At 38.9% G+C, this 144,179-nt stretch overlaps 4 protein-coding genes across 10 annotated transcripts; 2 read left to right on the forward strand and 2 right to left on the reverse strand.

The window, feature by feature from the left end:
* Positions 1–1,589: 1,589 nt before the first annotated feature.
* fscn1.S (fascin actin-bundling protein 1 S homeolog) lies at positions 1,590–19,744 on the forward strand. The gene is made up of 5 exons (XM_018239050.2): positions 1,590–2,473; positions 12,702–12,858; positions 16,514–16,635; positions 18,098–18,265; positions 18,724–19,744. The coding sequence occupies exons 1-5, from the start codon at positions 1,663–1,665 to the stop codon at positions 18,924–18,926; spliced, it is 1,461 nt and encodes a 486-aa protein (XP_018094539.1). The 5' UTR covers positions 1,590–1,662; the 3' UTR covers positions 18,927–19,744.
* Positions 19,745–32,835: 13,091 nt separating this feature from the next.
* Positions 32,836–61,578, reverse strand: smurf1.S (SMAD specific E3 ubiquitin protein ligase 1 S homeolog). 4 transcript variants are annotated; one of them, XR_001933430.2, is made up of 19 exons: positions 61,162–61,575; positions 56,705–56,743; positions 54,217–54,325; positions 51,936–52,069; positions 50,250–50,315; positions 50,092–50,167; positions 46,125–46,357; positions 45,382–45,466; positions 43,870–44,016; positions 43,588–43,789; positions 43,034–43,137; positions 41,381–41,495; positions 40,777–40,955; positions 39,391–39,528; positions 37,196–37,316; positions 35,841–36,042; positions 34,635–34,719; positions 34,032–34,201; positions 32,836–33,854 (listed from the first exon to the last, which is right to left on the reverse strand). XR_001933430.2 is itself a non-coding variant. In XM_018239052.2 (18 exons), the coding sequence occupies exons 1-18, from the start codon at positions 61,214–61,216 to the stop codon at positions 34,102–34,104; spliced, it is 2,181 nt and encodes a 726-aa protein (XP_018094541.1). In that variant the 5' UTR covers positions 61,217–61,578; the 3' UTR covers positions 32,836–34,101. The 4 variants fall into 4 exon arrangements, 3 of the variants coding, with proteins under 3 accessions (XP_018094541.1, XP_018094540.1, XP_018094542.1); XM_018239052.2 differs by having other exon boundaries at positions 32,836–34,201; positions 34,635–34,710; positions 61,162–61,578; XM_018239051.2 differs by having other exon boundaries at positions 32,836–34,201.
* A 6,543-nt stretch (positions 61,579–68,121) lies between these two features.
* Positions 68,122–86,316, reverse strand: kpna7.S (karyopherin alpha 7 (importin alpha 8) S homeolog). 4 transcript variants are annotated; one of them, XM_018237324.2, is made up of 11 exons: positions 86,210–86,316; positions 85,560–85,663; positions 82,185–82,325; positions 79,643–79,728; positions 78,490–78,758; positions 77,587–77,669; positions 76,898–77,161; positions 76,200–76,433; positions 75,593–75,775; positions 69,136–69,285; positions 68,122–68,273 (listed from the first exon to the last, which is right to left on the reverse strand). In XM_018237324.2, the coding sequence occupies exons 2-11, from the start codon at positions 85,623–85,625 to the stop codon at positions 68,181–68,183; spliced, it is 1,569 nt and encodes a 522-aa protein (XP_018092813.1). In that variant the 5' UTR covers positions 85,626–85,663; positions 86,210–86,316; the 3' UTR covers positions 68,122–68,180.
* A 30,542-nt stretch (positions 86,317–116,858) lies between these two features.
* kcnj12.S (potassium inwardly rectifying channel subfamily J member 12 S homeolog) lies at positions 116,859–143,565 on the forward strand. The gene is made up of 2 exons (XM_018237870.2): positions 116,859–117,590; positions 141,221–143,565. Exon 2 carries the CDS (start codon positions 141,347–141,349, stop codon positions 142,610–142,612), a length of 1,266 nt encoding a protein of 421 aa, XP_018093359.1. The 5' UTR covers positions 116,859–117,590; positions 141,221–141,346; the 3' UTR covers positions 142,613–143,565.
* Positions 143,566–144,179: the final 614 nt, after the last annotated feature.

Raw genomic sequence — 144,179 nt, forward strand, 5'->3', positions numbered from 1 at the left:
ATTAGAATCATACAAATCGAAGGAATTGCGCACAGTGTCGGACTGGAATGCCAGGGGCCCACCAGAAAACTTTAGATGGTGGGCCCACCGGTAAACCGTGACCATGGGCCCACTTTCCAAACTATTATTCCTCCTCTCTGAAGTCAACCTCTTTATTCTCCTAGTCTATTATATCTACTTACTATACTTTATTATTATTATTACTATACTTCCACTTTACCATAAAGGAATAGGGAATGACCATGAAATAGGCCAAATGGTTAGAAACAAGAGGGCCCACTAACACCTGGGCCTACTGGGAGTTTTCCTGGTATCCTGGTGGGCCAGTCCGACACTGATTGCGCATTCGATCGAATTTGATTCAAAGTTTTCCCCAAAAAAACCTTTGATTTTTCAAAGTCCACCAATTGACTCCAAATGGGTTCTAGGAGGTCCCCCATAGGCTAAAACAGCAATTCGGCAGGTTTTAGATGGGTGAATGGTTGAAGATGTATTTTTAAAGAGACAGTACATAATAAATTTCGATATTCGAATTTTCTTCAAATTTGAATGGAATTTGGACTATTCCCTAGTCAAAGTACACAAAAAATAGCTAGAAATTCGAATTTTTTTTCATTTGAAAATTCACCTCGACCTTTGATAAATCTGCCCCATAGTTGATACATTTCTCAGCAACATCGCTGGAATATTAGCAACTACTGTATCAATTCTATCAACTGGATGTAATGAAACCCAAGTATTCTGCACAGTAGGGACAAAGATAAGAAATGTATCCTTTAAATGTATCAATTTAGAACAGTTTGGGGGGGTTGGCGACCCCCCTCCTTTCATAGAGCTGCTTTAGAAGGTGCAAAATATTAATATTACACTTCAATATTAAAAAAAACGGCCACAGATAGAAAATGGAAAGTTATTGGAAAAAGTTGTTATTTCTGGTGATCTATCTGAAAACAACTAGTTGTTTGAAGGTGAACAACCCCTTTTAATAGGTACAAGCTCCATTCATTGATCTCATGCTGAACATGGGGTATGTTTCCCCTTTAACCGCCCTCTCCTCAAGGGAAACTGTCTGGAAACAAAAGGTTTACAGAATATTAGAGAGGTTGCTGAGTTGTAGCAAATATACCTCTATCATGGTGTTTCAGATGGCATTAACCCCCTGCCTCCCGTTTACATCAGCCGCCACACCCAGTGAGGACTGAGCAATATGAAGCCACGGCATTTTTAGGCTTCTGCTCCCTTATTAGCTTGTGGGAACACGTAGCCGTGACCAGGCCAGGACTGACAATGTGTGGGTTCTGGCAAATGCTGTAAGGTCCCATAGACAGTCACTATTTAGTGGGCCGGTTGGAGGCTTTTGGGGCATCTATGTACTTGTAATGCCAGGGCCTATTTTGACTCCCAGTCCAGACCTGGCAGTGATTGCTGCTTTCAATCCATTTCCCTCATCCCTATATTTCTCTCACAGATTCACGTCCCCTCCCTGTCGCCTCATTTCCTTCAAGGTCCTTCACCCTTTTACTGATCATCCAATTTTTCTGGTTCACGCCCACCCTCCAGGTGACGTCACCGAACCTTTTATATAGACGAGCGAGCGGCCGCACGGCTGCTGCAGAGAGAGAGAGATCCGCGTGTAACGGGCTTGAACATCTCACTGGCACAATGAGCAGCAACTCTGGACCCCTTCAACTGGGACTCATTAACTGCAACAACAAGTACCTCACGGCGGAGGCGTTCGGCTTCAAAATCAATGCTTCGGCCAGCAGCTTAAAGAAGAAGCAAGTGTGGAGCCTGGAGCCGGCGGGGGAAGATTCCAGCGCCGTTTTACTTCGGAGCCACTTAGGCCGCTTCCTTTCCGCGGACAAAGATGGGAAGGTGTTCGGGGAGATCGATACGCCGGGGCCCGAGTGCCGCTTCTTGGTCAGTGCGCAGGGGGACGGGCGCTGGGCGCTGCAGTCTGAGTTGTACGGCCGCTACTTTGGAGGCTCCGAGGACCGGATCAGTTGTTTCTCTCCTTCGGTATCACCCGCAGAGAAGTGGGGAGTCCACCTGGCCATGCACCCCCAGTTCACCCTGTACAGCGTCACCCGCAAGCGCTACGCCCGTCTCAATGGCCGCGGGGACGAGTTGTCGGTGGAACGGGACGTGCCGTGGGGGGTGGACTCGCTCATCACTCTCGTCTTCCAGGAGAACCGCTACAGCATCCAGACCCCCGACCAACGCCTCCTCGCCTCCGACGGAAGCCTGAGAGACCAGTCCGGCCCCGACACCGCTTACACGCTGGACATCTCCGCCGGCAAAGTGGCCTTCAGGGCTAGTGACGGGCGCTACTTGACCTCGTCCGGCCCCAGCGGAACCATGAAGGCAGGAAAGAACAGCAAGGCCGGGAGGGATGAACTATTTGTGCTGGAGAGAAGCTGCCCGCAAGTGGTTCTGACTGCTGCCAATGGCAGGAACGTGTCTACAAGGCAAGGTAAGATCAGCGCCTATTTCATTTATTAAGCTGCGCCCGACACTCTACATTTGTGTTCTCTTACAGCTTGGCCTGCAGACATTGTCTCTTCAGCATTGCCCCCTCTCTTCAGCATTGTTCCCTCTTCTCTTTAGTATTGCCACCCTCTCTTTAGTATTGCTCCCTCTTCTCTTTAGTATTGCTCCCTCTTCTCTTTAGTATTGCTCCCTCTTCTCTTTAGCATTGCCCCCCCTCTTTAGCATTGCCCCCCCTCTTTAGCATTGCCCCCCCTCTTTAGCATTGCCCCCCTCTTTAGTATTGCATCTGAGCCAGGTCAGGACTGAGAATCAAAATAAACATTGGTATTTCAGGTACCCAGAGGCCCCAACAAGGCCACACAGAGGCCCAAACAGCCCCCCACCAGCTGACTAAATATTGAGTGTCTATGGCATCTTAAAGCAGCCCCTCTGGCTTTTTCCAGAACTCGCCAATTGCCAGTCTGTGCCTGATCTGAGCGCTGTCACTGCTTTTATGTCTATTTTATACTATAAGGAAATGTATGTTGAGAGTAATGCAGATAAAAACATGTGGAAGGAGAGGAAAGACGCATCTTAAGGTTTGGGATGGTCCAGACAAAGCATGGAGGAGGTACAATAGTTCTGTCGCGCACATGAACTGCAGATTCCTCTCCCCCCAATCTTCTGCAGACTTCCCCGCCCACCCCTTCTTTCTCTTCGTCTCCTCCTCTCAGTCCCTTGAATTTTGCGGTAAACCGCAGCTTATTCTTCTGCCTAGGAACAGAATTTCATCGACGTTAGACTGTAGTCCTGAACTATATTCGTTCTACATTTGGACAATGGTTTGCGCTCTTATTGGCGTCCTATGCTCCGGGTACAACCAGCCTAAAAAACACCACTAGGTTAAATTCATTTAAAAAATCTATTGTGTATGTATGTTCAGGAATATAGGGCCCTCTTTACTGCTTGCATTGGTTAGTGGTTGTTTTCAGGCTCAGGCTGCTGTAAGATGCCATAGACAGACCCTATTTATTGGGCTGGTGGGGGCTGTTCAGGCTTTTGTGTAATGCCAGAGCCTATTTTGATTCTCAGTCCAGACCTGGTTGTTTTTGTAATTCCTGTATGTTTAATGTACACATTCATTTATTGTCCAACACTGTGGAAAATGTTGGCTTTTTATTATAAACTCTGTAATTGCAGTTAGAAAGTGTTTATCCCTTTCTTTTCTTTTGCTCTAACGCTTAAAACAATGTATCCGGAGTCAGGTCTCTCTTCTGGTCTTGGTTAGCCTTCATCAGCTGACTTGCCACATTGATTCAAGAGACCGTTTTTCTTTTCTGCAGTCCTATAACACAGATTCATCTTGCAGAAGCAATTACGTCTACAAATAACTTTAAAACCATAGAAAATGTGTACTTTATTGGAAAGTTGCTTAGACTTAACTATGCAGAAAAATATGTAAGTAGGCTGGGCTAGTATTCCGAACATTTGGACAAACGTTTGGAATCTTCACAGTTTGGTGCCATACTTCATAAGAACCTTAAGGCCTTAAAGGGAATGTAATGGCAATGAAAAAGAAATCTATCTCCAATATAATTAATTAAATGTCTGACTGTATGCAGTGACATTCCCCCTTTGTTTTACTTGCTGTGACAGCTCAAGATAGGAAACTTCAGACGGTCCCTAACTGCACTGCAGGGAAACAATCATACTTTCAAACAGCAGGGGGGAGCCCCGCACCTTCCCAGGACTTGAGCAGCTTTGTTTGTTTCCCCTATAATGCAGCCGGCGACTGTGTAGACATTCAGATTTGCACACCCAGTGCAGTCTGCATATTCTGATTACTAATCAGTCTTGCTGTATCTGCTTCTATGGCAGATATTATTTGACTTGTGGTGCTATGATAATTTATGACGATCCCTAAGCTTAACCTCCCAACTGAAGCCCACACCACACTGAGCATGTGCGTAGTCTTGGTCTTTCAAAGATGTTTAACAAAGTTACAAGATGACAGCCCCCTGCGGCCAACTTTGAAAACATAAATCATTTGTTTAATTAGGCTTCTGGTGCAGTAAGTTCGTGTTTGTCTAGTATACAAAAACAGCATTTCTATCATTATTCTATTTTAGACTTTAGTTCCCCTTTAATAAATGTCACTTGTTGCTTGAAAGGTTGCTTGGCACCTAGGGTCTCTAGATAAGGAATATTTGGGATCACTTCGTAAACCCAATAGGAGCATTTTGCCAGCAAAAGATTTCCTAGATACCATCAAATGCAAAGTATAAGTATGAGAGCTGTTAAGCAGAATGTTCCGAACCTGTGGTTTTGCGGTTTTGCAGATAAGGGGTCTTTCCATAATTTGGGTCTTTGTAACTTAAGTCTACTACTGTGTAGTCTACTACTTTTCATTTAACTGTCAGAAAAAAAGTGTAGGGGAAATCACAAAGACAATCTCGTGTAAAGGTAAGGTCACACAGGGAGTTTTGGGGAGATTTAGTTGCCCCCGGCGACTAATCACCTCTTCTGGCCGACAATCTCCCTGAACTGCCTTCCCACCGGCTATAATGAAAAATCGCCAGCGGATTGGCACTCGCTGTGCTTTGTTTTCCGAAGTCACCTGAAACTTCAAAGTATGAACTTTTGCTGTCACCATTGATAAATACTCTTTTAAAAATCCCATAGAAATGAATGGATAGTGGCGGAATTTCACTCTAGATGACTCTGGTGATCTCAAACTTCACTCTTTGATAAATGTACCCCAATGTGTCTAATAAATTAGCCAACAGAAATGGTTGTCTTTTAAAATCATATAAATCATTGCTGTTTCAGTTTACTCCCTTATGATAAGGGATACTATCATGTGGAAAAAAAAATGTTTTCAAAATGAACCAGTTAATAGTGCTGCTCCAGCAGAATTCTGCACTGACATCCATTTCTCAAAGCAGCAAACAGATTTTTTTTTTTTATGTTCAATTTTGAAATCTGACATGGGGCTAGACATATTGTCAATTTCCCAGCTGCCCCAAGTCATGAACTGAACTTCATGAACTTCAATCACTCTTTACTGCTGTACTGCAAGTTGGAGTGATATCACCCCCCTCCCTTTTCCCCCCAGCATCCAAACAAAAGAACAATGGGAAGGTAACCAGATAACGGTAGATCTAAGCACAACACTCAATAGTAAAAACCCATGTCCCACTGAGACACATTCAGTTACATAGAGTAGGAAAAACAGCAGCCTGCCGGAAAGCATTTCTCTCCTAAAGTGCAAGCACAAGTCACATGACCATGGGCAGCTGGGAAATTGACAAAATGTCTAGTCCCATGTCAGATTTCAATTGAATAAAACAAAATGTTTGCTCTTTTGAGAAATGGATTTCAGTGCAGAATTCTGCTGGAGTAGCACTATTAACTGATGCGTTTTGAAAAAAAAACCATGTTTTCCAATGACAGGATCCCTTTAAGAATGAAATGTAAGGGTGTTGAGGATCACCCTATATGGCCTAGGCCAAGGGCCCACTGTATGTGTGTATCCACTCCTATGCACTCCTGCATGTAGCTTCACTTAAAGGCAAAGCTTCATGGAGTGGAAATTGGCCTGAAAAACCCAAAAGCATGTATTTTCCATCTGATCCCCTGAGCTGCACTCAGGCCGACTCTGTGCCTTTACGTGTAACTACATGTAGTAGTAGTGTGTATATACTTGCCTAAAAATTGTAGGCTGAGAGAAGCCTTAACTCAGATGTAAAGTTAATTGGAGCAAAGCATTTAAAAACTATACAGGAGACATAACCTTCTTGTAAAGAATATTAATACTACAACAATTATTTTTAACAGTCTGCAAGGCCAAGATAGAAAATTTGGACCTGAAAAAATGATGCAGGCAGAGACTGAGGTTCTATTGTAATGTAAAATAATTTGTTTATAAAGGGCTAAGAAAAGGCAAATGTGCTTTGTGTCTCAAGACCCACTATGTAGGGGCACAGATGGCTGCACTCAAGTCAGAAGCTGATACTGGATATGGTACTTAAATGCTTACTTAAAGTTAATGTGAACAAGACCCCCAGGGCCTGAGGAAATTTGCCATCAAGCACTTGGTTTTAGCCAGGCCTCTTTTTCTGATTTTCTCAAACTCCCTCATCTTGTATGGTACTTATTGATTGGAGAAAAGCTGATGCAGTTCCAAAACCTGCAGAAGAATTACAATCTCATCCTGACAATTTAAAGAGCTCTAACACATCTGCACTAAGGAATAACACTACCCAAGCAGTTCTCTGCCGTATTTGTAACTATGTGCCAGAGACTGCTGGGGAAGCTGCAGTGGAAAACTATTTGCTTAATCATTGAATAGCTCTTCTACTACTTTGCATCATAAAGTTTGTGCAGCTGTCCACATCCTGCCTAGAAACGGTAGGCGTCTTTAATGTATCCAAGTCTCTGTGTCCTGTTTGATGTTAGGCAGGATTTTATTTGGAGTTAATATTTCCTTTTGACCTTAATGCAAGACATAGGAAATGTTTAGCAACTCATTTCTGGTATTACGTTTTTTTTAATATTTTTTTTTTTTTTAAAGGATTTTGCTACTACACCTCCCTGTCTTGAGTTCTATGTATCTCAGAGCTAAACATTCCTTTAAATAGTATTTCACGTGCTGAATCAACACATTTCATAAAAGTTGTCATGAATATGATCATGACAAACAATGATCTGCACAAGGGACTTTTTGAAATTGCAAACTGTGAAGCGCTAAACATGAAGGAAGATTCTATTGCAAATTTATATCTGTTTTCTGGTAGGTTTGCCAGTATGTCTCCTTTAATCAAGAGTCAAGTTGTCATTTCATCCATATACGTTTGTACAGTACACAGTGAAACGAAACAACGTTCCTCTAGGACCATGGTGCTACACACAACATAGATGTACCGGACAACAGACAAAAAGTGCAAGTGCAAAAATATGCAACTCATGCAAGACAGGAAAGCATAGTGCAGGGACAGGACAAGACAGTGCAGACTCAGCATATGTAATATGTTAAGTAAATAATGCTAAATGTCAGACATGATGGGTGTATCGTTGTGATATGATAGTAGTAAGAACATGATAAAGTACAGATGTGCTCATAGAGAAGAATTGTATCCAATGGCTATTTATACAATGACGTACAATGGCTGTGTAACGTTGTGGTATATAGTAAGGTCAGATGGGGTGTGTGTGTGAGAGATCTGTCCGGTCCCTGAGTATTCAGGAGCCTTATGACTTGGGGGAATAAACTGTTACACAGCCTGGTAGTGAGGGCCCTAATGCTTCGGTACCTTTTTCCAGATGGCAGGAGTGTGAACAGTGAGAGGGGTGTGTTGGATCAGCCACAATGCTGGTGGCTGTATGGATGCAGCGAGTGGTGTAAATGTCCGTGATGGAAGGCAGAGAGACACCTATGAACTTCTCTGCTGTCTTCACTATCCTCTGTAGGGTCTTGCACTCCTTGATGGTGCAGTTCCCAGCCCAGAGAGTGATACAGCTGCTCAGGATGCTCTTGATAGTCCCTCTGTAGAAGGTTTTGAGTAAGGATGGTGGGAGATGGGATTTCCTCAGCTTGCGCAGGAAGTAGAGGTGCTGTTTTGCTTTCTTGGCTAAGTAGCTGGTGTTGTGGGACCAGATGAGGTTCTCCGCCAGATGGACACCAAGGAGTTTGGTGCTTTTGACAATCTCCACATTAGAGCCATTGATGTACAGTGGCAGGAAGTCACTCTTAAGCTGGCCATAGACGCAAAGATCTGATCGTACGAATCGAGGATTCGTACGATTTTCAGAACGTGTGTGGAGAGTCCCGACATTTTTCGTCCGGCGGAGATCGGTCGTTTGGTCGATCGGACAGGTTAGAAAATTTCTGTCGGCTGCCGATATCACTGTGTGTATTGCCGATCATATGATTTTCAGTGGGAGACTGTCACTAGCTTTGGTTTGACATAGATATCGTACGATTGCTGTCAGGGGCAGAACATTGCTGATCTGTTCTTTAACTAATCTGACTGGTAAGACTTTGATCTGAATGGTTAGTGGCGGGTCGGGAGATGGGAAAGTCAGATCGTACGATGATTCGTACGATCGGATCTTTGCATCTCTGGCCAGCTTTAGGGTAGGGACACACTGGACGATTTGTCGCCAACGTTTTAAAAAAGTAAATCGCGGCGACAAGACGATCGTCTTTTTTGAACAGACGATTCACAGCGACTATTGGCACAAGAGCGATTTGTATCCCATTACTCTGTGCGGTATGTGCTCCACCCAAACCGGAAACGGTTTGTGCTTCCCGCTGTAACCTGGCGTCTTTACGTTCTTGCGTCATTGCGTTCGCAGTGTAATTTGAATACAATTGCTGCTACTTATCTGTATGTGTGTGCGTGTCTAGGAGATTTCAGTGCTTTTCTAAGTACATGCTATTTCTGATAAATCGCTCGGAAAAGGGTCTCAGTGCGTTTTGGAGCTACAGGCGATTCACAAACGCGCTGTGGGCACAGGAGCTGGCGTCTTTCATTTGGTTTTGTTCAGAGACAAAACGAGCGATATGTCGATATTTGCTTTTTAAAAGCGTTGGCGACAAATCGTCCAGTGTGTCCTTACCCTTAGTCTTCCTAAAGTCAACAACCATCTCCTTTGTTTTGTCTACATTGAGAGACAGGTTGTTGGCTCTGCACCCGTCTGTTAACCGCTGCACCTCCTCTCTGTATGGCGACTTGTTCTTATTGCTGATGAGCAATGAAGCAGGGAATCAAATGCCCTGCATGCAATTGCACATATTTGCTTTCAAAATTGCAGGCTATACAGAATTTTTAATTATAGTCACAAAATTAATTTTTTCAGTATGTGGCTTTTCATTCTCACAATAGTTACCCTTTAAGTGGGTAGTAGAAGTCTAACTGCAATTATTGATTGGTGTTTCCTGTATATTTTGCTACTCTGATAACCCCCTCTTTGATGCCATTTTATTGTGTTTTTATAGCTTCCCTTATGAGCCTCATTTTGTCCTTCAGTGAAAGCTGGGACATTTTGTGTTTGAATTCTGACCTGCTTTTCATCTACATCTGAACCAATGAAAGTGCCATTCTCTTGAATCTGTTCAATGCTCTTATCCTCTTTCTCTATGTAAACCTATTGTAAAGCTATGTTCCAAAGCTTCAAATAACAGGAAAGTCATCTCCCATAGACTGAATTTTAATCAAATACTTCAGATTTAGTAAACATTATTTTCTCTAATAAAACCGTATCCTGTACATGATACTAGCTAAGATAATGAATCCTTATTGGAGGCGAAACAATCCTGTTGGGTTTATTAATGTTTAAATAATTTTTTAGTAGACACGGTATGGAAATCCAAATGACAGAATCTGGAAAATCTTATGTTCTGAGAGTTCTGGATTACTGATTCTGTACCAGTATAACATGTGTTTGTGCTAGATATATGTGTTTAGATATATGTCCTATATAAGAAAAATTGTCAGGCATAAGTGTGTGGCATTGTTTTCTCATTGCCTCTGTAATAGCTCTCCATGTGGATAGTGATGTAACATCGCAGCATGCAATCGGCTCATCTGTCTGTTTTTACTTTTGACACGTTCCATGGACTTCTCTGAATGTGATGCACTGTATTACTAAATTGGCTAAGATCTTCGTCTTGTCTTTACTGATGCTAAATGTGACAGATGTTGCTGCTGATTATTTCCTGAGGGAGGCCCCTTCCTTGTATCTTAGGGCTATGGCAGATGGCTTTGTTGCCTGTGCTTAATTTGTCTTCCAGTGTGGGCAACAAAACCTCAATTTACATTCCTACCTGGACTTGTGCAAATTACCATTGTCGTAGCCCAAAGTAGCCATTTTGTTGAGGTTAGTAAGAAGTTGGACAGTGGGGATGCAGTGATCTATTTGGATTTTGCTGAAGTGTTTGATTCAGTTGCCCAATAAAAAAAAGCTTTCTAAAGTAAGGACTGTTGTTGGTAATGTTTTTAAATGGAAAATGTCTAAAAGATTGTGTACAGAGGGTAACAAACTAAGCTTAAAAATAAAACGATAGCACAAAAAGCTACTGACTCAAATCACAATTTCACAATGAAAGTATCAATAGAGCTGTGAATAATTTCTCCTGGTATATCCTACTGAAAGAAAAATATATCAAATAATGCAGTGGGAACTGCACATTTGCAGACATGTTGTTATGCGATCCTGTGCTTTAACATCGGCATTTACTCTGCCACCGTGACCGAAAATAAATATACTGCCGAATTTAGAATTCATATTTGCTGTGTGAACTTGTTGCTTGTTTTGTTGCAGCTCAGCTGTTCTGCCCCAGTGTATCCCCAACTGTCCTCATCAGAGGAGCTAATGATGCAAAATAATCCCCAGTAGTGATCTTTGTTTTCATCTCTGTACTTTAATGACAAGCATTTAACCAATATGGTTGTTGGAGTGTTGCCACCTTGTTTTTAGTGAAAAATGTTAATATGCCTAATGTATCATCTACGCATTTCTATCAATAAAAGTTGTGGAACAAAGGAGGGGAAAACCTTTAAAGTTTTAAAGGGGTTGTTCATCTTCCAACACTTTTCAGGTCAGTTGGTTCATCAGAAACAGACTTTTTCAAATTACACTTTTTTTCTAGTAGTTTTTCTAATATTGAAGTTTAAAGACTTGGGGGGGGGGGGGGGCTTTGAAGGGAACTATTTTGGGTGCAGCACTTACGTGATACTGACATGTTCCTATGATTCGTTATTGGTTTAAAAGCAGCTGTTAGAATTGATACAATAGTTGCTTATATTCAAAAGATGCTTCTGGTAGATTTATCAACTAATGTAGTGAATTGTAACAATTCTGACAAATATAACAATTCAGAATCTACACGTGGGTTACTTAGCTGCAAGACTGAAACACCAGGGACAGGAACATTAACCTTCAATTTTGGGGGAAAAAACATAAAAGACATAAAAAAAAATAAGACCCTTTTTTCAATTACTTTCCATTTTTTATTTGGAACTGAAAGTGTTTGGAAGGTGAACTCCTTTAAGGCTAATGGCACTCAGAGCAGGGACTAGCCATGTGTGAGCCGTAAACACAATATTCCTTTTTACAACACTGCTGCAGGGGCCTCGGCTACACACGAGACAAGCAATTGGCAAAAAAAAGGCAATTAGACTAATTTACAGCTGATTTACTGCCACGTTGATTTGTAACATTTTGAATTCATTCTGGGTTGAATTCATTCAGGGAAGATTTTGTATGTTTTTCCTTTTACAGACTAAAACTGTCATGGGAAAATTTTTTTTTTTCCATAACGCAATAGTTAGTAGTAATACTACACTAACCATGCAATTATGTCTTCTAGTATCTAATTTGACCTAAGAGTGCATAAAAAAAAATACCCCAAATTGCTCACTTTCCTTAAAGGAATTCTGTCATGATTTTTATGATATTTATGTATTGGTGTAGGCAGCATCTTGGGTCATTTTGCCTGGTCATGTGCTTTCAGAAAGAGCCAGCACTTTAGGATGGAACTGCTTTCTGCTAGGCTGTTGTTTCTCCTACTCAATGTAACTGAATGTGTTGCAGTGGGACCTGGATTTTACATCTACTTTTATATCTACCAGGCAGCTGTTATATTGTGTTAGGGAGCTGCTATCTGGTTGCCTTCCCATTCTGTTGTTAGGCTGCTGGTGGGGGGTAAAAGAAGGGGGGTGACACTCCATCTTGCAGTAAAGAGTGACTGAAGTTTATCAGCGCACAAGTCACATGACTGGGGCAGCTGGGAAACTGACAATATTTTTAGCCCCATGTCAGATTTCAAAATTAAATATAGAAACTGATTTCAATGCAGAATTCTGCCAGAGCAGCACTATTAACTGATGCGTTTTGAAAAAAACATTTTTTTCCTATGAACTACTAACCAGACTTTGCCTTAATAGTCTGCAATCCTTGGGTTAACTAAATACAGGAGATCCATAGACTTGGTCACTGACTCTGACCTTCAGTGACTCCGACCTTCAGAGGGCTGTTGAGCTGAAAATCTGTTGTTGGCTATGTAAACGTTTCTAAAACTGCAAATATTGCAGATAAATTGTAGATGTGCTTAGGGTTTTGATCCTATTTCATAACACTGAGCCTGAGTTTTAAAGAGAGAAACTGCTAAATTCTGATTTATAACAAACTTTTGTTATCTTCAATGACCCTTGTCTGCTTAATTTTAGGAGTTGATCTTTCAGCAAATCAGGATGAGGAGAGTGACCAGGAAACATTTCAACTGGAAATCAACAAAGATACAAAGATGTGCGCTTTCCGGACTCACACTGGAAAGTATTGGACCCTTTCCAGCAATGGAGGGATTCAGGCATCTGCTTCTACTCTGTGAGTATATTAACCATTGACATCCACTAAATAAAGTGGATAATTTTTAAAATGTGACTTTTTTTTTTTTTTTTTTTTAACTACGTCTTAGAAGCTGCATATGGGGCTTATAAATAGCTGCATATGGGGCTCAATTCCAGCTCCCCAGGCAAGCACAGGAACAAGTCGCCAGTAAGTTAAAAATGTGTGGTTATTACTGACTCTGCACTCCCCAAGGTTTCAGTGCCTGTGTTACTGCTTCAAGTTCAGCCACTAAACGCATGCTAAACCACTTTGCTGATAGGCCTGTGTGCACTGAATTGTACTGACTAGCACTCCTTGTAGGGGAATTTTACTGTATTTTTCAATACATGCATCAGATCTGTTATCTGAAGTCCCATTATTCGAAAAGCTCTGAAATACGATTCCTTTACCTATGTGTTTTTTTCTTTTTAAGCAAACAATATATTTTTTTGACTGTTTTTTTTCCCAAGTTAGAAGATCGTACATAGAATTGACAAATAGTATTGGTTAGTTTTTTTTTTGTTTAGTAGTTTTAAGGTTTGTTGGTCTTATTTCTATAAGTGGTCAATAAGATATATATGTATATACATACAGTTTAAGTTTTTCATGGAACCAGACAAAATTGGTGTAAAATCCAGGGAAACTTATTATGCATAATATATAGCTGGGACCACAAGACAACAATGTAAAATGAGGGGAAATTAAAAATCAGGGGATAACTTGTCCCTCTGTCAGGGATTTGCCTTACATAGTCCACTTTAGTGTTAATCATACAGTACTGGCATACATCCACATTAAGAGGGATAAAAAGCCACAAATGTGTGGCTTCTAAATTGAATACAACAAGTTGTATTGTAGATTGCACTTGTTTTAATACTACTCAGCCCTGGATTTGTGGAGAGGCCACCAAGGGCCGGGCCTCGTGCAGCAGGATTTTAGGGGGCAGCCACACCCACATTGGTTCAGAAACACTGGGGATGCGCAGGAGATACTATATTTTTTTTAAAATTTCCTGTGTGCCAATCCTCATTGCTGTGGTCCTGATGATGAAAATTTGAGCGAATATAAGGGAGGCGATGGGGGTGACAAACTACAGTGGGCCTTGAGCTGCCATTATGTAAATCCGGCCCTGGCTGGATTATTGGGGGGGGGGGGGGGGGTGACCCATTGTATCTTAAAAAAACAAAAACTTCACTATGTATCCTTACTTTACTCTCTAAATGAGTTCTAGAATGTAAAAAAAAAAATTGAAACACTCATGGGGAAATGCCTGGGTTCATGAAAGTCACGTATAGAAAAAAGTTTGGCACAACATAGGCAGCGGTGTAACTAGATATTACTGGGCTCCACAGCAAATTATTTTTTAGGTCCCAAAATGTCTACAGGTTGACCTGTTTTACCAATATTTAAATTGTATTTATGTCCTCATGCATGGGACAGGGCCCCTATCCTTCCTGGGTGGAGATCCCTCTAAGATGCGTGTGATGTACATGAATTTTCTATTCAAACACAATTTTTTATCCTTTACGATTCCGTTTTTTTAAATAAAAATCTGTACACATTTTAAAATGTGCGCATAAAATATAGCCAAGCAGGAATTAGAGGGATCATTGCTCCTAGGCCCCCTGTAGCCACAGGGTCTGCTTCCTCTGTAGTAACACCCCTGAACTGACTTGGCACACAAAAAGTGTAGAAAAAGGCATGTGTATGTAACACTAGTGAGTTCACAATGTGGATTTCAGCAGGAACTTGCCAGCAATATGAGGGATTACTGATTGAGACCAGCTGTGGAATTTGAGAAAATACTTTTAAAATGACTGCAACAATCCTTTAAATATTTAGGCTATTTTAGTGTGCTGTACCCCAGCATATTGTATATCATTGTGCTCATGTCATGTTTTACTTGCATTTGAATATATATTTGCAGATCATATGAGACAATAAAATTGGTCAATTATGAATATAAAGCTAAGCGTTATTCAGCAAGTTATTCAGCAAGTTATTCAGCAAGTTATTCAGCAAGTTATTCAGCAAGTTATTCAGCAAGTTATTCAGCAAGTTATTCAGCAAGTTATTCAGCAAGTTATTCAGCAAGTTATTCAGCAAGTTATTCAGCAAGTTATTCAGCAAGTTATTCAGCAAGTTATTCAGCAAGTTATTCAGCAAGTTATTCAGCAAGTTATTCAGCAAGTTATTCAGCAAGTTATTCAGCAAGTTATTCAGCAAGTTATTCAGCAAGTTATTCAGCAAGTTATTGCTGTTTCGTTCAGCCATTGGCACATTTGGGTGCCATTGAAGTTTTTGAAATGCAGAGCTTTATTTTTGCATTAATGCAGGTTCATCCTATAATAGAGCGATGCATTTTGGAAAGCTACTGGAAATCAAGATTTAACTTAAGGTGGCCATACACGGGCAGATAGAGCTGCCGATATCGGTCGTTTGGACCGATTTGACAGCTTATCTGCCCTTGTATGGGGGCTTCTGACGGGTCGGGTTTGATTTTTAACCGACCGACCCTTCAGAGCCACTTGGTGCATCGTAATTCGATCGTTCGGCCATCCGGTCGAACGTTCGAATTACCCCCGATATAGCCATGCTGTTAGCGGCATATCGGGGAAAGATCCGCTCGTTTGGCGATGTCGCCAAACGAGCGGATCTTTGAGTCTATGGCCACCTTTAAAGGGATTAGCGTTGACAGCTGCAACATGAATGCAAAATTAGTGCTTAATCTACTTTTTGCTTTTTTTTATTTTTTAAAGCACAATTTCTCTTTATTGAACTCCTGTTGAACAAGGGCATATACTGTCCCTTTAAGCCTGTATTATAGTGTGTGGTGTATATAGTATACTGTTACTGGCATTGCCATTTCGGGGGTAATCTCTCTTTTAGTGCTTCTAATAAACTGGTGTTCTCTTGCTGACATTTTTAGTGTTTCATTTAAGCCCTTTTAATGTATGTTGAATCTACATGCGCGCCTTTCCCTGATTAAGTGGAGTAAAAGTCGGCATTGATCAAGAAGTTATTATGGTTCGATAAGTGCTCTGTAAATCTATATTGGGTTTCTATATGCTTACTGCACATCTGACTTGTGCTAGTTGTATACGACACAAATTTGAGTACAAGTGAGAGTTCTTGAGATGTGCTGTGAATAGTATCCATATGGGTACCCAGGCATAATGCATATATCGGGAGTGACCCTGTATTGATTGTTCTGGACCCATTTGTTCAGCAAATTGTTTTTCCCCCTACATTGAAACTTATTTCAGTTCTCTGAGCCCTTGAGTTAGGGATAGCTGCCTACATTAGGAGAGTCTGGGATGACTATATATGGAATCTTCACGGATATGTTGTGTATGTTAATAAATCTTGTATACAAAATATACTGGGTCAACAGATATTAAAGCGCAAAACAGTATTTTTACTGCATCGCTAATATAGATTCGTCAGACTGGAGTGATGCAAGGAACAAGAAGGTGTCTTCTTCATTTAATTAACCTGCACAAACCCTGTCGTCTTTAAATTGTGCACCAAAAATTAAATTAACATGGGCTGCACTTTTCACATTTATTTCTGGTCTGCTTTTTTCCTCCACCCATCCTCCGCAATCAGTTGTCATTTTCCTCACCCCCATTTTCCTTTTGTTTTCCAACAGGAATAGCAGCTGTTATTTTGAAATTGACTGGTGCGACCGTAGGATCACCCTTAAGGGAGTTAATGGAAAATATGTTACAGCCAAGAAGAATGGGCAACTGTCTGCTTCTGTAGATACACCAGGTAGAACACATTACATTTGGGACAAATAACATTGCAAAAAGCTTAATCAGAGGCTACTATATCTTTAAAATGGAGGAGGTGAATTTACCCTCTTCAACAGCAGTTCAAAAAATAGTTTGTGCTGTACATAATTTTTGTCTAATTTTTAAATAATTCCTATATATTATTTTACTAAACTGAAAAAATGTTACTTTCTGTTTTGTATGGGCTCGTTAAAACAATTACCAGTCTTCTGTGATGCCCTGTAAAATGACCAGCTCCATAACAAGAGGGAAACTATTTGTTTATACAAAGGGCTCTTTAGGGTAGGGACACACTGGACGACTTGTCGCCAACGTTTTTAAAAAGCAAATCGCGGCGGCATATCGCTCGTTTTGTCTCTGAACAAAACCAAATGAAAGACGCCAGCTCCTGTGCCCACAGCGCGTTTGTGAATCGCCTGTAGCTCCAAAACGCACTGAGACCCTTTTCCGAGCGATTTATCAGAAATAGCATGTACGGTACTTAGAAAAGCACTGAAATCTCCTAGACACGCACACACATACAGATAAGTAGCAGCAATTGTATTCAAATTACAATGCGAACGCAATGACGCAAGAACGCAAGCACGTAAAGACGCCAGGTTACAGCGGGAAGCACAAACCGTTTCCGGTTTGGGTGGAGCACGTACCGCACAGAGTAATGGGATACAAATCGCTCTGTGCCAATGGTCGCTGTGAATCGTCTGTTCAAAAAAGACGATCGTCTTGTCGCTGCGATTTACTTTTTTAAAACGTTGGCAACAAATCGTCCAGTGTGTCCCTACCCTTAAAGTGCAGGAAATCCAAAAACTAGATGGCAAAAATATTTTTATGCCAGACCTGATAAACTAACATTGTCCCCTTTTTAATGCAGAGACACATGGAGATTTGGGGAGATTTAGTCGCCCAGAGACAAATCGCCTCTTCTTCAGGATAATAATCTCCCTGAACTGCCTTCCCTGCTGGCTAGAATCTAAATAGCCGGCAGGATGGCACTCGGACGCTTTGTTTACCGAAGTCGCCCCAAAGTTTCCTCGTGAGGCGACTTAGGAAAACTAAGGGATCCGACTGCCATCCCGCCGGCAATTTAGATTCTAGCCAGCAGGAAGGGAGTTCGGGGAGATTAGTTGCCTGAAGAAAAGGCAAATAAATCTCCCCTAATCGCCATGTGTGTCTCTGCCAGTCAGCTGAGAAGCCCACTGATAATGAGCTTCAGAAAGGCTGTTTAGGGAAGGGAGGAATTTGTTCAAAGGCAGATAAGAACCTCTGAAAAAAAATTGTCTTGTTTATAATGTAAGAATGGGTAGAGTTTTTTTTAAAGCAAAGGCTGTAACATGTCCTTTAAATGTATAAGTAGGAGGTCTACTGATACCGATTCTGATACTTTACTTTTGGGGTTTAAGTAAAATATTTTATGAAAATGTTTTTTATTTGCTTTACAGCAGAGACCGAGCTCTTTTTAATGAAACTTATTAACCGTCCACTGATCGTTCTGAGGGGTGAGCATGGTTTCATTGGCTGCCGTAAATTGACTGGAACCCTTGATAGCAACCGCTCCATTTATGATGTATTTGAACTGGAATTCAATGACGGTGCTTACAGCCTCAAAGGTAAACATGCCTAAAGAATGGTTGGCATGGGTGAGCACATGCATAGCAGAAAATGTGTCTGCTGATTTCTGTACTGCTGCACTCTGGGAGATACTTTTATTTCATATTGCCACCAACAGTGCGGTCTATTGAATTGACAGTGTCCTGCTCTATCCAGACAGAATGAAGGCTACAATTACTGCCAAAGGTGCCTCTTCTTATCTGTCTTCTCCACAGAAAATTGAATTAAGATTAAATTGACTAATTCTCATCCAGTGCCATTGACATTACTAAACCATAGCTGGATGAGTAACATGATTGGAAAGTAAATACATCTTTCAGAGAGGCTGGGAGAACGTAAAGGAAGACTAGTATGTCTTCTACAAGGGTTCAAATAATGCTTCTCTGTAAACTTACAAAATTGAAATTTGTAGGATTGCCTCACTTTTTGACTTCTGTTTTGTGTTTATTTTTTTTAGATGGCACTGGGAAATACTGGACTGTGGGAAGTGATATGTCCGTTACCAGCAGTAGTCCCACTCAGGTGGATTTCTTCTTTGAATTCTGTGACTACAACAAAGTGGCAATCAAAGTCAATGGCCTTTATCTGAAAGGTGACCATGCTGGGGTTCTGAAAGCCAATGCTGAGACCGTTGACCCTACAACACTCTGGGAATACTAAATATAATCTGGTCCTGAATCACTAGCCATGTCTCACCTTGTATTCAAATGTGTCCCTTGTGCCTGTTTGCTCTTCCAGGGCAATATAATACAAATCTTGTCTTGCTTGGAGAAACCATTTTCTTTACTTTAGTCACTATCTGCAGTTTATGACCAAATCTACATGTATAGCACTTCTGTGGTGCAGGGCATTGTTTGCTGCCACAATCTTAGTACCCTCTACTGTTCTGTAGTTATACTTTTTAAAACCAATCCACAAAGAAATGCAGATGTGGCTAAACTGACCCATGTCTTTTTTTTAAAAAAAATGTGTTTACATCCATAAACAGAACTGCTTCTTAACAAGGTAATTTTTAACTATGGTAGGATTCCTGGGATGACCCCCTTGGTGAGAAACTGAAAGAAAATGGCATCTCTTAGGAGGCCCTTTAGGTGGCAGTGGTTGTATTTTGCCAAGTACTAGCTATTTTGAAATACGTTTGCTTTTTTTTTTTTTTTTTTTTTAAAAAAAATAATAATGCAGAACTTGCACATTTAACCATTTATGCCCAGTGATTCATAGGGCTGTATTTCTCCCTGTAGAATGGTTTATGTAATTGGAAAGGTAGAATATTAATAGTAATCCAAACAGTATTAACATTTTTTATTTACTATTTGTCTACTGATGAGCCTCATCTCAACCTTTGACATATCTCCGCAGTAAATGTAATGTACATTGTGGTGCTAAATGACAATGCTCTGCGTTTTAAAGTAACTCAAATGTCATAAAATGTATCACCATCAGATACGTACCAAGTATATAAAGTTTCATAACATTTATATATCAGTCTGGGCTATTTATATCTCCGCCACGTGACTAACTTCAGCTACAGTCGTGAATAAAGCCTCACTTGGTGGTTTCACACTCCTGTGAATTGATCTGTAAAGCTGCTGATCTAATGTCTTAAGTGCCATTTTAAGAAGCAGTATAGAGAAATAAATCCATTTGTTCCAGTGAATGGACTGTACTATGTGAGTTTTCCCTCAAGGATCAAATCATCAAGGTGCATTTATCATTTATTTATTTTTTTGAAAGAGCTCTGCAAGCTAATGTTTTTCTTGTATCTTACTTACATGTGAATAAACAAGGATGAGCACAAAACTAAAATACTGTATCTGAAAGAAACCAAACACAAATACATCACAAACACAATATATAATATTTAAACACTAATTCGCTCTAGTGGTCATTGTGCAATTAATTAAACTTAACAAAGCTGCAAAGAATCTTAAATCAATGAAAAATTTGATAGTGGAGATAATCAATAATCTAAAATATAGAAATCGGTACTTATGTTTATTTTAAAACTAATTAAAAAATAAACTACAATTTATTAAAATTCATAGACCAATTTATTGGAATAATCAACCTCAAAAAATTCAAGATGAGATACAAGATACAATATAATCTCAAATTAACATAAACAGAGGTACAATAGCAAATGATCAATTATACATAGTGACCTAAAAAAGGGGCGTTTCTCCTTTAATTAATCGGCCTCATTAAAACTTAATCGGATGGTAGCAAAGGTATCAGGACCGTATACAAATAAGTAAAAGATGTATAAATATGTGCAAATCAGTGCATACATTGGTAAAACTTTCTGCATTAAAAACAAAGAAGGACAATGGCAGGGCACAACTAAATGTTAAGATGATTTGCGTAGCTGGAAAGTGGCTACGTATAAAAAGGTCTATTGCCAACATTAGAACCAACCCGCTTCAAGAGAAATAACTCATCCTGGCCAGGATTTATGTGACTTACAAACCATGGAGTTCACTCTCCCTCAATGCCACTCAGTAAATCTGTTCCAAAGTGAGAGACCAGCATTCTCCTCTGCCAATGCTCCGTACACCCAAAATAGCGCCCAAGGGAAGGAGCACACCAGCGACCAGTTTGAGCCGAAGTCACAAAGTTTCCTTAACTCCTACGCGTTTCACACACCAGCGCTTTATCAAGGAGAAATTCCTGCCATTGTTCTCCTTTGTTTTTAATGCAGACATTTTTTACCAATTTATGGACTGATTTATATACATTTGTGACCATCTGATTATTAAAGAAGAAAAAACTTTCAGGTTATGTATAATTGACAATTTGCTATGTGTATGTTAATTTGATATTATATTGTATCTCAGTAGGATTTTGTGAGCTTGCTTACTTTAATAAATTCGTCTGAATTTTAATAAATTGTAGTTTTTTAATTGGTTTTAATTATACTTATTTAAATGTTAGGAGAAATATAAGCACTGATCCTTATTTATTTTAGACAAAAACGACACTGGTAACTTTGTGATTGAGACCAATGCATGTGTGTAAAAACATGGAATATGATTCTAGTTGTATCCTTCCTCACTCTCAAGGATAATGGTATGAGTCCCTGGATCAACTTTGTTCTAGAGTTATTCTACGTAACTTGGTACCCATTCCACATTGCAAGATGTAATCTTCCTTCCTCTAATCCAAATGGATGATCTGGTTGCTGGAAGGACCTACCGGTGAATAATTCATCAAAAAGGCTATTGCATGACCCCCTTGCTTATTTATACAAAGTAATCTTATTCCTTTAAGTGCCTCTTTTCCAGTGTAAACAACCTCAACTTTGCCAGCCTCTCAATAACGGAGACCTTCCATTATCTTTATAAGGTAGGTGCTCTTTGGCCTTTATTTCATTAAAGGATTGGAGACCAATTTTGTATCAATGCTTTGTAAGGAGAGAGTATAACCCTCTTATCCTGAGAATCTAGAACACTTTTTCTTTTAACAAAAGCTTTTCAGTACAATTCAGCAGAAACCAATAAAGACCGCTTCCAAACTCACCACCCCGTTGGTTGCTCCCTATTTTTCCGGGGGCTCAGTCCGCAGCGTCCCCACTGCCAACATATGATACCCAAGCGAAAGGACGGCACTCCGATTAAAAAGGCAGATTTATTGCAGGATGCTGCATTGTGCTTTCAGTACAATGTTACATTTAAGGTAGCACATGAAAGAGGTAAAGAAGGTATTACAGCGTGATACAAATGGATAATAACCACATAGTGGCAATACACAATTTGAAGCCTCTATTACAATCATACAATTAAACAGAACCGTAATCAGCAATCAACATTGTACCCAAGAGCAGAAGAACAGCCTAGACCCAGTATTGGCCAAATTTTGCTCAAGCATAACAAGCCTTGTACTGGATTTCATGGAACACATGAAATTATTAGAGTAGAGAAAGGTAGACTTGCTTTTCCAAATTTCTTTAAATGGGCATCCCTATTCATTCAACAGGAGTTCAAACAATATGGCTGATGCTGAACATACTTTTTGCCTATTATGTTAATCATGAAAAAATGCCATTTTTTTCCCCCTTGAGCTAACCACAGAAAAGGAAGCTACTCTATCACTGGTCGCACAAAGTGGATCACTAGATTACCAGCACATGGGATTATTCCCCTTCATAATGGACTCTTGCTAACAAAGCAGTCACGACAAAGGAGGAATGGAGGGGGTTGCATACTGTAATGCAATATAAATGTCCAGCTCCTTGGCTCGGGCTGGCCCGTTCAACCGGACGTCACAAACCTTAATCTCGCAAGCCCATGACGTCAGCACAACATATTTATAAGCACAGACTTCTTTGAGTGCGTGACTAATAAGCGCGGAGTGAGTGTGTTTTTAAAGTATAAACAGCCACTGCTGAGTTCAGGGAAGGTTGTGGGCTTCCGCTAGTACTTGCAGTTGTATGTGCTGCCACCCAGTATTGTTTTCTTTGCTCACTAGAACTCTTTCACACAGCTTTGTTTTATTTTTCTGCTGGGTGCTAGCAATGGCAATAGTCCCCTGACAACTTTATTTCCCTGGGCTGGTGAATACCGGGAATAAGCACTGCTGGAATTTGTGTTACAGATGTTTTAGTTTTTTTCATTTTGTCCTTGCTGATCCTTTTTGTGAGAGGCAATAAAGGGGAAAAGACTTGATTTTAATGGTTACCAGCAATACCTTCGCCTACCAAAGTCTCTGCTCCTATTTACCCAAAAGTAAATTTTTTTTGTTTCTTCTCAGAGCTCCAAATTCTGCCAAAACATTTATTTTCTGGTTGCCAGTAGTATCTGCTGGCATAATTTAGCCATATTTGCAAGCTAGGGCCATGTGAAATTAATCTTTTTATTTACCATGAGGGTCTCAGCATTATTTGTGCAAACAAGGGCCATGTAAAACTAATCTTATTTACCGCAAGAGTCTCAGCATTATTTATGCAGACAAGGGCCAGAAACTACACAATTTAGTGACAACATGCCTAATAGAAGTCAATGGGTGATAATGACCAAAGGTAATTGTGGCTTCAGTGGGTTCTAATCGTTTAGGGTTATGTTTTTGCAAATGTAAGACAAAAAGACTAATTTAGGAAAACATTGAGTACAACAGACCAATAAGTAATCTTTTACCCTTGGCTTTAATGTGCAGGATATTGACCAAAATTGATCTTTTTAGTTTTTTTCCTGGTCGCAGTGCTGGGTACACGTGTTTTTTATGTGAAAACAATGGCTAGATTTTTCACAATACAGGGCAGTTGAGTGTTTTGCCTTTTCTTCATTGGTAGAAAAAAACAGTAGTATTAATTCAGCAAATATGTAACTCTGTTGGAGAAATGCAAAAACCATATTACATTAAAGGGGCAATGCAATGCATCTATAGTCCCTGTTGCTATCACACACATTCATTTTGGTCTAGAGATAATTATCTCCTGTATGTTTTGGAAGTATGTATTCAAGCAATTTTAAAGGAACAGTAACATCAAAACATTAGTGTTTTAGGGTCTGGCCACACGAGCAGATTCGGGGAGATTAGTCGCCCCAGCGACAAATCTCTTATTCTGGGCGACAATTTCCCCAAACTGCCCTCTGCTGGCTAAAATGAAAATCACTTGCGTCAATGCACACGCGCCGCTTCATTTCCCGAAGTCGGCCGAAATTGCCTCACGAGGAAACCGGGCGACTTTCCTTAAACGAAGTGCTGGCAGAGGGCAGGCAGTTCGGGGAGATTGTCGCCTGAATCTCCCCAAATCTGCTTCTGTGGCCAGAGCCTTAAAGTAATAAAATATAAATACAATATAATGTACGGTTGTGCTGCACTGGTAAAACGGCTGTGTTTGCTTCAGACACACTACTATAGTTTATATAAATAAGCAGCAGAGTAGCAATGGGGGCAGCCACTATTTAACTTGTGCTGTATAACCTTTTCAATTTCCACCATTCCTGCGCTCCCCTGTATTCTGTTTTAATCTGCTCAGCCGCAGGGCAGCGCAGGACTAAATGCTGCTGATTCTTCTTTTATGGATAACGTAAATAAGCAACAAATGCAGGTGCAACATGCTGTGTTCCACCTGCATTCGCCGTTTATATGTTTTCTCATGAGTACATGCCCATAAGGAAGAATCGGCTGCATTTGATCCTGAACTCCCCTGCGGCTGAGCCGATTAAACCGGAACACAGGGCAAAAAGGCTGTGTGTAAGAGCCCTTAAGAGCTAATAAAGTAATTGACTATTTAGACACAGACACAAATTAACAAACAAGATACAGGTATGGATGCTCACCTTTCCCAACCTGTGCGTGTTATCTTGAGTGTATATAATAAGTACAAACATTCAAGGATATGCAGACTTTTGATCAGAACAATCTGTGTGTTTTTAGGTATCATTATAAATAGTAAAGAAGACCATTTTCTGGTACAGTGTAAATAGCTTCACCTGACCAATATAACAAAATAAAAGAACAGTGTTTTGCAGGATCATATACCAAGGCTATGCCAGCTTCTGAGCACAACTGTATGTTCTGTTCTGAAGACTCATGATTTTCATATTTATGACGATGCATCTTTTGGGAGAGACTATGTTTTGTAGGCATACTTTGCATCACAATAAGCCAGTTAATTGTATAGTCAGACAATGTGGGAACCATTAATGGTGGGTAAATTTGCACCAGGTCAGTAACCCATGCCAAACAATTAAACGTTTACTTTTATTGTCCAACCTGCATCTGCCTGAAAAAGCCAATCATTCATTCATTGATTGCTAAGGGTTACTGCCCAGGTGCCAATTTGCCCAGTGTTTAAGACTAGAACTACACAATGCATCTTCTTGCAATCAGACACGATGAGATGAAGCGTCAGCGATGAAAATAAGGTAATAGAAATGTCAGACTGTGTCGCTGTGTGCATCTGACATGACTATCGGATTCAAACGCTGCACGTTGCGTCTTCATCAGTCGTGTCAGATGCACACAGCGACAAGGTCTGACATTTTTATTACCTTATTTTCATCGCATCCATCTCGTCACATCCGTTTCCTCTCATAGCATTGTGTAGTTCCAGCCTAAAATGAAGCCACAGTGTATATAATTAGCTGCATTGTCTCAAAACTAATAAACACTATTATGAAAGCAGGGCTTATGCTTCATATTTTGGAGTCTCAAAATGCCACATCATTTGAGTAATCACAAGCAAATGAAGCATTTAGAAGACTGGTGGCATCCAGTCTAGATTAGTCCGTCTTCCGAAATCTTGAAATAAAACCACTTATAATTTACCAAAAGTTTTTATTGTGGTTTTTCAGAGTTAACTTTCCAACACTAATGCAGTCAGATTGTCAGCCATGATTTTATGTAAGCACTGCTCTAGTCTATCTTCCAGAAAGTTTGTCAGACAGAAGACTTTACATTTTTGTTTCTTGATACAAATTATTTTTAGTTCCCTATGAATACGTGTCATTTTCATTTCCATATTACTATTGAGGAGGAATACATTTCTGTGTAGTCAAATTCCCCCTGGCTTGGATGGATTCTGTTCTTGAGCTAGCCTTGGTACTACGTTGACCTTGAGGAAGAACCATCCCATTGGTTATTTGATCAGTTATTTGTTTTCCTGTGCTGTGAAGAGATATCTCTATGCTCTCACAATGGTAACACCCTTTTATGCCCATAAGTTCTTATGTCATACATTCCCAAGATTATAAAAACTCTGCGATTTCTTTGTTCGGGGTTCAGACTCTTTGTGAGTTGAAAATCCACGGGGCTCTCATCAAATCATCTTTATCTTTTCACCTCAAGTGGTCTCCGGTTTTTGAAGTTACACAACACACATATACATATTTAATATTGGTACATTCAGGGGATATAGGGGCAAATTCACTTAGCGCCGAAGCGCCCAACGCTAGCGTCAATTCACTAGCGTTGGTCATTTTCGTTACTTCGCAAATTCACTAACGAACGCTGGCGTACATTCACTAGTTTCACTTCGCACCCTTACGCCTGGCGAATTTGCACAACGGACGTAACTACGTAAATTCACTAACGCCCCATTGTACTGAACGCTACCTTTTACGCTAGATTTCCTTCGTCACAGCGCAATAGAGTAGATAGGGATTGCTTCAAAAAAAAGTTCAAATTTTTTCTAAGTCCCAAAAAACACTGGCGTTTTTTCTATATTATGGGTGATAGGCTGAAAAAGATCGAAATTTTTTTTGGGGCTCCCCTCCTTCCCCCCTACATTTCCTAACTCATGGCAACTTAACTATACAGTGGGCACATGTGTAGGGCAAAATAAAATTTTTATTTGAAGTTTTGAAGGTTTCCCAGGCATTTGTAGTGCTGCTACATATTCCTCCATTGAAATTTGAATTTGGCGCCGTATGCAAATTAACCATCGCTAGCGTAACTTTGTTTAGCGAATCAACGCTACCCCTGAGCGCAACTTCAGATTTTAGTGAATTTGCGGAGCACTAGCAAAACTACGCCTGGCGAAGTGCGGCAAAGTTACGCCTGGCGCAACTACGAATCTTAGTGAATTTGCCCCATAGAGTTATAAAAATGATTAACATGAAATCCTGAGGAAAACTCAAGGTTAAAAACTGGGTGCTAATATGTTGGACACCCCCATGAGACAATCTGGGGTGGTTCATCCATAAACATTGTGCTGTCAGCAGTACTTTCCTTTTAGAGTACAATCAGGGGTGATACTCAACTCGCTTCATGGCAGCAGTGCCCCCTACACCATAACATATTTGATGCAATTCCTAAGTATCTTACTGCATCTTCCTCGGCAGACACACACAGAAACCCCCCCAATGATTTACACTTTAATTCTTTAACTCAGCAGATCTCACTGCACACACAGAGGGGCAGATTTATCAAAGGTCAAAGTGAAGGTTTGAAGTTAAAAACGTCGAATTTCGAAGTATATTTTGGGTACTTCAACCATCGAATAGTCCAATTTTGATTCGAAGTTGAAAAAAACCTTCAAAATTTATGTACTGTCTCTTTAAAACTTCGACTTCAACCATTCGCCACCTAAAAGCTACCGAAGTGCTGTTTTAGCCTATGGGGGACCTACTAGAACCTGTATGGGGGCAATTGGGGTAGTTTGCGAGATCGAAGGTCGAAGTAAAAAAACAAAAAAAAATTTGAATGGAAGTAGCTCTACTTTGATCCCAAAAAAACTTCGACCACCATTCGATTTAACCATTTTTTTTTTAACTTCGACCTTTGATAAATCTGCCCCAGAGTTTTTTAAAAGAACAGTTCAGTGTAAAAATAAAAACTGGGTAAATAGATTGTAGGTGAAAAATAAAAAATGTTTCTAATATAGTTCTGCTGAAAAGCAGATAATAGTGTTCTGGCTATTATGTTAAACATCCAGTCACTGCAGCCTTTATACATTGTTTTTGGATAACTAACTATATTAGAAAAAAACATATATAGTGGACAGACAATCTATTTACCCAGTTTTTATTTTTACCCTGAACAATTCATTTAAAGGAGAAGTAAACCCTAAAAATAAATATGGCTAAAATTGCATATTTTATATACTGAACTTATTGCACCAGCCTAAAGTTTCAGCTTGTCAATCGCAGCAATGATCCCAGGACTTCAAACTTGTCACAGGGGGTCACCATCTTGGAAAGTGTCTGTGACACTCACATACTCAGTGGACTCTGAGCAGCTGTTGAGAAGCTAAGCTTAGGGGTTGTCACAAATTATCCAGCAGAAAATGAGTTTGGTCTGTAATATAAGCGGATGCTACAGGACTGATATTTCGCCAAGATAAAATGAACACATTTAGAAGATCCAATCATTTGGTGTTTAAAGGGTTTAGAGTTTATTGCATATATATATATATATATTACATAACAAAATCAACATGACCAACAAAGACTGCAACCTTCTTCTACCACTGCCTCAGTTGGTTCCAAAGGCATATTAAATATTCACATTCTTTTAATAATTTGATTTGGACATTTAAAAAAGCATATATACACACGCACCCCATCTCACATTCTCTCTCAGTGTGTGTGTGCGTGCGTGCGTGCGTGCGTGCGTGCGTGCGCGCACACACATACACATATATGTATACACACACACACACACCTATAAATAGATATAATGCACACATGAATACACATTTTTAGTAATAAAAAATAAATGGGATGGCATAATAAAAATAGCAGCAATATTTATAGACTGTACAAAAAATAAATAATGGTTATGAAGTGGTTAAGGGCACAAAAGACATCAGCTATGTCCCCTAGGTTTCACACAAATGGACATGCCCAGAACACAGTTTCATTAGGACACACTGGCTGATAATTTTTTTGTCTTGCCCCACACACAAAGGGTTTAAAGCAGTGGTTTCCAGACTGTGGGCTTGTTCCCCACTGGACTGAACGTCAGTTAGGATGAGAACTGAGGAGAATGGTCATTTGCTCTCCTAGATATTACTGAAAGCCCAGCTTGAAGGTCCGTTATGGGAATTTGGGGTGGATAAATATATGCCGTCCTGGATATTGGAATGAAGACTGTTAACCAATGTGCTAAGTAGGGCCCTCATGAAAGGTTGGATCTTTCAGGGAACCAGTTATCTGCTCACTATAAGAAGCAGAGTCACTTCAAGTCCCAGAATCTCACAGGTCTGTCTGTGTTTTAGGGTAGAACTACACTGGCGATTTTCGGTGCGCGTCCATCCGTTTCGACGTGAGGAAGCTCAGGCGTCAAGCCGGATGCGCCGAATCGAATGTAAGTAATACAAATGTCGCCCATGTCGAACAGATGGATGCACACCGTATATCGCCTGTGTAGGTCTACCCTAAAAAAAGAAAAAAAGGTTATTTTTGCCACTTCAGATAGTGTTTATGCACCCTGTTTTTACGAAAGCCCAACTGAATGATCACCAAAATAAAAAAGGGGTCATTGTTTCCTCTTTAATTACGACCGATGACGGAAAATATTAAAATGGTTGTGGGACTGAAAGCATTGGAAGCACAGGAAAGGTTAAAGGGATACTGTCATGGGAAAATTTTTTTTTTCAAAATGAATCAGTTCATAGTGCTACTCCAGCAGAATTCTGCACTGAAATCCATTTCTCAAAAGAGCAAACAGATTTTTTTATATTCAATTTTGAAATCTGACATGGGGCTAGACATTTTGTCAATTTCCCAGCTGCCCCTGGTCATGTGACTTGACAGTATCCCTTTAAGGTGGCCATACACAAATAGATCCTTACCCAAATGAGCTGATCTTTGCCTAGTTTGGTACATTTAAGATGGACCTCTAAATAATTGAATGATATTCAGCCCACACAAGAGCGACTTAGTCTGAAGGGACCAGGTCAGTAGCTTTTGGGCAGCTTTAAGCAGAGTTTGCATTAGAGTGCAGGAAATGTTTTGGGGGTGATGGGAAGGGTTAGGACTAATAACGTGAGAAGCAAAGGCAATTTTGAGGAACTTGGGAAGCACAGGAGGGGGATTGTGGGACTAATATCTGAAGTGCAGTAAATGCATGGGAAGCATAAGAAAAGTGTGTATGTGTGAGTGCATCTGAAGCACAGGTTTGTATGTGTAGTGCACAAAAACTTGAAAGAAACTTACTGCAGCTGATCTGACTGGGACCCACACATGCTCTCTTGAGCAGAAAAATAATTCACTGGGTAATCATCTTGATTTGTGTTTGCCAGCTTTTTTGTGTATATAAAGTTGACATTTCTGCCTAAAAGGAGCAAGAAGAAAAATGCAGGGCATACTTTTGATATATACTTTGTTAGACTACTATAAGTATTTATTATTTAAGAAATTTAACCAACGTTTCAGCCTCATTATGGATCTTGTGTCAGGGTGACATCAGACTGACGAGGCTGAAACACTGGATAGACTAATTATGCATTAAATACCACTTTTCCCAATCTAATTCCTATGTTTTGCCTAGTTTCATCCACATTCGTATAGGCAACACTGCTATAATGAGTGTGTGTGTGTGCGTGTGTGTATGCGCATACTCAAATGTATAAGATCCATTATACGGAAACCCGTTATCCAGAAAGTTTTGAACTACAGAAAAGTTGTCTCCAATAGACTCCTTTTTATCCAAATAATCCAAATTTAAAATTTTCTGTAATAATGAAAGTGTTGTGTCCTTCTTCCAATCTGAGATATAATTAATCCTTATTGGAAGCAAACCAGTTTTATTTCATGTTTACATGTTCTTTTAGTAGAGTAAACCAAATTATGGATTGATCCGTTATCCTGAAAAGTCCTGAGCATTCTGGTTAACAGGTCCCATACCTGTATGTATGGATGTATGCATGTATGCATGTATGCATGCATGTATGCATGTACATACATACATACATACATACATACATATATATATATATATATACATACATACACAGAACACTAATCCAATTTGCATCATGAGAGCACAAGTACAACTTATGTTTAGAAATGTATAACTTGTTATAAATGTATACCTGCAACTATGGGACAAGACTCAAGTTTTCGCACTTAAACATTATACGGATTTCCCCAAAAGACTATTATTGCAGAGAAATACAAAGGTAGACAAATACAAAACATATATGTTAAAGCTACATTCCGTAAAATTGCAAAATGCAACCAGTAGTAGCTGAGTTTCCTATTAAACAAGGCATAATGTGGTTTTCGCTGCATATAAAACAGACTACGAATGCTCCCGTATTTTCTCTACACAATATTAGGTGAACGACACACGGGTGCTTTGACCACAGCTCTGCCCACCTGTCACCACTGTTAACGCTGCTGAATGACAAGTGCGAAGCACCCAAAGTGGTAAGAGTTAGACCTCTGCTCAATAATTGCTCACTGGAACTACTGTCACCTTTCCATATGCCTCACACGGTGCCTCTCATTCAGTAGCATTTGCAGTCACAGGGGCATTTTCATTGCTGCTATATGGATGGCAGTGAGGGTCAATGCACCAGTCTGACAAATGAGTCTTAACCAAATCTCCAAGCAACAAACTATATTCTTTAGGTGACAGACATTTACATGTAATACCGGTTTTCAAATAGCTTTACAGCTGCTATAGCAAGGCACCTATATATCCCTAGAACTATTAGAACAGTACTGCTTTTGGGTCAGGCAAAAAAAACAAACAAAAACCAAAACAGGTCATTTTGGTCAGCAGAATTAAAAGGGAAACTACATTATACAGGTTAGTGCACAAAAAATGAAAATCAGTCAAGGAAGGAATGCAGCAAAACAAATGCCAGCAACAATTTCAATACAGCTTTAAAATAACCCTTAAAGGAGAAGGAAAGGTTAAAACTAAGTAAGCCTTATCAGAAAGGTCCATCTAAATATACCAGTAAACTCCCAAAGTAGTGCTGCTCTGTCCCCTGTCAAAAGAAATACAGCATTTCTTTCCTTCTATTGTGTACACATGGGCTTCTGTATCAGACTTCCTGCCTTCAGCTTAAACCTCATTGCCCTGGGCAAGAGCATGCTCAGTTTGCTCCTCTTCCCCCCCTCCTCCCTTTTCTACTGTAATCTGAGCCCAGAGCAGGGAGAGACTCAGGCAGGAAGTGATGTCACACCACATTAATACTGCAGCTCCTATCCTTAAAAAACAGAGAGTTTCTAGAGCTTTTTACTCAGGTATGGTAAAACATTCTACAGAATAAATATAGCATTCTAGCTTGCACTATTGCAGCTAATCTATTCGCAATAAAAGGCCTCCGTAGCTTTCCTTCTCCTTTAATAGGAGAACCAAACCTTAAAAAAAACTTATATGGCTAAAAATGTTGTATTTTATATACTGAACTTACAGCATCAGCCTTTAGGTTCAGCATCCCTATAATGGTAATGATATAGCCCAGCAAATTAGTGCACAGGAGCTCCCCATCTTGGATTTGTTAGGCTGTTTTGCGAGTGTCCAAGACACTGTCCACGCGCGTTGTGGTCTGGACAGCTGTTGAGGAGGTGAGCTTAGGGGTAATAGCAAATTATCAAGCAGAAAATGAGGTACATATGTCATAGCGGCCAATGCTACAGGGCTGATTATTAAATTTGGCTGCAGAGTATACTTAATTCTGAGCTGCCATGTAATGTGTGCCTTAATCGAATCACAGAGCATATGCTGTGACTGTGAAGAAAGGAAGATGAGGAGCTTCTGGGGCATCTTTGGAGGCACAGATCTTCACTGCCTTGCACTGGTATAGAAGCCCAGCATTTCTATGTCACTTTTTGAACCTCTAAATTTACTTATTACACTGGGACCCCATTCCCCTACTCCTGCTCTGCCAGTGGTTAAAAAGTAAAGGTGTACTTCTTGGCATTTTGCAGCAACCCACCCTTATTTTCCTGGGCTTGGAGCAGGCCAGAAAGGGCTGGGAAGTACAAAGAATATCCTACACTACACCGAAATAGGCAGAATTAAAAATAAACAGAATAAGAAAACAATGGGGATATTTTTGATGCCCCTGATACAGTCTCATGACACAAGTGCCCCTGAAAATCAGCACAAGACAAATATTTAAAGGTAAATTCCTAGCTAGTACAAGGATATAATAGAACAGAGGTCATACATTTCTCAAGGATTTTAATAGTTATGGAGCAGGGAAACATGGTCTTACAACAAAGCCAAGAATATGGGCTTTTGAGTTAAAAGGGTTCTTTCAGCTTAACCACTGCAGCCTTGTTGCAAGATAAATGTCAAACTTTAAACAATGTCAAATTGCTTAAATTCATTCTCCAAACATAAAAGTGTATTTAACGATAAAAATGGTGGTTGCCAACTTGCTGTGCGGCTCTGTATCTAGGCAGCTGGGAAACCGTTTACATTTAAGCAGTGGGTTTTATGTGGTCTGGAAAGGGCTTTGTAAAGGGGGGCAACACTAGTAATTGCTAGACCCCTGGATAGGGAATTTTGTTTTTTGGTCAGGGTCGACCCTAATGTATATTTATATAAAATATACACATCTGCTATGTCATTACTCCGTGGGACTCACTTATCAACACCGGGCAAATTTACATTTGGGCGATAACTTTTAGCAACCAATCAGTGAATACCTTTCTCATCCAGCACCAAATAGATCAATTAGAGCAAAAACCGATTGGTTGCCATGCCAAAGGACAAATCTGACCAGTGTTTATATATGAGCCCTAGTGTTCCTTATAAATGTGTCTGTGCAAGTCTGTCAAATCATTTTCTAGAATCAGATAACGGTTTCTATTATTCTTAATGCTTCATCACAGTTTCTTTAATACTCAAACCAGGTTGAAATTTCCAGTATGTAATAAGTGACTTCCATCTTCACGTTCTTCCTAAGCCCGCAGTTTGGATAAGCATCAATGAGGAGCAATTGTAGGGGGCCAGTGTGTAGGATTCAAATTAACAATGGAGATTTCAAAAATAGTACCTAGGCCAAAACTCTTAATTCAATCTTCCTTGGAAATTTGCGTCTGTGCGACAGAACTTCATGATTGAGCGGAATAAATTTATTTCTTTTTCTGCTTCATTCCAATTTCCCTTCATTACTCGGCCACAGAAAATTTCCCATAATCTGTCGCTTTCATTATTACGTCCTTCATGAACACACACCTTAAAAAAAAAAACAATTGTTTGGGTTTTCACAAGCCTGTTACCACACGGCCTGCTTATCCACAAGCCATCGACGAGGAGTACTTCTTGTGAAATAGAAAAAATCAAAACAAAAAAAAAAACAATGAAATCCCAGAATAAGTGGGAGAGAATTGAGGAGACAGAAAGACATCTTACAAGAGAGGCCAGGAGTCTTGTCTGTGGGTTTGTTTTGATTTCTTGGGCTAATTGTCTCCTTTGGTTTAAATTATTCCACAGCAAAACCACTAGTCTCTTCTACGGCTGTTAGTAATTTCTCATAGAGCTTTTCATATGATTCATAATGAGGAATGTCAATTCGGTTAAAGCTGAAAAAGAAAAAAAAAGGAAAACATTCGACAATTTTTTTTTTTGTTTCAAAAATTTGAAAATAAATATACATTTCCCATATATACTTGAAAATATATATATATTCCCACTGTGCTTTTTATCCTTTAACCTGAACTCCGTTTAAGAAAAAAAAAAAAATAGTGTTGCTGTTGCAAGCATTTTTTAAAGAGAAAATTGACTTTAGTACTTGCTTCTGACAGTTGCATATTAGCAACAAGTTACTACCCATGCTCAAAGTACATTTTCATTATCCCTTTCAATTCCAGTGGTTGGGTCTCAGATCTATGCTGCGTTTCCATTGATTTAGAATCGATGCAGCTGGCACAGTTGAGAGGTATGAAGTTAGAATATTTTTAGTTGTCTATGATTTTGCTTTTAGTAGTAGTGTACTGCAAAACCCCAAGATCTTACCAGGTGTGAGCTTTTGGAAGGTTATCTGTGTTAGCATCAATCAGATGAATAGTAAAAAGTCTGGGTCCAGCAGCACCTGTAGAACCTTACAGGAAATGTTACAGTAAATGCACTAAAAATGGTAAAAACACACAAGCCAACCATACTTTCGACATGTACGAGAAATACAGGAAGTAATGGAAAATAATTCTATATATTATTAACCAAAATAGCAGTGCTGGGCCAGGCTGGCTGGGTTCCCAAGGGCAGAGAAGGTACGTGCCTGGCGCCCTCCATAACTATGCTCCCTAGGCACATGCCTCTTCTGCCTACCCCTAGTTCAGGCCCTGCCAAAAAAGCATGGGGGTGGGGGAATGATGAAACATGCATGCCCATAATCAACCAAGTTTAACCGATCCAAAGGGTTATTTGCCAGTTTATATGCTTAGGTAAAAAAAATATTAAAAGTTGGTTATTGAACAGTGAGTTTCAGTTGTGTAGATGGTACAGCCTTGTAGTAGCTGCACTGTGCATTTCCAGGGTGGTTTCTACTGTGTGTACTCAATACCTCTAGCAATTAATACCTCCCCTTCTCACAAAGGTCAGTGCAATAAATATAACATGAATGTGCTCTGATTATTAATTTCAGTGTTCTCCCCAGACGCATCTGCTGGCTGATTTGCTCCGCTGCACAGCATCTCTACCCCCACGCTGCACCCATAGCTCTCGTACGCGCGTTGAAGCCAGAAGAACTGTGTCCTGTGTTTGGTTATGTATTCGCCGTAAGGACTGTGCTTTAACAGTTATTTTAGCGCAGGGAGGGGGGTTCGCAGGCACATATTTATTTATATTTTTATTCCCTGCCATTTTTTTTTCTGGGGAAGAACCCTGCAGGCATATTATATAGAATGATTAAACATAGTGAATATATGTTTTACTGCACAACTAATTGTATGCAATGATGCACAACCTATTTTGCACACATTCATGGTTAAAGGGATGATCTGGTGGGTGTAATTCACTTTTATAGAGCTCATGTAGCAACCCTAATGTATAATTATAAGCAGCTAGCCTTTATTTCCAAATCAACTACAGATAATATAAGCTGGAAGCATCCTCTTAAATACAAAGAACTAGATGTTTGTATGGAGTATTTTAAACTCCTGTTTGGATTTAATTTGTAACGGATACTAGGTAAGGATGATTTCAGCTTTGGTAATCAGTCACCTTGAAGAGCTTTAAAGCCCTGCAGAGGAACACGCGTAGAGCCGGTGACGAACTGAAGTAGCCTGGCCCTTCTCTCCTCATCAAACGACTCCACTGCTTGCCAGAACCATTGTACAATATCGCTATTAGCTAAGCAGTGTTTTAGTCTAGTGTTCGCCTTCCAGTCACCGATGTCAATTTTATCCAAGCCACCGATAATAAGCTGTGATAAAAAAATGTAGACAAGGTTAATTAAAAATACAGCTTTAAGAATTGTACTCCTTTGCATAGATAATCCTTAAAGGGATACTGTCATGGGAAAAAAAATGTTTCAAAATGAATCAATTAATAGTTCTGCACTGAAATCCATTTCTCAAAAGAGCAAACATATTTTTTTTATATTCAGTTTTGAAATCTGACATGGGGCTAGACATATTGTCAATTTCCCAGCTGCCCCAAGTCATGTGACTTGTGCTCTGATAAACTTCAATCACTCTTTACTGCAAGTTGGAGTGATATCACCTCCTCCCTTTCCCCCCAAGCAGCCATACAAAAGAACAATGGGAAGGTAACCAGAGAACAGCTCCCTAACACAAGATAACATCTGCCTGGTAGATCTAAGAACAACACTCAATAGTAAAAACCCATGTCTCACTGAGACACATTCAGTTACATTGAGAAGGAAAAACAGCAGCATGCCAGAAAGTATTTCTCTCCTAAAGTGCAGGCACAAGTCACATGATTGGGAGCAGCTGGGAAATTGACAAAATGTCTAGCCCCATGTCAGATTTCAAATTTGAATATAAAAAAAATCTGTTTGCTCTTTTGAGAAATGGATTTCAGTGCAGAATTCTGCTGGAGTAGCACTATTAACTGATGCGTTTTGAAAAAACCATGTTTTCTGATTACAGGATCCCTTTAAATAACCAATACTCTGACCCAGATGTCCCAGCTAGGTCATGCACCATTAAAATGGAGTCAACATGAGATGGCCTTCTGTTATTCGAAGAATGCTGGATAACAGATCCTATACCAGAACTTATATTTATTTTAATATTAAATATGTCTTTATGCTCTCACAGTACCCCATCACTCATCATAAAACCATATCACTAAATAAAAATACACATGTATTATGAAACTTAGGGTTAACTTCATTACAATTCCAACTACTTTGTCTGGTTTGAGAATAAACATGAATTGCTATTTCTGTTGGTTTTCCTTTTTCATATAGGATATCCATAGTACATAGATGGGGGAACATTGGGCCCATCATACACGTATAGAAGAGCAGTAAACAAACCAGTATAAGCTGCTTAATGCTGCTACAACAGTTTATATACTGTATTTATGAAAGAAAACTGCAGACTTCTTACCTCTAGTTCTTTTTGCTCAAATGGCTTCAACAGATGTTGTGGTATTAGCTCATTAAAACCTTTCTGCAGAGCTAAGAACTGAGCCTCTATCCCTCTCATGAACCTCCAATTAACATACAACCTGCAAGACAAACAAAAACGTGACTATATCCTTCAAGATTTTCTCATCTTTAACAGAGCTTTTAGGAATGAAGCCTGCACTCTCTGGCCAACGGATGCAATATTTTAAAAAGAACCTGCTGTTGTGGATGAACACAGTGGACATAAAAATGTACGTGTATACCATCAGACATTTTGTAAAAAAAATACTTTACCAGTGACTTAACTCTCTGGAAAGAACAGGAACCTATATTCTCTAGATCTGATAAGAACAAAAGGTCAAACCCTCTGGCTTTAGCTAAATTTACAGGAAACAGCAAATTAATCTGCTGAGGAGACTACAGCATAAACCTAGCAGAAACTAACTCTACCTGCAGATACTCAAGCTCGTATTGCTGTTCTTAAACACCTAGTGAAAAAGCTGAAGCTAAAGGCAGCCATACAAGGGCATATAAACTCTCCACAAGCACAGGCTGAGAGTGTGTGGGTTTGGCCACCTTCAAGTCAGTCTGCAAGAACAATCAGAAAAGGTGATGGCAAAGTGGAGTGGAGGCTCGTTTTCACTTCCGTAACTGCAGATGCACAATGAACCGACAAACATGGAACATCAGCCAATAAAATTATCTACTGCCCAAATCCCTAAATGGCAGGCTACCCTACACTGTAACATCTTTATTTTGTATTATAATAGTGGTATGTGCATGGATAGTTTTAACACATTAGACGGTAATGAAGTTAGAATGACACGTTTGAGTCTGGTCATGCAACCAAGGACAGCAAAGGAACAACAAACATGCATAGTAGAAGGGGGGGGTTAAAAAAAGGCCAGTATGTAAGCTTGTCACTAGAGAAATACTTTCCATGTCAACATCTCATAAATAGTGATGGGTAAAATTCTTTGCCAGGTTTCGCTGTGAAAAACCACTCTTTGGGGACAGAATTACTAAAGGGCGAAGTGACTAACGCTGGCGACGATTCCCAGCGTTACCGTTTTTAGGCACCTCGCACCAACGGGCGCAGACGTAACTTCGCTAGCACTCATTCACACTCTATCCCCTGGCAAATGTTTGCTCTGGCGAATGGACGTTACTCCGCAAATTCACTAAGATGTGGATTTTACTGAACGTTACTTCTTTCACCAGACTTGCCTTCGCCAGCTCAGACCAGGCAAAGTGCATTGGAGTGCATATATAAACACTGGCGTCTTTTCCTTTTTTTTTTCAGAGTGATAGCCTGCAAAAGTCCTTACATTTTTTTGGGTAACCGGGTTCCCCCATACATTTCCTAACATATAGCACATAAACTATACACTGGGCTCATGTGTAGGGTATTATAAAAACTATACAGAAAATGATGCGATTCGCATCGGAGCTCACCCAGTGTTGCTGTGTCCTCCTGGTCGCAGCCTGTGTGAGACGCCAGCCACTTCCCGCCGATATTCAATGTAAGACACTCGGTATTCTCATCACATTCGGCACATGTAATCCTCATTCATGTGTGTGTTGAAATAAAGCCTAACCTTTTACAATGATGCTGTTGCCTGCATATCGTGTCCTGGATCAGCGCCGAATGTGATGAGAATACCGAGTGTCTTACATTATAAAAACTCTATTTTATTTATTAAAGGTACCCTGGATTTGTTTAGTCTAATGTTTTTGCTACAACATATTTGTCCATTAAACTTTCTAATTTCCCGCCATATGCAAATTAGCCTGAGCGAAGACCTCTAACGAAGTTGCGATAGGCATAATTGAACGCTAGTGCATCTTCGCTTTAAGTAACTTTAGCGAAAATTCACCAGCGTACGTTTCCCTGGATGCAACTTCACATTTTAGTAAATTAGCGTTGTCTGAGCGGATTTTCGCCTGGCGAAGCAGTCGCTGCCGAATTTTCACTGGTTAGTGAACCTGCCCCATTGACTCCAATGTATTGTGCACAAAAAAAAAGATTCCACAGAAATGTGTTTTGCAAATGTTTGCCCCTTCACAATTTTTTGGACGAAATCAAACAGGACAGATAATAAACAAACTTTTGTCTAAATAGAAGTCCAAATACACGTGCAAATAACATACATACCGTATATTTTATCGACATACCTCACATACTCTTTCTTGTTTTCTTCTGTTACTTGTAGGTTCTTGCCATTTGGTTTTAATTCATGTTGAAGAAGTCGGCCAAATGCATTGTGCTCAACACAGAATGTGTGGTCTAACACTGAAGTAATGTCATTCTCTCTAAGACAATGAAGACAACATATTGTTTTCGATCAATGGCATTGCAATGCACGACAATTTGTTTTAGTTACAATTTCTTCTGCTTATTCCCAGGACTATGAACTGTTTTAAGTAACCCATTTTTAATATCAAGCCTGTGTGTGGAAAATGGTTGTGCGCGTCTCTCTATAGTAGGCATCTGTCTTGCATACGTGTATATTGTTTTGAGGTTATCGGTTTTTTATTTCACAAAAAAGAAAGTTAGAATCCACTAGTAAATATTACAATAAAGTGACTTCTGTTTATTGAAGATTCTAGCTATTAATCAGCTGATTGTCTAGCGCACACACACACCCATGGCGAAGTGTTACCTGAGGCAACGGTCTCACACTGCCTTGTTCCAAAAGTGCCCTGGATACAGCACCCAAATTCATTCATTGTGCTCTTGCCCTTAGGATACCTGCCAGATCAGTATTTCATACAGAGTTGTCAGCTGTCCCCCCTACTATGTTTTGTATGTGCAGGTATCATAACTGTTGCGCGTGTATATGAGCAGCGATCCCATGCTACTGGTTTGTTAGCCACATGTTTCTTGACACCCTTTTGGCGTCGATTGCAATGGCCTCAAATCGGTTTGTTTAATAAATAATGGAAAATGATGGCTGCTAAAGACAGTCTGTCTTCAGAGTGCTAACGGCCAAGCCAGTCTTTATTTGGCAGCCTCCAGGAAATTTTTTCATGACAAGGTAGCTTTCCAACACATACATATAATGTACTACAAACATAGGCTGCAACAGCCAGTCCAGTCCTTATTCAGCTGCTTCCAAGAAACGTTTTTTGTGACAAAGTAGCTTTCAAAGACAGTTTTGCATGTAAATATGAGCAGCGATCCCCAGCTACTAGCTTGTTAACCACATGTTTCTTGAAACCCCCTTTTGGTATCGCTTGCAATGCCTCAAAGCCGTTTATTTAATAAATATTGGGCAATTCTTAGAAGAAAAAAGCTATAAATGTCCTGCAAACATGGGCTGCTACAGGCAGGCAGTCTGAAGAGTGCCAACGGCCAAGCCAGTCTTTATTTGGCAGCCTCCAGGAACTTTTTTTCATGACAAGTTAGCTTCCCAACACTTTATAAATTTGAATGTGGTTCACAACACAACTCCAAAAGTTGGGGACCACTGGCTTAGAGGGAACATAACATTACATAAACAGTTAACCATTACCAAGACAGAGGCTTAGACTAATGTATCAACATTAAATTGTACTTACAAAATCCAAACCAGGCTTTTATGCAGCTCTGGATCCACAAATTCCAGGTCAGACAGCTGAATGGGCTTCCCCAAAAGTTGTTTGTAGAAAGGAACTGTAAACCCCCCATTAATGTAGTGTCCATGAAACACAGCCAATCCCATGATTCGACCAACAAAATGGAAATAAGATAAATGATCCTGTGGAGCAGAGTAGAGGTTAGATTAAAACAAATCAGCAGAATTAAGAGACTGATACCATTGCTCTCTGGCAATAAACACTGGGTAAATGCAAGTAAGAAAAATAGGAAAAAATATGCCCTAGGCAAACATCATGCCTATTACTTGTGCCATTCATTTTATGGTGGTGTCAAAGTGCCAGCACCATAAATGTTATAATATGCAACAGTTTGTGTAGTCACTGGCAAGTGACACACATATAAACTTCTGCCTAAAACAGAGTTTGTTGTTTCCAAAAAAAAAAAAAAGTCATGGCTAGTTTGTTTACAAAAATAGAGAGGAAAAAAAAAGCCAATCTTTCTTCGTAGCTCACCATAGCAAAGTGTCCCTGTTTGCCCCCATCTGTCAGCTGATCATAATGTCAAGTTTTCAGGGTTAACACTTACTGGATTAATAGATGAATCAGGATTAATTTGCAGAGTATAAATATTGTCTGTAGAATACTGGAAAAGTCCATAATATGGATTCAGCATTTCATGGCATAGTAAATACAGCCACTCCCTGTCAAAACGAATCACACCAAGAATGAGCAGGTTTCTGAGCTATTCTCTGAATAATAAAAAAAAAAAATAACATATTGCAAATATACCCAGGATTGATGGTTTTTTTTTTAGCATTTTATTGTTTAGAAACAATGGCTATATAATGAGGTGGGTGTATGCTGTTACAGGGTACTCCCTAGCCACTGTACAAGAACATATACTTGCCTTGCACAAAAATAGCATTTAACCACAATCCTCTTAAATTCCTTTTCTGTTAACCCTTATAAAAAGCCAGAAAAACTTGGATGAACATGACAAGGAGTTCTACAGAAAGTTAAATAATCATAATGCTGACATCATAAGATAAATTACAATATAAAATGTTTTTTTGTGTCTGCTATGTTGGGACTAGGCTTCAACTCTCTCCCTATCCTTCCATATCCACTCTCTTACTCTATGTGCAGCTCATCCAGGCTTAGGAGACCATATTACTGTAGTTTCCTTCCATCTTTTGCAAAATATAGGCATGAGATCTTTTATTCGGAAACCAGTTATTCGGAGAGCTCCAAAATATGCAATATAATGCAAAATTAATTTCTACATTTTTAATATTTACTGCTATATAGTGGTTTGATCGGCAGATCTACAGTTTTAGAATATCCACAGCAGTTAAAAAAATACCATTTTAAATATTTACTGCAAATTATCGGTTTGCTCAGCAGACCTACAGTTTGGAATATCGGCAGCATTTTAAAAATACCTTTTAAGCACAAATATCTCATTGGTTTATATGGATTACTGCAGCTGGCCAAACCTGGACCATTTATTACATAAGTGGGCAAGTGATGGGGTTTAGATTACCCTAGCAAGCAGGCATTGAATTAAATGAGAGCTTGGAATATAAATAGGAGAGGCCTGAATAGAAAGAAGAGTAATAAAAAGTAGCAATAGCGACAAAACTGTAGGCTCACTTATTATATGGGCTCATTTATTTTTTAGATGTAGGGGTCAGTGACACTCATATAAAAGCAGAAAAAAAGAGTCGAAAATAAAAGGCAAATAATTTAAAAACAATAAAAAAGCCTAATTAAAAATTGCTTAGATTTGGTCATTCTGTAACATACTACAAGTTAAAGGTGAACTGCCCTTTAAGTCTTTTTGGATAATATGAACTCTGTTCCATCTTTTGCAGCAAATAATATTGGCCTATATGTTGCTATTATGATAGATTTCAGAACAACATACAATCACAGCGACAATGCATTTCTGTAGTTTAGAAGTAAAGAGCCCAAATTTACAGAACAACACTCAAATACTGAGAATATGAGATATCTGTCTGGGTACACAAGATGAGGGAAAAGATTTGATTGCTATATTTCCAACGGATGCCAGCTTTCATTATGGACTAGCGCAGCACAAGGTATGAATGCAGCTCTAAATCTGGTATAACGTAGTATATTTCAGACTAGTAGGAATGAGAACTGCCTAAAATCATTAGTATGTATGACCAATACAGTGGTAGAGCCCAGGATCAGTAGATGATAACTAGGACAATACCTTGCAACTCCACCATAATCAAGTCCTTCTTCTCCACGGAATTTCACCATCAACCTTTTCTTCAGATCTTTGGGTCTCATCTTCATTATTTGTCTATATGACTCCTGAACAACATATTATAGGATTATCAAACGAACTGCATTGAACACATTTTGCTTCTGTCACTTGAAGTTTAAAGATCAGTTAAAGATTTGTACACAAATTAGTAAAGAATATAAAGATAAATATATTAGGGGCAGATTTATTAAGGGTCGAATTGAAAATTCGAATTTTCCAAACTTGATTCAAAAATTCAAATTCGATTTTCTAGATTTATCATACTCTGGCCCTTTAAGAATTCCAATTAGACAAATTGCCACCTAAAACCTGCCGAATTACTGTTTGTGAATGGGAGAGGTCCCGGGATCAATTTGGAGAGGTTTGCAGCCTTCCTGACATTCAGAGAAAAAACTCGAATAGAGTTTGATCGAATTCGAATCGAATTTGGTTCGAGTTTTCAGGTTGTTTACATGGCTTCCCAATTCTCTGTATTGTTCCTTTACATGGTACAGTACCTCAAATATTTCTTCTCTTGACACTTCAACACGGCAGTGCCCTGCCTGAGGCTGCAGCAACGATAACTCATGCCTCAGGACTTTAAGTTTTTGTACCAAGTCTCTCTCATATCTCTGAGCAGGAAATTCATCCCCATCTTCTATAGATCCATCACTCTGCATTTGAATAGAATGATTTGGCTCTTTTAGCTGGGACTGATGGCTGTAAGAGATGTGCAGAATATATTAAATACAGCATTTCCACCCATATTTTTTGCTTTTTGTGCTTGGTGCCAATCTTACTTTATGATGTGATGTAGTCTTGGATCTGTGAACTGTGTTGTGCGATTATTGTGGTCTACAAAGTATATTCTTCCAGACACAGTGGTTCTAACCTCCCATCCAGTAGGCAGAGAGCCAAGGTCATCACAATTCACGCTGTTAAGGTCTCTAAAATACGTAAAGTAGAAAAGTTTTGCCTGAATCACAAATATGCTTTTAGTACAGCTACAAGAACCAGTTATATACACATAAATGGTAATGTTAGGCACCCTTGCTCAAATTTCATATTAAGCTCATTTTGTAAGTAAAACCTTTACGTTGTGTTAAAAACCGTCGCAATATAAGATGTGTCTGACAGCACAAGAACTATATCACTGGAAATAAAACACTTAATTTCCTTGAGCAGTCACACACAAGTCTAATATCACTATACATAATGCTAAGCATTGGCTGAAAGGGTGTAAAGAGCTATTGGACCCTGGAGCATTTCAGGTCTGTACAGAACTGCACAGAACTGGCTTCCTGGGAATGAAAGTAATTAACTAGTCTGGACAAAGTCATGACCACAACTGTAAAATGCTCACTGTGAGCCAGGGCTCTTGGGCCAACACCAGTGCCCCTCTTAATTAATGCTCTTTTGGCTGAACGGAAGAAAATTCCACCCACATTGTTTAAACACCTCGAAGAAAGCCTTCCCATAAAAGTGAAGCAGATAAAAATGATTTTTAAATCTATCATACCATTGTATTTGCATGTTATTTATAATTTTGCCATTATATTAATAGTTGTGTTTCATTCAGAAATACAGTATATGAATTTGTTAGACTTATCAGAATTAAGTTACCAATGTAAACATTGGTAACATTCACTACTAATGGTGAACACACACGCAACAAACGCGCTACTGCTAACTGTAATTTAGTCTATCACACATTTTTTCCACAAAGAATAAACATGGGTGGAGAATATGCGGATTCAGCCCTCTGCCACTGTGCGTGGTCTATGGCCTTGTTGTTTATATGTTCACATAACTCCTCAGTGATAGACCCTCTGCATAGAAAAGTATTTTCAAACCTTCTTTTCAGAAACAGGTTCCTGGAAACTGATTTCAAATACAGGCAGTTTCTTGGATGTCATCTAAATAACGAACACTGACTTGTGCAAAATAAATAAATAAAATATTTCCCGAATTCTTAAAGAGTACAACTGTTATAGGTCCATGTTAAAGGGATTGTTTAGCTTTACATTGACTTTTAGTATGATGTAGAGAGTGATAGTCTGTGAAAATTTGCAATTGGTTTTCATTTTTTTTTTATTTGTGTCTTTTGGGTTATTTAGCTTTATATTCAGCAGTCTCTAATTTGCAGTTTCAGAAAAAAGGCAGTGGCAAATCATTAATAAAAACTATAAAAAATAACGAAGGCCAATTAAGAAGTTGCTTAGAATTGGCCATTCTATAACATACTAAAAGTTTACTAAAAGGTGAAACATCCCTTTTCGACAGCAGAAGTAAAAAAAAAAAAAAAATCTTGCCTTGGTATTCGGGGATCATGCCATGTGCTGACACCTGTTTGCGTGTGCAAGAAATACACCTGCCCCTGAACTGTAGTTCTTTGTTCTACAAAAAGAAGGAACATTAGGAGTTAGAAAGGAAAAATAAGTATTTTAAAATATTATATGTACACACGGCATTCCATTCCAATATAGTCCTAATACCAAATCCCTGTGTATTAATTTTATTTGATTGCAGCATAAAGTTCTTGCTTTCACATTTGGGCAGACCCAACTCCTTTCAACTCTGCTGGTCTGCCGGAAATTCTCAAGATTCGCTACTCAGGAGCATGTTTATAAAGGTGTGTAAATTACAAAAATTTAAATTAAATTATCACCACTATTTTCAAGGTATGCCTCATAAATCCATGTGCATGATCAAAGTATGATAAATTATGCAAAAAAAATTAAAAACAGCACAGGGCACAAAGATTTCTTACATCCATAATGTCTCTTTACATGTTCTACAGCTTTTAGGTGTAAAATATTTTACACACCTATATAAATACTGCAGCAATTGCTGGCTGTTTTACATCTAAAGTAGTTTTATAGGTAGATTGTGGTCATATTATTGGTGACTGGCTAATGGTCAATGTACATCAAGAGGCCATGAACAGATAACTATACAAAAAAATCCCCTCTTGTGAATATCCATTCACATATAGGTGTTTTGGTTTTTTAATACTGAAAAGATCTACCTTACCAAATGAGCAAATAATCCTCACCATAACCTTCAGGCAAGTCCTGTGACTGGTACCCATGGGATCGATTTTGAGGTGTCTGCTCTCGGACTTCTGGTCCACGAAGCCTCTGTGCCTGGAGTCTCTGTTCTTGACCTGGAGATTCTACTAGCCTGCAGGATCCTCCTCCAGCTGCACCTGGTCCATCAGTATAAGGAGCTGGTTCATCCATGAAACAACTAAGGGGCCTGCCAGGGCCAGCATCTTCATAAAGTGTCCTGAATCAACATACATATTTGAAATACATTACAGAATATATGCAAGGAAAACATGCTGCAGGTTGGATGGCATTTATTCATAGTCCCCTTTAATAGTTGAAAATATATAGTGTCAATTATTACAGTATGTAATGCAAGAACAGGATTATTTACTTATTAATGGTATACATAAAGTATTTCACAGACTAGTACAACAATGCAATGGGCCCTAAAGCCGTCTCTTAGGAACCCTTCACTGCAACATCCAAATTAGAGAGAAGATGATGCAGCTTAAAATTCTGTAGTAATAGTACAAATCAGCCGAAACTAGTGAATAGCTTGGCTGCATTCTCCATTCTCCCATTGAAATCGGTAGTTCAAGTTTTAGGATTTTTTGTATACTATTCATATATGGGTTTTTTCATAGGTTGGATGCATGTCTAGACCTAGCCCAATACATTTGTATCACGTCAATCTTTCTGTGCCAGTACTTGGAGAGAATTAACAATACTGCACATGCACACCAACAGCTGAAAGTGTTATGTTTATGACAAAACAAGTGGACAAAATAGTGGCCCAATAATAGACAACACAGACCATGTGACTGCAGGAAGTAGCTCAAAAAATCTTTTTCAGGGGGGTCCAGGCCTACTTAGTTACAGCCCTGCATATCGATAAGCAATAAGGTATGGTTTGCCTTTAATTTCTTACGAGATGTAAGCGCCATGGGGAGCTGTTGCTAAACAGGGAATATATTTTCTTTGCTCAGAGGATCTTGCTGTTGGGTTATTAAAGCTGCAGTGTTTGATAGGTACAGTCAAACCCCACACTCAATTACATTTTTCCAGCTAGAAGTCAATTTCCATAGGAAGCTTGTGCTCTGGAAAGGTATTTAACTGCAACGTAAAGATGGTCAGCCTGAGCGGGACACAGAACAATGGCTGCAACTGCAAGGACCACAGAATAACAGAAAGCATGATTTAACCAAGAGGCTAAAATACAGGGGTGACTTTTTTTGCTGGTAGCCTACAAGGGACCCATTGCAGTCAGGTAACTGCATAGGTAGTGCCTAGAGACAGACACTATGTATGCCTCTAGGCACTACCTAGACTCATTTTTATAATTTAGGTTTTGTTTGTATTAGGGATGCACCGAATCCACTATTTTGGATTCGGCCGAACCCCCGAATCCTTCGTGAAAGATTCGGCCGAATACCGAACCGGAACCCTAATTTGCATATGCAAATTAGGGGTTGAAAGGGGAAAATATTTTTTACTGCCTTGTTTTGTGACAAAAAGTCACGCAATTTCCCCCCCCCGCCCCTAATTTGCATATGCAAATTAGGATTCGGATTCGGTTCGGCCGGGCAGAAGGATTCGGCCGAATCCGAATCCTGCTGAAAAAGGCCGAATCCTGGCCGAATCCCGAACCGAATCCTGGATTCGGTGCATCCCTAGTTTGTATGCACCACTTGCCTCGCTTTTCAGTGATTGAATGCATCTGCTGCCTGCATATAGAGATAAAGTAGTGTTGGCACAAGGAGAAAGTAGAAAGAGTACAGTTGAGTCAAGTATTTGGCAGGAGGCAACAACTATAGAAGGCAATAAATGCATTTGGATTGAATTTGGATTTAGGCTATATGTTCCCGTTACAAAATGCCATTAAGTCAAGGGATGAAAAATGTATGGCTTATAGATCCCTGGCAGGGCCTCACTTTAGCATGCAGTGTAGTTTTGGGCTCCAGTCCTTACAGGAACAGTAATTTCAGTAAATGTTTTAAAGGAATGATCATATAATGTAGTGTTGCCCTGCACTAGTAAAACCGGTGTTTTGCATCTGAAATACAACTAGTTTATATAAACAAGTTGCTGTGTAGCCATGGGGGCAGCTCTTCAAGCACAGGATACACATTAGATAAATTATTTTAGAAGAATCCCATTGAATACTACAGAGCTTATCTGTTATCTGCTATGTATCCTGTGCCTTTTTTCCTTTTTCGACTTTAAATGACTGCCCCCATGGCTACACAGCAGCTTGTTTATATACACTATAGTATAAGCAAACACCAGTTTTACCAGCACAGAACAACAGTAAATTATGGTTTCATTACTTCTACAGACTAATTTTTAGGTGTTAATGTTCCATTAAGGAGACTAAAAAGGCAGAAAGAGTGCAGAGACGTGTAACACGACTGGTAAGTGGGATTGAAGATTTAAACTATGAAGGTAAACACGGTGGTTGTTCTCTCTGCAGAAAAGGCACTTGCAAGGTGACATTATTGTTCTTTAAAAGTACATAAGAGGATATTATAGACAGGCAGTTAGGGATCTTCACAGAACAAGAGGCATCAACTGAACACAATTTGTTCTTACGCTCAGCAGATAGTTACTGCTAGAAAAATATTTTATTGACTACAAATCACACAACATGTTTCGGGCTTAGCCCTTTCTTGTGAGAAAGGGCTAAGCCCGAAACATTTCGTGTGATTTGTAGTCAATAAAATATTTTTCTAGCAGTAACTGCTATCGGAGTGCTCTCCTCTATACTGCAGAATTTTGAGGCATCCACTGAAACTTGAATAAAAAAACAAAAAAAAACAAACGCAAAGACATGGTTCATCACAATGAGGGCAGGGAGGTTGTGATAACACAATCACAGGGATCAAGGCTTGAGCTTAATGGACTATTGCCTATTTTTACCCCAAATTAACTATGTAACCATGGCCCACCTGGTACGTTTCACTTATCTGTGCTCTTGATTGGAGAAATAGACAGATATGGATATTATAGGAATGTCAAAGGTCCCTTAGTAGTTTCCCATCGGGAAACCAAAACTTTGGCAATACATATGCTTTTTCTATAAATACACTGAAAACAATTCCCTGTGTGTTGGTTTCTTTTTGACTTTTATATTCTACCTTGCACAAGGGCAGCTACCCAGTTGGCTCATCAAGTGCATAGATAATGCCTAAAATGCAGGAGTTATTTATATAATTAAGGTTTCGACAGGCCATAGAATTCATTTGAATTATTATTATTGGTTTTTATTTTAATCAATTCCTTTTTTGTATAATAAGCCAATACCTTGTACTTGATTGTAGCCAAAAGCATAAATTCATTTTTCATATCCATGAATCCAAAACACTTTTGGATTAAAGTGGTGATTTAGATGCATTTGGTAGCTCTGTTGCGGAACATGGTAGTCTTTCTGTTCTGCACACCAGGAGCTACAAATGGGCAGGCAAAACACTCAACCTCCCCCCCGCAAATGCCCTAAAATGTTTCAACTTGGGAGTTTACTACTAGATTTATTTTTTTAGTTATACCAACCCTGCCTAGTACACACTTTCACAGAGTACAAAACTAGCCACTTTTGTCTGTTTCCACAAAAGCTCATTTCATACATGCGCAAGAAAAATTTTGCTCACCAAAAACAGGGGACTACTAAAGTAAAAGAAGAATTGATAGTAGGGATGCACAGAATCCAGGATTCGGTTCGGGATTCGGCCTTTTTCAGCAGGATTCGGATTCAGTCGAATCCTTCTGCCCAGGCAATGTGAAACCTAATTTGCATATGCAAATTAGGGTTCGGATTCGGTTCGGTATTCGGCCGAATCTTTCGCAAAGAATTAAGGGGTTCGGCCAATCCAAAATAGTGGATTCGGTGCATCCCTAATTGATTGTGAGTGGCATAAAGAAACAGGTGTAAACACCTAATAGGTGCAGATGCAGTAGGTTTCAAATCATTTTACTTACCCTTCATTTTCTAGCAGTCCTCTGCAATCAACAACAGAACCACCCGTACCAATTCTATCTCGTGTCTGTAAACTGACTGAAAAAACGCAGAAACATGTCATTTGAAGAAAAAACAAATCCCATTGGGTGGGGATTGATAGAATAGTCCCAACACATACCTACAATTTGGCCACGCACAGCATCACTGTCTGTGGGATTTAATTTGCATAGATCCAAGCGCTGGTCTGCAAAAAAAAAGTGCAAATGTGAAACATTACACTTAGGCATGTAGTCATGAATGGCAGTTTCCTTTTTTTCAGAGCAGATGCTGATCTTTGCTATTTTTTAGAGAAAAGCATGCAGATTTTATTTTTTGTTCTAGTTGCAGCTTTTCAACTATACTCACCATCAGGGTCAGGAATAGAATTTGTGTGCAAGATTTAACCAGAAATTTTAGTCTCAAAGCCTCTGTGCCATTCAATAAAGATAAAACATTTACAGTGTGCTCCCTTTTTCTACAAGGAAATTTTGCCAAAACATTTCAATGAAATACCGTTTTTTATTACTCTTCCAAATTAGGGTCAATTATTGAGGAGAAACTTTTAGTTTATGTATGGAAACAAAATAAGTATTCTAAATATGCCTGAATGTATGCAGCATTTTTTTGTTCAGTAAAGAACAGAATACAGGTATGGGACCGGTTATCCAAAATGGAGCTTTCCGGATAATGGATCTTTCTGTAATTAGGATCTTTGTACCTTAAGGTTACTAGAAAATAATTTAAACATAAAATAAATAAAATACGGTGGTTTTGCCTCCAATAAAGATTAATTATATCTTAGTTTGGATCAAGTACAAGGTACTGTTCTATTATTACAGAGAAAAGGAAATTATTGTTTTACATTTGAATTATTTGTATAAAATGGAGTCTATGGGAGTTAAAAACTTTCCATAATGCTGAGCTTTCTGGATAACGGGTCCCATACCTGTACAATATTTTCCACTTGGCCTTACATTTAACAATCTTTTTCTATTGCAAGTGCTAGAATAGGTCCTTCATTCACTCCAGATCCGGTAAATACGTGTATATAATCCGTATGTGCAATTAAATAAACCCTTACATTGAAAATACTGAGCAATATATTGTCACTTGTTAAGAACTGTGGTTAGGAGAGGTGGCTAGTATTCGTTGTAAAATGTCATGACTTTTTTTCCATTAACATTGCTGGCAAGCCCTTGCTGCCCTGTTTAGGCTACATACACAAAACTCAGTGTTGGATACACAGCAAGCATGCATTGGGCTCACATGGATGTTGCATGATTCATCTAAATGCACTCGGATCAAGTGTATGATTTAAATGGCTTAGAAATGCCACAAAACAATTGTGTGCCTTTAAAGGTATAAACAGTGCTTTGTGACACTGGAACGCGCCATTTAAGGATATCATTTACTGTTTGACCCATAGGGAAAAGGCCAAGATGGAGATTATATAGTGAAAAAACATACCCTACTGCAAAATGTAAGGATATTTTAAGACATAGAGAAGTTCAACAATCATATAAGAGGTCTTACAGGCAATGGCTACATAGCAGCTTATTTATATAAACAACAGCAGTCTTTCTGAAACAACCACACAACTTTTACCAGTGCATTACTTTAAAACACTTTCTTTTTTAAGGTTACTGTTCCTTTAACAGAGAGCCACTTTCCAAATGTATTGTTCCTTGACACATGCCTCTTCCGTCTACCCCTGTTCCGGCCCTGCATGGATTTCCCCAAGAAGGACAGGAATCCCAAACACCGGTGTACAATGAGCCTGATAATACATTTTATTGTGAAAAAGACAAACGTATGCTTGACTTACAGCCTGTGTCTTTCAATCTGCTAATGGCATTGGATAATAGTCTAACACACCCCAGGAAGCCAGCTCCCTGTTTCTTGTGAATTTTCTTATGATTCCAGATGCTGATTGTGATTGAATCCATTTTACCAACATACCTGCATTTTGGAGAAAGAGAGAAATGTAGCAGCTATTTTTTTTAATCATACCAACCCTTTATTGTTGCTAGAATTGGTAAAATATTAAGTAACACATAATATGTCAAGCATATTGTTATCATGTGGACAGTATGTCTGAAAAAAGAAAAACTTTTTATACAGCTGTTTTCATCCCACTAATTAAAAACTTTACTCTCAGCTACTTTTTGTATTCATTTGAAACCAGGAGTGCGATCAAGTGGCTGCTCACATTTTTATCAAGGCACTAGTAATAAACTACTTAAAACAATCCTAATAGCACCATTACCAAGCCATAGATAATATGCTCCACGGATGCAGTGGCTGATGTGATTAAATTCTGCAGCACTTTACAGAGAATTTATATGAACAAATTACAATAAAGCCCCCAGAATACACTGCATTAAAACTTTATTAATCTTCTAAATGCACATAGAATTATAAAACGCACACTTATATTTGCTTAGTAAAATATCACTGAAAAAAATAATGAAAAATAATAATTGTAGGCTGCTTAGGATGCTACGGATAACAAAGCAATGCGGTATACATTATAGGAAAAGGAGACAGTTATGCTGGTAGTTAGCTCATCATTTCCAAGCTTCCCAAAACAAGCTGTGATTTTCTATCTACCAAGAGAGAGACCATGGTCTTCTCTTATATAAAGCATTCTAGGTTAGAACTAGCTCAGGGAAAGCATGCGCCCCTTTCTGTACATCACCAAAAGCATCTGTTTGAAACTGAGGAATCAAATACCGTATATACTCGAGTATAAGCCGAGTTTTTCAGCCCCCAAAATATGCTGAAAAACTCTACCTCGGCACCTCCAATGGGAAACCCTCAATTTTTTGATTAAAACTTACCAGAAGATGCTGCATTTCTCACCCTAGGCTTATACTCGAGTCAATAAGCTTTCCCAGTTTTTGGAGGTAAAATTAGGTACCTCGGCTTATACTCGGGACAGCTTCTACTCGAGTATATACGGTAAGTGTTTACAATATGGATCCATGTACCAACGAAGAACTACTTCATATTAGGGATGCATCGAATCCAGGATTCGGCCAGGATTGGGGCTTTTTCAGCAGGTTTCGGATTCGGCCGAATCCTTCTGCCTGGCCGAACCAAATCCTAATTTGCATATGCAAATTAGTGGCGGGGAGGGAAATTGTGTGAAAAAAAATGTTTCCCCCCTCCCACCCCTAATTTGCACACGTAAACTCGGATTCTGTTCGGTATTCGGCCAACTCTTTTGCGAAGGATTCGGTGGTTCGGCTGATTCCAAAATAGTGGATTCGATGCATCCCTACTGCACATGCAGAGTTACAAATACGGACACATGGGGAGATTTTTCATAGATATAAACCAATCTTGGTCCGTCCCAAAAAAAGACCCCCCCCCCCGCTTCAGACAGGAACATTTTCTTAAAGGAATAAAAATAAAAACTGGGTAAATAGACATTTCATTGATATTTGTTAAAGGAACAGTTCAGCATAAAAATAAAAACTAGGTAAAATAAAAAAAGTTTTTCTAATATAGTTAGTTAGCCAAAAATGCAATCTATAAAACTTGGAGTGATTTGATGTCTAACATAATAGCCAGAACACTACTTCCTGCTTTGCTGCTCTCTTGGTTTCCACTGATTGGTTACCAGGCAGTGACCAATCAGTGAATTGATGTGGGTCATAACATTTGCTGCAGCTGATCTGCATGTGAAGGATCAATTGCAAACTCACTGAACAGATATGTCCCATGTGGCCCCACTTCAAGTTGCTGACTAACTCAGAGTTAGAGAGTTGAAAAGCAGGTTGCGTTTTGGATATTAGGTTATAGATCCAGTCACTCCAGCCTTTGTACATTAAATTTTTGACTAACTATATTAGAAACATTTTTCATTTTGCACAGCCTGTCTATTTACCCAATTTTTACTTTTACACTGACCTGTTCCTTTAACAAATATCAATTGAACAATATCTCTTCAGGTATCTTTCACCATTTTAGCAAACCACCATCTTGTAATGGATCCAAGCAGGCTGTATATCAGGAAAGAATTGTACTGCACAGTTGTGAATACTTCTTTGCTACTAGAGTGATAAAGGACAAAGCATCTGAACCCGACTATTGTTACTTACAGGTCATAATGCTGATTCCACTTTGGGTCCAATGTGTTCTTTACAGTGTCTGTTGAGTGGCACTGACCAGATCCATCTACAACTAGTTTAGCAAATGGATCAGGTAACCCTGTAAAGGATATGACATGTAAACAGAAGGCAATGCAGACAAATAAATAAATCAGTCCATAAACCAATAAAATTCTTAAATAGATGGTCATATATTAATCCCAGTTATTTATAATCCAATTCATATTTTTTTGTATACAAGCTAAAATAGGTTCTGATTTTACATATTTCTATCTACATTTAAATGCCAGTGGGTTGAATTATTTTGCTTCACAAAATTAGAGACAGTTTTTTTTGCATACAGGAAACATAAAAGTATGCACTACTCGCCACTGCATGCAATTTTCAGATTTTTAATAATGCACACAACCCCATAAATAAATTGCCCCTGCACAAAGGCAGCTTTAGTGCTCCCAGGAACCTGACCTTACACAATGGAGTAGTTGGGTACCGCAGGTAGGTAGGTAGGCAGAGCTGCCCCAATATCATTCTTGATAGAAAGGTTACCTACTGGGGATCAAGCAACTATTGGTTTGGGTGGAGTAACTGGTCCTTAAAGGGGATGTAAAGGCAAAAAAATAAAATCCCATTTTTACTTTCTTTAAAGGGGACCCATCACCCAAACAAAATTATTCCAAATCCTATTTTATCCTGTCAAGCAAAATGAACTTTAATTACACTGTATAAATTATCTGAATATTGTTTCCATCAGTCTGGGAACTCATAATTATAGTAACCAGGGAGTAGCCATTTTGTGGACACTGTTATTAAGGCAAGCCTTGTATCATCTCAGAATCTTGTTTGTGCACCAGGGGACAGGGACCCAATGTCCATCCCCATGCACTGGTTACACAATTAAATCGTTAACAGAGCTGGGGGAATGTGGAGAGAGCAGTGACATCTAGGAAGTGCTGAATGGAAAGTGAAAGTAATTGTTTGCCCCGCCTCAATGCCTAGGCATAGAGGCGGGGTAGGCAATATTTGATTGACAGCTGATATTTTTAAACGAGTTTACAACAGCTATGAATGCTTTAATAAAAAAAAGAAATTGGCTTTCATGTTTAATTTAAAAAGGACTTTTATTATGCAGATTTTTATGTCTGGGTTTCGGGTCCACTTTAATGAAAAAGAAATATATCTCCAGTATACTTTACTTAAAAAATGTGTACCATTTTTAGAAGAAACCTGATTGTATGCAGTGAAATTCTCCCTTCGTTTTACTTGCTCTGACTGCTGTAGATAGAAACAGAGACAGTACCTAGCTGCTCTGCAGGGAAACAATCATACTTTCAAACAGAAGGGGGAAGCCCCCCCACCTTATTTCCCAGAACTGGAGCAGCTTTGTTTGTTTCCCTGTAAAGCAGCCAGCGAAAGTGTAAAGTTTTGTATCCACAGTCCAAGTGCAGTCTGCATATTCTATTATTAATCAGTCTTGTTATATAGGCTTCTATGGCAGATATTATTTGACTTGTGTTGTTTTGATAATGTATGATGATCCCTAAGCTTAAAGGGATACTGTCACTGTCATGACCAGGGGCAGCTGGGAAATTGACAAAATGTCTAGCCCCATGTCAGATTTTAAAATTGAATATAAAAAAATCTGTTTGCTCTTTTGAGAAATGGATTTCAGTGCAGAAGTCTGCTGGAGTAGCACTATTAATTGATGCGTTTTGAAAAACAACAGGTTTTCTGATGACAGGATCCCTTTAACCTCCCAAATGAAGCCCGGGCCACACTGAGCATGTGCATGGTCTTGCAAAGATGTTTAACAAAGTTACAAGATGATGACCCCCTGTGACCAACTTTGAAAGCATAAATCATTTGTTTTATTAGGCTTCTGGTGCAGTAAGTTTGTGTTTATGCTTAGTATACAAAATGCAGCATTTCTAGCATTATTCTATTTTAGACTGTAGCTCCTCTTTACAGGGGATATAAAGACTTCCAATTAGGTTATGGAATTCTAATAGAATCCCTAAAAACAAGCAACTTTCCAATATACACATTTTACTTTATTCTTACTGTTGTTGAAAAAAATCAATACATTTTAACTCTGCAGCCACAGGCAGCATCTAACTTAGTTTCTGCTGTAACCTGATTCATCTCCTACCTCTCAGGCCCATGTGTGCAGAAGGAGCCAATCAGAGGCAAGTATGCTAATTGCTGCATGTGTATTCTCTGTTTCAACTGGCTCTGGCTGCAGTGATAGATAGGGACAGCTGGCGACTGCCTACGTTTCTAGAACAGCTGAAGAAGGGCTGAATGAGGCTGTCTTCACAACAGTAAGAATAAAGTAAAGCATGTATATTGCAAAGTTGCAAAGTAACTTATTGAAAGACTTTATATCCCCTTTAAAGACCAACATGCTTCTGACACTAGGCCAAAGTATATATTTCTGGGTTAAAAGAAAACTAAAATGTTCAGCAACAATTTATATACTTACTGAAAAAATCCCTCTTTACTAAGTTCTTGGCACATAAAACTGTAAGAAAAGAAAAAATATATTACAAAAAAAAGAAGTTTCTCAGATACAGGTGGCAGGGTCCCTTTGAGCTGTTATGCAGGACAGTAGAAGTAGAAGTAGATTAGGAAACTGCATGCCCAGATTTCCAAAGAGGTAAACAGTCTATCATGTTAATCTCTTAAATCCTTGTAGGGCTGAGAGCACAGGGTTTATTCACCCTGTTCCAGTTGACAGATTTGGGAACACATCTTCACGGGTAAAGGTGTTTAAAATAATAAGATCGTTTTTGCTTGTCTATCTTGTAAAAATATTTCCCCAATATGCTCACCTTGAGGTGGGAAATATTGGGTTGGTCTATTAGTTTGGTCCTTGGACCAACAATTGGATCAAGGAACACATCAACAAGAAAATGTGGACCTCAAACTGTTGGAAAAAAGCAAATCTGCCTAATCAATATCTGCATGATTTTTTGCCTAATTGACATCTGGCCTGCATACATGTGCAGATAAGCTGATGAACTGGCCTTAAGGGCCCAAATTGGCAGCTTCAATCTGTTCTTGTATGGCCACCTTAAGTCAGATAGTTCAATAAATGTTTTGTCTACACCTGTACAAGGTCATTGCAGTGCCTTAAGTTTGATTCTGACATCCGTTGGCAAGGCAACTTCTATATCTACCTTGGACTTAAAGGGCTATTGGCAGATGCTCCTACCTAGAAGAAAAGGCAAAAACAAGACTGCCTTTGCAACTTCCAATGGTATGTGCCATTTGTCTTACAAGGAGCCCCTGCTACTTTTCAGTGACAATTGACAAAGTGTTATGCTCTCTTTTTTGGGCTGCTGTCTATCTTGAATATTTTATAATAAAACTCTGCAAGGCCATCTGTAGGAAAAGTAGGCCTGACAAAATCTAAAGAAGCGTGCCGTGTGAAAAACGTATACCTTTAATACAAAGTAGCAGTTTTCTCTGCGGATTTTAATTGAAGCACTAAGGTATTACCTAGAAGGGGTACATTTGTGTTGGTGACTTACTGTGTGCCTTAAAATGGCTTTACCCACTGAAAGATAAAAACCCTCCAACTCATCTCTTTTATGGTACAACACAGGCCTGAGAAAGCAAATCAAAGCTTTCTTTTCCCAACAAGGTCTGGAGGTTCAGGAGCATACATGGGAGCTACAGTTTGATCAACTGGGTCTGATTAGCCTAACCTGACTTATTAGGAGACTTTAAAGCCCTAGCAGAGTATTTTTGTGGAGAAAGAACTGAACACACAGGAGCCTCGGCAGCTGAACACACAGGTATCTCACTAGAGGTCTGTAAACTTGCAGTATTCTTATGCTGAAAGAGGTTTTGTGTTATTGACCCATGTGAGGAAAGCTGCCTGCTTTTCCTATATGTTGCTGCCAGCTGAAATAAAAGCCATTTTTTTAGAGACTTTTTGCTGTCATGACAATTACATTGGGTATTACCTTTGCAGCCTCTACAGCTAAATGTATTAATTTATTATTTTGCTTCTGTTTTATATGTAATGTTTTACCACAGTTACATTTCCTGATCATTCAACTTTTGGGCATATTTTACAAAACTGTACGTTCTCTGGTTCTGCTTTTTTCTTCTGATGCGTGAGGCTCTGTAGTCTTTCTGTGGCTCTAACTGTTAAAAGCAGGAGATTGTTGCCAGCAATCCCGGGTCTTCTGTTCCTCCACAACTTTAGGTTCGCGGGGGTCTTCGTCTCTGCTGCCAGTGGCTTTGAGGGCTCTTGTCTGAGCTGGGGTAGGATTTGCTGCGGACTCTGGGCTCGGGGCAGAGGTGCGGATTTCTTACTTTCCTCAGGTACCACGGGCGTTATCACCTGCCTGCTAGCATGGGAAAGAGCACTAGGGCAGCGTTCAGTGTTCCACGTTCCTGCCACTATGAGGTAAGCTGGGGGAAAAAAGGGGATTGCTGCCACTTCCCACAAAATCCGGCTTGTACGCTGTGTAATAGAATGCGTTGCTGTCACAGTTGAAGCGCTTAGCTTCCGGTTTTGGCAGAAGTCGGGTTAGGGGGAAGACGCAGAGTGAGTCGCTCTATCACCGTTTTGCAGTACACAGGAAGTAGTGTTTTCAAACAGTATTTTTTTAATAAAGCATTGATTTTAATAAACTTTATGCAGGGTAGACCTATTATTAGTGGGGGGGGAAATGGATTTTTTTAGGGTTACAGTTCCTTTAAGTTAGACATCCAGTCACTCCAGCCTTTTTACATTACATTTTTGGCTAACTAACTATATTAGAAATATTTTTTATTTAGCACAGCCTATTTGCCCAGTTTTTATTTTCATACAATTCCTTTAAAGGGCACCTGTTGGCAAAATATATTATTCCCACAACCAAAGGTGCGGGCTTTGGGAAGGAGCTCCAGGTGGGAGTGGCCATGTCAGTCAGAGCGCATGTGCACATGCTTAGAACATAGTGTGGCATTCACTCATTATGTACATGCGTGTGCCCCAACATGGCTCCTGAACCAGGAGCTCCCTCCCAGTGTGGATGGCCTGGTGCTGTTACCCCCAACTGAAGTGCAGGCTCTATTAGCCCACACCTTTGGTTGGGGATAACATATTTTGGAACAAGTGCCCTTTAAAGGAGAGGGAAAGGATAAAACTAAGTAAGCTTTATCAGACAGGTCTATATATAAATATACCAGTAAACCCTCTGAGTCCTCTGTCAAAAGAAACACAGCATTTCTGTCCTTCTTCTATTGTGTACACATGGGCTTCTGTATCAGACTTCCTGTTTTCATCTTAAACCTCCAGGGCTTGAGCTTCAGCATGCTCAGTTTGTCCACTCTCCCTTTCTCAATGTTGTAATCTGAGTCCAGAGCTATAGTGAGCAGGGAGAGACTCAAGCAGGAAGTGATGTCACACCAAGCCAATATGTCAGCTGCTGTCCTAAACAGAGAGCTTCTAGAGCTGTTTACTCAGGTATGGTAAAGCATTCTACAGACTAAATATAGAATTCTAGCTTGTATTATTGTGCCCAATCTATTGGCAATAAACTGCCTTTAATAAGCTTTCCTTCTCCTTTAAGAATAATTGCACCAAATAAATATATATATATATATATATATATATATATTTTTTTTTTTTTTTTTTTTCCAGATGAATAAATAATCATCTCCAATTATATGGCCAAATACTGCATCAGACCAAAATTTGCATAATAAGATGAAAAAAAAAAAGTGGATTGATTGAGGATTTACAAAAAAAATGCTGGGATTTAGCAGAATTTCAAGACAAATTAGGGTTTGGTGAATCTCTATAAATCCGGATCATCAGAATTCATTTGATGGGGAGTAAAAGTTTAAAGGTGGCCATACACGGGCTGATAAAAGCTGCGGACAGACTGAGTCTGCAGCTTATTGGCCCGTGTGTGGTGCCCTCCGACGGGCTTCCCCGATTGATATCTGTCCAAAAGTCGGCCAGATGTTAATTTGGCAGGATTAAAAATCCCGTAGGATCGCGGACGCATCTGTTCGGTAATGCGGTCCCTTGATCAGATCACTCTTATTGGCTACCTCAATGTGGGCATCTCGGGGAGAGAGCCGCTCATTTGGCGAAATAGCCAATATCCCATGCAAACACTTTACATTATAGCTTAAATACCATAATTTATTTTTTTTTACAAGCATATCCAGGAATATTTAGAATATCCAGCTGTAGAGTAGAACATTATTCCAAGTCGACATGTTGGCTAGATCCGATTGAATTGTCCGTAAGTGTGCATCATCAAAATTAAAGGTGGCCATTGATGTCGCCAAACGAGTGGATGTATCCCCGATAGGCCCACATTGAAGTGGGCGATATTGGGCTGATCTGATACGGGCGGTTGGATCACGTGACCGCATAAACGCAGAGATGTGGCCGCGATCCAACGGGATTTTTTTTAACCTGCCCAATCGAGATCCGGCCGACTTTCGGAAGCCCATCGGATGGCCCCACACACAGGCCAATAAGCTGCCGACTTGGTTTGTCGGCAGCTTTTATCCCACACACTAGTTTAGCCGCCAATACGCGCTACGGTCACCCGAAAAGAACGAAGCTAGAAAAGACTTCTGTTTTGCCCAAGTATTGTGAAAGTTTTTAAGACCTAAACTGCCTGAAAACACAGGTATGGTCGGCAAAATCAAACCCAGATATGACCTGCAAGGAAGGGGAGTGGTTACACATGACTTTCCCTTTAATATGCCAAGGGAAGGTTTTCAATGAACGTGTAAGGAGATCTAAATGACTTGGACTTACTACTTGTTGTAGTTACAAAAGTATACAAATGTATTAGTCACCTGGCAGAGCAGCTATTTACATGCAGGGGGTACACGAGGCTCGTCTGTATATATCTAATGAGCGATAAGTATACACAATATGTATCCCAGCTCCCCTTGCGTACAACTCGCCCTTACCTGTCAGACGAACCCTGATACTCGATCCACCTCTCCGAGTCACAGCGTTCGACATCCCGCCGGAATCCTACATACACGTTATCGGGTGGGGGGAGAAAAAAAAAAAAAAAAAGAAGAAAAGTCAATCCCTTTACATCGGGTGTATCCTACCGGGTGTCCATATATATATATAAACACCGCGAGAGCGAGCGTCTCCTCGCGCACTATGTGGACGTCATTGAGAGCGACGTTAGTGAAGAAGCTTATTCGCCGCAGGCAGGCGGAAGGGTTGGGCTATTTGCGTCGGGTTTGTTTATTTTTATCCTTTACAGGAGTCTGTAAGATGTCTTCTAGCTGAGGTTTTGCTGGAGTAATTTTGTGTAAAAAGTAAGAACGTACAAGAAGAATTGTGCATAAAAAAGTAGTGTTTCAGGCTGATTGATTGAATATTTCTGCAAAAACCCTCATAATCCCTCCTTTCTCTTCCACTTCCTGCTCCCTGAATTCCCAGACTGCACTGTAGGACAGGAACCAATCAGCAGCTGGCAGGACCTGATAGGGAACTGAAGCCTGTCTGCGCTTGTGTGACTGCGGGGCTGTGATTGGCTGTCCCCCTCCTACTGTGCTTCTGGCAGGGACTGTTAGGACACGCCCACCCCTCATTTGAAACAAAGACAGGGACCAGAGAACATCTATAGGGAGCTCCAATAAAGGGGCTATTTTTAAAGATAATATTAATTTTTAGGACCATGTAAAAGCAACGCCATATATTACTTATAATTGCCTACAAAATTAGATTTTGTTCCATTTATCCTATATGTGTCCTTTAAACAAGCTGTGGGTAAATCGTTGGCTGGATGCAGTGGCGGAACTACCGGGGGAGCAGGGGGTGCGATTGGGCCAGGACCCGCACCCCCTCAGGGCCCCCTGGCAGCTCGCGCAATGAATTCCGGGCATACGGAAGGGGACGGGGGGCCCGGCTGCACAGCTAGTTACTGGCTGGATGTGATTTGGTACCTACGCTTCATACCTTCCAACATGTGAAAAACGTAGCACAGCAAAAAAATGTTGTCCATGCCCGTTTTATGGGCACACCTGCTAATAACCACATCCATTTTACAAAATTTGGCAGGTTATGAAAGTTTGAACACATTTCTGGGTTTTTTAGGGCCATGTTTTATGTGTTATAAATAATAGCACAGGGTTTCCCCAACCAGGCCACCGACAGTCCTGAACTGGGCCGTCGAGCCTAGCAACCAATTAACACAGTGGCTAGAGTTGCCACCTGGCCGGTATTTTACCGGCCTAGCCGGTAAAACACCTGCCAAGGCTGGAGCTGGTATTACAAATTTATCGGCAATATAGTTGCCGTTTATTTGTAATACCCTTAAAAAAAGCCCTTGGCTCGCCCCCAATTCCCTCAGTACATACCTTTTTTTTTTGTCCAGCCTTCTGACCATCGCGCATGTTGGCCTGCCCCCTTTGTGTCAGTGTGTGACTCCACCCCCTTTTGTATCACAGACCACCCCTATTGTTCTTGCGCCCCACCGGCCAGTAGAATTTTTAAGAAAAGTGGCAACCCTAGTGCGGCCGAATTGTATGCCAGCACCACAGAATTGGACGCCGACCCCCCCAAACTCTTCCCGACTCCCCCCCCCCACCCGGGCCTCACAAAAAAAATTTGGCTTTACACCGATCTAAAAAGGTTGGGGACCGCAGATTTGTTAATCAAGGTGAAATTGCCCTTTAGGGGAAGATTAGTCACCCAGCAACAAATCACCTCTTCTTCAGGCAACTAATCTCACCTAAATCTTACCTCCCAATATTTTGGAAATAAAGAGGGACAAAAATACATTTTGACCATGCCCATTTTATGGCCACACCCCCTATGACCATGTTTTTTTTCCAGTTAATATAGTTTTGTTAATGAAGGAGATACTGACACCAGAAATAGTTTTTTTAATATCTATCATAACGTTATCTTATTTATAAAAGTATCTGCCTGATGTTTTTACATTACCTTTCTTACCCCCTTTTTTCCCCTATGAGGGGGCTGCAATATTTGTGCAGCAGGAGTCCTCTAGCATTAGAAACTAACTGACAGACTGAGATGGGACAGTCAGGTTGACAAAACAGTTGGGTTTAGGAACTTCAACTAACAATTACAGTGCCTTGCAAAAGTATTTCCCCCCCTCTTGGCATTTTTCATGTTTTATTGCCTCACAACCTGTAATTAAAATGGATTGTTTGATTTTCATTGTTGTCTGCGGGGAAGGCATTTAGGGGAGATTAGTCGCCTGAAGAGGGGACTAATCTCCCCCAGTGGCCACCACCCTAAAGCTGTGAGTCACAGTTCTCCCAAGAGACTTGCTTATCTTAAATAGCTACAATTGTATCTTTGCGTATCTTAAATTGTTACATACTTATAGAAGTGCAGCTGCTCAGTGTTTTGGGCTCTCAATCAAAATAAGAGGCTTTTTGGCAAAGTTTTAGAAATTTTGTATCTTTTTCTGGCATCAGTACAGGAGATCAAAGAGAAATGCGGGACATTTCAGCAAGAAACCGGGGACTGCGGGCTGAGATGATAAAATCGGGACTGTCCTGCAGAAAATGGGACAGTTGGGAGGTATTTGTCTCAACCCAAAATGTGACTAGTGAAAACCTATTATCCAGAAAGATCTGAATTATGGAAAGGCCATCGCCCATAGACTGCTTTTAATCAAATAATTAAAACAAATTCCCAGTTTCTCTGTAATATTTAAACAGTACCTTGTAATTGATTCTAAATAAGATATAATTACAACTTATTGAAGGTTTAATTTTTGTTTAAATTATTTTTTAGTAGACAAAAAAGGTATGGAAATCCAAAATTACAGAGACACCTTATCTGTAAAACACCATGGCCTGAGCCTTCTGGATAACAGGTCCCATACCTGTATATCAGAAACAAATATTAGGAACTTGTAAAATCCTATGTCTCTGGAATGTGGCAATACAAAATACGCACAGTACACTGCCAAATTTCCAAAGCACCACTTCAGAAATCTGCATTCTTTAGATAAAGACAAAACAAGTTTACAAACAGTTGGTTTACCCCAGAAAACCATACATTTTCCAAAACAGCATGTTCTGGCAAGTATTTTCTTTTTACTTTAAAAATTGCGAACCCTTGCAATTTATTTTAAAAATTCTTAACATTTTGAAAAAAAATCACCTCAAAACTTACAGCATTTAATTTTCTACAGGTCTTTAGGCATCAATTTAATATGAATGCCATGGGTCTACTGCAGGGGTCCCCAACCGCCGGGCTGTGGAAACTCCCGCAGTGGGCTGCTGAGCCCAGTGTGCAAAATCGAGGCACGCCGAATCGGACGCCGGCGCGTCCAAATTTGCTGACGACCCCGCAACCCCTCCCTTCACAACGTGCATTGGTACCAAAGTATGTTGGGCTCCAAAATGAAAATACGCTTTAGGATCTTATCATTTCTGTAATTTCAACTTCATTTCTGTAATTTCAACTACAGCATTTAAGTGGGCTAAACCTAAAAAAAAAAAATTTATTTTTGGAAAGTACTTTTTTGGGTAAATATGTCTTTCTATTCCAACTACCAAATGGCAATGCTTTTGACTCTAAGCTTGCACTCTCACTTTATGCCAAATCCAAAATCGGTAAATATTTCTTTCTACTCCAAACTACAAAGCTAAAGGTAATGTCTGTTATGGCATTTTAAAAATTTTTTTTCAATATTTAAATTTATAGCATCTTCACTCCCAAAAGTCCTTATGAAAAAAATCTAGAACATGATAAATGCCAGGGGGCTTTTGAATTGCTCAAAAGCAACACCGCATTTTTTCCCTTTTTTTGTATACACACACAGGCTTCTGTATCAGACTTCCTTTTCTCAGCTCAAACTTCCAGGGCACAGGCTTGAGCATACTTAGTTTGCTCTTCTCACCCTCCCCGCTGTAATCTGAGCCCAGAGCTATGACCGAGCATAAAGAGCTAACAGGTCAGCTGCTCTCCTAAACAAATGGAGAGAACTTCTAAAGCGGTTTACTCGGGTAAACTGCCTCATTAGCTTCCCTTTTCCTTTAAAAACAAAACATCTTATTGGTTACTGCTCCTGGGCAAATGTAGTGCATTGCATTACATATGGGAGCATGTGTCTTTGCCTGAAGGGCAATGACAAGTTGTCACCTATGATAAATTTGCCATAACATGGGCAACAGAACGTCCCTAGCTCCCTTCCCACTGACCATGATGTAAATTGCCAGTGGGAAGACAAACACTGAAAGTATCCCAAAGGGTCTTTATGAATCAACATGCATGTTAGACAGGCCACCAGTGGCACTCCTGTCTTTAGGCAACTGTAGCTTGGGTGGGGACCCTTAGTAACTTTAGATGTCAACATTTGATTTTCTTAACTAGTTCTTATCAAGCTGTGCAGTCTGCACTAATGACGCAGGAACATCAAGGGGTAGACACATATAGCTGCAATGAAATCTTCTTGAAGAATTGCACCTTCTGATCTTTGAACAGTCAGATGAAATCCAAAATGGTTTCCATTCTGGATATCCTAGACATTGACATTACTTTCTCTAAGAAAAATAGAGTACCCCTTTAATCCATGCTGCTACCTCTTAAAGTTTTGTCCATTTATTACATATCCCTAATGTCATATTTGAAACCACGGGGGGGGGTGACCCTGCCTAAAGAAAATTATTCCTTTACCTCCATAATCTAACAAAAGACTAGTCCAGTAATTACCATTTTCAACATAAATTTCCTGTTTCCTTGACTTGTTGGCCATGGATCTAGAAGCTATACAGACATCTTTTACATAAAATCCAGAGACTTTTCCACTTCAACCTTATGACTGCCCTGTTGTGTTACTTTCCAGTTGCCTCAACTCCTTGTAATACTTGCATGTTGCTATGAATTTTTATAGGAATGTGTCCATATTTTAAAAGATGAAAAATAAGCTCACACACACAAAAAGCAAACTACCATGGTTTCCTCTCCATCTAAGAAATCATGTATGTCTGTTTAAAAGTATATGGGATCCGTTATCTGGAAACACATTATCAAGAAAGCTGTGAATTACAGAAAGGTCATCTCCCATAGAGTACTATTGTATCCAAATAAGCAAATTTTTAAAAAAATATTTCCTTTTTCTCTAATAAATCTGTACCTTGCACTTGATCCAAATTAAGATATATACAAGATATAATTAATCCTTATTGGAGGCAAAACAATTCTATTGGGTTTATTCAATGTTTACATGATTTTCTAATAGACTTCAAGATTCAAGTTATAGAAAGATTTGATATGCCGAAAACTTCAGGTCCCAAGCATTCAGGATAATATCCATACATACCTGGATAAGTAGAACTGAATGAGTATCAAAACGGGCAATATGTTTTCCATTTAACCTCAGAAAATCAGGATACTCAGAACAAAAAGTTAGTAATTGAGAATAGGGATCAGTGCAAAGATGCACACCTGGAACATTGCAAGTTAAGAATCTAGCATCGGACCAGGTGTACAAAGGTCTTTTTATGTAGAATTTGGTGGCATTTAGTTCCATACGGCAACTGAATTGGTTATAGGCCCTTGCTCTCCAGACAGGAGTTTCTACCTTAAATAAATATATATGCTGACACTATAGTGATGTTAAGTTTTTTTTATGAATGTGATTGAATTATGCTTTGAATTTTACCAATACTATTTGCGGTTAATTTCCTTCTTTTTCCTTAGTGAAAATTTTCCTTTTTTGTTTTTTGCTTTTGTTATAAACCTATAACTACTATAAATAAAGTGTTAAAAAAAAAAAAATTAGGTATGGCCTATTGGAAGGTCCGTTCTCATTACTGAATGCACAGTGTGCATGCATATATCTTACGCTGAGGGGGGACAGTGTGCATGCATATATCTTACGCTGAGGGGGGATGATGGGAGTCCAAAACTGGATAGTTCAACTAGAGAGAGTTGCTCTGTATGATTTGTTTTATAAACAAAGCTTAGAGACGGGCTATAAGGTAATGCCAGGTTTGTAGGAAATTACATTTATTGGAAAGCCCAGAAAGATGCTGACAATTTATACAATTTTATATCTAGGGGAATATAAATCTTAAGAATGTGTTGCACTATAAGTGAAGTTATTTAGGAAGAAAGGTTTCATCCTTATGTCACAGTACTGTTGTTCCTAACAGTCATATCCAGTACTTTAGAATTATTTCCGTTTTCCCTGCTTACACATAAATTACAGATGGAAGAGAAGCCAAAGAACTTGACACTGGTATTTTTAGGCAACAGAAACAGATTTCAGTCCCTTTTGGGTGCAGGAAAAGTCCAATTGTTAAATTTAAGAGGAAATCAGTGGATATGGTGTCTCAAGATCTGTTATGGCTCCCTAATGAAAAAAAACATTTTAAAAAAGTGTTGTCCAGAATTTATCAAAGGATGACCTTTTACTTTCACCCATTGATAAATACTCTTAAAAATCCCATAGAAATGAATGGAATTTCACTCTGGGACTGTGATGATCTCGAACGTTACTTTTTGACAAATATACCCCTTAGGATGATGTTGTACATGATCCTTCACCTTTGTGTGCATCAGTTGGACCAGTGCATAACATTTACCAAAAGCATCACCGATAGCATTAGAAAAGGTTTACTATTTATGGAGCTTTGCAGATTTATTCCTTGCTTTCATTTTACACACTCTGATAATGCTAAACTACGTTGCTAAAGGAAATCAATAGAATTGACAAAAAGTAGTGGAGAAGACCAACATCACTTGATGGAAGAGAATCGTGCATAGCAGGCCAAAGCTACACATTTAGCAAAAACAAAACCAAGCAATTTGCAGCTACTGTATATACTGTTCAGTTTTGGTTGTCTATTCACCAGAAAAAAGGTCAGGGGTGGCTGGAATGACTTCTCATTTTGACAGACAAAAAACTATTAACTTGTAAATTCAAATTTACATGCTTTATTTATTTTTAATTTAACAACTGTAAATTATGTTTCATAATTCAGAAATTGAAAGACTCTTTTTGCATATTTGGGACCTGAAAGGTGTAGGCATCCTTTCCCATCTCTGGCTCTAAAGCAATGTCATCCGCCTCCTAGAGAATTAAAAGAAGAAGCAGTCAGTCATAGTTGTGCAAGTTTGCTATGCCCACTATTCACCACCACAAACTTCCCTTGCTCAATAGACAACCCAAATTCATCCATGCATCTGGTATTGTTTATATCAATGCATTGTTAGTTGCTGGTGGTTTGTGTCCACAATGGAATGCATGCCAGAGACTATATACTGCGAGACCTGCAGTTGCTTGTGATTTTAGATTTTTTAGTAATGTAAGAATCGGGGTAATTGAGGAAATGTATTTTCAGGGCAATTGAGAATATGATTTTAAAGTGAATGTGCAGCATAGAAAATAAGTATTGAACGTAAACGTTTTTCTCAGCAAATAGATTTCTGCAACAATAAGGTTGTGAAGGTCTTGAGAGCTCTTTTACCCATCATGAGATGCTTCTTGGGGGTACCTTGGTAATGAGAAACCTTTTTAACAGGACATCAACTAGAACTAAACTAGCCGATATTAATTTGCACAGGCTTGCTTAGACAGACTTCAGCACGTTTTAGCTTTCCATGCCTTTTTGCACCTCCTTTTCTTCATTTGTTCAATATCTATTCCCCGTGTCATTCCACTTTATTATACATAATTTATGGACTTATTTGTTTTAAGTTCTTTGTATGTGTGGGTTACTTTGTGTAATTACATCTCAATAGCCCTCTTAGAAATTTATTTACAGAGAAAAACGTTGACATGTTCAATACTTATTTTCCCCGCTGTATAAAGGAGGCTGGCTATGGTTGTTGCATTTGTTTCTAAATGTTAAACTTTAATTAATGGTTTATGTTAAATATTTTGGGTCCAAGCTTTTATACATTACAGAAACACTTAACTCGTGGTATCTTACCTCTCCTGAGAAGTATTTTTCTATTAGAGCCAAAGCTGCATGATAAACCATGTGATTGTCATGAGTTTGTAGAGCCTCAATCTTTTCAAGTCCTCCTAGTTCTTCAACAAGTAAGCAAAGTTTCTCCTGCTCACCAAGTTTCTCTGCAGCCTTAAAAAAGAAAAAATATACAATAGGCACATGTTGTTTCACAAAGTTGGGACACTAAGAGGCCTGCGCAGTAAATCTGGCCCTGTAGGGGCACTTAGTTTGCCAAGGACAAAACTATAGGCAATCTGAGCTTTCTAAATCCTGGAATATGATTAATTATGTAATATTCATACTTACCATAATATAGAAACATATGAGAAACCATTTTATGCATGAAAGTGGAACAGAAATTCTTGTTTCTCCCAAACTTGTCAATACCAAATTTATAGTTTCCTAGAAAGTTCTGACTTATGTGGTGAAAAATTCCCAACACAGTACCAAATTTTGCACTCCAGAAAAAAGTGTATTTTTCAAGGCCAAAGATTCCACTAACCATAAGTTTACCCAATGGAAGTATATTTGTTTTTGAAAAGAAAACAATTCTGATGAATCCAAAATGGGCAAATACTCCAAACTATCCAACTGCAATCTTTTAGTTAATTTATATTTTCTTATAACAATTTCTGAATAATCACTTAACTTCTAATTGGCATCTCACCCAAAATAAAACATTCTAAATATCAATCCAAGGGGGTCTACTGAACAGTTTAATGCCCATTGTTCATAGGTTTACCCAAGTATGTGGCATGTAGGGTCCCTAAAATGAAAAGTGAGCATCTTTAATTTCTCTCATTTCAGCTACCTCATAGCTTCCATTTTAGAGCATCATGTCTTACAAATTGTAAGCTCAAACATTCAAAAATGAAAGCCAGGGTTTTTAATGAGCAGTTTGATGCAAATATGTATAGTTTTACATGTGCATAGGAGGTTACTTGGAGGGACCCTAAAACAAAGTTGTGCATATGAAATCTCATGGTCAACGCTTTGGCTGCTGCAAAATAAGCTTTCTCCATTAATTTTGTGTTTGACAAGAGTACACCATCTCTGAAAAACATCGAAAGAATTTTTGAAAGAACACATTTTGACAAATCTGAACTGGGTATAGACCAGTTTCTGCTCAAAACCACAAATATATACTAAAGGCAGAGCTTTTAAGGACATTTAAGAAAATCACCTTAATATATTGCAGTTTGCTGCATTTATCTTGTACAATTTCTTACAAAAAGATAAAACATTCTTAATATGAACAGCAAGGGTCTGATCACTTTGATGCCCAATATGCAGATATTTACCAAAGTTTGTGGCATGGAGGAGTACTAAAATTAAAGTTGTGCATATAAAATTTCAATTCTCATCTGCCAATACACCTTCTGCATTCTCATAAGACCCCTAACAACAACAACAAATTATAAAGATATATAAAAAGATTAGTGAATCTGTCCTGTTTCGCCAAAATTACGAAAATTTGTAAAATTTACTTTTTTTGTAGCAAAAGATATATTGGTAGTCTAAAGGCGACTGTCTACCATGCGATTTTTGTTGCATGCAAAACTGATAATGCAGCAAATTTGCACTGTTCTGGCGAACTTTTCGCTGGTGGCGAAACTCAGATTAGGGGCAAAACCCACACATGCCAAAAAAAGTCACTAACTGCTAATAAAGATATATAGATACAGATTATATATAGGAAACCCGATACCGCACTCACAAGACTTAGGCAAACATAAGTGTGATTTATTGAAGCCTCTCAAAAGTTAAAAAAAAATTACAAGAATGCAACCTACTCCCTCCCACATAGAATCGATTCAATTTTGATTATTCTTCTATCCATTCGAATGGTCATTTCCCCCCCATGTCTAGGTTTTGGTTGCCATTTTAAAGCATTGGAGATCATTTTAGCTGCACTTTATATGTTTTCCCCTCTCCAATCAATGTCTGGAATGACCCATTTTCAGAGAGAAATGCGCTAACCAGCATGCACAACATTTGCTGCCTTCCTTCAATTAGGACCATAATTGACACCTGTTTTTTCACAGAATGAATAACTTCACACTGCTATTACTTTGAACAAGCCTCAGTTTAATGATTCAATTACCTAGAATCAGCAGCATGCATGTCGACTGTTGGTTTTCTATTACTCTATACCTACTAATATTATGTATAAAGCTATATGTGCTCACATAAATGTGCGTTTCTCTTGCACAAAATACTGGTGTCTGAATGCTGGGTTTCATACAACTGTGCACCTGGTTATGGAATAGAAGCAGTGTGCCATCCTCTTGGCTACATATATATTTTTGGAAAAAATAAGGGCCGGGACTAGTTGTAGGCAGAAGAGGCACGCGCCTAGGGTGCAAAGGTAAAGAGGCGTACCTCTTCTACTTCCTTCCCCTAGTTCAGGCAATGGTTTCCCCCAGCTCAGCAGATATTACTGCATTGCTGCCATCATCTGAACATGAATGCACTCTCCTGCGCATACTGGGGGGGGGGGGCAATGTAGGGCACCCGGCTGGCTTGGCCCACCAATGTAGAGAAGCATTTAACACTTTTCTCTACTCCAAAGATACATACATGCGTGATTTGATCATACTAAAATTGCTGGGATGGAGGGGTCATATTTATTCTATGTTGCATCACGTCCAATGTTTATATTGTTGTGTGATCATTTATACAAGAGCTAGTAAAAAATAAAAAAAAATGTGTGCTTCCTTCAATCGATGCTCTCTATACTCTCCATTTTACCAGGAGGAGCAACCAAGCCAAGTTGAGTAGGGCTTCAGGGCCTAGCAAACAAGCCATTTAGCATACCTCCCAACATTTGAAAAATGTAAAGAGGGACAAAACATTTTTTCACCCTTTTAAAGCCCATTTTATGGCCACACTCCCTAATTACCATGTCCAATTTACAAAATTTGGCAGGTTATGAAAGTTAATATTTCTGGGAGTTTTAGGGCCATGTTTTGTGTTAGAACAGTTATGACGTAATGAAGGTGAAATTGCCCTTTAAGCTGCTAGACTGTTCTCCCAAAAGATTTGTTTATCTTAAATCGTTTTATCTTATCTTAAATTGTTACTAATGTATTCAAGCGGAGCTGCTCAGTGTTCTGGGCTCTCTGCCAAAAAGCCTCCTATTTTAATTACGTTTCAGAAACTTTAAATAATTTTCTGGCATCCATGCAGGAGATCAAAGAAAGTCTGGACATTTCAGTAAGAAACACGGGACCGCGACTGAGCTGTCAAAATCGGGACTGTCCCACAGAAAGTGGGACAGTTGAGAGGTATGCATTTATTTTACCGATAATTGTTTTAAAAAAAAAAATAAATAAAAAAAAAATGGTCAAATGTCACTTCTTGCTCTCTGCACACTGGTTAGGAACCTTAAAGTACTTTGGGAAAAACCTTAGTTGCTGGGCAACTGGAACTTCTAAAAAATTTTATAGGAAAAACAGCAGGTTCGTATTTATTTTCCCCATTTTTGTTAATGCCTTAAAAGGCCACAGGGTGGTGCCAAAATTAAAGTAGTTGGGGCTAGACCTGCATCTAGAAATCTATTTACCAAACTAAAAAAAATAAAAAATGTCCTAATGAGAACACTAAAGAAAGGTATGAATCTTCTCTGGTATTCAAAGATAAAGAGCGTGTACCAACAGAAAAACAAAAAAGCAGAGCAACAAAGATTAGCCAAGTGAATATACTCAGCCATTTTGTATTGCTTTAATTAAATAAAACTAGAAGTGCAACAGGAGGATGCTGAAAACTCAAAAGGTATCACAGATACAGCTACAAACCTATGGCCTAAATTGACTTTCCAGAACCAACCACAACATCCCACAGGGGACCCTGAAACAGAGCAGAAAGTACACCACACTTCACCTCCTCTTCAGCATTAGCTGTGAATTTTTTGCAATATTGCAATTAAGCAAAATATATTTTTGACAGGATATTTCCTATTACCCCAACATTCTTGTCCTCCCAATCTTTTCATTTACACCCATCTTCAAAAATGTTATGGTTGAGTCCTGGGACCATTATTTAAATGATTTTTATTTGTGGAGGACATCAAGTCACAATGCAGATTACCTTAAAATAATGGCTACTCAAATAAGCATATATGCTCCCAAATTCACACTTTTTTCCTATTAAAAATATACAGTGTGTTGAGCTGGTGCCCTCAGGAGATTTTTAGAGCATCATTAAGACAGTCCTGCGATGAAGGGAGGACAGTCGACAAACCACTAAACAATTTATATGTGAAAATAATTGAATCTGCTTTACAAAGAATACCCATTTTATTCACAACTCAGAAATCCTTCACAAAAATTGATTTTTTTTCCCCACATTTACTATTAACAGAACTACCAGAGGTTCCTACACAAAGGAGAGGTGTTTAAACAAATGGTTTGTCTGATTAAGACTTCTGTAAATCTTAATGAATCAGATGAAAATTGAGCATAGGACTGGCCAGATATGGAAAGACTGAAGTAGTTGGCCAGCTTAAATATATTGCAATATATGGACAAACAATCCCGGTTTTGTTTAAAGGGTAAGGTAGCAGTATGCACAAAATATCTGTCTTGATAATTGATATTGATAATGGGTTGAGTGCAGAGGACTTGTATTTGTCTATATGTATTTTGTGGTCACAGCCTCATTGCACCCCCCCCCCCCGCCTAATGGTTTTAAAAATTAGTGGCGAGCACAACTTTCCCTTGTTTAAGACTTCTGTAAATACCTTGTACCTTAGAAAAAAGAGATTGTTCTGAATCTGCCAATTATATGGGTCCCAGACTGAAGAAAGCAACCAAAAAAATAAAAAACCACACACACACACACACACACACACACACACGCTAAAAACAGGCACCCAAGCTCTCTATCCCAGGTAGGGCTCAATTACTGGATCTGCACACACTAAAATAGACATGGGGGGACCTGATGGGCCCCTGAATCTCACAGGCCTCTAGGCTATAATCTAGGGGGAGTCTTTGCAATAATCTGCCCCTAGACCAGTCCCAGGATCAACCATGTATAAAAAATTCAATAAATTGGTACAAATTTTTAAAGGATTTCCTTTATGTAATAAAATAGTATTTAGTACTGGATGGTGGCTAAACAATCCTAATGGACTTACTGAATGTTTAAAAATGTTTATGGCCATCAAAATTACATAAAGATCGATTGTCTGGGAAAACCCCAGATCACAAGCATACAGTGAGTGAAGAAAATACATTTTTTTGAATGACGAAATTCAGGAGTTCCACAACTTTGTCTCACAAAAAAAATAAAAAATCAGCACCCTGCCAATAGAAAACTAGAACAGCAGAGCAAAGAAGCAGGGATTCATCCCATGTTTATGCCCATGTGTTCTGCAAGCATGGGGAGAAAAAAAAGCAAGATGTGTCCATATATTAATCCAGGAGCAAATAATTTATCAAATATAATTAAGTTGTAATTTACAAATGAAATTCAAGTCTCAATACACATTTATGTACTTGGGTCTTGCTTATAAACGAACAGTTAGACAATTGAAAGAACTCTTCAAAGAATCCTACTACTGAATTTGTAATACACCTTTACAAATGGTTTGGATGAGAGTTCAAACATGAGAATTTTGTTTTTGTTTTTATTATTTGTGCAAATCATTACCAGTAGTTGCATCCTGAATAACAGACAAGTTTTTTTTCCATCAATTTTCTTCATAGTGGATGCATTTTCTTAGAATCAGTTTATGAAATGCAAAACCTGTTGTGACCGTGCATATGCATCAGCTGTACTTTAGGCAAGGTGATCCTTAAACGTGTAAAGTGATAGGTCAACATGTGACAAACATGGTGGTAAAAACACAAAAGAAGTCAGCCTCTGTAGAGCTTTGTAACATGTAGGAGACTTCAATATATCCAAGCAAATTATAGTAGGTATTAAACCTCTGACTTTTAGTCATGCACTGCTAATGCAGTGAAATTGCACAATTAAAGGTTTCGACATAAAATGATTAAATGTCTAACTGTAATTAGGTAGCCAGCAGGTGCAAATATTTTACACAAAGGTTTACATTTTGGGTTGACATTCCTCTTAATGATTCTGTTCTGTGCCTTGCACACTAAAAGAACAGGCTTGTCGTGGTAGTCAAATGCTCTGGAGGCCTGGGGATGCATCATATCCCTGCATTCTAGTCACATTCATTGACATTTAATAAATGTATTAACCTCCCAAACGGCTATTTCTCATGCATGACTCCTGTCTTCACTATACTACCGTGATAAAATGGGGGTCACGTATGTTACTATGGCATACCCCAAGCACATGACCTAGGTTAACTTTGTTATCACATGGTAGCACTAGTTCCACTCCTTAGATGAATTTACAGGTTTTTCATACACTCCCCACCTTCACCAATATGACACATACTTAGCAACATCTTACTCACCAGAAAAATGTTGGAAATGGCATCCAGAATTACAAGAATAGTTTTGCTGTCCTTAATAGTTAGTAGATTCAGAAGGGGTTCCAAAACTCCACACTGTACCAGCTGAACCACTTGCTCCACAGTTCCTCCACTGGTGTAGTTTGTTACAGCCCAAACTGCTTCTTTCTGGGCCTTGAAGTCTCCCTAGGAATTTCAGGGGTTAGTTTAATATAATTTAGAAACGGAAGTCTTTAAGGGGGGGGGGATGTTCATGCACATGGAATGGAAAACTACAGGCCTTGTGCTGATCATTTGAGAGAGGTATTTGAATATTCTTTGTGCCCACAACATTGAACAGCAAGAATGTTGTAATGCAGTAAGAAGGGACTGAGGTGGGGAGAAGAACAGAACTGCTTAAAAAAAAAAAAAATTCATGTGAAGTTTTTCTTGCTAAGCCCTCACTATTGAAAGTTACGCTATATATCCTTAAGCACTTAAGTTTGGCTATGTACACTTTTAGCGGTGTGGTTTATTTACTACCAAATACACTGCTTTGCCTTTAACAAGGTCTATAATACTAAAGCACACCAAGATCTGCAAGTAGAACTGATATTAAAACCAGGTTTACCTTATTGAGAAGATCCACTAAAGGAGAAAGCAATCCACAAGTGATCATTTGCTGGATCTGGGGAGCTGGCCCTGCAGCAATGTTACTTATTGCCCATGCTGCTTCCTTCTGAATGCTTGGCTTCTGGTGTCGTAAAAGTTGTGGCAACACAGACAGGACACCAGCATCAATGGCCGCTTGGGTCTGTTTGTCTGTGCCAGTGACAATATTTCCAACAGTACGCAGTGATGGTGTCTGAAAATATTCATAAAAAATAAAAAAATTAAAAAAACACGTTAAGTTTACATCATATACTCAAAATATTCACCTAAAATAATTCACTAAAAGCAGATTCTGACCAAGGTTTTTATTTATAGGTCAGATTTTCAACATACATCTCTCCTAAAAAATGTCCAAAATGTTTAGCAGCAAATGAAATATTAATGGTGAAAAGTAGGTGCCCCCATTCCAAGATCTTCCCACAAGTCTGACAACTTCTTACGTAAACCTATTATAGCCAAGGACCCACTTAAAGGTGGGCCAAACCAGTGACTTGGGTGCATGTATGAGCTTACAGACAGGCACTTCCGTATGAATCTTAGTACATTAAGATATTAAACCAAATTGTATCAGTACAGTATAAATGGTGGATAAGTAGTTTATAAAATTCAGAAGATTAAATGCAAAAATGAAGGGAAATATTACTCCAGTGTACTCACCACTATACTTAGTTCTGGACTGTACATCAATTGAATTAGACGATCCACAATCCCAGTCTTCACCACAACATCAATTCTATCATTTGAGCCATCAGTAAGATAAGACATTGCCCAGCAAGTATCAGACAAAATGTCTTTGTCGTCGTGATGCATAAGTTGTGTCAATACTGGTAGAATTTGCAGGACAGCCGACATGGGAGGGTATGGATTCTTGTTTCGACAAAGGTTGGATAGCATCCATGTAATATTCCTCAAATAACCCAACTAAAAAATTAAAAAAGTTCACTGTAGATAATTGTGAAATTTCAATTAACTATTAACCCAGATAAATGAAAAAGCATATAACCAGAGATTCCGATAACCTTGAATCCCTGCTACCTGGACTGCCATACTGATATTTAAATATGATGGCCAGGCATCTTATATTTATTTCTATGGGCTAATTTACTCAAGGAGTTAGAAAAAAAGCTCAAATGGCCAAATCCAGAATAGCAAAAAATTAAACAGGAGCTTGAAATGGTACATGAGTGTACAGGCTAGATTTAGGAAGGCAACACTACATATTAACAGCAGATTTCAGCATAGGTTTATGAAATTTAGGTTTAATCATAACTGGTTTTCAATAGAGACAGATGAGGTCCAAAAGACTTTGCGAATTGAGCTTTTGTTAAGAGAATTGTTATAAATACCGGAGTCTGGGGGTTAACCAGAGCCAACAGAGGTGGGATCACATTGCAGTTGATTAGAGCATCTCTATACAGTGGGCCATCACCTGCAGAAAAATTAAAAATATGGAATGCTTCAGACCTGTGATATTTCATATAAGGGGTCACTCACTCAGCATACAGGGGCAGATTCGCCAAGTGCCGAATTTGCTCTAGCGTCCGCTTCGCTCACATTGCAACACTTTGGCAGGCGTAGATTCGCCAGGACAATGCTAATTCACTAAAATCCGATGTTGCGTCCAGGGCGCCGAACACTGGCAAAGTAGCACTAGCGTTACTGCGGCAAATGAAGTGAAGTTGCGCTAGCGTTTCCAAATTTGCATAAGGCGGAAAGTTAAAGTTCAATGGACGTATATGTTGCAGCCAATACACTACACAAGTCCGGGAAACCTTAATAAAATAGTTATATTGCCCTACACATGAGCACATGTTATGAAATGTAGGGGGGAACCAGGGTACCCCAGAAAAAAAATTTACAATCTTTTGCAGCCTATCACCCTGAAAAATTAAAAGGCACCAGCATTTTTTGGGACTTAGAAAAATTTTCAACTATTTTTTGAGGAAGTCCCATCTACTCTTATTTCACTTCGCCTGGTCTTAGGTGGCGAAGGCAAGTCTGGCGCAAGAGGTAACGTTCACTAAGCATCTTAGTGAATTTGCGCAGTTGTGTCCATTTGCCAGAGCGCAACTTCGCCAGGCGTAAGGGAGCGAATTACCGCTAGAGTCTCTCCTTCGCTAGTGAAGTTATGCCTGCGCCCATTAGTAAATCGGCAAAGTAACATCATGCTGGCGAATTTTTGCTAATGTTAGTCACTTCGCCCTTTAGTAAATCTGCCCCAAAGTGTTTACCATTAGTTCAAACCTTACCAGCAATATTTCCCAGAGCCCATACTGCTTGTTCACTGATGTGAAGGTGTGGTGAAGAAATAAGTGATATAAAGGCAGGAATGGCGCCTCCATCCACAACAGACTTCGTCTGGTCAGAGGTCCCAGAAGCAATGTTGGTCAGTGCCCAGGCAGCTTCAAACTGCAGGGTGCTGTTATCATGACGGCTCAGGAATTCCACCAGCTTTGGAATCAATCCTGCTTCTATTATATCATTTAATGGAGGATTCCTCTCTCTGGATAGCATTTTCCTGCAGGGAAAATATGAAATGTCATTTTTGCTGTTGCCTTGAATGTTAACCATTATAGGGCTGTTCACCTTTAAAATTAACTTAATATTATCTGAGTGATATTCTGGAGCAATTTGTAATTGGCTTTCATTTTTATTCAGTAGCTCTCTAGTTTGCAATTTCATCAATCTGGTTGCTAGGGTCCAAAATATCCTAGCGTCCATGCATTTTCTTTTTTTAAAACAAAATAATTCATGAATGAATAGAAAGGAGCAATAAAAACTAAATACATTTGCAGCCTTACGTTTTTTAGATGGGGTCAGTGACTCTCCCCCCCCCCTGGTTTGAAAGCTGAAAAAAGTCAGAAGAAAATTTAAAAAACTATAAAAAAAAAAAGTAAATTGAAGGCCAATTGAAAAGTTGCTTAGAATTAGCAGTAACACAAAAGTTGCCAAAAGGTGAACCACCCCATTTAATTGTACAAGTGATCTAAACTTACATTGTTCTCTTAAATAGAACTATGGAAATTACATGTATTTTAGAGCTTTTAGGATATTGGGTTTACATATAATAGATTAAATGACAGGCTGACAGTGAAAAACAGCCTGCCATTCCCCAGTATAACCCATCTAACATTGGTGACACATACTGCCAGACCCAGCAGGCACATCATAAATTTTACCATCCACCAGTCTCTAATAGCCCCTCAAGACCTCTGCATAAAGTCTTAAAATAATCCCCATGTACAATAAATACGGGCTGTCTAATCAGTTTATGTATGCGATTGCATCTGTTTGTGGCTGAAGCCCTCTTACCTCTTCCATGCAATAAGTTTTAAAGAAAAATCTGATCTTTTGGAATATTTACATATATACATAATATTATACAACTTAGACACCAAGTACCTTGCAGCTTGTGTACACCTGAGTTCATTTTCAGGATCACCAGAATTCATTCCTTGCACAATTTCTTCCAGAGAAAGTGGAGGAACCTGTAGGGATTCAATTTGTAGTGAAGTACCAACATTAAAGTGACATGTTCAAACCAAGAAGCTTAGGACCCCACATGAAATAAATGTGTTTCTGGACCAACCAATTTATTCACCTTTGTTGTTCACATTTGAGTGAATTTTAATATGGTGTAGAGAGATATTCTGAGAATTGTTTTTCATATTATTTGTGGCTTTTGCATTATTTAGCTTTTTATTCAGAAGTTCTACAATTGCTGTTTCAGCAATCTGGTTGCTTGGGTCACAGCCCTCACACATTTTTGTTCCAAGATCTGCTCAGTGTGTCTGCACATAGGCCAACGTCGTTCCTGTTTAGTGCTGACCCTGGAACGAGCTTAGGAGTGTGGTTTCTTATCCTGCATTTCTACAGTCATGTTCAGGAAGACTCCGTAAAAAGGTTTTCAGCTAACGTAACTTGAAACACTACTTCTGTATCTTCCTAAAAGGTAAAGAGTTAGAATTGTGTGTGTGACAGGTGTTAATTATGTCAGCCTCAAATGACAAAAAAAAAAAAAAAGCAAGTTTCAGTAAAAAGAGCCTATTCAAGGGGAATACACTCCTTTCCCTACAGCTGTGTTTTATATTTATAGTGTATCAACTAATTAAATGATTACATAGACTTATGGAACAAGGGTCAAAATTGAAAGCATGTTCACTTCATGTTACTGAAAAAAAAAAAAATTACTTAAAGAGCTTTTAAAGAGACTACCAGGTACATAGAAAGTATTCTGTTCTCAAAGCATCAAACAAATAAAAGCTCTCTTCTTGAAGGAGCTTCAACTTGATTTCCAAGCATTTGTGACTCAAAGCCATCAATAAGCAGGCTGAGAAACAACTACAGTACAACATGTTACATTAGGAGCAACAATGTGTAACCCCAAAATGATTTTTTGCAAGTAACCTTAGAGCCTGGACCAGCACTCCTCTTTACCAACAAATGCACTAGCCTAGGTACAGTTAGGCTAAAATAAAAAAAATGGACACATGGTCCATCATGTTTTTTAGGTTCTATGTCAGATCTCAAACTATAAAGGTTTGAAACTATTCTGTAATAATCGTTTTTCATACAGATGTGTCATGGGAAACTTAGTTAAGCTACCAAGTTCTTATTAGCTTCTGGGAAAGAACCATTCAGACATGCTCACCCAGGCGCGTTTCAGCATGTGATGCCACATGAGGCATCGCTACCGCAGAGATCGAAACTGCGCTAGAAAAGCCAGGATTTCCGGTTTAAAAAAAAAAAAAAAAAAAAAAAATGGAAATTCAGCTCATAAAGTTACCAGGATCAGCTTTTTGCCGACCCTGGTAACTTCTGGGGAGCTGCCGTCTGAGGCAAGGTACTCACCTTGCCTCATGGCAGAAATGCCCCTGTGCCCACCATTAATTTGTAATAGAGACCAGATCTATGCAGAGTCAAAATAACCCTGTCATTTTTTTTTTAAACTTACAGCCAACACTAAAACTGGGCATCATACATTATTCAACATTGCCTGCATGAAGGTGATGTTAAAATATGCAATATATCCCATAGGTGGTTCTTCACAGTGAGGTTGTGGAATTAATTGCAGTATAATGTTGTAATGGCCAATTATGTTAATGCCTTTAAGAGGGGCTAGGATGATTTATTGGACAAGCATAATATCCAAGGCTGTAGCAATACTAAAATCTACAATACACACACACACACATAGACAATGGACTTTGCTCTTTTTTCAACCCATCTTAAACTATGCAACTATCCCCTTTAAGGTCAGGGCACATGCTCAGATTCAGGGAGATTAGTCACCCAGCAACAAATTTCTTCGGGGCAACTAATCTCTCCAAATCTGAGAGTGTGCCCTGACCCTAAGGAGAGACTACTTACTCTGGCCTTGAGGAGGAAAGAGCATTTTAAGCCCTGTTATTGCTCTCTCCTTTGCCCCTCACCGCTAGTCCACAATCTTGAAAATGATCCATGAAATTAAGAGAAAGGGATCATTACAATACTAATTTGCCTTCAGTGTTGATACCGTATAAAAGATCAAACAAGATCCGACTCCTGGGATGCTTCCTAAAGGTTTGCTGCTGAGGAGGGTTACCACAAAAGAAGTAAATAAAAACTCTTAATTGGCCAGACAGCAGAAACTGAACTACCGGGGACGGGGCCTGGGTACAGCCTTTGCAGCCAGCCCCCCCCCATACCCCTCCAGAAGCTGAGATAGTGGCAAATTCACAAGACTGAACCACCGGTGGGCTGGCCCTGGTGCAGTAACACCCCTGGTAGTTCCGCCACTGCAAGATAGCCTGTGTTTTTCTGTATTGTTTAAAGTTAAGTAGAACATAGCTTCAGTAAGATTATCAAGTCAGATAGTAATCAACTAGTTACAAGGTAAAATAGTAATTTATAAAGTTTATATAGAAAATTTCATGTTGAAACTAAACTTCAATAAATGACTCACCTGCACACTCTGCATAGCATTCTTTTCTGGAGAGAGAATCAGCTCTTCTGGTAAGCATACATTTCTCCTCTTCAATATCTGTTCATCCTTCTTTGCCTTCCTAAGCTCCACACTGACTTCCACTCTTCTGCGCCTCAATTCCTGCAAGAAGTAATTTTACTAAATTTAATTTTTTTATGCAATGGAGGACAAAATAGAATAGGGCTTTTTGCAAATTCAGTCTTTTAGAGCTACCACTGCTAGACTCGTCTCTATCCTATCCCAATATAAGATCAACTGCATGCTAACCCCTGCATGCTAAACTCTTCACTGGCTACATATCAAAGACCATTAGGGTCAGGCCACACAAGGCATTTTGGGGAGATTTGGTCGCCTGGCGACTAATCGCCACGTTTTTGCGACGACCAATCTCCCCAAACGCCTTCCCCCACTCTGCGCTGGCTAAAATGAAAAAATGCCGGCGCTAATCACAAGTCGCCCAAAGTTTCCTCGTGAGGCAACTTCGGAAAATGAATTTGAGTAAAAACAGCGTAGTCTCAAGTCACAAAAACAAAAAATTAGGAGGTGCTTTAATCTCTTAGGGCAGTAAAATATTGACCAGCACACAGAATTCACCTTTAGGGTCAGGGCACACAGGCAGACTCGGGGGAGATTAGTCAACCGGCAATAAAATCTCCTCTTCTTCAGGGCGACTATTCTCCCGAACTGCCTCCCCGCCGGCTAAAATGTAAATCGCCGGTGGCATGGCACTCGGAGCGATTAGTTTTCCTTTGTGGCCCGACGTTGCCTCATGAGGAAACCCGATTATTCCCACTATGCTTCAGGCAAGCACCAATTGCATGTGGAACTTAACTTGTGGCATTGGTTGTATGCCTACGCCACAGTGAGTACAAACGAATAGGAAATACATGGTATATACAGAGGAATGCACGAAAGTTTCCACAACAAGGGATTGCGTTCAAGCACCAGCCACCTCTCCAGCAAGTGGGGTCCAAAGAGACTACATATAACTGTAGGCAAGTAACACACAGGGGCGATATTGGTATGCAGGCCAAAGATTAGCCCCTATGCAGGCATCAGCATTTACACAGATAAAGGCATCAGATATGTTGAAAGGTTGGCCAAGTAGGGACTGTTAACACAGTAGAAGATGCACCACATATAAATGGGCAGCAGACAAACTCTGAAGCTTTTATTTATCAGTAGATTGCCAGCAGATGAGTGGGTCACCATTAGAAAAAAAGTTGTTCTTAAAATGACAAGACAAGTTGAGCTGTAACTATGGGCCAGGGCTAAGGAACATATGAACCAATTCAGACTTTCCTTTGCAAAGAAATGGCTTTCAAATCTTTGCTGTTCTTTATACTAGGGTGATGATTAAATTGAGCACATGGAGCATAAAGTCTTCTATGGCAAAGGCTTCTGCCTGCCAAGGACAAATCAAATAGTTTCCCCTCATGACATCAAGAAAAAAAAAAAAAAAATTCCCTGAAGTGCTTACTAACATAAGTGCATAGAAAGTGCATAAACATTGGACACCCTGGACCTTCAAAAAAGGCTATTGAATCAAGCCTGCTACTATTAGCAGTCTAAGTATTTACATTGTCAATATCTCAGAAACCGCGGAGAAAAATAATGAAAATTGCGAATGTGTTCAGGGACCACTGTTAATGGTGGCGTGTTATTTGCATGGGCCCTTACCACATACATTTTCAGCTGCATGTACCCCCAACAGTGTTTTCAGCCACACAAACTAATCCACCTTCTCCCTTGAGAAGAGGTTTGAACCATAGGACAGACCCGTCCCTCACCCCTGGGGTCTGCTGCACAACACTTACACTACTGACTAAGTTTACCCCAAATAATTTTTTTCAGGAGAGGGGTTAGATCACCTTTAACATACAGAGGGATCAGAATCTATTTTATTGTCTGGCAGATAAGAATGGGATACTCCTATTCTTGTTGGTTATTGGGCACCTATGTGCACTGCAGCGAAGTAGTATGAGATGTTGACTGCACTGTAGCGAAGTTCATCAGATCGAAATGTACCAGTTCTGCTTTTTACACTTAAGGCCTGTCTAAACAGCCACATGCAGCCTAGTTTCAGCAGCACAAATGTACTGAAAGTGTTAAGTCAGCCCTATAACTTAATCCAAGGTAGCTGGATCCCTTAAAGGGGTTGTTCACCTTTGCGTTAACTTTTATTATGATGTAGAGAGTGATATTCTGGGACAATTTGCAATTGGTTTTCATTTTTTTGTTGTTGAAGGTTTTTGAGTTAGCTTTTTATTCAGCAGCTCTTCAATTTGCATCTTAACCAATCTGGTAACTAGGGTCCAAGTTACCCTAGCAACCATGCATTGATTTGAACAAGAGACTGGAATATGTTTAGGAGAGGCCTGCATAGAAGGATCAGTAATAAAAAGTAACAACAACAATACATTTGTGGCCTTGTTTTTTTAGAAGGGATTCAGCGACGCCCATTTGAAAGCTGCAAAGAGTCAGAAGAAAAAAAACAACTATAAAATAATGAAAACCAGTTGAAAAGTTGCTTAGAATTGGTTGTTCAACATAATAAGTTACCTTAAAGGTGAACCACGCCTTTTAACACCTCCAGAGAACTTTACAGTCAGAGGAAGACTTATACAAAAGTTAGATTTAGACAGTGCTGAATGTCATATTATAAAATGTAATTTTGGAATAAGAAAGGAGTGCTTGTGGCTCACCAGATGATCCTCTGGTATTTTTGTAACCCAACATAGAACTGCCCACATTGAGAGAAACAAAAACTTTACCATACCCGGTGTAAATCAGGGACTCATAAAAAATGCAATTTCTATGCAGTTTTACCTGCAATGCAATCTATGTAGCCCAGCAATGTGCATTTATTAAAGATGGTCCCAGTTTCAGATTCGCCCTTGCTCCCTTGTGTACATTGAGATTGGATTAAAAAAAAAATTAATAATAATGTTTTACCCCCATGCAGTGGCATAGCTTGGGCCTGGCTTGGACCTTCCCATACAAGTTTGTTTCCGGACACCCCACCCCTGGGTGAAATTGCAGGCAACCCACAGGCCCACCTTTACATAGTTAGCAGACCCATGCTCACTCTTGGCCACAGGGTCTGCTTCTTCTGTAGTTACACCACTGCCCCAGGTACTGTGTACTGATATTTACATTTAGTGAATTAACTGAAGTGAATTACTACAAGATAAATTACAGTTTGCTAATTAGTACAAGTCGTGATATTTGATTTTAAGTCCAGTCTGAAATCAGGAGAATACTCCACAAAACTATTTGCTATGAGAACAAAGTTATCAAAAACACTCAATTTCAGTTCTAAAATAGCTGCATGCAGGGACATGGGATTCTTACCGCCGTGTCTTTGCCTTTGTTCTTAAACTTCCTCATCCTCTCATCTGCTTCATTTGTGGTCGGCATTTTGATCGGTTCTACAGATTCTTCGGATTTGCAACCTACTGCTTAATTGAAATCAAAATGAGGGTTTGTATTAGCCTACCATTGCCATTAGTGATGAGATACGTTGCCTGTTTATTAACCTGTTGTATATTTACAGACCACTGAAGAAATACAAGTAAGGCAGCGACATGCAGGCAAGGCAATTTGCAGCACCTTAATACAAACAGTAGTACACACCACATTTCTGCAACAGAACACAAGATGCTTAAGGCATCATTGTGTGCAAACTACATCAAAAAGGGGACACTGTGCTCACCACTAAATTTTAAATCAAAGTGGGGTTGAAGTGAGAGTGTGACCACAAAATTAGTCTACATACAAACACTCACCCAATTATAATGGCAACAACTTTGAGCATAAAGTTAATAAAGAATGCTCTCCCCCTTTAAGTAAAACCAGGATTGTTTGTCCATATATTACAATATATTTAAGCTGGCCAACTACATCAGTCATCCCATATCTGACCAGTCCTACGCTAAATTTTCATCTGATTCATTAAGAATTCTACTACTCCATTATGCACTTTACACAGAGAAAAGTTTTACCTGCAACTTGCTTGCTTTCAAGATTAAACTCCCACCTGGTTGCCCTTTTAATTATCCATCATTGGGATCACCTGACTGTAGCTGGGAATTATGGGAGTTACAACCTGGAGCTGGCCACGGCTCCTGTATAAACTATAACATTCAAGGGAAAGTTGTGCTCAACACTAAAAATTGGAAACCATTAGGTGGAAGTGCAACGAGGTTGTGATCTCAAAATTCATACAAGAGATCATGTACTCACCAATTATCAATTTATCAAGCACACCTCTCATTTAAACAAAATTAGAATTGTTTGCTGCCCAGCTATGCCAAAGTCATTTCTGGTCTGGCCTACACTCATTTTCATCTGATCAATTAATAATTCTACTGCTTCATTATACATTTTTCACCTGTAAGCTTTGCCTGCAACTAAAATTGTTTACTGGCCAATTGACCAATAAAATGCTAAGTATTTAAACTTGGAACACAAGCTGGTGACATGCAGCGTTTTGACCAGTTGGAGCAATTGTTTCCCTGCAGTAAATTGCACAAAAAATCCATTCATTAAAGATACTTGCATTAAAAGGTGCTCTCTGTACATCTGTGTAGTTGTGCTCAGCACTGCTCAATCCTTTCCAAACTCCTATCCTGAATCAAGAGCAGTTGCAGCTAGTGAAACAGGAGAATTTTGGAGCTATTACCACCTCCAAACTAGGTTTTAGGGTAAGGGCAAACGCCTGTGCCAATGCACTTGCGGTGCTTCGATTTCCGAAGTTGCCCCAAGTTGCTCAAAGTTTCCTCACAAGTAAACTTTGAGTGACTTCGAAAATCAAAGCGCCGCGAATGCATTGGCGCAGGCGTTTTTTCATTAAAGCCCCGTTCGGGGAGATTAGTCACCCCAAAGAAGAGGCGATTAGTCGCCGGGCGACTAAATCTCCCCGAATCTCCAGGTGTGCCCTTACCCTTATAACCAGGGTTTCCACAGTGGTCTGTGTCAATTGCCGCTGCACAGTTGTACAGATAGAATAGAGCGCACACTGAATGCTGTAAATTACAACAGATTTAGAGAAGTGTTTACATAACTGTGATTGATTCTTATAAAAGTGCAAGCAAAATTGTTTGTTATAATGCAACAAAGCTGGAAATCCCGTGTCAGACCTTATATACATCTAAATAAGACCTTATATACATCTGAATATGACTAGAAACAGGGCTGATTCTAAGGTAGGAGCCATCGTCCCCCTTGCCCTGCGCTAGAGGTGGGTGCATTGCTAGTGCAGAAAGCACAATTGTGCTCTCTTGCACTAGAAAAGCCAAACTTATGGTTTAAAGGAGAACTAAACCTCCTGCTATTAAAAATCACTACCCCCTACACTACATAGCCCACCTTCTTTGCTCCCCCCCCAGCCTAGGTGTTACTTCCTGTAATTGCCCTTAATTATTTACTTAACTCTCCTTGCAGAGTCAGCACAGCAGAGCTAATGGGTGCCATCTTCGCTTCTTCTGTCTTCTTCGGGAAGTGAGTGGTGTATTGTCGCATGGGCAGTTAAGGTGGCCATACACGGGCCGATAAAAGCTGCCGACAGACTGTGTCGGCAGCTTATTGGCCCGTGTATGGGGGCCCCCAACGGGCTTCCCCGATCGAGATCTGGCCGAAAGTTGGCCAGATCTCGATCGGATGGGACAGAAAATCCCGTCGGATCGCGGCCGCATCTGTTCGTTGATGCGGTCCCGCGATCCGACCGCCCATTTACCGAATGCTAGGATCCGATCGTTGGGCCCTAGGGCCCACGATCGGATCTGCCCGATATTGCCCACCTCAAGGTGGGCATATCGGAGGGAGATCCGCTCGTTTGGCGACATCGCCAAACGAGCGGATCTATCCATGTATGGCCACCTTTAGAGTAGTCTTCCGGTATGTGACAATTGCGCGTGCGCCATGACAGAAATTGCTGAAGGGAAGGTAGAAGACCCGAAGAAGAATGAAGAGCCCAAAGATGAATGCAAGGAGAGTAAACAATTAGGGGCAATTACAGAAGGTAACACCTAGGCAGGGGGGAGCAGGGAGGGGGGCTATGTAGGGTAGGGGGTAAAGATTTTTAATAGCAGTTTCCCCTTTAAAAAATGGAGATTCTTAAAGTTTTTTTTTTTAAAGGCTTTTTTCTTAAACTCGCTCAGTGCTTCCATCTGAGGCAAGTTTTCAACTTATCTCATTGACACAGCTCCCCTGACTAGGAAACCAAAGACCTGCTGTACACTTTTGGGTGTGACTAGGAGACCTGAGGGCCCTGTTATGTACAAGTGGATATTAATAACAGAGGTAAGACCTCTGGCTCCTTTTATGTGCATTTGGATGTAACTAGCAGGCTCTTGTACAGCGTTCCTTGCTCTGTGCACTGCAGTTTGACTATCAGACCTCAGACCTGTGCCATCTATAATGTGCATCTGTATATGACTAGGGAATCTGAGACCTGTGGCCCCTGCTGTATGTATCTGGATGTGATGAGGATGCGTGTGGCCCTTGTTATGTGCATCTGGATGTTAACTGTAAGTTTCAGCCCCCGGTCCCCTGTTATGTGCATTTGGATGTGACTAGCAGACCTCAAATCTGTGACACCTGCTTGTATATCTGAATGTGACTAGCAGACCTGTGGCCCCTGTTATGTGTATCTGGATGAGATTAACAGGCCTCAGATCAGTGGCCCTTTATCTGGATATGACTAGTAACTAGTAATTTGCGTCCTTTTTGACAGTTACAGACCTCAATGACTTCTTTGCAAAGTTTGCAAACAAAATGGCTTCCATGAACATGTGCAGTGTATGTAATAAAATTTCTCAATCGGAAAGTATTTTTTGCATCAAAATAGTTAACGGAACGCCAGAGCAGGAGTTAACGTTAACCTCTGCTTTGTGATAATGCTCAATGTAACATTCGCCAGTGAATGATTTTACATTGTGATCAGTGCTAAACGTACTGTACACAAAAACTCCATTTTAAATAACGCTTGTGATTTTTAATCACCTACCCCCTTTAGAACATTAGCCAGCCAGGACAATGTTTATTAAGCCAGGCATGTTCCTTGCTTCACGTGTGCATGCTCCTGTTTGTCAATTGCTGCCAGAGAGTAGAACTAAAGAAATAAAGTGCCCGACATGGGAGCCACCAACCTCTCTGCATGGTTAGCACAATACACAGGGGAGCATGGTGGTTTGGGGTGTATCCTTGGTGTGGTTAGGGGCATGGGACCCTGGCAAGATGTGTTAATGTGTTTTTTCATATATAAAAGAAAATAAATATATATATATATATATATTCTTTTTCAGCTAAGCAGAAAATCAAACAGCAAAATATTATGCTTTCCAGAACAATCACATAATGGGATGTTTACATCTCAAGGGAAATAGATTTTGTGTCATGCATTATGTTCTCAATAATTAAAAATGTTAATGAAGCCAAATGGAAAAAAAATCCCTGTTGTGACTGTCACAGACAGATGTCTCAGTGGGTCACAGTTAACAGACTTTAAAAGAAACAGGAATCTGTGATGAGATTAAGGTTGCTGCTTAGTAACTACTTAAGGCTCAAACAATTTGCAGCCTTTCTTGCAGATGATTAGTTGGTGTTTGTACCAGCTAAATAATACAGATCACATGTTAATGAACACAGTAAAGCTGCCTAGATTGCTTTGTTAACCTGAAAAGAAGACAATAAAGCTGGTTACAACATGAGAATGAAGATTTGAAAATCACAAAGTAATAAGTTTGGTTCCAAGACCTTAACAATAGCAAACTGATCTACATACAGTATAATACTTGCTTATTACCTGCTTTAGTAATTTTGTTAAAAGTAATTTGGAAAGAGAATAAATAAATTGGTTGGAATCCTTCAAGGAAATGCATGTGGTTCTTTCGCAACAGATCATAACAAAGCAATATATTAACAGAACATACTGTATGAGCAGGCTAGCACAGAAACTGGACCATGTTGTAGAAGAATACAGAAAAAAAAGATGATTTGGCCCGTTTGTCCTGCATTGTCATTCCATCCTTTGGCTCTTGAGCCAAATGATCATATCAGCCCGATATTGCCTACCTCAAGGTGGGCAAATCAGTTAAAGTTTTGCTTGTTTGAAGAATAATAGTACTCACAGCAGGAGAACCTACCAATGACACAGTGACCAATGACACTGGCGTTACAGAAGTTTTTAAGTTTGCATTTTGCTTCACTCTTCTGCATACTGACATCTATATGGTATAGAGTTGCATCTGGACTGTAACTGATTGTCAGATGTGGATTTTTTGGTAGATTCTTGTCCTCTACTGATTTGCTTGGAAGTTCTCAAGGTTTCAAGAATATTCTCTGCTGTTGGTTTTTTTTCTGGGTTGTCTTTTCTTTGTTAGCATGTACCTCAAGTGCTCTGGATTCACATGTATCCTGGGAGACAAAATAGAGTCATTAACAAAAACAAGTTCAGTATGTAACTTGTAATGTTCTTTACCCAGAATGCAGCATTGTTTTCTGAAAAGTCTAGTGTCTTCGTGGACATGAGAGGGAGTTGCTCTGATGCAGTTGGGTCTAATGCAAAGCAAGTGCACTTGCTCTTGTGGTTAGACACAAATTGGACCTATGACACTTGAGTTTGTTGAGATTAATTGGCATCAACATTACTGTACTTTCAGGGTCCCAGTATTGCACACTTTTGCACAATTCACCTGAATAGACTAGACAGCAACAACGGTCATTGGCACAAATATCTGCAGGGTGTGTGTTTCGGTGCTTTCAATGAATGGTATCAATGCATAAATGAAGAGTATCAATGCATAAAATGAAGAGTATGAGGAAACCTCTCTTATGAATCTGCTCTTGCAGCAGCAATTGTCCCTCACTTTAGCTGTGTACTAGCTACACAAACTTCTCTTGCCTTCCCACAGACTCTTCTTCTTCTAGACTGGAACCCAAGAATCCTCTCACTGAGTGAAAGGATACAACATCAAGACATCAGTTTCGAAAATACCTCCTGGAGTTGATGATTGACTAGGTGATTCAGATTGACAAGTATGGAGCCTGTGAGTGCTTCATTGATTGGGAATTTTCTACATTACCATTGCTATCTTACACTAATTTCCAATTAAGGTCAAATCTATCCTTTATTAGTTAACCTTGCTGATCGGTCCTCAATTTCCACTGCACAGTTTCTCCTAGAAACTATTCCTGTTTCAATAAATAATTGATCTTTCTGAATTCCTGGCTTTAGATGTGGTCACTTCACCATTTTATCCCGTTATCCTTGTGTTTTCTTGGCCAAAGAGACATAATCTTGTCATCAGTTTGCACACTGGTCAGATCACCTTCCCTTCTCCCCCCCCACTTTATTTTTACATTTTTTCGATAATATCAAAAACACATAAAGGCAAATAATCTTACTGTGAATTACAGATGGTTTACAGAAAGAATATAAACAGCAGAGAAGGCATGAAACACCTTAATAAAGGCAGATTAAATAGAGATTGATGCTGTGTTAAAAGCATGTGTACCTTTAGTATCTTAATTAAGTCTCACCCATTGGGACTAGAATGACAATATCTGTAGCTGTAGTTGGTCAGCGACCCTATCTGTACATTGTCAGACTAAATCACACCCAACATTGTGGAGTAATGGTATACCCATTGGCCACCACCTTGTAAAATTTAGGCCTGGTGTTATTATGTATGGCTCATAGTAATTCCATTCTTTTAACCTCCTAATTTTGATTATAGAATTCACTCAAGGTTGGGGGAGCCTGTCATTGGGTGGGTTTGGTAAACGATAACTTGAGCTTACCTTAGGTCCAGAAGGTGGTGGGGAATTACTGTGCAGCATACACTCAACCTGTTTCCAGAATGTGACTACTACACGGCATTCCCAAAAAATATGTTTGTAAGCATGGCTTTTTTCACCTCACCCCCTCCTGACATTTGTATACTAAAGTGGGAATGTACATTGCTCACAATGTAAAATAATTCACTGGCAAATAATATATTTAATACTAATCGCTCATTAGCTCTAAACAAAAGTAAGTGTTAACACCTGCTCTGGAGCAAAATTTTATTACATACACTACGCATATTTGCAAAAGCCATTTATTTACAAACTTTGCAAGGAAGTCATAAAGGAAAAGTAAACCATCAGAAATTTTTCCTTTGCCGATCTTTTTCACAATTCCTCCACTGAATCACCAAATCAAGATAAAATCATAGATCAGCGCCACGGACTATGAAAAAACCCCAAATAACAGAACTTATCGCAATATTGTTAATATTCAGTGCAACACAAATCTAGATGTGTCTTGAACCATAGAAAGTCGGAATTTAAGAATTTAACTTAATTCCTTCTGGAAGCATGTGTCCCAATTTATCATATAAGGGTATTCTACAAATATATATAAGAGATGATTTTTTTGGTTTGGCTCGTTGACGGCAGATTTGTTCAAAGGCAGATCTGTTCGTCCTTCCCAGAAATGTAATGATGTACTTGGAAGTATTGAAATATGGGAACATCAGATCTGTTATCCCTCTTTTGCATTTGTGTGTCTATCAAAATCCTTTTAGTTTGTGGGTATAATTTATCTAATATGCTAAAAGTTTCAGGGCTCAACCAATAGCATTGAAAATGTGAGGTACAACCCAGGCATTTCCTATTATTGGTCATAACAGTCCTATATCAGACTGTAAGTTTAATTGCATTGAATATAAAATCCTTAAATTTATCTCAATTAGCTTATCGCTAATTATAGATTATTATAGTAAAGTACTTTTACAAATTAGGAACTGGCAACCCTCCCTGTACTGTTTTCCTCGTCAGTACACCCCTCAATAACCTTGCAGTGGTTATCTTCCTTTGACCACATGAATCCTGTTCTTCTCATTTTCTGCCTACTGGAAGTATTTCTACTCTCTTGATGGATCCTCACTTAGAGTAGTTTCCTGAACCATATCATATCAACATGACCTAAAGGTAACTTTTAATGTTAATATTTTTAAAACAAAATCTTTTTGTCTCAGTATCACTTTAACAACCACCCTTTGTGCCTGATCCTATAGTCAGTTTCCTATCCATGTGCAAACAACTTCATTAAGCCCAAAAGCCCTTAGTTTAGAAAGCAGGCTTTTGTGGGGCACTGTATCAAATGCTTTGACAAAATCCAAATAGATTACATGTACTGCTCCCCCACTGTCCAACTTCCTACTTATCTCATCATAAAAAGCAATCAAATTTGTCTGACACGACCTATCCTTCATAAAGTCAAAAGACAACATTTTCTAAGGGACAAGCCTTTGCCCAATATGGATGTCTCATTGAACACCACCTTAGTGATAGTCTTTTTTATGCTTCGGGATCATCAATTATATATTTAACTTGATCATTTGTGAATTTATGAAATCTATAATATTCACATTTCTAGATTTGAAAATGCCTACAAGCTGCAATGCTGTTCAGAAATGTGTAGGCTTTGCAAACGATTATCAGAGATTATTTCCAAGGCAATTGCTTCCATCGCTGACTTTACTAGCCCATGTAAGAAATTTAAATGTCCATCCTATTCTGCTTTTTTTCCAAGATTAATTTCCATGTTACCTTTAGACCAGGATCATGGAACAGTAAGGCATGTAGAGACCCCAAAATCAAAATAGTCAGGGGAGATTCTGGGGCTGCTGCCACTTGAGGCAGCTCCCCCTCTCACCCTGCACTTTAAACCTTAGCATCAGAGCACATCAAAGAGGGGCTGCTTCGCTTGTGCAATGAGTGCTATAGCATGGTTTAAAAACTGGAAATTTGCCTCCTAAAGTTACAGAAGGGGCTTTTTGCCACTTTTTGCCAGTACATAATAATTGTCATGGCAGTCACTTCAGCTGATGCACAACCAACACATTTACTACTGTGCTGTAAAACCATACAAAAAATTGCAACCCAGAAAATGAAATATTTTAGAACGCTCAAATTCAATGAAATCTAATATGGGTAACCATGTCTCTCAGTTCCCCCAAGGCAGCACTTACATGAAAGATCTCTTCCCATTGGTTGCAAAAAACATTGCCTCAAATCAAGAGTGTAAGAGCTGCTTAGTGTGAAGGGGAAAAAACTGGTATCATCATTATCCAGCCATGCCTCAAATCAGAATTAGAATTCAATCCTCTACAGCTTTAATGTACTGAACTTCTATATCCAAAACATCTTACATTTCCTTAATTTCAGTAGCTTCTCCCCTTCTTCTTATTTTGGATGGCTTACACAAGTGATCTGTGTGAGCCATTAGTCTGGCTATAAACCCCCTACTCTACTCTGACCCATTGGCCAACATAGGTCTATTTCCTGATAGTTCCTGGGTGTGATTCTTGTCTGATTTTATGTTCCTGACCGTTGCCTGTTTTTGACCTCGCTGTATCGCTGCCTGAACTGACCACTTTTCTGGATCCTGACTTTGTACCATGTTACCAATTGGTGTTGACCCCGGCCTGTTTAAGCTTCTGGTTCCTGATTCTGTACTGACTGGTACTGTTCCTGCATGTTTATCCTGACTACTGGTATTGTCACAGCCTGTTCCACGACTTCACTCTCTTTTCCCCATTTCTCCTGAATAAGTTAAGGTTCCCTTGCCTGCCCAGAACATTCTCCCTGGCCCTTTCACTTTAAGACCTGGCGGCATCTGAGTAGCGGAGTGCTCCTCCAGAAGCCAAAGGTGGCTGCTATAGGCAGAAGTGTGAGCCGAGAACGGGACCTTGGGTTTTGGATACCATACATTACAATACTTAAGTGTGGCAGGAACATGTCATCAGCCCCTGGACCAAACATACACTGTACATGATGCTAATAAGCAAAAGTAGATATACGGGCTTTTGCCCAGCAACCAGAGGACAAGGAAGTGTAGGTATTACAGTATTTACCAAATTCAATACAGGACGATACATTTCTGGTCCTTCCTGCTGCTGAATTTCTTACTATAGCAAAGTTTATTATCCCAAAGTAGGGTTATTACCTTTTTAGGAATGTGCAAAAATAGAATAGACCCTAAAGACCCTAAAGTCCAGACCATATGGACTGGTGGGAAATTGATATAATATTTCATCAATTGGATAGTTTTATTAATTTAATATTTAAATAGGGATGACTGGGCATCTGTGGGTTGAGGTTGGAATGTGTCTACCGCCTTCTTACTTCTACAGTAAAATACAATGCCAAGTGCAAGATAGTTCACAGAAAATCAAAGGCCCAAGGATACTGTTCCAATGGGAACATGGTCCATTTATCAACAACATATAACATTCAAACATAAAATACAGGTGTATATCTTAACATGTAATTTTCTGCTTTGTTTCATTTGTTATAATTGAACCAGGTGACTGATGCTGTAAAAGATTTTTATCTGGCAAAGGGAACCTATTAAGGATTAGGTAGAATCTGATTATGATTATCATGTGATCTAGTTACATCAAAACCAAAATCAAAAGATCAGGAAAACTAATGTGTATTTAGTTCAAGAATTTGCCGTGTGTTCACAGCCCAGTAAAAGCACCAAGGCAAAGATTTATTACTAACAGTGAACATAACTGTGAATCTAGGGCAATGGAAAATGTCAGATCCACCCCTCCAAGTATACACAAAAAAATAAAAACTTATGACAGTGTTTTTTAGTGTATCAAACATGTATGTGACAGCATCAGTTTACAGCTATAATTTTTCTTGTAGCTCTCAAGGTTTTATTGAACCACAGCCCCCTGCATCCCAAGAAAAACTATAGCTTTATGTAAAATCTGAGAGTTGTAGTTAAATGCCAGGTAGTGGATGCTTGTTTGAAAGCTGTAAGAGAAACTACTGAAGACCCTTTCCAGAAAATCAAGTAAAGTTAAGTGTATACACTATTCTTTTGCTGCAACACAGACTGACATAGGTGACAGTGGGAACCCTGGAGCTACTGCCTGGTACAGAAGTGGCAGTTGTTCCTGGGTTCTCTTGTTGAAATAGGTCCAATTGAGCTCATTTCAGAAGAGAAGGCAGGAAAGATTGAGTGGCACTTAACACGTTTTGACACAAGCACCTTTATTGATTTCTTGATTTTTTTTGGGGGGGGGGGGGTTTGTCTGACCCTAATATATTTTGCAGCTGCTGACTTCATTGTCTGTTCTTGGTGTCATGAAATTATTCAACTAATTTTTAATCTTTTTACACAAGCAGATATATTGCCATATAGTTCAGCAAATGTTTACAGGTAATTAGTAATTCAAAAAGGAAGGCGTAATGTAATATTGGGTAATTTAACAGTTTATTAATATTATGTTATATACGCTTTTTTATATGTTCAGCAATTTAATTATACATCTTATATAACTGAAATGCATCAAGTGATGTAATCTGTAGGTTGAATATACAAAATATAAATCCACACTTCCTAAATAAGGACATGGGAGCCAGGGGATAGGAACTCTTTATTCCTGATGTGTGCAGACATGGAATATGTTCCCTAGGCATGTATGATTTATTACCTGGTATCTTGAATACAGTGTGTAGTATTTTTAACTGAAATATGAAAATGATGGCTTTAGTTCATTAAGAAAGCATTAAACCATCTTTATGTTTTGCAATATGGGTTTAAACAGGATATAGTATGAATTTACAGGGATGTTCGAACGAATTGCGGTAAATCCTTCGACTTCGGATTTCCATTCGGCAGTCGAATATCGAGGGTTAATTAACCCTCGATATTCGACCATAAGTAAATTTGCCCCTAAAAGTTAACTTATAAGGGAACCAACCCTTTAATTCTTCTACTGAAACCATTTTTGACTAAACCTGTTTAGCATTTGGGAGCATACCCAGCTTACATTATTTGGCAGGTCTTCTCTGCTATAACAGTAGATACTTATAGTAGTTATGTTATAGTTAATTATAGAAGTTACTAATAAAACACTCCTCTGGTGGCTATTAGATTGTATTTGTGATTGGGACAGGTCTGTCCCTTGTGCCTGTGTTCATATATATATACAGGGCCGCCATCAGAAATCACGGGGCCCCACACAACAAAATTTTCTGGGCCCCCTCGCCACGCCTCCCTTAACCATGCCCCCATAACCACGCCTCCCGTAACCACGCCCCCCCACCAGGCCACCTGGACACAAGCACAGAAACAGTAAATAAAAGCATTTTGGCAAAATGGCCCCCATGCAGGGCCCCTGATCCCCCCCATGCAGGGCCCATAATTAGCATTGATGGTTCAGAGGCCCTGCATGGGGGGGGGTCAGGGGCCCTGCATTGATGGTTCAGGGGCCCTTCCTTGGGGGGATCAGGGGCCCTGCCTTTGGAGGATCAGGGGCCCTGCATTGATGGTTCTGGGGCCTTCCTTGGGGGGAATCAGGGGCCTGCATTGAGGGGGGATTCAGGGGCCCTTCATTGGGGGATCAGGGTCCCTTTCTTGTGGGGATTCAGGGGCCCTTGCTTGGGGGGATTCAGGGGCCCGCATTGGGGCTTCAGGACCCGCATGGGGCTTCAGGGACCCGAATGGGGCTTCAGGGACCGCATGGGGCCTCAGGGACTCGCATTAGGGCTTCAGGGACCCACATTGGGGCTTCAGGGGCCCCGCATTGGGGCTTCAGGGGCTTAAAGGGGCCCGCTCGGCAGTTCAGGGGCCCCGCACAGTGGTTCTGGGGCTCTCATTGGTGGTCAGTGGCTCATTGGTGGGATCAGGGGCTCACATTTCAAGGGGCCCGCATTAGGGCTTCAGGGGCCTGGGGGCTTAAGGGGCCCGCACGGCGGTTCAGGGACCCCACACGGCGGTTCAGGGGCTCTCATTGGTGGTCAGTGGCTCATTGGTGGTCAGTGGCAGGCTGCGGCGGTTTAAATAGTTGCGCCCGTGCGTACTGACGTCACACGTACGCACGGGACACTACCAGTGTAAATTTAGCCGGCTAAATGAAATCAGTACGGCTAGGCCGGGCCCCCCTCAAAGTTAAAAATCCTGCGGGCCCGGGAGGACTGTCCCCCCTGTGACCCCCTGATGGCGGCGGCAGCCCTGCAGTCTCTTTTTCATTTAGTATATGTAATCTTTACCAGCACCAAGGCGAGTAACCATTTTGTTGTGGAGTGCACCAGTGTGGGTCTATATATATATATATATATATATATATATATATATATATATATATATATATATATATATATATATATACATACATACATACATACATACATACATACATACACACACACATACATACACACACACACACACACATATAGGTGGGGCACTAGTTAGAACAGTGATGCCCAACCAGTGGTTCATGAGCAACATGTTGCTCTCTGACCCTTTGAATGTTGCTCCCAGTTGCCTCAAACAGGTGCTTCTTTATGAGTTTCTGGATTGAAGGCAAGTTTTGGTTGCATAAAAACCAGGTGTACTGCCAAACAGAACCTCCTGTAGCTGCCAGTCCACATAGGGGCTACCAGATAACCAATCACAGCCCTTATTTTGCATCCACCATGAATATGGTGCTTTTGTTGCTCCCCAACTCTTTTTACAATTGAATGTAGCTCATGGGTAAAACAGGTCAGGGACCCTTGAGTTAGAAAAATGTGTGCAATGAGCGCTAGTTGAAAAAACCAAATATGCTCTGGACGCTGGTTGAAAAATGTTTCTAGAAATGTATCCAAGCTTTGAAATGAAAAAATATATGTGTTACATGAAAAATACTCACAGGACTCCTGCTCAATGTAGCATGCATATATTGGGTCACAAGAGCTTTCTAAATATACTTGAATTAGTGTGTATTTTAGGGGTGCATGCAAACTATTTTTACATCATTATCCTAAAAAGAACTATTTCTAACAAAATGGCATCCATGCCAACTGTCTATTAACCATGTGAATGGAAATGGTCTCCAAGTAATTTATTTAACCTTTTGTGTGCCCTGTGTCCTATCTTTCTTCAATACATAGTGGTGAATGCAATCCCTACTTCATTTGGTGGATTTCTGTACACTACTGCACTTGTGGTTGCGCAAAATTCTCAGCTAGTTCAGAGTTGGAGGTAGGTCTAGGGTTTCCACAGTAGTATCCAATAAGTATCTATTGCTGCATAATAATAATAAATAATGGGGTGTATGCATCTCTTGCACACCACATGCTGGAAATGATGCTAATTGGATTCAAAAATATATTGCACAACTCTCTCTGGCAAGTGCAGCAATGCTGGAATTCTGTGAAAAAAATGCTGCATTATAATAATTGCACTTTTCTCATTATATTGTCGTCTAAATGACTTTATTGACTAGAGTAATGGGGTAACCAAGTAAAAAACAGGCTTGTTAATATGCTAAATTCCAAGAGATTAATGTATTGCTAACGTGGTGCCATCATTCCAAAAGTGATTTTGCCCTCAGCCTGAAAACTATAGTCCTGGTAGTTTGCCACCAGTAGTAAGAAAGATTTTGGAGGAGGTAATAAGGCATAAGGTGCTGGAATATATTTCAAATCACAATATTATGGCACTGATCAAAAATCTAGGTAATGTTTTTCCATGATTCGAGAAGAACATGGAGGAAAAATACAGACATGAAAAATATATAAGAGTATTTGCTGAACCCACAAATAGTCAGATTTACTAATAAAAAGGACTGTAAAAAAGTTGCTAAAAGAGTGAAACAAAAGCTCAGCAAATAAAAGCTGGCGAAGTTCAATAGAAGTCGATGGGAAGAGTCTCTAACAACTTTATTGATTTTCCCAGTTCATTAAGACCTTCAAGTTTTTTAGCCTCATTTAAATGAATGAAACAATGTGATTCTCACTGGCATGCAACTTTTTCTAAGAAGAAAATGCACCCAAGAATTTTTTGGTTTGGTGAGCTTTTTCTGTTTTATTTTTCCTAGGTCACAAAATGAGTAAATAGGCATCTATGGGGAAAATGTAATAAAATGTGCATGTCGCAATGTAATATTCTTCCTTAGGCTTTTATTGTGTTGTGAATCTTAATTGTATATTGTGAACCTCTAACACCTGCTTGATGGTGGTTCAAACTTTTGGTGCAAATGTAACAACTTTTTCATTAAGAAGCTTTATTCCATACACTGCACACTATCACAAACTATAACATTTGCAATTGCTATACTACTGTCGTGTGAGGGGCAAAGTGTTCTCAAATGCAAAATTGTTCACTTTGTGAACATTTACTCGCGTTGTGAACTATTTTGCATTATCGACCAATATTACATTTCCCTATATGATTTTACACACAATATAAATTAACAAATTGAATTGCCTTCTGTGAGGATTTGAGCAGAAACCTAGACATTGATGTGAAAGTGACCTACTAGAGATTTTTCTAAAGCATTTGATACAATACCACACAGAAGGTTATTGATGAAATTAAGTAATATTGGGATAAAACATAACAGGGCTCATTTATGTCCGCAAGTAAAAAGCAAATTGTGCTTTTCCCCACCAGGGCCAGAACTAGGAGTAGGCAGGAGAGGCATCTTCCTAGGGTGCAACAATGAGGGGGTGCTGGCCAGGTGCCTGTTGAAGGACCCTCTGACTACCCCCAGTCCAGGTTTGTATTCTCCCTGGTGCCCAGGTTCGATACTCTTGCCTCTATTCTGCTTGGCCCGCCCAAGTTGTGACTAAGACCACTTTTTTTAAAGTTACTTTACAATACACTCCTTGCGCTTCCATATAGTTGTGGTCAAGCCCTGCTCAGTCCATCTGCCTTCCATTTCTGAATCATCATCAAAAATATTTTTAAATCTTTTATTATATTTTTATTTTTTTTAAAAATTATTTATTTATTGTATTTACTGTTGGCTAATGGTCACTTGCACCTTAAAGTATGACAAACATAACTGTCAAAACCTAATTTCACTCCACTCACTGCCCATTAAGCACTGTGAAGCTTAGTCATGAAGCACTCATGAAGCTTAGGGGAAGGTCCCCATAGGCTTCCTAACAATTTTCTGATCGAAGGATAATCCTTCGATCGATGGATTACAATCCTTCGAACCGTTCGATTCAAAGGATTTAATCATTCGATCAAATGATTATTCGAACGATTATTGCGCTAAATCCTTCGACTACGATATTCGAAGTCGAAGGATTTCAATTCGGCAGTCGATTATCGAGGGTTAATTAACCCTCGATATTCGACCCTAGGTAAATTTGCCCCTACATGTCTCAACTAATGTCAACCCCACTCACAACTTGTTCCCTTGCCCCTATGTCTAATTCTTTTCTTAAACACTTTGCTGTTGAGCTTCGTTTAGCTCTTACTCATATCTTCAACTCTTCAATGACTTCTGGATCTTTTGCCTTTCCATTCAAATACATTTGTATAAAACCCATTCTTCAAAAGGACACATGACCCATTCTTTTTTTCTAATTACTGTCCTGTCTCCCTTCTTCCACTTTTAAACAAAATGAAACAGCAGTACCTTGTTGTGCTTCAAACGGGGTAATCCCAATTTTTTTCTTAAGACACTGCACACCCGATCAAACATTTCGGGGCTCAAATGGCCCTTCCTCAGGGAACCATTCGGGTTCCAGAAACATTTGATCGGGTGTGCAGTGTCTGAAGCACCTTGCAATAAAAGTTAGGATTATCCCGTTTGAAGCACAACAAGGTACTGGTGTTCCATTTTGTTTAAAAGTATATTGCTGGCATGTGGCTACTACTGGTACCTGCACCACTACACAATTTATATTCTCCCTTCTTCCACCTGCCTCTTAAAATCCTAGAACTTGTTGTTCTACCATATTACTAACTTTCTACACACACATAATCTGTTAGACCCATTGCAATCTGGTTTACAACCTGAACACTCTACAGTAACTGCCATGTGCAACGTTATAAATGATATTCAGGTTGCCAAAGCTGACCAGTATATGCTGCATGCATGACCCCATTTTTATAGCCTGAGGAGTGCAGTATTACAGTAGCGAAATAAAATTGTACTGAATTACCTACTGCACATCCTGGGATATCTAAGTGAACTCACATGTGAGCAAGTGGAACCTCTGAAATGTAATAACAGGATGTGCAAAAACATTTTAATAGAGGACGAGATAACAATTAGAATGAGAGATTCTACAATTTTCAGCTGTTTCTTGGCGGGCACAAGCTTCCGTTTAATGGATACATTCATATCCTGCAATTAAAGACTAATAGAATCCCATCCCATTTGGAATATACAGATTTGGAAATGTCACTTGCTGAAAATTTAATGACTCTACGAGAAGTTGCAAATAATTTATGAGTGACTTAATGGACTGGACAGAATATGGGGACAGAGTGTACATTTCAGTTTACTTTCTAGTAATGTAGTCACAGAAGAATCAGTTCTTGGGCTAGGCAGAAACTATGGATTATCCAAATATGTTTAAATCACTTAATATAAGGCCTCAAGGATGTGAAAAGAAAAACAATGGGATTTAGTAAGCACTTGCACGGTAAGTAACGTATAGTGGAGATAGAACTAATTTGGTTAAAGCTGCTGGAAACACACCTACAATTCAATCACACTGTCATATATACTCTGGAGCAGGCCCGGGCCAGGACAGATGGGCGCCCCAGGCAACCTGGCCAGCCCTGGCGCCCCATTCACCGATCACGCAAGAAGAGTGCGCACCGGCGTGTGAACCCCTTCCGGTACACTCTTCCCCCCTCCCCTCATGTGCCCGCACATGCGCACACGCACAAATAGGCGGAAGTGCGGAACTCACTCAGTCGGACTAGGGGTAGGCAGCAGTGACAGGTACTTGCCTGGCGCCCCCCAAGCTTTGCGCCCTAGGCATGTGCCTACTCTGCCTACCCCTAGTTCCGGCCCTGCTCTGGAGTGTTGTTCCTTAAAGCAGTTTCTTAGGGACATACAGTAGTTATGAAAATTTCAGCAACCACAGAAGAGAACAATTTTTCCATGATTGTGCTCATATTAATGACAAATCTTGAATAGCTTAAACATGATCGTGCTAATTTGAGGCAAAGAAATGCAAAATGTCTTTTTTTTCATTCATTGTGCAACTGGTGTAATATTGTAGAAAAAAAGATTTTCTTGAATATTGAAAATATGCTTTCAATTCACTTATACAGAATCTCAGTAAGATTTATGTTTTATGTGGATTCATGTTGTCATTTTGAGTTTTCATCTTCAAGATTTTTTTTTTTTTTTTTGCAGAATTGAGGCAAAACCTTAGTAAGAATGATCTCCCCCGTAATGACCTTTTGCTTTTGGCTTACATATTGGAGGCCAAGCCCATGTTGCAACATGTACACTAAACCCTTCATGGTAGATGTATTTAATATTTATTAACATATGTTGATGTTCTAACTATTTGTACAGCATTTTACATTCCAAAATGTATTCCATGCTTCCATACATATGTTTTCCATACTGAGAGCATTATACATAGGATGTCCGTTGTGGAGACCCATCTTACCTGGAACTGAAATGCTTAGCACATTTTTATGTTTTTGTTTTTTTTAAAGATTATTTTTTAAAGATATTTCTCGATCCCTTTTTATTGTGTTGGGACCTGGGATCATTGTTTATATTTTTAGTTCTCCTGTTCACTTGCTGGTCGAGCAATAATTTGCCCAGCAATTTTAAGAACAACACATATAGGCCAATTTACACATTTTCATGGTTGATGTTCTTACAGAAAAAACATTTTTTTTCCTTGATTTTTTTCTTGAGCACTAGTTTATAAAAAAAAAAAGACAATATTTATACACATTTTATCCCACTAAGTCTTAGTAATACAAATTGTGTCATAACTTTCTGTACATGCAATTATCTCTCCCATTTTGCCTGACAAACTCCATGCAGTTACATGCCGGCAGCAGAGGTTACTATTTTTCAGTATGATATTTACATTATTAAACAGTTAGATCTATTGTGTCTTTGTAACAGAGGGATCATCTTAACAAGTATATTGTGTTCCCCCTCACTCCTCTGCCTTGACCCCATTTTAAGCCCACAGTCCTCATAAACACTTACACTCCCATAATGCTCTAATTCACCCCCTTGCCGCTAGCCTCTCTCCCCTAGCACAGCAGACCCTCTTTTAATTAGCAATTTGCATCCAAAAGCTCTGGGCAAACAGATTGTTGGCTCTGCTGCTCTCAGCCTGCATTTAGTGGGCAAGTGGAGAGAAGTGGATCAGCTTTATTCTGCAGGTCCATAAATTTCCAAAAAATTACATTGGAATACCTTGCCTAAAGCTTAGATCCCTGTACTCTTTAGGGTTCTCCTTCAACCATTATTTTGTACAATTCTTACCTTTAATACTTACTTTTACATAACAAGACAGCTGGGTCATGCCCAGCTACACCCAACAATTTGTCTACCCGATCAACCACATCCCAAAAACTGGCAACGAGGAGCAGTGCCAGGCCAGGCAACCTAGGCAACCTAGCTGGTCACAACACCTCAACAAGTGCATGCGAGCATGCGCTTGCGCGAATAGACGGGTATAACACAAACAGAGGCAGGAGAGTGCTTACAAATGCGTAAAGTCTTTGACTATGAGGGAACAACACAGCACGAGTGAGGATAATGGAGACAGAGGACCGGACTAGAGGTAGACGACAGAGAAGGTACATGCCTGGCGACCCTATCAAGTTTCCTAATAATTGAATCTTCTAAAATCTGAATTGGCCTAGCCCTGCACTCATCTCACCACTACTACAGAGGTTGCTTTACTGCCTGTTAGATCTGCTCTGTCCACAACTGCCATTTCTAAGTTAACTGTCCCCAGTGGTGATTCTGGGGCTGCTGCCGCCTCGCCCGCTCCACGCTTAAAAAGCAGCATCGGAGCAGGTCGAAATGGGGCAGCATTGCTAGTGCATTGAGCACAATAGCACTCTCTTCACTAGCGGAGTCTAATTTTTGGGTTGAAACCCAGAAATTCAGCTCTTAAAGTTACAAGAGGCGGCTTTTTGCCGCCCCTTGTAACCGAACACTTGCTGCCACCTGAGGCAAGGCCACACTTTGCCTCATGGCAGTAGCGGCCCTGACTATCCCATTATCCACACACAATCTAGCAATTTGTTGGGATGCAGTCTCAGAAGAGCTGAAGACCCAAAGCCTAGAAAGGAGTCGAAGAAGCGAAAAAACCCAAAGCCATGCAGGGAGCCGAAGCTAAAGCCCAAAAAGACCCGAAGCTATGAAAGGAGTCAAAGCTGAAGGCATGAAAAAACCCGAAGCCACAAATGGAGCTGAAAAAACAGAAGAAGCTGCCATCTTCAAGGACAAGGAAGAAGAACCCAATGAAAGTTTCACTGATCACCAACGTGTTTTTTTTTTAAATTTTAGTTTACCCCTGGCCACCAATGTATTATTTTAATCCTCAATAGGCCCCTGGCCACCAATGTTTATGGGGCTCCTGACCATCAATGTGTTTTGTAAGGGGGGATCCTGGCCACAAATATGGTTTTATAACCTGTAGGGGGGCTGTCCACCATTGAAGTTTTCTTTTACCTTTTATGGGGGGGGCTCTGACCACCAATTGTTTTTTTTTAACTTGCAGTGGGGAGGCTTGCTTTGATGGTAAGGTAATACACAAAACTGTTTTTCTGTCATTCTGACTGCTGGCAATAACATGTAACATGTTTATATTGTATTGCTTATATTTTTGCTTTTATCTTACTAAATTATGCATGTGACAGAAAGATAGAGGAATGAGGACAATGGCACAATTGTAAAAGCTAGAGCTACATGGGAACGGAATTTGACAATGGAGACAGACCCTGCAAGTGTTGTCCTGCATTCTCTGATACAAACACAAAGCCCTTACTGTTGTTCATATCATTTTGTTTGTGGTCAGTAATTAAATACTAAATATATATTTGCTGAAAAATGTAATATCCTTCTACTTATTACAATCAAAGCAAATTCCTTTGCTTTAGTAGCCAGTCTATATCTATACTGAAAACATTTAGTAATTACTATTGGTATAAAAGTGGTCTATGTCTGTGCACATTCAGTATAGATATAAACATGCTGTACTGCATAGATTACCACCAGCTGATGAGCATCATTGACAGAAAGCCAACAAGTTGTTTTAGTAATTGTGGATGAAAATGCTGTAATACAGGATGCTGTATGAGGTCAGAGATCAGTGATGTAATAGAAAATGGTATTGACATTGAAATGTAACAAGTAACCAGCATGTAATCAAATCATTGGTGCTTTAGTGTTTTTATTAATGAAAATCAACCATCTTGCCCTTAAGAAGCCTCCCTTCTTGTATTGTTTGACAGCAGGTTGCAAGTTGGTACCAGATATCATAAAATCTACAATACAGCAAAAAGGTGCATCGAGCACTAACAAGGCTAGATTCTTCTTTGGCACTTCAGCAGTGGCTCTAACTGCAAGTGGTACATGTCTCTATGATGCTCAAACACCTTACGCAACATACTGTAGTTTGTAGGAGCAGTTGCCCAGATTCAGATCCCCTGAATTCACGTCTAGGAAATGGTTTTGCATTTCAGATGGACACACTTCATTTGTGTATACTCAGTGGATCTGTCTATCTACTGTATCTATAATCTAACTTTATTATATATGAAGTACAGGTATAGGATCCAGGAAATCCCTCCTCCAGAAAGTTCCAAATTACGGGAAGATCACCTCCATTTTAATCAAATAATGATAATTTGTAGAAATAAATACAGGTTAAGGGAGCACTATCAATCACTCAAGAGACAGTAAGATGGTGTGCAGGGTTAAATTGTAAATTTTAATAGAAAAAAGAAAAGAAAGCAAACCCTAGAAGGTGCACCTCCCCATCGTTGGATCCGATGACTCAAAGAACCAATTAAAACATAACTTTTATTAATAATTAGATAAAAAACAAAAGTCCAGAAAAAATTAAAATGATTGTTAAGAACAAGGGGATAAACGGACTATAATTAAGTTGCACGATATATATTGGTAGAGAACGGACCAATCATAAGGTCTTGGGATAACCACAAGGCATGGATGGGGGTTAGTAACCAATTTACTGGAAAACAATGGGTAAAAACCCAATCCTCGTAGGTTCCCTTCCTTGATTCACCATCCACCCCTTCACCCTCAGTTTAACTCTCCCAGTTCGTATGTTTTTATCTAATTATTAATAAAAGTTAAGTTTTAATTGGTTCTTTGAATCATCGGATCCAACGATGGGGAGGTGCACCTTCTAGGGTTTGCTTTCTTTTCTTTTTTCTATTAATGATAATTTGTAAAAGTTTCTTTTTATCTGCAATAATACATAAGTAGATTGTACTTGATGTTAACTAAGATGTAATAATCCATATTTGGGGAAAATCAATCCTTTTGGGATTATTTCATTATTTAAACGATTTTTAGCAGATTTAAGGTTTGGTGAAAGTCCAAATTATCTGGAAAACCCCAGTTCCCAAGCATTCTGGAGATTAGATCCTATATCTGTAAATGCCTTATAACAGCAGCTTTTCACCTGCCTCATGCTATACACACACCAAAAAATTGAAAACCAAAAACTAGAAGTGTTTGCTCTCACTCAAGGAATCATGAGGGGAAACATGACTTCTACTTTTTATTTTCCTGTGGCTAAACATGCATCTGAATGTGCTGCTCTACGATCACAAATGCAATGTAAACATTCAAAGTGATAAATCCAAAGTTTCTTGTAAAATCTCATCAGGACAAAATATTGTAACTTGACCTCTGAGGACTTCAGAGAAGTTTTTGGCTCATTTTTCCTTTTCTCGTTGTAACATCTCTCAGCATAAATTAATTATGTTCTCTTTAACTATTCTGGAAAGAGGTTCCATTATTATTGCAGCAAGCTTACTTTTCCTATATACTGATGTTTACTTAAATACATTATTTATAAACATATTATTTTCTCCTGAAAATGGCTAGGTTGGGAAATACTTGCTCATTTGAGGGCTATTTAAACATGATTCCCAAACACCCTGTGCTGGATTATTGGCCATACTGCTGACTCCAAGCCCCATCATATACTGATCGTGTTCTTGATCCTGTACTCCTGTTCCTGAAATATTCTGGTTAATCTTGTCTTGCTCCTGCCTTGTTTCCCCTGCTCTGTTTCATCTCTGCTCCCTGTTACTCCTGATTTTTGGTTCTCCCAGTATTGACCTCAACCTGTTTTTGACCTTGTATGAACTCTACCCGTCCTGATGTTTGGCCTGTCCCTCATCTGTTTGTCTGCCCTGCAATTTCGGCCTGTACCTGGACTGGTTTTTGCTGCCATTTAAATCCTGTACCTGGACTTGTTTTTGCTGCCTTTTAAATATTTCTGCAAAGGTCTGTGCACATTTTTGTTTAATAAACACCTTGAAGTTATTCAGCACATTGGCTCCTATCTGTGAATCCTTACACTTTCAATCCTTACACTTTCAATCCTTACAGCTGCCCATGTAATAAATACCTAGAATTAATACCTACAGCATCCGTTACACCATATTGAATGCATGTTTATATCTTAAATGTCATTTAAATCTCATTTCATGTTTCCTAGTTGCAAGATGAGAAGTTCATAAGAAAATATTTATGGTGAGCAGAGTCCAAGAAACAGTTGATGGTAACTTGTATACACATTAAATTCAAGGGAGGCAAACTGATTTAATCATACTAGAAACAAGCATATTTATTTGTAAGATATATAGATACGTGATAGATAGATAGATAGATAGATGATAGATGGATAGATAGATAGATACTAGATAGATAGTAGATAGATAGATAGTAGATAGATAGATAGATACTAGATAGATAGATACTAGATAGATAGATACTAGATAGATAGATACTAGATAGATAGATAGATAGATAGATAGATAGATACATGATAAATAGATAGATGGTGAACAACTCCTTGAAATTATTCTCAGCACAGTTACATAATAAATTTGAAAAAAAGATGCCCACAATTTCAACTCCTTCAAATATCCTACAGCAAGTGGTTTAATTACCATATAGGCACTATAAGGCCTTAGCGTCGGGTGGCAGCTTTAAGGGGCAGCCTTCATTTGCCTATATGGTAAGAAAAAAAACCCCACTTCTCCTGCTGCTGAATACTTCCGTAACAAATCTGTCAGCAGAGGTGGGTGGTAGGGGGTCAGGCTGGGGCACCAAGGGCCCACCAGAGAACCTGACACCAAGGCCCCTTCAGTACATAAAATATTTTCTTCATTCTGAGAAAAACATTGGTAACTCCAAGCTCGACAAATTCATTGTTTAAATATAGATGATTAATATAGGCAAGAATACTCTTTATCAAAAATTTGATTACTAGATGCCAGATCACTGGAGTCTTTGGGAAGCACAGAAACCTTTTTATATATTGACATGTCACAGCAAAATCTGTGCTCTACTGTGTGTTCTGTTTGTTGGTAAAGGTTGCATGAAAGCACAGAGCAATTCAGTGGATACACACAGACAGACTGGAGGGAATAGCACAGACAGCAGTGTGCCGGGCAAATCACTCTATTCTTATGATATTTACAGGCCAGATTATATGATTGTTTTGGGGAATATATTAACTTTTGTTCTCCCATTTATACTGTACACATTTGTCCTAAGAAGCCCTGTATAATTTGTAACCTACTGCTTAATTGAGGCAATACATTTGGCTGGGTTTTGTGGGTCAGAATTTATTTTAGTCCAAATATATATTACACTGGGGAGTGTATCACAGCAACACATTACACCGGGGAGTCTATTAGAGCAGGAAATAGCCCCCAGAACCAGGAGCAGGTACCTTTTTAAAGTAATCCCATTGTTACAGCGACTATATCCAAACTCATTATTGAGAAAGCTGTGACTTACAGTAAAGCCATCTGCAATAGACTTCATTTTAATCAAATCATTTTTGTAATGTTTTTTTTCTGTAATAATAAAACAGCACAGGTATGGGATCCGTTATCTGAAAACCCTTTATACAGAAAGCTTCAAATTATGGAAAGGCTGTCTCCCATAGACTCTATTATAATCAAATAATTTCTGTGTAATAATAAAACAGTAGCTGGTACTTGATACAAACTAAGAAATAATTAATCCTTATTGGAAGCAAAACCAGCCTATTGGGTTTATTTAATGTTTACATGATTTAAGGTATGAAGATCCAATTACAGAAAGATCTGTTATCCAGAAACCCCTAGGTCCCAAGCATTCTGGATAACAGGTCCCATACCTGAACTTTGTATTTGATCCCAACTAAGATATAGTTAATCATTACTGGAAGTAAAACAATCCTATTGGATTTAATTAATGTTTAAAGGACAAGGAAAGTGTAATAAAAAGTCTATTGAGAGTCATACTTTTAGTCTTGCTATTAACTCTGCTCTGTTACAAGCTACAGTATTTCAACTCCACATAGAAGAAAAAAACACATATTCTATTAAAAAAACATGATTCACCACTGCTTAACTAAGACCAAGACCCTGGAGCATGCGCACAAATTTCAGGCTCAGTTGCTATTTTGAATATTAATGATGGAAGGGGGAAGCCTCAATAGATACCATTAGTAATACTGAATGTGGTTGATATATAACTTCTGTAATTAACTATCACTGTGGTGGTGGAATAAAGTGCAAAAATTGTATGACTAGTGGTATAAAGCCAATGTATATAGTAATTGATACATACATTGATACATTTATCTTTGTCCCTGCTGAGCAGAATCCCTGAGTTTCATTAAAGGCAGCTGTTACAATTGATACAACTGATATAATTGATATAATTGATGGTGCTGCTCATTTTACTCTACAGATACTGCTGAGAAATGTATCAACTAAATGTAGCAAATAGTAACAGTTCAGAATTTGCTCCTGAATCACTGAGCTGCCAGACTGAGACCCTAGAGACAGGAACATTATATTTTATACTTCAATTTTGGGAAACCAATAAAAAAAATAAAAAAAAAGCAAAGCAATTGAAAAAAGTATTAATTTCTGGTGAACAACCTGGAAACAACTTATCTGAAAAAAAGTGTTTGGAAGGTGAACAACCCCTTTAAGTTGCAAGACACAGAATCAAGATCTCATCCAGAGCATAAATTAGGGTAAAGCTACTAGTTGGAGTAATGGTGCTGCTCATTTTACTATAACCTTACATTTGCTTTTTTATATCTTGGTCACATGTTTGTGGTATGTGTACTTTATGGTTAAAAAGTCAGTATTGAACATTTACCGTTAATTGGAAAATTGAATAACGTACATATGACTCTCATTTATAAACTCTGAGAAAGCAAAATCTATTTGTGCCAATAAGTGCTGTATCTAGAACTGACTTAACATGCACAATACAGATTAACTCGAACGAGTAATTTAAAGTGAGGCATGGAAAACAGTGCAAGAATGAAAGCCTTTCTAATAACATGACCACACAAATATTTGCTGATCCTTTCCTTTCAAATCCTCACCCTTTGGATACAAAGCCAGGAATTCTTCATGTCCACATCCTGAACAAAATCTATTTTGTGTTTAAGCTCTGCACATTAGTCTAAGACCTATGGAACAATGGTGTGAATGGTGTAATACTTTTGTTATGATGCTTACCGTTCTCACACCAGCTTCAGAAACTGTCAGAAAACCTGAAAGTCCCTGGCACTCTGACAATTAGCTTTGAGTTGAACTTAGAACACTTCATTTTTTTGCAATGTAAAATTACTTCAGAAATCATACATATACAATGCATACAATTAGACAGTATATAGCCAATTGCAGAATGCCCTGGAAAGTGAAAGAAAAAGCTTGATTTTTTTTTTTTTTTTAAATTGCTGTTTGAAAAGTGAATTCAGACCCCTGTTTTCTGCTAGTATCTTGCATTCCTTGAAAGGACCTCTAATGCATTTTCACTACTTATTCTGTAGCTCATGTGTAACAGCTTGAGACCTTCAGTCCTCTGGACAGAGTGAGATGATTACACATTGTGCTTGAGCCAGTTGCTTTATTAAGGAAATCCACATTTATAAATAATGGTAGATCATTCTGAGTGTCTCTTAATTAATATTCTGACATTTATGTGTGACGAATCAAATATACATTCCAGTGAAACAGATTTACTGAACATGCAGTAAACCCTTTGCTTTATTGAACACAAGCAGCATTTTCTGATTTACATTGGTTGCCAGAGTTGTGGCCTTTCAGCTGTCAAATAATTCTTCAGCCATAACTTCAATTTGACTAGAAATGATTGTTAAAAATTACAATATAATGTGACCTTGGTTCCATTCTAGCCAGGCCACTCATTTTTTAGTTTTAACACATTTTTATTGTGTTTTACATAAACTAACAAGCAAAAGTCCAGCAATGGACTGATATATAATTATTTAATGGAAGAGTATCAGGCTATAAATCATCGGTGACAACACCATCTAAACTGTCTTAGCCTATGGATAGCAAACTAAATTAAATCAAACCTTACAACGCTCAGCAAATATTAGTTGCTAGTTCAAGAAGTAAAGTGAAAGAAAAAATGGAACATAAAGATAATTGTAAGCGATATACAAGATTTTTTCAGACTCTCTTTCTATACCTTGCCTTAGGAAGAGGTAAATAGGCTTTGTCAGTGTCGGACTGGGATACCAGGGGCCCACCCGAAAACCTTAGGTTGAGGGCCCACTCTCCAAACTTTTAAACCTCCTCTCCTCACTCAACCTCTTTATTCTCCTAGTCTCTTTTCTCTACATACTATACTCTATTCTTCCATTATTAAGCCTCTTTATTCCCATAAAGAAATAGAGAATGACTATGAAATAGGCCAAAAGGTTAGAAGCAGGAGGGCCCACTGACCCCTTGGCCCACTGGGAGTTTTCCTGGTATCACGGTGAGCCAGTCCGACACTGGGCTTTGTTTCCAAATATTTTACAGTTAGGCACATCTGCATGAAACCATCACTGATGCCTATGAACTTTGCATGAAATGATGACAGGGTGACGTGCCTATGCGTAGCACTGGGAGCATAATGTTGCAAGTATACTGAAGTTCTAAAAACATGCATTGAGGGTCGAAATCATAGTAAATTATGCAGATTTTGGCTCTTTTGCCACTTTTAGTCAGTGTCACCTCCCCAATAAATAATTTCTTGAAGTCTGATGTTTTCTTGGCCCACACCTCTTATTCTTGTGATACTGACTTATTTCTACAGATATACCATGACCTGGATGAATGAGAATCTTCACAAACATAAAGAACTTGGTTTTCTTATTATCATTCCTTGTAGACAGGAAAAGGTGTCATCCCTGTGAGCCATTCAAAGAGTTACAGATTACAAATTTGAAATGTAAAAATGGCATAAAGGTGATACCTTTTTCGGCTAATGTATTCAAAAATCTCTGTTCTTAAGGAAGAACCAAACCCTTAATTATAAAACCCCTACTACCCCACATAGACCCCCCTCCCTGCTCCCCCCCAGCCTAGCTTTTACCTTCGGGAAAATGCCCCATACGCTTTACTTACCTCTCACGGGCAACATCTTCTTTTCTTCTGCAATCTTCGGGAAGTAAGTGCCATATCGGCGCATGCACAGTTGGAGCAGTCCTGGGGTTTTTTGATAACTGTGCATGCGCCGAAATTGACGGAAATTGCAGAAGCGCCGAAAGAAGTCTCGAAGATTACTGAAGAGCCGAAAGATTGCACCCGTGAGCTCCGCTGCACTGAATCTGCAAAGAGAGGTAAGTAAAGAGTTAGGGGCATTTACCGAGGGTAACAGCTAGGCTGGGGGGGAGCAGGGAGGAGGGTCTATGTAGGGTAGGGGGGTAGGGGTTTTTATAATTAAGGATTTGGTTCTCCTTTAAGAACAGTTTGAAACCTGACAATGAAAGAAAAGCATGGGCATACATGTTCATGCAAACTTTGCTGGAAACAGGACTTACATTTATTAACATACATAATTTGCTATAAATCTAAGTACCAGTTTAAAAAAAAAAACATTCAAACATCTGATGCAAACAATATATAATCTCTGTAAAGCCCTGGAGAGTATAGCAATGCTATATATTAAGAATAATAATAATAGACAACCCAGTCCATGTTTTGGTTTATCACTAAATCTGTTTCTATAACTTAAATGTTCTAAAAATGCTTGCTGTAATTATCATCCAAGTTCGCTGAAACATGTATCACTTTTTTGCCACTTTTGTTATAATTCATATCAAGTGTATATAGTTGCATATAGTTTATACATGCCATTGTTTGGCTGTACTGATGGTTTTCTTGCCACTAGTTTGTTCTTATAATTTCAGGATTTCACCATCCAAAGTGCTAGTTGGACATTTCACATGCTGTACCTCATTAGAAGGTACTTACAGTACATACAATATTGGTATGATCTTGGTGAGGACTGTTTACACTTTCCCTGTTCCTTCTGAGATATATAAATTTGAATCCATTATACACAGTGATGAGTGAATTTTTTTGTCAGGCATGGATTCCAAGTGAAATTCTGCATTTCGCCATCTGCTAATTTTTTGCACTAGACTATGGCAAAGACAAAAATTGATACTGTCATTTAGGGGCAACTCATAAAGTTGATGAGAATCTTTAAACTGGCCTCTAAAAACATAGCCCTCTACTCTACTGCTAGAAGAGTCATTTGGCTTAAACCCTTGTTTCATTTACTTCTCAAGCAGGTACACAAATGTTTTTGTTAGACATAAATCTATCTTTTAGGTATTTCTGCAGTCCATATTAGTATTATTATTATTAATAATAATAATAATAATAATGATAACACATATTCTGCCAACATATACTGCGGCTCGCTCTGTACAATAAATGCATGTATACAGTGAACATACAAAAACAACCAATAACCGGTAAAAAAAGGAAAAGAGGGCCCTGCCCAAACAAGCTTGCAATCTAATAGATCATACCATGAAGAAGAACAAAAACACACTGGTATAAGTAGATTCTCTTTGGACCCAAAGGAATGGTCTCTGAAAATGAAAGTCTTCAAACAACTTAGATGGGATGTTCCATACATGGGGGCAAATTCACTAACCCTGCGGAGTTGCGCTAGTGCAGCCTTCGTCGCACTTCGCCAGGGCGCAGCTAATTCACAAAAATCCGAAATTGCGCTCAGGGAGGTAAAAGGTACCAAGATTGTGCTAGCGGTAATTCGTCAAGCAAAGGGAAGTTACGCTAGTGATGCCTAATTTGCATACGGCGCCAAGTTAAAGTACAATAGACGTATATGTAGCAGCAAATACATTTCACTACACAAGCCCGGGAAAGCTTCATAAAATAAAATAGAGTTGTTATATTGCCCTATACATGTGCCCACTGTATAGTTTAGGTGCCATATGTTAGGAAATGTAGGGGGGAAGGAGGGTACCCCCAAAAAAATTAAGATCTTTTTCAGCCTATCACCCTTAAAAAAGTAAAAGAAGTTGGGACTTTTCAACTATTTTGGAAGCAATCCCTATCTACCCTGTTGCACTGGTCTGAGGTAAAGTTCAGTAAAATCCGCAAGTTAGCAAATTAGTGTAGTTACGTCCCTTCGCCACAGCGCAACTTCGCCTGGCGTAAGGGTGCGAAGTAGCGCTAGAGTAGGTCCAGCACCCGTTAGTATATCGGCGAAGTAACGAAATGACGTCACACTGGCGAATTTCCGCTAGCGTTAGCCACTTTGCGCTTTAGTGAATTTGCCCCATAGAGCTGATGACCATAAGTAATGGCAAAATCCCCAAATTTTGCTCCCTATTTAAACGTGATCAACCATTGGTCCTGGATGGCCATGATAAGAAGATTAAATATCATATCATTATTTTCACTCATTCCCACGATCACCATAGTTATGAAAAGAATCCAGTATAATCAGAAATTGTCCAAAATACACAGCAATTATTGGATCCATTTGCAGAGCAGAATTATCACTGCACTGATCTAAACTGCATGGAAGTTGACAAGCCCTTTTTAGCTTCTTCTGGACTGTTTGACAAAGGCGTTCTTGATTTTCTTGATGCTCATATTTTGTAACAAGGGTTTTTAGCTGTATTATCTCTTCCACATGCTTTTGGATTGGTTGTTATTAGCCCCTTGGTGATACTGTTATCTCTCTGGAAAGGGATATATTATTTAGCAGGGCAGTACCTATTACCCTCTGGCAGAGAAGGATTTAATGCTGAACAGTATGGCAAGGAATAGGTTACAGATGACATTTAGGCAGAGGATACCCATTTATGTTTTTTATTGAAAACTTTAGAACATTTATGAAGAAGAGAGAGGGAAGAGGGGGAGCAAGAAAGAGAGAAGAACAAGAATTGTGACATAGTAAAGTAACCTAAAAATAATGAGAAATCAAGCGATAAAAGCAAATAATAAATAAATAAAATAATACAAAAGCAAAAATGAAAAGAAAACCAACACAGTACGCACAGTAATATTTTGACACATTTTCTTTTCAAAAACTGGTTGCATTTGCCAGTTCATCCTCAATATATGTCACAACAAATATGGATAACTGGTGTTATTTTCACCCTTAACAGACTGAAATCTGGTCATTTACTTATAAATTTATATCAAACATTCTCTCACTTGTCTAGTCGTGAAACCTGGCAGCGTATGGGCACATTTCTTTACTCAAATATAATATGTGTGAGTGGTATCAGGGAAAGGGAGCAGCAGGGATGAAGGAGACAGTGCCTGCTGGGTGGGAGGGGTAAGACTGAAGAAACCAGGGAACGGACAATCTCGGAGGATGGGAGAGAAGAGCCAGACACAGAGAGCAGGATGGCATTGAAATGCTAAATATAGCTTCACTGAAAAAAAAAGATGCGTGTGATACTCCTTATGCTGAAAATTGATGAAGAGGAGAGGAGAAGTAGAAAAAGGTAGCCAAGAGAAAAAAGAAATGGCACTCAAAAGGAAATGTGAAAGGACAAAAAGGAAAGATAAGAGTAAGCCTAATTTGAAGTTATTACTAGGGACCCTCAGAGCCAAAGTTGCAAAGTGCTGACGCAGGGAATTGCAGGTATTAGCTGCTGTTCATGGCAGGAGCAGTAGGAGGGAGTGGAGACTCGTGGGAGCCCTTGTATCCCTGTGCAGTGCTCTAAAGCTGGATAAATCTAAGGGCTTGGAACAGATGAGCACAGCTAGTCAGACATCATCATCAACAGAGGAAAAAACACAGAAGACAATCGCACCATCAGTTCTACATGGAAGGTTTGAAATTTTGATGCTCCACAGAAAAAGAAAGTATGTATGGACAGCACAGCCCTACACCTAAATTAATCTAAATTAATGTTTTGTATCAGCACAAAGAGCTCCATGGCAGTACTGGCAACTTCAAAGTATCTTTTGTGAAATATAATGGGTGTTTCTGCCCTGAAGTCTGGTGCTCTCCTCCAACTGACTACATGGATTTCTAACCAGAGTTCAATTCAAACTTTATGTGACAGGTGAGTAATGGAATGCCCATATGAACGTTTCATCACTCATGTGCATGTGTGTGAGATTACCTTCTATATAATAACCCAATGCCTCTGATGTTTCACAAATTGGTGTCACTGTCCAGGTTGTCCTTACCTTGTCCCGTCCATCATTTCAATAGTTTTTTAAATGAAGTTTTAATTAGACATTGCTTTTGAAGATGGTATCAAATAAGATATTAAAACTAGATCAGAATTTTCCCCGTAGGACATGGCCACTCTGAGTAATAGCAATTCAATGCATATTTCTTTTTAGATTTCACATAACACTTTTGTACCAGATGTCCTATCTGCATCACTAGAAAAATGAGAAAGATAAGGTCATGCTTTAGAGTTTAATACTCTAAAATAATCTCTGTTGACCTTAGGCCAACATTTGCTATAGGATAGCAGCTGGACCAAATGTCATTATTGTCACACATCCAAAAGGACAGATTGTTACAGTAGATCAACTTGTTGCCAGAATAGCTTCATCAACTTCTTTCTGTAACCTTCTTTCTGTCTCATTGACCATACATATGATTGTAGAGCCCAACTTAAATTCAGCATCAAACATAGCAGATAGATGTTCTACTGTACTGACCTGTATTATAGTTTAAAGGGAATGTCAACCCCCCCAAAAATTTTTTGCCTAATTAAAACAGCATAATTCTAAGCAATTTTGCAATATACATTCATTACAAATTTTCTATGGATTTTAAGTTATATGAATGTGTATTGCTATTGAAAGCAGTGTCTGTCCCTTTCTGTTCTCTGCCCTGATGGCTCAGACTGTTGATACAATGTAAGACAAGGCAGCTGATTAACAGACCCTTCTTTGTTGGGAGCTCAGTCTTGTGTTTATTTTCTTTTATTAGGCACATTTTTATTTTTGGGTTGACTTGCCCTTTAATGTCAGTTAGACCAAAAATGATGGTTCAACAGACCTTAGATTTAGGTCTTAGCTCTGCCATTCTACATAAATCTGAAAATACAAACATAATGCTACTTATTTAATGTAAAGCCATTGAATGGCATCTGTATAATGTTGCAATAAACCAATACTTTGTTTTTTGTGTAGCATTATATGGTGTATACGATTTTTTTATTTCTACATTTGAATTGTGTTGATTGATGACTTTCTTTTATTCATTTATGTGCTTATAGCTTTGCAGCTATAGTTTCTTTAGTGCTTTAATATTTGCTTTATTTTCTCCTGATTTATGGCATTTCTTGGTGTGTCTCCCTCATGTATCATGTCTTCTTATTAGTGTATCTCTTCTGTCATTATTCCAGCAGCAACTAGCATTCTCAGCACCACTGACCCCTTTTTTGTGTTGGTATAAGAATGAACACCGCTCATGCTGAACAATTTATATTAGATTGCAGCAGGAATCAGTATACCATTCTGGCAAAGTGGAAGGTAGCTCAAAGATTCCCATCATGGAGGTTTAGTATTGCTATAATGCAATAAGTTACTGACATACAACCCTTAAATATGTTACTTTTAGCGATGCACCAAAACAAGGATTTGGTTCAGGATTTGGCTGAATCTTTCTGACAAGGGCTTCTACAGCAAGAATCAAGCAAACCAGAACCACCAGTTAGCAGGTACATTAGATAGTGTCAAGAAATCATTGCTTTGTAGTATATGCTGGTATGTAAGCCCTTTACGAATATAAATACTTGTGTATCTTCTTCCCTTGCTCCCATTCAAATCAAACAGTCAAAAATAGTAAGGTAGGGTACAGATACCAAAAAGCACATGCAAAGTGCTTTTGTTGAGCACACAACATGTTTCAAGCTGCACAGGATCTTTTTCAAGTATATCACCAAGTTAGAGGTTTTACTGAAATTAACTTAGTTCATCCAGGGACTGATCTAATTGCCCTCTTTAAGTCAGGAGAAACTTCAGTTTGCTAGTAGATAGGCAGGGTTTTTTGCTTTTGGACAGACAGGATGAACTTGATGGATGTGTGTGTCAATCTAAATTACCATGATACTTGTAATGCATAAGACTGCACAGCTTTAGCTCTGGTGCACCTGGACACATAAAGAGAACACTTTGAGGGCATCTTTATAGGGCTCATAGTACGTTTAATTAGAGTGTGCATGTTTGTGTGTCTTTATGGCAATGTCATGTTATGTAACTGGTTGTAGCAACAGCCATAGTTCAATTCAGTAACTCAACTGTTATGACTTTCCTTACTATTTAGAAGTCTGCATTCATAAACACACAAAGGCAACATTCCATGTGATGTATTAGCAGGTTGTGTGTCTCTTGTCAGCCTAATAGTGTGCAAGAATGATGAGTTGTTCTTTAAATACTAAATGATTCCATACATTTGACTGAAAACACCTTGCATCAGTTCAATTCATTTGTATTGTGTTAGTGTAAATACATTGACAGTATATTATGGATGTACAGAGATTTTGGATAACACCGTTCTTCTGCATTGATAAGTACACCCCTCAGAGGGAGCATTATCCTACGTTTAGTTTTTCATTCTGTTTATGTAATTGGTGCAATAAGCGCAGGATTATTTTGGTTACAAATCCAAACCCCTCTGAATGTAACCATCAGTATAAGAGTACTTGCCCAATGAAATATCAGTCAATTGCACATTATCTGAATGATAGAGGCATTGATTACCTATTACCAACACTTCTGCTTGCAAAGGGGCTAATGGCACATATACTACCATCAGTAGATAAATGTGGCTGTCATTCAAGTCTATAGCAGGCTGCATAAACAGTGTCAGGTTTTACTCTGCCAGTGGGGAACACACTATGGGGCTTTGTTAATAAAATGCAACATCTCTCCTTGTCTAACTCCACCAAAGTTCACGTTGAGGGCCTAATTAGAAAGATAAGTAATAAAAAGTAGCAATAACAACACATTTATTGCCTTACAGAGCATTTGTTTTTTTGATGGGGTCAGTGACCCCCATTTGAAAGTTGGAAAAAGTAAAAAAGAAAAAGCAAAGGCCATTTTAAAAGTTGCATAGAATTATCCATTTTCCTGTCATCGGAAAACATGTTTCTTTCAAAACGCATCAGTTAATAGTGCTACTCCAGCAGAATTCTGCACTGAAATCCATTTCTCAAAAGAGCAAACAGATTTTTTTTATATTCAATTTTGAAATCTGACATGGGGCTAGACATTTTGTCAATTTCCCAGCTGCCCCTGGTCATGTGACTTGTGCTTGCCTGCTTTCTGGCAGGCTGCTGTTTTTCCTTCTCAATGTAACTGAATGTGTCTCAGTGGGACATGGGTTTTTACTATTGAGTGTTGTTCTGAGATCTACCAGGCAGCTGTTATCTTGTGTTAGGGAGCTGCTAGCTGGTTACCTTCCCATTGTTCTTTTGTTTGGCTGCTGGGGGGGAAAAGGGAGGGGGGTGATATCACTCCAACTGGCAGTACAGCAGTAAAGAGTGAAGTTTATCAGAGCACAAATCACATGACTTGGGGCAGCTGGGAAATTGACAAAATGTCTAGCCCCATGTCAGATTTCAAAATTAAATATAAAAAAATCTGTTTGCTCTTTTGAGAAAAGGATTTCAGTGCAGAATTAACTGATGCATTTTGAAAAAAAATGTTTTTCCCATGACAGTATCCCTTTAAAGGTGAACTAACTTCAATATTAAAAAAAATGATCACAAACAACCATTTTGCTACATCAAAAGTTGTCCTAATAGCTTTTAGTAAATTAGTAATGCTTGGGGGTTTTATGTGTAGGTCTGCTCTATTTGTGTCATGAAGGGCAATTTCCATTCCATAACATCAGGAGCAGTGACAGACTGAAAGTACTAAGGGCAGTTTCAGACCAGGAGATTTGTAAAGCTGAGCAACTGTGGGCGACAAATCTCCTGCAAATTAGAAAGTTCCCCTGAATCGCTGTGCGTAATATGTTTCACATGCAGTGATCCAAATGTTAGTCAATGGGAAATCTCCTGGTATGCCATCACTATTTTTTCTAGTCTAGATTTGTTTTAGTGAAAAAACTTGAATTTATAGAGAATAACATTTTTCAAGATTTATTATGCCCTAAAGCTGCTAAAAGTCTGAATCTGATTATACTCCATCTAAAACCTGTCGAATTAGTGAAAAAGTCAATGGCAGCTGTCCCTTTAACCATTTGAAGATGCTTTTAACCTTCACAAATGTTGGCAGTTTGACTGGTTTTCCCTCGAAAACTCGATAAATTCACGTTTTTAGAGCGGTAGTTCTATAAAGTGGTATGATTTGAATTAAACCTCAAATTTTTTTTAATATAAACTAAAAAAAACATGGGAGTTAGGTCGAGTTTGTTTCTGGTAAAATATGAGAAAAAAAACGAGTTTAGTAAATAACCCCCTAAACTTTTCTTGGTTAGGGGCAGATGAGCAGTTTTGAAATTGCTCCTTTGTACCATAACCCCTAGGCAGTAGCGAGCCTAAACAATTTTTTTTCATGTTTAGCATGCTCACGAGAGATTCATTGATCTAACCTTACTGCTAGTAGGCTTGACAATTTGCCTTCTTGAGGTCTATGCATAATACTTTATAAAGAGTTATCAAAGCAAATATTTGGCAACGCTATATTTATGAGGGGCAGGGGACGTATTATGTAAAAAACAAGAATGTACCAGTGCATTTTACTCTTTTAGCTATAGAAGGAATGTGCTTTGAATGTGCTTTTTATCTGGTTACTTTATTGAAAATTTCTGCAAAATTCCTACTAGTCCCATCCATCTGTTGCATTTCAAGCTCACTGAACTCTCTGGCTGTGCAGGGGTGCTGGTGGCACTCGGCACACTGCACTGTAGGATAGGAACCAATGAGCAACTAGGCTGACCTGATAGGGAACTGAAGCCTGTCTTTGTTTGTGTGAATGCAGGGCTGTGATTGGCTGCCCTCCTTCTACTGTGCTTCTATCAGGGACCATTAGGACATGCCCACCCCTGAATTGAAATACAGACAGAGAGCAGTGAACATCTATGGGGAGCTCCAATAAAGAGGCCATTTTTAAAGATACAGGTATGGGATCCGTTATCCCGAAACCCATTATCCAGAAAGCTCCGAATTACAGAAAGGCCGTGTCCCATATACTCCATTATAATCAAATAATCCAAATTTTTAAAAATGATTTCCTTTTTCTCTGTAATAATAAAACAGTACCTTGTACTTGATCCAAACTAAGATATAATTAATCCTTATTAGAAGCAGAATCAGCCTATTTGGTTTATTTAATGTTTACTTGATTTTCTAGTAGACACAGGGGCAGATTTATCAAGGGTCGATTTTCGAAGTGGAAAATACTTCGAAATTTGACCATCGAATTGAATACTATGAAATTCGAAGTCCAATTTGTAGGATTTTTTGCATCGTACGATTTTCCTTCGAATACAAAAAACTTAGAAATATGCTCTGGAAGGTCCCCATAGGCTAACATAGCACTTCGACAGGTTTAAGTTGGCCAAGTATTGAAGTCGAAGTTATTTTAAAGAGACAGTACTTCGATTATCTATTGGTCGAACGATTTTACTTCGAAGGGAAGGTTGAAGTCGAAGTCTAAGTTGTAGTAACCTATTTGATGGTCGAAGTATCCAGAAATTACTTAGAATTTCGAAATTTTTAACTTTGAAAATCCCCTCAATTTCACTTCGAACTTTGATAAATCTGCCCCTGTAAGTATGAAAATCCAAATGACGGAAAGATCCGCTATCCAGAAAACTTTAGGTCCCGAGCATTCTGGATAACAGGTCCCATAGCTGTAGTATTCATTTTTAGCCCAATGTGAAACCAACACCATATATTATTCATAATTGCCTACAAAATTAGGTTTTTTTTTGTCTATCCTATATGTCTCATTTAAAGCAAAACACATCCCATAAAGAAAGAAAAAAGTGAGAGATAAAATTAAAACAAAAAGTGTGTTTGTGTGCATTTTTGGAAAGGGGTTGTGTGTATGTATTAGCTGTGTACAAGAAAAAAAATGTGCAAAATTATAAAATGTTAAGGGGTGGATGTGGGGGGAAATATTTAAGTGGACCATAGGAGGTTAATAACATGTCATAATAGCCTACATGCTGTTGCCATTGGCTACTGGTAAGACTGGGTGATATTCACTGTATGGCTTGTTACCCAGGGGGTTCTGTAAAAGCCCTAGATCAGAATATTAATGATCTGTGTTAGCCAGAGCTGCAGATCATACATGTTACAATCTACAGCACATAAGTGGTTAATTTCCATAGCAACCAAAAGACAGGTAGCACTACTAGTCTGCTAATATACATCTGACTGGCTGTTATAGATAACTACAACTAAAGTAAATTTGTTATTGCATTAGGCTATTATGCATTGCATAATAATAATGTATTGTAAGAAAGGGTGTTACCATTGTGAGAGCATAGAGATATCTCTTCACAGCACAGGAAAACAAATAACTGATCAAATAACCAATGGGATGGTTCTTCCTCAAGGTCAAGGTAGTACCAAGGCTAGCTCAAGAACAGAATCCATCCCAGTCAGAGTGGGGGCTCCCACGGGAATCTGCATACAAAGAATTTTATTAATTCTCAGTTGCCATGGGTTGCTGCACCTAGGCAAAATGACATCTTATATCCTATAATATCAAGCAAAAACATCAAGAAAAAAATGTGATTTGATTTTTCTAATCCTGATGATTTAAACACAAGTCGACGTACAGCCAAAGACTAACCACCAAGGATTTTAATAGGCCATAAGCTACTCTCTTGCAAGTTCTTAAAAGAGAAAGTTAAATGAAAGTTGTTACTGAAATTCTATGACATTTAAATAATTGTATTTCAATGTCTCTCTCTCTCTGGTTGCAACTTTAACTGCTATATATGAGTTCTAAGGTAGTGTCTTATAATTACATGTAATGTAATCATTTTTTTTTCTATGTTTTAATTGTTTAAAATGAAGTCTATGGGAGATGGCCTTCCCATAATGGATAACAGGTTTCTGGATCATTTATAATAATCAAAATCAATGAACTTGCCGTTTGCTGGTATCACTTAGCTCACCCTTGCAGTTTAAATTCCTAAAAGTTAAATAAGTCAACCAAAGAAGCAGAATGTTTGTATTTATGCAGACGCAAAGTGGACTAATTAATAAATGCTGCAGTGCTGAAAGCTGGCAGGTTGAAATAATTACATTCAACCACATTCAGTGTTCTCTGAAACTTATATATTTATTTATTTTGTTTCTCCCCCACCAGAAATGATGTGTTTTGCCCTTGGAAAAAAAAAAAAAAAAAAAGACAGATCCAGATGAATGTAAAATGACAGGCTTCCAGAAGATCTGAGTGACTTGTGGCAAGGAAAAAGTACCCCTGTAGCATTTTATTGAACATGACTTATTGAAAAGAAGTTTAGTATTTCTGGTTTACCAACAGCTTTTTGATTATTTCAAATAGTTTTTCAGATAGAATTATTAGTGTATTTGTGTGAACAGATTTACAACCTCTAGCTAGATATTGGTTCATTAAATATTCTATATTATTTAGACTGCTATTAAACATATAAACATTTACAGAATAGTTTAGACCTTATTGTAAAATATAATTATATTAGTCAAAGTCCATGTACAGTTCATGACCAGTTAAAGTTATGTAACTATTCTGAATTGAGAAAACTAGTTGAATGACTAGTGAAACATCTTCAAGGAAAAAGAAAAAAGATACAAGTCCAGTTGATTTGACATAGTCCTAGGGGTAGGCAGAAAAGGCACCTGCCTAGGGTGCAACGATAAGTGGGAGCTTAGTGGGTACCTATTAATAGTCTTCTGCCTACCCCTATTCTGTGTTCGTTCCACCTCTGTAGCTCTCCCCTCCCTCCTCCTCTCCTTCACTCACCCTCGCACCTCCCCTCTTCATCACTCCCCCCTCCTTCACCCCCTCCCTCCTCCTCCCCTCTCCTTCACTCAACCCACCCTTCCTCCCCTTTTTATCACTTCTCCCTCCTTCACTCAACTCACCCCTCCTCCCCCCTTAATCACTCTCCCCTCCCTCCTCCTCCCCTCACCTTCACCCCCCTCCTCATCTCTTCATCACTCCCCTCCTTCACTTTCCCCTCCCCTCTGGCACGCAGTCACGTTCGAGCACACGGTTGGCTTTGCCTGGCCCTGCTATCAGGGCCACCATCAAGGGGGGACGGGGGGACAAGTGTCCCGGGCCCGGGCCTGAAGAGGGGCCCGGCAGTGCTGCACTTTTTGAAGAGCCAGGCCCCCCTTGACAGCTCTGAAGCCATGCCGCCCGATCGAAGTCCTGAACAGCCAAATGCGGAAGTGCAAAACAGACGAAGTCCCCGAAAGGAGCCCGAAGTCACGAAAGGAGCCGACACTGAAGTCCTGAAGTGGAGAAAAGACCCGAAGTCATGAAAACAGCTATAATTGAAGTCCTGAAGCCACGAGTTCAATTCTACTGACACCAGTGTGGGGTTTTTTTTTAATCCCTTGGCCACCAATGTTTTATTGTAATACTCTATAGGCCCCAGCCACCAATTTTTTTTTTTAAAAAAAAAAGATTTTATGGGGCCTTAATTCTTTTTTAACTTGTAAGGGGGACCTTGGTGCCAAGGTTTTTAAAAAATATATTTGTTGTTAGACGGGGCCCCATGATTTCTAATGGCGGCCCTGCCTGCTATAGATGTAACTATCTGATCTTATTGTGTAAACTTGTGTTTATTAGGTTAGATTGACTTTTTTTTTCTTTTATATACATCTTTTACAGTGTTTGCCCTGTGAAGCTAAAGGGATACTGTCATGGGAAAACATGTTTTTTTCAAAACGCATCAGTTAATAGTGCTGCTCCAGCAGAATTCTGCACTGAAATCCATTTCTCAAAAGAGCAAACAGATTTTTTTATATTCAATTTTGAAATCTGACATGGGGCTAGACATTTTGTCAATTTCCCAGCTGCCCCATGTCATGTGACTTGTGCCTGCACTTCAGGAGAAAAATGCTTTCTGGCAGGCTGCTGTTTTTCCTTCTCAATGTAACTGAATGTGTCTCAGTGGGACATGGGTTTTTACTATTGAGTGTTGTTCTTAGATCTACCAGGCAGCTGTTATCTTGTGTTAGGGAGCTGTTATCTGGTTACCTTCCCATTGTTCTTTTGTTTGGCTGCTGGGGGGGAAAAGGGAGGGGGCTGATATCACTCCAACTTGCAGTACAGCAGTAAAAATTGATTGAAGTTTATCAGAGCACAAGTCACATGACCAGGGGCAGCTGGGAAATTGACAATATGTCTAGCCCCATGTCAGATTTCAAAATTGAATATAAAAAAATCTGTTTGCTCTTTTGAGAAATGGATTGCAGTGCAGAATTTTGCTGAAGCAGCACTATTAACTGATTCATTTTGAAAAAATTTATTTTTTACATGACAGTATCCCCTAAGGATCCCCTTCTATTAAAATCTGCTCTAGAGAGATTTCAAATTCATGCTATGCTTTTGGATTGAGGGTCTCAATTTTTCAACATCATGGTGTTATCATAGTTGATGACAAAGCATCAACCATTTGAAACATCACAAACAAATGTGCCCTTAAAAGCAATACACCTGTCACAGACACTGTCCATGCAGAATTTCCAAACAATTTGCAAAATGAACAAACTAAGGAAAAATAAATACATATTTTGGACTCCACAATCTATGACAAAATTCTAGGTCAAGAGCAATTTCTGTGCAGTAGAATGAGAAATTGGCACTTGAGCATGAGTATCAGTTTGAATTGCAAAGCTTCCCCAGAATTACAAGGAAACCTCACACTTATAAAGCACTGCTATATAAATAAATGATGATGATGATGATGACTTCTGATATTGTGATGCTCTCAAGAAAAACTTTGAGGTAGGTTTTCAGGACAGTCTAATTCTGCCCCCACCCTACTGTACATGAAATTGTGCAGTCCTTCTGGCCTGGGTTCAATAACCCCTGAAGGTGATCCTTTCAGAACTTTGTCATTTATAGATACTAAAAGTACTTTAAAATGTAGGGATTCTTTGATTCATTTAACTCTTTGACTGACAGTGGCATGATTTGTCATGCCCCAACAGATTGTGAAAATATAGAACATAAACTGCTGGCACACTATAATGGGTTTGTAAAGACCCCAGACAGACCCCTTAGTGTTCATGCAGAGAGCCCTTCTGTCTGTGATGGAAGATCTCAACATTTTGGAACAGAAAGAGGGACAAAAATATTTGCCCACGCCTGTTTTTTGGCCACACCCCCTAATTACCATGCTCATTTTACAAAATGTGGCAGGTTATGAAAGTTTGAACACATTTCTGTGGTTCTCATGTGTTACAAGAGACCTGCTTATCTCAATTGTTTCTTGTTTCTAAATTGTTACAAAAGTATCTAAGTGCACCTGTCACATATTCTGGGCTCTCTGCAAAAAGCCAATTAAGTTTTAGAATTGTATCTTTTTCTTGCTATTCAGTGCAGGAGATCAAAGAAAAAGTCATGGCATTCCAGTAACAATCTGGGACTGCTGGCTGAGCTGTTAAAATTTGGACTGTCGCGTGGGGAGGTCCAGATATGGGAGGTATGCAGCACTAATATGCTTAAACTTCAGTGATGCCAGTGGATGGATACAGTTGGAGGGCACTCGCTAAAAGTAAATCACCTGGGTGCAGAGTTAAAGTTAAGCATAATCACAACACAGAAAATGCATTGAATCTTGAAAAAGTTCTTTGTATAGACCAAACAATTGATCACAATAAAATGTTTTGTATATATATACATTCAATTCTTTGGCACATAACAGACCACTGAAGTGTAAATGAGTGCTGTGTGAATGTAGGTGACATCAGTTTTGTCATTCATTTCTGTATCAGGCACAGCAAGAGCTGAATCTCCTGCAGGGTCATTGCAGCCTAACTAGGACATGCTGATTTGGCCCTAGGATGTATGTTTATCCAGAGCTTCATTGAAATAGATTTTTGAGAACAAGCTGGAAATTGGATTAAATTAGTACAGCTGCACATTTGTAATCTAATTTAATTCCCATAGTTGATTCTTAATATTTCCTTGCACATTGGTCATAAGTACAATAAAGGTTAACAAAGGTAAATATGGTATGTACAGTAGATTAAATTTCTCTTCTAAATCTTGTAAAAAAAAAAACCTTAGAAGGGTAGGCATATCATTTTCTGACCAAAAAATTCCCTTGACCTTGAGCCCATTCTTAAAATTTGGTAACTAATATATGACACATTTCCAAATTACAATACATGTGTAAGCCCATTGCAATCCTAATACTTGTGCTTGTCTAATTACATTTTTGAGCAGAAGCTACACTGGATTCCTTTAGCTCAGGTAGGACATTGCTTAGTAAATACTGTATAGGTATGATGAGATCAGTGTTTAGCTCACAAACGCTTGAACATCAGGAATTATTTTAAACATTGAAGGGAATGTAGAATATTTAAAGCAGAGGCAACATGCTTCTAAAACTGCTTATCCAGGCTGATGGGAAATTTCTGTGCTGCTGTGGAAGTTGGTATATCATCAATATACCCCAAAGCTATGCTGAGATCATTGGATTTAATATGCCCTTGTTTTTTTCATTTTATACCCCCCTCATTGTTTATGTAATTTGAATTAAACATTATCAGTAAGAAAAAGGTAGTTGCTGTGAACATGTAAATAAAGATAAATTCACATACGCACAGCATGGTAGTATTGTTATTATTATCCTTTACTGCAGGGGTGCCCAAAAGGTAGATAGGGATCTACCAGTAGACCTTTAGCTGGTGATCAGTAGATCAGTAGAACAAGCAGCTTGTCTATATCACCCTCCTGTTTCCTGCTTTTCATTCAGATATTTATTATGTTACGGTCACATAAGAAATAGTTGTTTGTTAAATATTGCAATATAGATTTTGCCATAAATCAATATTTTAAGTAATATTTCCATGGAACAGAATGCTAACACAGCTTTTATGGATGTAGATCATAATGGGACAACATCACTAAAAGTAGACCTCACATTAGTAAAGTATGGGCACTCCTGCTATACTGATATAGAGCTGACATACAAACTCTGCGTGCTTTACCAAAATTATACAACATTCAACCCAGGACCCCCCTTCTCCTTAGTATTTAGTGATGATTCCACTGCTTAATGCACCATATCTTGATTCATAAAGCTTGTTAGGGTAAACAACACGGCAACAACATACTGTTTTTAATTTTTATTTGACTTAATTTTACAATACTTAATTTCCCCCCTCTTTCATATCTACTCTCTTGTCTATTTCTTTCTGCCAATGTTTCTGACAGCAATAAAAGCATGGGTACTGGATCATAATACTGCTCATACATGACTTTTAACATTGATGGACACTGTGATTTACGCCAATGTTTTTTTCCAACTGCGTCTGTTCTTTTAAAGAAGTGTTGACTCTAAGAATCTTGGAAAAACATATAAAACATATTACAGTTCAAAAAAGGACTACATGGATCAGGTAGTAGCTATCTAATATTGCTTGAATTGTGCTGTTCTGGTTGCTTAAATTTATTTCATTTTTTTGTATTGTTACAGTTTGTATGTCTGACTTAGTTTGGCTTCTTTGTACCATATTTTGTTTGTAATTTAGTGACCTTGAGGTACATATGAAAAAGTCTTAAAGGGCATGTCAACTCAGAAAAAAATGCCTTATGAAAGAAAACATAATTTTGCATATGCATATCTATTACATATTTATTAGTAAATTAAATGGCTGTTGAAAGCAGCATTTACTTAACTTGTGGTCAAAGTCTTAGTTCCCCAGTAAAGACAGGTGTGTAAAGGTGGCCCCCACTGAAATGGGGCCTAGCAGGACACTAGTGATGTTCGGATCAAGAAAAACTCAACCCCTACCGACCCAGCCCGAACCCGCACCTAACCCAGCGTTAGGGTCTTATATACACGCACCCGCCCGCTGTGATGTCATGAAAGGGATTGGGATCTGCATGAGTATGTAAAAAGGCACACGTGGAGGTGGAAGAGGGGCAAAAGACCCCCAGAGGATGTACTGCATAAGTCGGCCCAAACCCGCTCAACCCTAGGGCTTTGGGGCAGCCCGCACATCACTACAGGACACAGCTTCATTTTTTTTATGCCTTTCTGTCAGTAGAGACTGGACCAAGAATATAATAACCATAACCCCTAACAGGCACATGGTGGAGAAATTATGTCATATTCATTGGTTATGATTTATTGTATGGATTCCACACATACTAAACACCAATACTGTGGGACCTGCCCCAGCCCAGATATTCCCATCTGGTGAACTGAGTGACAAACCATGTTTGGTTTCCTTTGAAAGCTAATATTGTACTGAACCCATAACCAGTTTTTTTATAGCATTGGATTCTGTGAGGATAAACATATTTGAGTTGTTATAGTATGACCTACACATCACCTATAAGGGCTCTTGCTATGCACCCCCTCCACGGGCTTCCACTCCCCCACATGGCATGGCTCTTATCAGGAAGTTATCAGCCATGGCTTAGAGTAGGGCATCACAGGTTGTGATCCCTTTACACATGGCTGATTTCAGACTATACAGAGCAGAGGCCTTTTAACAATCTGTTGCTGTTAGTGGCAGATTTTTTTTTCATGATACATTGGCCTGCTTTATTAACTCTTACAAGCCTGTATCATGGCAGTATACTTCAAAGTTTCTTAGAACTGTGTTTTTTATATTACTCAAAATGTTATTTTTTGGGTTGATATTCCCTTTAAACGTCATCTTATTAGATCAATATATTTTATTATTATGTGCTGACTGTTTATTACTGCTATACTGACAGATTATGCTTTACGTACTTTGGGGTGAAATAACACTTGAATGGTACCAATTTTTTTGCTGAACGCTCTAAATCAAGGTCATCTCAAGTCCAATTTTTTTTCAAACAGAAGAGGTCATCTTTCATAAGATTAGACTACTAATGACATGCTCATTAATCCTCTTGATGCAACATACTGCCTTGGATCATCTTCAGCTCTATCCTTTTTAAATAATATTAAAGGAACAGTAACACCAAAAAAAGAAAGTGATTTAAAGTAATTAAAATATAATGCACTGTTGCAGGTTACTCATATAGAAGACAAGATCTGTAGAATGTAATTGTGTTCTACAGAGCTTATTTTTTATCTGCTATTGAACCTGCACCATTTAGCCCTATTTCAGTTGTCCCCCATTGCTACACAGCAAGGCATAACCCTTTTTATTAGCACTTAATCTCAAGTGCAGCCCAGTCTGCCAGTTTGTCAAGGTCTCATTGCATTCATTGGATGAATTTAATCAGCTGCATTGTTTTGTGTCATCTGCACAGATATATTATTTACAATACCAACTCCCAAGTCATTAAGGAACTAATTAAATAAAAGTGGACCAAAATACATAAGTTTTAAAAAGCAAATGTCTGCGTGGCACTGTATGAAATTGTCAAAAAGTAGAACAGATCTACTGCAACCTTACTATACAACGGTTTACTAATCTCATCATAAATCTGTCCAACATCTGTTTTTTATAATGCCCTGTTAATTATTACTTATAATACCATTCTCCAGAACATAATCTTAAAGGTGATCCCTTAAATTAAATTGCTTGGCGACAACAGATGTCAGACTTACAGGTCTGTAATTGCAAGACTGAGTTCCCTTTTTAAATACTGGAATTGCATCAGCTTCCTTCCAATCCATATAGGCATTATACCTGATATTAGTGTGTCTGAGGAAATCATAAACAGTGGCCTGGATATGCTAGTATTAGCATGCCCTTGTTCAGACACTGATTAACTGGTACCTGGATTGTTTACGCCTGTTCACACCTGTATAAACCAGCACTGGGTCAATATATGTAGCACAGTATGAACTGTCCATTAGAGTCCTGATAGGTGTCCCTGTCTCCTGCTTTATTCTGCCTTCCCTATGCTCCCTGTGTGTGCCATACTCTGCCTTCCCTATGTTCCCTGTGTGTGCCATATTCTGCCAGCCCTATGCTCCCTATGTGTGCCATTTAAGGGTATGTTTATGCAGCGTTGGGCCAGCCTAGCCAGGGTGCTCTAGGAAGCCTGGTCGGTTGTGTTGGCCAAGAGGCACGCGTGGATGCACGGAAAAAAAGTGTGTGAAAAAAAGATGCACCGCGAAAGTGACGAGCGTGAATGTATGTAAAAGACCCTGGTAAGGCCTCATGTGGAGTATGCAGTGCAGTTTTCGGCTCCAGTCCTTAAGAGGGATATAAATGAGCTGGAGAGAGTGCAGAGACGTGCAACTAAACTGGTTAGAGGGATCGAAGATTATCAAGATTATGATTGTTTTCTCTGGTAAAAAAAAGAGGCTTGAGAGGGGACATGATTACACTTTACAAGTTTATTAGAGTACATTATAGACAAATAGCAAGTCAAGAGTGAGTTTATTGTCATTTCATCCATATACGTTTGTACAGTACACAGTGAAACAAAACAACATCCCTCTAGGACCATGGTGCTACACACAACATAGATGTACCGGACAACAGACAAAAAGTGCAAGTGCAAAAATATGCAACTCCTGCAAGACAGGACAGCATAGTGCAGGGACAGGACAAGACAGTGCAGACTCAGCAGATGTAATATGTTAAGTAAATAATGCTAAATGTCAGACATGATGGGTGTATCGTTGTGATATGATAGTAGTAAGAACATGATAAAGTACAGGATAAAGTGCAGATGTGCTCATAGAGAACAATTGTATCCAATGGCTATTTATTTATACAATGGCGTACAGTGGCTATGTAACGTTGTGGTATATAGTAAGGTGAGATGGGGTGTGAGTGTAAGAGATCTGTCCGGTCCCTGAGTATTCAGGAGCCTTATGGCTTGGGGGAAGAAACTGTTACACAGTCTGGTAGTGAGGGCCCTAATGTTCGGTACCTTTTTCCAGATGGCAGGAATGAGAACAGTGAGTGTGAGGGGTGTGTTGGATCAGCCACAATGCTGGTGGCTTTACCGATGCAGTGAGTGGTGTAAATGTCCGTGTCAACAACCATCTCCTTTGTTTTGTCTACATTGAGAGACAAGTTGTTGGCTCTGCACCCGTCTGTTAACCGCTGCACCTCCTCTCTGTATGGCGACTTGTTCTTATTGCTGATGAGACCCACCACGGTCGTGTCATCAGCGAACTTTATGATGTGATTTGTGCGGTGCGTGGCTGTACAGTCATGCGTCAGCAAAGTGAACAGTAAAGGACTAAGCACACAGCCTTGAGGGGCTCCGGTGCTCAGTGTGGTGGTTCTGGAGATGATATATATGCAGAGTTCAGTGCGCTAGGAGATAATAAGTTTTTGCCCCGGTACCTAAATGTAAAAATACAGTATATAGTGTAGTAGCTCTTTTCAGGGGAATGAATAGATAACCGGCTGTACTCACAAGCGATCCTCTTGTTAATTAGCTTATCGCGGAAGTGTGTTGTCGCCCGTAATTAAAGAGGAAGCCGGTTTTCTGTATATCTGGTAAATAAAACTATATAGTGCAATAACGACCGAAACTCGTGTTATGCCCTGCGGGCAATTACACTTACCAAGCTGTCCGGACATATAGAGCCTTTATTATGCAATCGCTGTTAGTGGTTCTCTTGCCGTGCAGTTAATAGATGGTCTCTGCTGATCGATTAATATTATGGCAGCGTCTCCGTTTTTGCATATATAAAAAAGATCTCCCGTATGTCCTGACTCAGCGGTCCGGAGTCCAGTATAAAGGGTTCACGTATATAATCCCACTCAATGAGAAAAAGTAATTATAAAACTAAATATTTTATTAACAAGATTATATACGTGATCTTATAATTTGTAAATCTACAAATTTCCCTAAATTTATAAACGCGACAAATTTGAGGTATTCAATTTTTTTATATGATTGTATTCAATCGAGTTTTTTACATTCTGATTTTTCATGAATAAACAAACATTCAAGTTTTCTTAAACTGTGGGTTTATTAGAAGCAAAAAACCTAAAACCTCATAAATGTGAATTTTGATAAATAAGATGGAATCCTACCCCACCTCCTGTCTCCAGTAGGAGGTATAGACCCCCATAGGAGAGGGCAGTAGGTGAGCCAATGTCAGAAGACACAAGAAAAAGGAAAAAGTGGTATAGGAATAAGGTTTCTATAATGAAGATTACAGTCAAACAGTAGAGTAAGGAACCATGTCATTGACAGAACTGGGATAGGTTGGGAAGAAATATGTCCAGCTGTTATCCCTGAGAGTGGGATTTGAAGGCATTGTATGTGAAGAGGATGAGTTAGCAGGAGCTATAAACACAATGCTTTAAAACATCATGTGTGGAGAGGTAAGGTGAGAGATGAATTTTCAATCATTGTGAACTTATGGATGTGACAATTATTTTAGAAAAGAAGAGAGTGCAGGAAGAGAAATAAACATTTTTAAGCCTGGAGACACGTAGGGGCCGATTCAGTAACTTAGAGTGAAGGATTCGAAGTAAAAAAACTTCGAATTTCGAAGTGTTTTTTGGGCTACTTCGACCATCGAATGGGCTACTTCGACCTTCGACTACGACTTCGACTTCGAATCGAAGGATCGTTCAACTATTCGACTATTCGATAGTCGAAGTACTGTCTCTTTAAGAAAAAACTTCGACCCCCTAGTTCACCATCTAAAAGCTACCGAAGTCAATGTTAGCCTATGGGGAAGGTCCCCATAGGCTTTCCTGAGTTTTTTTGGTCGAAGGATAATCGTTCGATCGAAGGATTATTCCTTCGATCGAACGATCGAACTATTTGCACTAAAATCATTCGACTTCAATATTCGAAGTCGAAGGATTTTAATTCCCAGTCGAATATCGAGGGTTAATTAACCCTCGATATTCGACCCTTGGTGAATCGGCCCTAAAGGGTTTTTTGTTGCCCATGAGGAAGCATGCTTCTTGCAAGCGCCCAAAGATGTTTGAATGGTGCAATCACAATCATTTTGCACAGTTATGTATTTTTCTTGGATGCTTTGTCACCGATGGCAAGTGTGGTTTCTCATGGGCAACAAAGCACCCTAAAGATGAGAAACTTACATATGTGCTGGTTTAGTAAAATTGATCCAGCATGCTCAGTGTTGGTTGTTAATGGACAAGGCCATTATAAATTGCAAATCAAAATTGTGGCTTACAAAAAAAGTGGGTAGAGGGTAGGTTGAAAAGATATAAATGAGCAAAATTACCCAGTGAGAGATTAGTTTGTTTCATTAGGCTGTCTTGCTTAGCTGCCAGTCCCCTAGCAACATATTATACCATAGATACAACCCCAATAAAACATCCATTGTATTAAAAACAATGATAGAAGCAGCTTGTGCCAATGGTGATAATAACAAGTATAAGAGAGAGTTTTGTTTAATCTGTCTCAGAGAATCAGTTTTATTATAATCCTGAGATACATAAAGATTATACAATTATATAACTACAACTATAGCAGGTATCAAGAGTATTACTGCAAATCTGACTCAATATATAATAGATTTCATATTTCAACTAATAGTTCTTAATCTTTTAGAGAGTTCAGTGGAAAACTAATCATATGTGAGCTGCCACAGATGGAAAGTTCTTTTACATACAACATGATCTACTGTATGACTACAGAGTACCTTTATAACACATAAACAGGAGGACAGGATTATTGTTGAATTTAAAGGCAACAAATCTTTGGTGCGGTTATGCTGGTTAAAGTATAATTAAAATCTCAGTGTGCCACATTTCTGTGCATGATGTTCAATAATTCACAAGCGCGTGGTTTGAACAAGTTCCACATTAAAAACTATAAGAAAACAGGCATAACAGAGGCAAATATGACCTTGCTTTATATTTCCATTGGCCTGAATACTGCATTTTTTAGACTACATAATTAATTAATGAGCCTGCTAATCTATATTTTTAACATCTGTTCCCAACCATCAATGCTGAATTTGTTTTACCAGTAAATGTAATTCCAAATTAATGCTTCTTTCACAATGCCCTTCTTACACTCACAATACTGTTACAGGATGTACTATAATCTCTAATACTCAGTGCTGGGTTACTTTATGATACCTCTTCATTATGCTATGAGCTATTGCTCACAGGAAGGGCAATGCAGTGTAATGTGCTGCAAACTACCATTTTACAGACCCCTAGTCATGTTTTTTATTCCAGTGTTATTGCAGGCATCTGTTATTTAACATCCACCACAACTTTAGAGCAAAGCACTATATAAACACAAACTATCCCTCTCTTTTAGCAGATCATGCACAGGTTATGGTGTGCATTGTTCTTGTAGACAGTATCACTTACTATACAGGATGTACTGTAATCTCTAATACTTTGGGTTACTTGATCTGCATCTTTCAGCATAAATAGCAGCAATAGTATTTGTTCTCGCAAATGAGTGGCAGCAATGGACACAAGCCATTAAGGGAACCTTTTAACTACTGTCAAGGCAAGGTTGATGGAAATCCCAAGATTTCCTTGCAACAATGCACGCAATTCATCAGAGCGTGGTGAGTGGGTGTACTGGAAATACTGTAATATAAAAATATATCCCCTGGTATATTCTCTTCCACATATGCTTATATATGGGGCAAAAACAGGGTCAGACTGGGCCAGCGGAAAAACCCGATGGGTCCCAGCCCTCAGGGGCCAGACCCACTCCCCGATCCACTGGCTCCATGCAGTGCAGTGATGCGCGCTGCCGTTTGCACATGTGCGCCACGGGGGCCCAAGAAGTTTGAAACCCGGTGGGCCCCCAATGGTCCAGGCTGACAATGGGCAAATATTATCAATAAAACTGACATACAAGCATTTATTAAAGAGGTTTAGTAATAATAGAAATAAGATGATTAATAAAATATATTTTCAATATGCTACAGCACTCACAGGTCTTGTAAATAATGAGAAGTGGATTTATTCAACGTTTCGGGCCCCTATTCAAAGCCGTCATTATATATATATATATATATATATATATATATATATAAATATAAAATGCATTCACTAGCTCTTTTCTAAGCTCTTTTGGACAGGGATGTCTTACCTCCTCTTGTATCGGTTATAGGTTTTAGGTTTTTGTTTTTTGTATGTAATGTGCACGTTCATTGTACATATTGTTTAACAATGTAGAATATGAGGGCACTTTATAAGGACATGGTTTTAATAATAATAATGTCTGCCATGTGTCAGTAGCAGTGGCAGAAGTGTAATGTAAATGAAAACAGGTCTTAATATTTTGTGTAGGGAGCAAGGAGGAGGCTGGTTGGAAAACAGGCAGGAAGTAAACAACAAAATTATCTTCTATTTAGAACAAATATAAAGACAGAAACAGACACAAAGAGGGTAGAAAGCAGGAGAAAGTCTAACGCATAGCACTGCAAGGGTTAATATACAAAAAACCCAAGGACCAACAGCAGGTCAGAGCTATCAGGATTTAAAAAATGACAGGTGAGCTGGGGCCAAAGCTGAAAATACTCAAGAGCAACTGAAAATGTTATATAACTAATTCAAAGCAGATAGATTGGAGACCATTGCTTGGTTGTCATTTAACTTACTGTACTCTGACCCATTACAAGCACTTTTCTCCTATAATAAGACAGTACCTGAGGATTAAAACTAAATCCTTGTTTTTTTTTTATTCTATAATACTTGCAAAACTGCAGTTTTAAAAACAAATTTAGCAAGATTTGCTGAAAGTAGCTCATTGTCGCCCTCCTTTTTTCTCTTTGATAAATGTATTTTTCAAAGAGAGTCATCAGTGAAGAAGACATAGGCGTTATCATTGCTTTGCCCTCATTTTATCAGGGTTTTTCATCTTAATGTTCTAAATCTGTTTCATTTTGAGGGCAAAATAATTTATTTGCCTTGAAAACAATTAATTGCATCACTTCTAGAAATATCTTTAGACTATAAGAGGATTTCCAGCAGTACAGATGTTATTCTTTTCTAAATCAAGTATTTCATGTGTGTAAATATAAGTAACCCTTTAAACACCAGCAGTCGGTGCCACTGTGGAACCACATGGTGCCTAGCTATACCTTTTCCCATTCATTAGAAAATGTGAAAATGTGGAAAGTACATTGCTATAAATCTATAACTTTTTTTGCTGGCAATGTAAATTCTAAATTTTGGCAGATAAAAGGTTAAAAGTAATACAAGTGCTAGCATAGCAATTCTCTCATCTGAACATTTATCTTTCCTCATTCTACTATAACGATCTTCATCCTTTGCCTTGGATTTATCACCCAGTGAATTAATATTTTAAGGAGTGTATAAAAATATCCAGGTATTTAAACATGGAGCTGGACCGCCTATTGCCTGCTAAATTGATTAATCCTTTACTAATCATCTGCTGCAGGGCCTGAGCCTCTATGTGATGATTTCAATTACTAAATGAACTGGGCTCAATAAAAGCTGAACTGCTACACAGAGCTGCATTATCTACACTCATTGTCATTAGGATGTTATTAAATTATTACATATATACCTGCATGCTCATGTATTGAGTTTGTTGCTGAAGCATGGAAGTAGAGGGCTTAATGTTTATGCCATATGTCAATATGGTACTGCTTAATCTGTACTGTTTGCCCTACAACACATATTGTATATATGCTCTGTCTAAAGAGGCATATGCTGTATAAACAAGTCTCTATTATTATTCTCAGGTTAGAAAAAAAAAGTATTCTGTCTAATAAACAAAAGCCCATCCATCCTTATGTTATCTTATAATGCAAGTCATTTGTGAGTTGAATTAGATTAAAGACGACATTTAGAGAGTAAGCATGGTAGACATAGACAACAGAGGTCATACATAAATTGTTTCCCCAACCAGAGATATGGGCTAACACTTCAGTTGCACAGGTTAAGAAAAATTTTGGCCCATGTATTCCTTTTTTTGTCTAAATGCATTAAAGTCAATGGGTGTCCGAATAATTTTGACACGCGATAATTTTTATGCGTGCGACTATTTTGACACACAAGAATTTTTTCTTGTTGCAGCGGATTTTTCGCCGTAGTTTCGCGAATTTATTCACCACAAAGCCATGTCTGGCAAATTTATTTACCCATCACTATTGCTGATATTTCTAGCAGCAGATTACAAACATTGTACCTGCTGAACTGCAGGAAAGATAAAGAATTCCAAAATGTGTGGCTCTGTTAAAAAATGTACATATTTTGCTTACAAGGGACAATGAAAAAGCAAATTTCTTAATCAGTTGCTTTCCTTTATGTATACAATTAAACACTAACTCCATAAAGATGTTTTTAACTCAGCTGAAACAAGTTTTTAGTGGCCGACACTGGATGTGTCTTGCTGGAATACACCTTAGGGTACTTGGACAACTTCATTTTGCTTTATATAGGCTGACCTGGCAATTATGGGGCTGTAAGTCTGACATCTTTTGTGGACATGATATTTGAATGATTGTTAAGAGATTTTGCTCTGGAGAGTGGCAATAAAAAAAAGGGTCCTTTATGGTCCAAAACATGTCATAGTGAATAAAGCTTGTTTGCAACAAAGTACTGCACTGGCTTATTCCACTTCAGTGAAGATTCTACATTTTCAGAAAAGTTCCTACTTATTTTGCTCATGCTAAACAAAGCTGTATGTATGTAGGTGTATACTGTCCTATTAAAAAGCTTGTGGTTGTAAAACAAATCTAAAATTACTTGCTAGATTTCACTTCTTTGGTTCCTGACTATCTGTAATGATGGAAACTACTAAAGTTTAAAAAAAAAACAACTTAAGTACAGGTATGGGATCCGTTATCCAGAAATCCGTTAGCAGAAAGCTCCGAATTACGGAATGCCTGTCTCCTATAGACTCCATTTTATCCAAATAATTCAAATTTGTAAAAATTTGCAAACTAAGATATAATTAATCCTCATTGGAAGCAAAACCAGCCTATTGGGTTTATTTAATGTTTACATGATTTTCTAGTAGATTTAAAGTATGAAGATCCAAATTATGGAAAGATACATGATCCAGAAAACCCCAGGTCCCGAGCCTTCTGGATAACAGGTCCCATACATAAGACAATGTATACCATTTTGATAGGGGCCTACCAAAGAGCTTGATAACCAGGGCCCATGCTTACAGAAATTAGATATATATATAGTCAGGCCCGGACCTACAATCTGTGGGCTCTGGCCAATGCCAAGGGAGCTGCTGTAAGATGCAGTAGACACTACACAATCACTATTTATTGGGCTGGTGGGAGGTTGTTTGGGCCTCTGTGTTCTTGAAATACCAGGGCATATTTTAATGCTTAGTCCAGACCTGTATATAGTGCCAAATGGTATAGATATTTATTTAGGAATATATGGATTTTCTGATGGCAATTCCACTAGGGTCTGAACCCACTGGAAGAACCTCCAGTACACTGGTAGGCAAGCCCACCCTGTTTATATTACATTATATATTTAAATTATTAAATATTATTATTATTTAAATTATATTTTCCCAAACAACCTTTATATGCATTGCCCATCTTTTAATACAAAAGGATTGCAATTGAATGCCATAAAACTCAAAAAATAATAGTTGTGGTTTATGTTTAATGCTAATTGATAACCCCATGCTTGATTTTCAGAAATCTCTATTTCTGTTGCAGATCATCTCTTGTGATCAACTTGAAATGATATCCACAATTTTATATCTCCAAAACAAAGAGGACCAGAATCCTGAGGTAAAAAATAAAAAGACATAAGACACCTGATACTTACCCTGGAGTGCAGGTATGGGCACAAGTAGGATAAATCCCTATAGCATAGTGTCCTCTGATGAGGAGAGATTGAGGATGACCACTCTGTCTGGGGTCAATGGCTTTGGCAATGGAAAAATTCATACTAGAAGGAAATGCAGAAACAGATTTGTAAAGAAGAATGGGCAATGCAATGTTCAATTTGCAAATATGGATGACAAGTCCCAAAGGTACATTGCAGACATGTTTACCACCTGTGTGGATATTCGATGGAGATACATGCTGATTATCTTCTGTCTTGCATTCCTCGCATCATGGCTACTCTTTGGATTAATTTTTTGGCTGATTGCTTTTGTTCATGGAGACTTAGAGAATCCATCAGGTGATACAGATTTTAAGCCATGTGTTGTGCAAGTCAATGGCTTCATGGCTGCATTTCTTTTCTCTATTGAGACACAAACTACTATTGGATATGGTTTCCGCTGTGTGACAGAAGAATGTCCTTTAGCAATTTTCGTGGTTGTATTTCAGTCCATTGTGGGCTGTATAATAGACTCTTTTATGATTGGGGCCATAATGGCAAAAATGGCTAGACCTAAAAAAAGAGCCCAGACATTACTCTTCAGCCACAATGCAGTGATTGCCATGAGAGATGGAAAACTAAGCTTAATGTGGAGAGTTGGGAATCTTAGGAAAAGCCATATAGTGGAAGCTCATGTGAGAGCTCAGCTTATAAAGAACAGAATAACCGAGGAAGGTGAATATATCCCTCTTGATCAAATAGATTTGAATGTTGGATTTGATAAAGGACTGGATCGGATCTTTTTGGTGTCTCCTATCACAATTGTTCATGACATCGATGAGGAGAGCCCTCTATTTGGGATTAGTAAACAAGACCTAGAGATCTCTGAATTCGAGATAGTTGTCATATTGGAGGGTATGGTGGAAGCTACAGCAATGACAACCCAAGCTCGGAGCTCTTACTTAGCTAACGAGATTATGTGGGGTCACCGATTTGAACCTGTCCTGTTTGAGGAAAGAAGCCAATATAGAGTGGACTACTCTAATTTCCACAAAACTTATGAAGTTCCATTAACTCCCCGATGCAGCGCAAAGGATTTGGTGGAGAACAAATTCATAATTCCCAGTACCAATGTCTTTTGTTATGAAAATGAGCTGGCATTCATAAACCGGGATGAAGATGATGAGGAAGATGAAGATAGCAGCACACATGAGTTTGACAGACTTCAATCCTCAGTAGTTTTAGACCAGTATTCATACAGAAGAGAGTCTGAAATATGAGTCTGAAATAACATCTTTATTACACAAATTTTTCAATTTCATAACTCTGTAACACAAGCAGAACAATGCAAGTGTCATATAAACATCTATAGATATTTTAATTACTTTGTTAAAATGACCTATTTGAGAGACGTGTACAACAGCTGACTCTATAAGGTTGATAAAGTTGTTACAGCATATTTGTTCTAATTATAAAAGACTGAAGTACAGGTAGGTGTTATATAGTGTTGGAATATAATAATATCTAAACTACAGGGAAGTTACAAACACTGCAAAGAAACTCGCAGATTAAGCACAAAAAAAAATCACAGAGGTTGTTTCTCAGTACTCTGAAATGTATTTATTATATGTAAATGAATAACTGGACTGGGGCAAAGTAGGCAAAGGCAGCCAGTATCAAGTATTATAGCAAGGTCTGAGTTTGTGGAATTAAACTTAATGCAATAGTGAAAACAGCAATAAAATAAACTATATTCTGTCAGCATAAGGGAAGTTGCAAGATTCTAACCCCCTTATGTAATAAAAGCCATTTTTTTAGTATCATTTATAATCCCCATAAGACAGTAAAGCTTCCACACAAACAGGGTCACTTTTGAAATATATGTGCAAGGCTATGTTTATACTGTCTTGTATTATGTGTTTTACATAATTGTCCTTGTCTAAGAAAAGAACTGGTGGATGTGCAGGGCCCCTCACAGCCACATGATCTTTGCCAGTGGTTTTCCAAAATAATTAATAACAGGATTGGTCTATGAAACACAGAAAATACATGTCATTTGATCACATTTCATAAATTTCCCTTGCAAACTCATTAAGAAAAGCAGAATTTCTTAGATTTTATTTACATTTTAATATTTAAAATAGTGAATTTTAACTAACTGTTTCTCCAATGGGGAATGCTCACATTTTACAGTAATATATATGAATTTAAAAAAAATAAAATATTAACAAGACACATTGTACTGCCATCTCTATAATACATTTTGATTTTTTTTTATAATATATGTATAAAAAAGATTTTCATGACCTCATGAATGTCACTTTCTTCTTCCCAACTACTGATTAAAGTGTGCATACACATGCAGAACAGGTATGATATCTGACCCAGATAGATACTATGCAAGGGGCCATATATGGTAAATCAGTCTTTCTATTTGTCATTTTGCTCAGGCCAACAGTCTAAATCATTGGAACAGCAGTAAGTGAAAAGGAGCTGCAGTATATGGTGACAGATATGGTGCATTGGGAGAATAGATTTTCAAACACACGCCATCTACAAACGTCTATAAAGTAAATAGATACTTGTCAGGACCAGCTTTCCGCCAGTCATGTAGGGAAAACAGTACAATGTTTTCTTTGATTTATTGTTATGCGTATGGCGATATATATATATATATATATTTTTAAAGTTTTTATTTTTTTAAATTTTACAACAAAAAGCATATTATTAGAGAGAAAGAAAAAGGAGAAAGAAAGAAAAAAGGAAGAAGGAAAGAAATAAAGAGAAGTCTCAAAGGCCCACCAGTACCTTATTGAATGTGTTTAACATACTTCTTCACATCTGTAT

The sequence above is a fragment of the Xenopus laevis genome, chromosome 9_10S (genome assembly GCF_017654675.1).
Source record: "Xenopus laevis strain J_2021 chromosome 9_10S, Xenopus_laevis_v10.1, whole genome shotgun sequence".
Classification (NCBI taxonomy): Eukaryota; Metazoa; Chordata; class Amphibia; order Anura; family Pipidae; genus Xenopus; species Xenopus laevis.

Excerpts from the sequence above, each read along its gene's own strand:
- fscn1.S (XM_018239050.2), top strand. The coding sequence starts at position 1,663 with ATGAGCAGCAACTCTGGACCCCTTCAACTGGGACTCATTAACTGCAAC. Across the intron at positions 16,636-18,097 it reads TGCTTCTGTAGATACACCAG|CAGAGACCGAGCTCTTTTTA; the intron begins GTAGAACACATT and ends TTTGCTTTACAG. Across the intron at positions 18,266-18,723 it reads CGGTGCTTACAGCCTCAAAG|ATGGCACTGGGAAATACTGG; the intron begins GTAAACATGCCT and ends TATTTTTTTTAG.
- smurf1.S (XM_018239051.2), bottom strand. The coding sequence starts at position 61,216 with ATGTCGAACGCTGTGACTCGGAGAGGTGGATCGAGTATCAGGGTTCGT. Across the intron at positions 45,467-46,124 it reads GGACTTGCCTGAAGGTTATG|AACAAAGAACTACAGTTCAG; the intron begins GTGAGGATTATT and ends TTCTTTTTGTAG. Across the intron at positions 44,017-45,381 it reads CATGATCCCCGAATACCAAG|AGACCTTAACAGCGTGAATT; the intron begins GCAAGATTTTTT and ends TACGTATTTTAG.
- kpna7.S (XM_018237324.2), bottom strand. The coding sequence starts at position 85,625 with ATGCCGACCACAAATGAAGCAGATGAGAGGATGAGGAAGTTTAAGAAC. Across the intron at positions 77,162-77,586 it reads TGGTTAACCCCCAGACTCCG|TTGGGTTATTTGAGGAATAT; the intron begins GTATTTATAACA and ends TTAATTTTTTAG. Across the intron at positions 69,286-75,592 it reads CCATTTCCAACATTTTTCTG|GCTGCAGAGAAACTTGGTGA; the intron begins GTGAGTAAGATG and ends TTCTTTTTTAAG.
- kcnj12.S (XM_018237870.2), top strand. The coding sequence starts at position 141,347 with ATGGGCACAAGTAGGATAAATCCCTATAGCATAGTGTCCTCTGATGAG.